The 121,896-nt window shown below is 52.8% G+C and overlaps 4 protein-coding genes across 8 annotated transcripts; all 4 read left to right on the top strand.

The window, feature by feature from the left end:
- The first annotated feature begins 409 nt into the window (after nt 1-409).
- On the top strand, nt 410-21,977 carry TBCEL (tubulin folding cofactor E like). Of its 3 annotated transcripts, XM_021543391.2 has the most exons (9): nt 4,236-4,282; nt 4,482-4,641; nt 4,895-5,044; nt 7,368-7,507; nt 9,453-9,634; nt 11,291-11,547; nt 13,114-13,240; nt 13,742-13,858; nt 17,853-21,977. In XM_021543391.2, the coding sequence occupies exons 1-9, from the start codon at nt 4,244-4,246 to the stop codon at nt 18,169-18,171; spliced, it is 1,491 nt and encodes a 496-aa protein (XP_021399066.1). In that variant the 5' UTR covers nt 4,236-4,243; the 3' UTR covers nt 18,172-21,977. The 3 variants fall into 3 exon arrangements, with proteins under 3 accessions (XP_021399067.1, XP_021399068.1, XP_021399066.1); XM_021543392.2 differs by lacking the exons at nt 4,236-4,282; nt 4,482-4,641 and adding an exon at nt 410-476; XM_021543393.2 differs by lacking the exons at nt 4,236-4,282; nt 4,482-4,641 and adding an exon at nt 459-476 and having other exon boundaries at nt 4,898-5,044.
- A 1,328-nt stretch (nt 21,978-23,305) lies between these two features.
- TECTA (tectorin alpha) lies at nt 23,306-47,616 on the top strand. Its single transcript, XM_021543403.2, has 24 exons — nt 23,306-24,186; nt 25,325-25,389; nt 27,015-27,148; nt 28,876-29,163; nt 32,878-33,015; nt 33,603-33,768; nt 35,480-35,892; nt 36,159-36,729; nt 37,315-37,907; nt 38,289-38,862; nt 39,546-40,156; nt 40,455-41,016; nt 41,805-42,004; nt 43,027-43,410; nt 43,639-43,925; nt 44,023-44,303; nt 44,418-44,528; nt 44,865-45,067; nt 45,377-45,540; nt 45,658-45,906; nt 46,353-46,515; nt 46,795-46,882; nt 47,001-47,117; nt 47,463-47,616. The coding sequence occupies exons 2-24, from the start codon at nt 25,326-25,328 to the stop codon at nt 47,555-47,557; spliced, it is 6,456 nt and encodes a 2,151-aa protein (XP_021399078.2). The 5' UTR covers nt 23,306-24,186; nt 25,325; the 3' UTR covers nt 47,558-47,616.
- Nucleotides 47,617-49,843: 2,227 nt separating this feature from the next.
- On the top strand, nt 49,844-54,805 carry SC5D (sterol-C5-desaturase). 2 transcript variants are annotated; one of them, XM_021543394.2, is made up of 5 exons: nt 49,844-49,955; nt 51,551-51,768; nt 52,688-52,820; nt 53,242-53,342; nt 53,593-54,805. In XM_021543394.2, exons 2-5 carry the CDS (start codon nt 51,559-51,561, stop codon nt 54,055-54,057), a joined length of 909 nt encoding a protein of 302 aa, XP_021399069.2. In that variant the 5' UTR covers nt 49,844-49,955; nt 51,551-51,558; the 3' UTR covers nt 54,058-54,805. The 2 variants fall into 2 exon arrangements, with proteins under 2 accessions (XP_021399069.2, XP_021399070.2); XM_021543395.2 differs by having other exon boundaries at nt 49,931-49,987.
- A 5,423-nt stretch (nt 54,806-60,228) lies between these two features.
- SORL1 (sortilin related receptor 1) lies at nt 60,229-115,798 on the top strand. 2 transcript variants are annotated; one of them, XM_021543396.3, is made up of 48 exons: nt 60,229-60,404; nt 70,175-70,291; nt 70,595-70,720; nt 70,984-71,145; nt 71,884-71,951; nt 72,189-72,369; nt 74,217-74,318; nt 75,028-75,197; nt 75,952-76,144; nt 77,107-77,224; nt 77,707-77,780; nt 79,383-79,471; nt 79,587-79,765; nt 81,030-81,216; nt 82,206-82,334; nt 82,575-82,660; nt 84,225-84,397; nt 84,569-84,700; nt 84,830-84,921; nt 85,551-85,797; nt 86,225-86,363; nt 87,256-87,429; nt 87,573-87,686; nt 89,049-89,171; nt 89,560-89,679; nt 92,485-92,610; nt 92,816-92,923; nt 93,361-93,492; nt 93,691-93,822; nt 94,444-94,578; nt 94,832-94,987; nt 96,182-96,331; nt 96,697-96,825; nt 98,415-98,541; nt 99,034-99,203; nt 100,199-100,311; nt 100,600-100,704; nt 101,847-101,919; nt 103,379-103,461; nt 103,710-103,806; nt 104,329-104,513; nt 105,869-105,988; nt 106,069-106,233; nt 106,994-107,168; nt 107,981-108,087; nt 108,937-109,129; nt 110,323-110,535; nt 111,671-115,798. In XM_021543396.3, exons 1-48 carry the CDS (start codon nt 60,240-60,242, stop codon nt 111,736-111,738), a joined length of 6,522 nt encoding a protein of 2,173 aa, XP_021399071.2. In that variant the 5' UTR covers nt 60,229-60,239; the 3' UTR covers nt 111,739-115,798. The 2 variants fall into 2 exon arrangements, with proteins under 2 accessions (XP_021399071.2, XP_021399072.2); XM_021543397.3 differs by having other exon boundaries at nt 60,338-60,404; nt 92,488-92,610.
- The last annotated feature ends 6,098 nt before the right edge of the window (nt 115,799-121,896 follow it).

Genomic DNA, 121,896 nt, shown 5'->3' with positions numbered 1-121,896 from the left:
GGCCGGTGCCCGCCCGGCGGGTGAGGCCGGTGCCCGCCCGGTGAGGTGAGGCCGGTGCCCGCCCGGTGAGGCGAGGCCGGTGCCCGCCCGGCGGGTGAGGCCGGTGCCCGCCCGGTGAGGGGAGGCCGGTGCCCGCCCGGCGGGTGAGGCCGGTGCCCGGTGGGTGAGGCGAAGCCGGTGCCTGCCCGGTGGGTGAGGCGAAGCCGGTGTCCGCCCGGTGAGGCGAGGCCGGTGCCCGCCCGGTGGGTGAGGCGAAGCCGGTGTCCGCCCGGTGAGGCGAGGCCGGTGCCCGCCCGGTGGGTGAGGCCGGTGCCCGCCCGGCGCGGCTCCGTCCGTGGCCGCGCCCCGGGAACGCCGGCCCGGGGCCGCGTGACGTCATCGGCGTCGCCGTCTCCGCGGCAACGGGGGGCGCGCGGCGGTCACGTGATGCGCGGAGCTGCTTCCGGGTCGGTGCGGGACGCGGCCGGCGGGCCTGGGTGAGCGCGGCGGGACGGGACGGGACAGCGACAGGGGACAGGGACAGCGGCAGCGACAGGGGGGACAGCCACAGGGGACAGCGGCACCGCCCGGCACCGCCCGGGCAGCCCCGGCACCGCCCGGCCCGGCCCCGCCAGCGGGGAGCGCGGAGGCCGCTGTCAGCCGGGCCGGCCCGAGGCCGTGTGAGGGGACAGCGACAGCGACAGCCACAGGGACAGCGGGGACAAGGGGCAGGCACAGCGGGGGACGCCCGGCACTGGCCGGCACCAGCCCCAGCAGCGGGGAGCGCGGGGGCCGCTGTGAGGGGACAGGGGTAGGGACAGGGACAGGGACAGAGGCACAGACAGAGGCACGGACAGGGACACGGACAGGGACAGGGGACAAGTTATAGGGACAGGGACAGGAATTGGGACAGGGACAAGGATAGGGATAGGGACAGGGATTGGGACAGGGACAGCGACAGGGATAGGGGATAAGGGATAAGGACAGTGACAGGGGCACAGACAGGGACAGGGACACGGGCAGAGGCACGGACAGGGTCAGGGACAGGGATAGGGGACAAGGGATAGGGACACGGACAAGGATAGGGATTGGGACAGGGACAGGAACAGTGGCAGGGACAGGGACAGAGATAGGGACAGGGACAGAGAAAGGGATAGGGACAGGGCCAGGGGCACAGACAGGGACAGTCGCAGGCCGTGCGAGGGGCGGGCAGCGGCCTCGGGGCTCGGGAGCCTGTGGGGGCGGCTGCGGGCTCGTCCTGCCCCGGGCCCAGCACGGACAGGGGATTCCAGCGGGGACCTGCTGGGACAGGGCCGGGCCGGGCCGGGTGTGTCCCGCTGATCCCTGTGCAGTGCCGGGCTGAGGGAGCCAGCAGCGGGCTGGCTGTGATGGGCCCGTGACAAAGTTTCACCTGCTGGTGGCCTGTGCTGGTGGCCCAGCGGGACAGGCTCCCTGCCCTGCTCCAGTTCCTGAGAAATCCTGCTGGGATCTCCCTGCCCACGGCAAGGAGGGCTGCAACTAGGCGATCTTCAAGGTCCCTTTCCATCCTAAACCATTCCGTGATTCACTCCTCTGCCTCTCGAGAGCATCTCAGAAATAATTTCCCTGAATCATGTCTCGGGAGAACGATGTTGCAGCTCCTTGCAGGCGGATGTTTGTGCCTTCATCCCTTCCTTGGGCTTTGTTTTCTGTGTGTACAAACATGTCGGGATGTGTTTGGTGTGTGACTGTTCAGGATGTGCCCCGAAGGCATTTGAGTGGCACTGGAATTTCATTAGCATGCCATTAATGAGCTCATTCTCCTGAAGGGTCTCTTCTTCTCCTGGAAGCTCACAGCACAGGGGATGGAAATATTTTCCATGCTGATTGCAGTGTTCTCTTTTCACCCATCAGCTGGAAATATTTTCTGTGCTGTTTTCAGTGTTCTCTCTTCACCCATCAGCTGCAGCAGCACTCTGGCTTTCCCTGGAATCAATCTCAAGTCAGGGTCGTGCTTCTCTTTCCAGACACTTCCCAGTGCTGCTTCCAGCTTGGGAATGCCAGCACAGGAAGATGTGGAGCTTTTGGGAAGGGATCAGAGGGATGGAACAGCTCTGCTGGGAGGAAAGGCTGGCAGAGTTGGTATTGTTCACTTGGAGAGGAGAAGCTTTGGGGTGACCTCAGTGTGACCTTCCAGTCACTTGCAGGGAGACAGAGGGAGAGGGACAGGGCAAGGAGGAATGGCTTCAAAATGTCAGAGTGGCTTCAGTCTGGATATTGAGGTGAAATTCCTCCCTGGCAGGGTGGGCACAGGGGGCCCAGAGAAGCTGTGGCTGCCCCTGGATCCCTGGGAGTGTTCAAGGCCAGGCTGGATGGGCCTTGGAGCACCCTGGGGTGGTGCTGGAAGAGTGTTGGAATGAGGGGTTTTAATTAAATTATTTATAAGCTCCCTTCCAACCGAAACCATTCCGGGGTTCTCTGTCCTTGCTCACTGGGGCCACAGCCCTGCAGCAGAGCACTTAAACCTAACAACAAAGGCTATTTTTTGCCTGGAAAGTATTGGAATGAGGGGTTTGAATTAAATTATTTTTAAGCTCCCTTCCAACCCGAAGCATTCTGGGGTTCTCTGTCCTTGCTCACTGGGGCCACAGCCCTGCAGCAGAGCAATGAAACCTGACAACAAAAGCTATTTGTTGCCGCCTCTCAAAGCCCAAAGTGCCTTGTTTGCACTCTGTGCTGTCATTTAGAAAACCCAGAGTTATTTTGAGCCCTGAATTGTTCCTGGAGCTGTCAGAAACGTGCACCTTGCAGGTCACCCTGTCCTGCCCTTGTGCTGACAGCATTCCCTCGAAACCTGTCATTCCCTTGGCACATCCTGCTGCTCCTTGCTGCCAGGCAATTGTAGGGATTCATAGAAGCCCAGATGATTACAGGGCACGTGGAATCCCATGGGAGGGGAGGTGGGAAAGGTGACTGCCCACTCCATGGCTCTTTTGTCATCTCACGGCGCTCAAAAGTAGAGCTTGAGGAAGAAAATGTTGTGGATTCAAAGTTTCTGGATATAAATGTCAGTAGTTTTTCTTCTCAGTTCTGGACTGCTCTCACACTGGAGCTGAAAACACCATTTTTTTGCCTCTAAGGTGAGTTTCTCCTGTGGGATTCCCAGCTGCTGTTTGTTCAGCAGATAAAGAGGGATGGAGCAGATGGAAAAGCCACGTGAAGGACTGAGGGCTTTATGCACATGGGAGTTCCAGAATTTCCAGACCAGGAGGTCTGAATGTGTGTTTGGAAAGCCCTGTCTGCCTGTGGGTGATGCTCTGGAACGAGGCCTTTCAGCCCAAAGCTCTCAGTGCACGTTGTTCCTGTAGCATGTGGAATGGTTTAGCCTAAAACGGAACGCCTTGTTCCTATCAAACTCCAGTTTGAGGATTTATTTTTTGATTCTAGATAGAGTGGTGACATGAGTCAAGTTTGAGCTATGAATCAACCAAGCTGTTGAGAGATGAAAATGGTGGGTTTGGGGTTTTTTTAAAGACTAATCCTGTAAGTCCCTATTTGTGATGTTTAAACTTTATATATAATATGAAAATTATAACACGCTTCAGTCACTTGCTGCTTACTGTCCTCAAATCCTTTTGGTTGGTGGGTTTTAGGTAGTCTGGTTATGAAGAAGTGAAGTGGAACTTGTTAAGCAGGTGATTCTCAGCAGAGGGAGCCTAGGTGAAATCACTTCTGTTTAGAATTTTATATCTATCTTTATATCCTTGTCTATAACAAGTCCAAGGGAAAAAAACGGGCAGAAACTTTAATTCAAGATTAGCAACATGGTTTGCAATGGATGTGTGGCCCTAGTTTGAGATTTAAAACTAATTTTGCAGTAATTAGTGGAAAAGCTGCCCTATGACTAATTGTGCAGTGTAGGAAGCCTGCACTGGTTCCTGCATGGTCAGGATTGTGATGCTGTGTCCGTGATGGGTAGCAGGACCAGGAGGCCTCTGGAAAGAACAATCTCTTCATTAATGAGCTACAAACCCATCAAATGCCAAGTTCAGAGCATGCACAGGAAAACAGGGCAGAGAGAGAGGCTGAATCCCACCTGGGCAGGGCAGAGCCTTGGACGTGGAGGGGTCCTGGTGCCAAAAACACTCCCAGCTGACTGTCAGTATCTCTCCAGGCAGCTCAGCTGTGGGTGATGAGGCAAAGCCTCCTTCCTGTGCTGTTCTGTGCCATGCCCAGATATGAAGGGCACAGTCATTATCTCCCAGATACATTAGGCAGCTGCAGAATGGAATTGGCAGAAATTGCCTTTCGGCCTGGCCAAAGGGTGTTTGGTGACACAGCAGAAAGGGGAAGTTGGCAAACAGCTGTTGGAGCAATCTCCTGCTCACAAACAGCTGTTTGCCAACTTCCCCTTTCTGCTGTGTCACCAAACACCCTTTGGCCAGGCCGAAAGGTGTTTGGTGACACAGCAGAAAGGGGAAGTTGGCAAACAGCTGTTGGAGCAATCTCCTGCTCACAAACAGCTGTTTGCTCCTTCCCCTCCTGGCTGCCCTGGAAATGTGCTTGAGAATAGCTGTGGATTTCTCACAGTCCTCGTGGGAGGGGCAGAAGTGACAAGTCCAGAAGTGGCAAGTGCAGAAGTCACCTTCTGCAGCCTGGAATTGTCCTGGAAGAGCACGTGGGGTAAGGAGGTCTTGAACTTGGCCTGTAATGCTGTGTGTGTAACAGCACCAAACCCTCTGGCTTTGGGTTCTTTCCAAGTAATGTTTTATTTTAATCTTGAATTTGAGACCTGTCCTCTTTCAGATGGTCTGAAGCTCAGAAATAAAACCTGTGACCCATCTGCTTGCTTTCCCTGTGCTCTGAAGCACCACTATTAGAAGTGAATATAACTTGCTGACTGCTCATATGCTCTATTTTTCTCTTCTTTAACCAGAAGTCCAAGAAGGGAGCATGGACCAGCCCAGTGGAAGGAGTTTCATGCAAGTTCTGTGTGAGAAATACAGCCCTGAGAACTTCCCCTACCGCCGTGGGCCTGGCATGGGGGTGCACGTCCCAGCAACACCACAGGGCTCACCCATGAAAGGTAAATTCTGATTTTTCTGAGCATCTGGGGGGTGCTGAGAGGAGTCAGCTGAAAGAGGAATCACCTTGAATTGCCCAGAAAAAGATCCATCACAATGTGGTGTTTTACTGGAGAGTTGAGAGACTGGAATCTGACAAAGGTAGAAAGTGACTGAACTGGTTGGTGTAAAAAGCCAAATTTCTCTACAGCATAACAGAATCAGCAGAATAGAATAGAATAGAATAGAATAGAATAGAATAGAATAGAATAGAATAGAATAATTTGGCTTGGAAAGGATCTTCAAGATCACCAGGTTCCAGCCCCGTGGGTGGAAGATGGACCTAAGGCCTTTTGCAGTCTGTGTTTTGAGGGCACAGTAGTCCTTGGAGCTTTCCTTCAGGCCACTGTTCCTATTTTATTATTAAAATATTTTCCTATTTTATTATTAAAATATTTTCCTATTTTATTATGTTATCCTATTTTATTATATTATAATAATTTATATATTGTACTATCATATAGTATAATAATTTACTTATAAGTAAATAATAATTTACTTATGCTATTTTATTATATTATAAAATATCTAAATTTGAGACTGGTTCCCATGCCAGCAGCTTGCTTTGATGCCTGCAGGGACAGGAGCTCAGTGTACACAGGAGGGGACATATTTCAGGCAGAGGGATGAGCTGTTGAATCTCTCCTTTAGTGACAAGTGCCTCAGTTGAACCTGCAGTGTACTTTGTCTTCTCAAGGCTCAAATGCTTTGTGACCTAGTGGAGAATTCCCCTCTCCTGTGCTCCTGACCTTGCTGCCTCGAGGGAATTTAGCCAGATGTGTGTCTGAAGCTCTGTGCTGCTCATGGATGTCCTTGAGCCTCCCAGACTGCAGAATCTGTGTCACCATCTCCTCTGAATTAGATCCATGTGACACCTTTTAGTTCTCCCTCACGCTCTGATGTTGGCATTTAATTCTTGGTTTGTATGGGTGGGTCTGAGATTCACACTGATCCCATCAGAGCTGCCCCTTCTTTGTGTCACACATCCTGCTCATCATGATCCCTAGGAGTAATCCAAACTTCCATCAGGTCAATTCGTGTCATAACCAGCCCCAAAGGGGAAAACAGCCATGGAAATCAGCTGGATGAAGTTTCCAATAACTGGGTTTGACAGAGAAGAAAAAAGGGCCTGAGTTCAGCTCAGGATACAAAATGAACAAGAACAGAACAATGGCCTGATGGAATGTTCAGTCAGTGCCCTCTCTGCAGGTGAATTTACCTCTCACCTGAGCTGAAAAGAGGCCACATCTTCAAACATGACTGAGACATGACTTACAAACACTGCATTAGTAATTCCCAAAGTGCCACACTATCCTTTAAAGAAGCCAAACACTTCTGAGCCAGAAATCTTGGAAACCTGGATGACTCCAGGTAATTGTTTGCTGCCAGGATCCCTTTCTAGCTGTGCAGCTGTCAAGTGTTCAGGTGAAAAAGGGGCCACCTATTTAGGAAAGAGCTTGTGGTTAGATTTTAATGGATTTTCCTGCTCCAGAGAGGCGGGAAAGCCATGTTGTACATGAAGGAGTGTAAGACTGATGGCTTGCCTTGCCTCAACGTGGATTTCTTCAGTGGAAATTGTTTCCTGTTACAAACCCCCAGCTTTTTGCCATGGTTTAGCCTTAGCACAGCAGGCTGTGATTGAGGTCCAAGCCCTTGGTTGTAGCTTTGAGTACATTTACCTGTCTGAGGAGGGGCTGGAGCAAAACCACAACAGAAATGGAAAGGCAGAGCAGAGATTTGAGCTTTTGAATGAATGCTCTACACTGAACCTTGGGAAGGGAAAGCTCAGAAAGGAAATGCTTAAATACCTCTTAAGAAAAGTTTTAAATACCTCCTAAGAAAAGTTTAAATACCTCCTAAGAAATGTTTAAATACCTCCTGGCTGTTACTAGGCCCAAGTGGGCTCAGGGCAGGAGGATAAGGGAGTCTGTGCAGCTGGCACTCCCCTAGTCCTGTGTCCTATCTGCAGCAGCAGCTGCCTGGGGAAGAGCAGAAGTTGTGGCAAGCACAGATAGGAGACAGCCCATAAATGACAAAGGACAGGCCTGAAATACACAGAAATACAGGGAAGAACTGAAGAGCACTGATAGCAGTGGTACATCATGTTTACAACCAAGGCTTCAGGCTGGTGTCTGTTACAAAATCCCTGTTTAACCTGAAATCAGTGTAAATTCTGCCGTTACTGGTGGATTTCTCTTGCTGGCTGTAACATCCATGTTTGGGGCTGGGTTCTGTAAATCCAAGGCAGTGCTGAGCAGAGGCAGCTTCTGTTTTTCCCCGTGCCAGACCGCCTGAACCTGCCCAGTGTGCTGGTGCTCAACAGCTGTGGCATCACCTGTGCCGGGGACGAGAACGAGATCGCCGCCTTCTGCGCCCACGTCTTTGAGCTCGACCTCTCTGACAACAAACTGGAAGACTGGCACGAGGTAAAATGGTGATGGGCACCTCACTGGGTATCCTTCCCAGCTATTACTGACTGCAAATGCATTGCATCGAGGAGAGTTCCATTTTTGTGGCTTCTTTCTCATCTCTGAAGATGATGTTTATTTACTTTGACAGCAACTCAGCAATACATGTGATGAAATTAATCCAGTGTGGCACTTGACTCCTGTACCTTGTGACTTAGTCTTGGCCCGTGGGTGGAAAATCTGTATTTTTATTTTATTTCATCATGCAAAGCACTGGAACTGGCATTTCTAACACCAAGAAGTTAAGGAGCAGTTTAATTTTTAACAGAGTGGCAGTTGATTCCAGCTTTGCCACTGTGATGGTGGGCAAGGTATTAATTCCCTCTCCACATTTATTGCCTTATCTGCAGAAGAGATTTAATAATATTTACCACAAAGGGTATTTCTGCAGCCTCATTAATTAATGCTGAATGCTGTTGTAAAATCCTTTGAAGTGCTTGGGTGAAATAATGCTCAATAAATGCAATGTAACAGGAGTGAAACAATCTCAATCCATTCAAGTGTCATTAAGTTCCTCACTGGATTATGCTGTCCTTTTACGTTAGTGTTTATTGTTGGAAATACGTGGAAAAAAATAGGATATCATGGGCTTTTGTGCCATCAGATTGTCATGTCTTTAGGCAGGGAGGGAATGCAGTGTTTGCAGTGTCCCAGCTCAGGGGGGCTGAGCTCCTATCTGGTCACACACTGGTCACTCACAAGCTGCACATCTCACACCCTGCTCTGTGTGCAGTCTCTGCAGGCTGCCCTGGAACTGAAAGGCTTAAGTGTGTGCTGGCCCCTTCCTCTGAGACAGGATTACATTTTCACAGCCCATCCACACCAGATAAATATCTCCCCACCCCTAAAACCTGCCCCGTGCTGGGGATTCCAAATCTCTAGGTAGTCTGTTCCCATGCTTAGCTAATAACCTCATAGGCCAAACTGTGTAATTTAAGTCTCCTGTGCTGCAATTTCAGCCAATTTCTGCCTGCCCTGTTCTCAGCAGGCAGGAGGAGCATCATCACTGTTCCTTATAGAACAGCTTTTTATACCCACTAAGAAGAAGTTTAATGCCTCCTTTCCTTATTATAGTATGATGATACTGAAAAAAATACCCTTCTTCCAATTATCCATCATAAGCCATTTTTTTCCTAAATCCTGTGGTTTTGGTGGACTGATCTCATTCAATTTGCCTATTTAATTCCTGAGGTGCAGCACCTAAACCATGACCTCACCTGAGAGGAGGTGTGGGGTGAGGCAGACTCGTTGCACACTTGAGTTCATGAGAGAATCCCCCTTTGCCATTTATTGACCTCTGTGTGCCCATCTCTCCTTTGCCAGTAGCTGGGCCCTTTATTGACCTCTCTCTGCCCATCTCTGCCCATCCAAAAGCTTCATGCAGTGGAGCTCTTCTCTGACTCACAATTATTTCTGCATGATGTCCACTGGTGTTGGAAGCTGCTTCCCACTCAGTTCCCCAGTCAAGGAGGGAACTGGGCATTGGCTGAGCTCTGTGGGGAGCAGTGGGAAGCTGCACAAGTGCTCAGTGCTGGCCATGGAGGCAGGAGAAGTGACCATGGCCCCCTGTGAGGGAGGGCTCCCTGGAACATTCAGCTGCTCAGCCTTGGGGTGGAGGTGGATTTATGACCTCTCCCCAGGGACTGCCTTTCTCTTATCAAGCTGCTCCTAGAGTGTAATTAAATGAACTCTTGAGGAGAATGAGCAATTAACCAATCCATCTAGATCAGGAATGCCTGGAGTATGAATTACAGGCAGATATCCCTATGTTTTTCCCCATATCATTGCTTTGTGATGATTCCACAGGGCCCCTTTTAGGAGGTGGAATATTATTGCCAGAGGTCCGATTACTGCCTGATATACATTTCTTTCTATTTTTTGTTTTTCTTCCCTCCCCACTTAGGTCAGTAAAATTGTGTCCAACGTCCCCCACTTGGAGTTTCTAAACCTGAGTTCCAACCCTCTCAGTTTGTCCGTTTTAGAGAGAAGTTGCGCTGGGTCTTTCGCTGGCGTCCGCAAACTTGTGCTCAACAACAGCAAAGCTTCCTGGGAAACAGTGCACACCATCCTGCAGGAATTACCAGAGTAAGCCTGGCAGCCTGGGGGGTTGCTGCACTCAAGGCTGGGTTATGGAGCCATGTGCTGAGGGGTGAGGGGGTTGTGAGGATGCAAACATCATCAAGCAAAAATGGACCTGGGGGTGCTGGTGGCAGCCAGTTGGATATGAGCCAGCAGTGTGCCTCGGTGGCCAAGAAGGCCAATGGCTCCTGGCCTGCATTAGGAATTGTGTGACCAGCAGGAGTAGGGAGGTCATTCTTCCCCTATACTCGGTGCTGGTGAGGGCACATCTTGAGTGCTGTGTCCAGTTCTGGGCCCCCCAGTTCAGGAAGGACGTTGAGATGCTTGAGTGCGTCCAGAGGAGGCAACGAGGCTGGTGAGGGGCTTGGAACACAAACCCTACAAGGAACGTTTGAGGGAGTTGGGGTTGTTCAGCCTGGAGAAGAGGAGGCTCAGAGGTGACCTCATTGCTCTCCACAACTCCTGAAGGGAGGATCAGACAGGTGGGGGTGATGTCTGCCCCTGGGCAGCAGTGACAGAACAGGAGGACACAGCCTCAGCTACATCAGGGAAGGTACAGGTTGGATATTAGAAAAATATTTTTCACTGAAAGATTAATAAAATACTGGAATTGTCTTCCTAGGGAGGTGGTGGAATCACCATCTCTGGATATGTTTAAAAAAAGACTGGACTTGGCACTTGGTGCTGTAGTCTAGTTGTGGTGTTAGGGCATAGGTTGGACTTGATGATCTTAGAGGTCTCTTCCAACCTCATTATTCTGTGATTCTGTGATCAGTAGAGAAGATCTTTCCTTTGGGAGTTTGGGAACTCCAGATGAGTGCTTTGCATTGTCCTAAAAACCAAACTTGGGTGGTGCTGCAAAGCCCAGGCCTTCTCCTCCTCCAAACCTAAATACCAGAGATGGGTAATGACCCCAAAAATGTAGGAGGGTCACACTTCCCTCTGAGTCACTGTGCAGTGAATGGTGCAGGACATACCTGTTAAATGGGAGGTACCTCTGAGGGTCTGGCCACTTGTCAAGGAATATTTCATCCTGCTTCTCTGTGCTAAGGTGTTGATTTCTGTGGTTTGGTCATGGGCCACCTTGGAATTCTGCTCCTGTGGGTGTCCTCAGTGGCTTCATTTTGATGATAGATCCCTCTTTGTGTGGCTTTGTAAGCAGAGATGATGACAGCAGAATGTCCTGCATGGCCAGCCTGCACTTCTCTGGGATTGTGAGAATAGTCTGAAAACTTAGTGGGACCAGTTCTTTCTTTACTGGGATCTGTTCTTTCTTTACTGGGATCTGTACTTTCTTTAATGGGAATCTTTGGCAGTGACATGGGGGGGAAAAATCATCATCAGTGTTGTATCAAAACTGCATTTTAAATTAAGATGAGAGCACTGGGAGCAGGTCCCAGTTGGAGCTGGATTGGTGGCTTGTTGGGCACAGAAGCAGAAGACAACCCCAACCAATCTGTTACACAATACTGGGAGAGACTCAGGGAACACTTGAAAGGTTTTTTTAATCTCTGAAAATATGGATGGGAGCAGAGATGTAATTGAAACACTCTGTATGGAGTGCTCAAAAGCTTTCTCTGCACCAAGGTTCTCTGAGCTGTTACAGAAAGTTTTGTTAAAATCACATAAAATTGATGACATGATCCTTTCTGCCCTGTGCAGCTTGGAGGAACTCTTCCTGTGCCTTAACGACTACGAAACAGTGTCTTGTTCTCCAGTTTGCTGTCAGTCTCTCAAGCTACTCCACATAACTGACAATAATCTTCAAGACTGGACTGAAATTCGAAAGTTGGGAATTATGTTTCCATCACTGGACACACTTATCCTGGCTAACAACAACCTCACCACCATTGAAGAGTCAGAAGATTCCCTGGCAAGGCTCTTCCCCAACCTAAGATCCATCAACTTGCACAAGTCAGGTGAGAGCCTGGAAGCTGGGATGGGTTTTGTTGCTTGATCAGTCTCTCCTCTGTATAGAGACAAGCAGTGAACTTGCCCATCTGTGGGATTTTCCTGCTGCTTTGGGTAGTCAGTCATATCAAAAGATGAGTCAAAGCAATGTGGACCAGTTAATCAAAATGAGCTGGAAAGGTTTTTTATGTTGGTAGTTTCCCTCTGTTTCCCATCCCGGCCTCAGGTACTCCTGGCTGGGGAAGGATAAATAAATGTCTGGCAGTGAAGGGGATGAAAGAATCCCATTTTCCCTTTATTCCCTGTTTTATCTCGGGTAAAATGAGGCCATGTGCAGGTGTGCAGCGTGGATCAAGCATCCCCAGCAGAATCTGTGCTCAGTCATTACAGCCTCACAAGTGATGCTGGCAGCTGCTTTTACACTCCAGCCCCAGAGAATTTTCAGCCAACGCTCCAGAAAGAGAATGAACAGTTGGAATATTGGGAAGAGCACCCTGTGCTGGGAGAGAAGGAGCTGCAGGGCAGCTCGTGGGGGCTGTGATGTGTTTGTGTATGACACATACACCAGAAACTCATCTGCAGGAGTGCTTCATGCACCAGCAGCTTTTGTTCTTTACAGCTTTATATGCTGTGCAAGTGCTGCTGAAGTGTCAGGCATGTAGAAGGGACTTTATTAACATGCCCTACAATGTAAGCATCAAGGAATCCCTGTAATAAAAGCTTAACTAGAGGAGGAAAAGCCTGTTAAGCTGCATTTGAAAGCACTGTCTCACCGAGGAACAAGTGCTTCTCTGGTAAGTAGTTTTGCAGTTTTGATGCCAGGTGCTTAAGAACTCTGGGCTCCGTGTTGCATTTTGATGTTTTGGGAGCTGAAAGTCAAATAGGAATCCCAAGGAGCTTGTTAAAACTTTTTGGGGGTTTTAGAGAAAGCTACAGCACTCTGAAGTTCTGGCAGGTGAGCACTGCAAGATGAGTTGTGTTGATCTCATCACACAATCACGGCTCTGCTGTGCTCAATCCTCAGCTTTGTTTTATTTTGCCCTCCCTGCTTGCTTTGTTATCCCAAATGTCAAGTCTTGAGGGGGCTGCAAACGAGTTAAAACCTTTTTCATTAAATGGCTGGATGGCTTCTGGGACTGTTTCACCATTGGGTTGTGAGCAGAAATGGGACCCAAGGTGGTTGTGTGTGTTGAGGTAAAGCCATTTGATGGCCGTTTAGTGATGCCTGGAATGAAAGAAGTGCTGGTGGCTTTTAACTCTGAAGGCAGCATCCCTTTATAGACACATCACTGATGCTGGTCAGTCCCCAGCAGTGAGGCCAGGGGCTGAGTGGTCCATAAAAGAGCCATGGAGAGCATCCTTATACACATGGAAACAGCACAAGAGAAATTCAGTACTCTGTCTTGTAAGCAAATGTTGATTTTTTTAGCAGCACATTGTGAGCAAAAAGCCAATTTCTCAAAGGAGCAGCAATGACACTCTCCTGTCACATATGTTCTTTGGCTGTGTCTGATTATCTTGGATCCATGATGTGTTTTCTGTGTTTGTTAACACAGATCTTTCCTCCTGAGCAGGTCTGCATTGCTGGGAAGACATTGACAAGTTAAATTCTTTCCCGAAGCTTGAGGAAGTGAAATTGCTGGGAATTCCTCTGCTGCAGTCTTACACCACCGAGGAACGCAGGAAGCTGCTAATAGCCAGGTCTGTTGGTTTGTTCTGCTCAGCAGAAACATGACAAGGCAAGAAAGGGGTGGGAGCAGGTAATGAGAGGAAGAGGCTGGCAAGAGATGAAGCTCTGTGTGAATGCAGAAAGATTGGAGCTCGATTTGTTGGGTGGGAGCAGCTCATCAGAGGAAGAGGTTGGTAGGAGATGGAGTTCTGTGGGAATGCAGAAAGATTGGAGCTTCTTTTGTGGAAAAATCAGAGAAGTGAAAATGTTAAATCTGACTGCTCTGCTTCTCAGGGGATTTTGGGAGGCTCCTACATATCTGTGCACGTGTGGTGAAATGAAAATGCCTGATTTTGGGTGCTCTTGACAAATTACATGGAACTTTCCTGCTCTCTCAAAGGGATTGAGGCCTGAGCTTCCTGGCAGGAATTCTCACGGTGTTAAAGCTGAGGCACTTTGATGTGACTGCCTTGTTGGTGAGCCTGTCTGGGCTCCCCTCCTGGCTGACTGTGGCTCTTGGTGTGTGCCTGCAGGTTGCCATCCATCACCAAGCTCAACGGCAGCATCGTGGCCGACAGCGAGCGGGAGGACTCGGAGCGCTTCTTCATCCGCTATTACATGGAGTTCCCCGAGGAGGAGGTGCCCTTCAGGTAGGAATTCTCTGTCCTGCAGTGGAGAGCAGGGACAGAAGGGTGCTGACTGGCCAGCTGATGGGAAATACGTGCCAGCTGTTCCATGAAAAAGACACCCCTCACCTTCCTCCAGCCTTGGCGCCTTCAACAATTTCAGCCCAAATTTCAGTTTGGGCTGAAATTGTTGTGTTCTTGTTGTCTGATGACTTCTGGGGTCACTCCTGAGTCACATTTGGTCTTAAAAGTTCCTGTGTCAAGTGCCATTAAACAACAGGAATGTTCAGTTCATGACCTTCATTGTTTCCTGGGCTCTCCCACAGCTCCCTTCATAATCCACCTGCAATTGGGAGTGCCCAAAGCCAGGACACATCGTGCTCTCCACTGCCAGGCCAGAGCATCTCATCCTCTGGACCATCTGGTGTGTGGAATGTGGCTGGCAATGGGAAGCTGTCCCCTCACTTTCAGGCCTGCAAATCACAAGTCTGATGTGTTTTCTTTGCCAAAAAAGTACATCCAATGATCCGTTCATCTTGGTAAACTAATGAACTTGGACAGATGCTGTTCAGTCTGTGTCTTTTTTGTGCCAGCATCCACTTACTGCTTTTAATGGGCTGAGGAGGGATCATGGAGCATCAGGCCACTGCCTTTACCTGCCCTCTGCCCTGAACCCTCACATGCTTTTGGACAGCAAAGCTTTATTTTCCTTTATTACAGAAAAGGTGTAGGACAGGAGTGTGTGTGTGTGACTCTCAGGGCACAGACAGAGGTGGGGACACACTGAAAGTCACAGGTATGGCCTGGCATGGATGACAGAGTGCAAATGGCATCTGCTCAGTGTTTTCCTCTGCTTAACTCTCAGCTAAAATGCCTCTTGTTTTTCTAAAGTACTAGATATGTGACTTGCCAATCCAGTAAAGGGGTGGGAAAGCTGGAATGGGGAATGAGGGCATTGTATTTTGTGTGAATATTAATAGGGTCAGTGATTACAATATTTGTTAAAAGCATGCTGGGGTCAGTTCAGAGGCAGAGGGCACTCATGCAATCAGAGAGACAAGCCAGCTGGTCCTTTTTCTGAGGACAAGTCCTGACTTGTAATTTTAGAGGGCCTTGAAGCATAAAAATTGAAGGAAATATTGGAAGGGATAAGAGCAGAATGAAGGAGAGAGGAAGGGGAAGGGGAGACTGGGACTGTGAGCTCATGGTGCTGCTCCCAAAAGGTATTAATTTCCATAACATTTCATATTTCTTGTGTTTGGTGGTGACAGAATGTCAGTGATCCATATATTGCTGGGAAGGACACAGTGGGGTGCAGCTTTAGGCACTCATGATGTTTAGGACATGGGTTTTGGGAACAGGCTGTGTGTTACACATCACCACACACCACTGGGATTGGTTTGCAGGTGGGATCTCATGTAAAAATTTACTGACATCTCACCCATCCTAGAAAACCAGGCTAATTTTGAGCAGCATGCCAGCTTTCTGCTAGAAAATCACCTCCCCCTCAGACTTCTTAGCCTTTAAACACTGGTACTGCCTTTTTCATGGTCAATGGCCTCTTTGTCCGAATCCCTTCATCTGTGCAGTGTTTCCAAGAGACTTCTGCAGCTACCAGAGAGGGTTGTTGTGTCCTGGAGGGGTTGAGTGCCACTGCAGACTCTTTCCTAGTGAGGCTGCAGATGGCTGAGGGTGTCCCCAGTGCTGGGTTTCAGTTCCTGAACCCACATTCAGCAGCCCTTGTCCAAAGGGAGAGCTGGCATTCCATGCAGAGGGATTTTGTGTCTGTTTGTTGCTAAAGCTTCCCCTTCCTCGCTCCCAAATCTGGTGTGGTGGCTCCAGAAGTGGTTTGCAATTAGAAACTAATCAAGACACACATGTTGTGCCTGGGGTCTGACATCTGCATTGCAGTGCTGCCTCGAGCAGAAGGAGAACAACTTGAGCAGGGAAAACTTCACAGTGGGAGCAGCCCCCTCCAGACTGGCAAGGTGCAGCCTGTGATAAGCTCTGTCACCAGAGCCCCCCTGCTTGCTGCATTGCTGTCTGCAGCTGGAAGGGATCAGGCAGGCAGGGAAATGGAAGGAACAATTTATCTCTGTGGCTGTCGTGGCTGCAGGGAGCGCCGGGTGCACAATCCAATATTGGCTGTCTTGTGGAGTGACGTCCTCGTGTCTGGGGGGTTTTAATGAGCCCTCTGCTTGTCTGCTCCACTGTTTATCTGCAGAGTATCACAGACACTTTCAGCCAGGCTCAGGTCTTCAGCAGCCTCAGTGTCTGCCAGGCTGCAAGGGGTGATTAGAAAAGTCTCCAGGGTGCCTATTATTGGGGTCCAAAACATCCATGTACCTTGGTCCTGACTGATTTGAGGGCAGTCAGTCGCTCACACTCCCCACTTTCTTTGCAGCTCACTTACAAAGGAGGAAGGTGCAAAGCTCATTCTACCCTTCCTCAACACAAGAAAATTTCAGACAGCGTTGCTTGACCCACCACCTATTTACAGCACATATTTGGATAATCATGGCTCTCTCATGGTGGTTCTCTCTCAGCTTGTCTGAAATTTGTCCCCCTCTTCATCCTCTCCCCACCATCAGCCTGGTTCAGTTAGTGCATGAATCACAACAGTAATTGTGGCTGGCCCAGAAGTTGTTGCTGATGTGCAGCAGCAGAGATGCTGAGAGTTAAAGGGATGTCCCAAAGGGGGCTGAGGGGTTGGAGCAGCAGGAGGTGGGTTCCTCTCTCCCTCTTTCCCATCGGCTGTTGCTGCTGGCAAATCCTTCCAGAGAAAGAGAAGCCCTCCCCAGTGCTGACACCTTGGCTGGCATTTGCTCTGCCTGCAGGTGGGTTGGACTTGGGGAGTGTTGTTTTCTCTCAGCACTAATGGCTTTTCCAGATAAATGGGGCTGCTCCCACCACCCCGGGGCACCATCCCACCTTTGGACGCTCTGGTGGTGTCCGTGGGACTGGGGAAATCCTAGTGCCTTGTGGCCCTTAGCTCAGTGCCCAGCTCACAGAGGGGCTGCTGTTCTCCAGGAACATTCCTGCCTCCAGCAGGACTCCCTGGGGTCCCGCAGCCTGCCAGCTCCCACCGCTGCCCGGGGGCTGTGCCGCCGCGCCCATCGGGAGCACAAAGCCCTTTCTGTGCCGGCGCTCTGAAACCTTACCTGTCCCGGGCAGCTCTCAGCCTTTGTCATCCCAGCCCCATTGTGTTTTGTGCTGCCATTCCTCCTCTTTCCCAGCCAGGCAGGGAGATCCAGCCTGGCCCGATGGGAGCGATACCAGGGGGGCGGGGGTGACACAGACTTTCCATTGCAGGGACCTTGGGAAGAGCGCTCGGAGAACTTGGCTGCAAGGACAAGGTGACAAGTGCAGTGTGTGCCTCTGCTAGTAAAGTTCCCATCTTGTTTTAGAGCAGGTGTGAGGGATCAGCTGGCAAGAAGTGCCCTGTTTGTTATCAGCTCTCAAAGTGTGCAGCAGCTCACCTTGTTTTGGTGATTTGATGATCCTGTACTCAGTGGAGTGTAACATTTGGGCCTTTTGGAAAACAGCAGGAATGTCTGATGATCAGTTAAGTCGTGAGGCCACAGATACTGGGAATCTAAACTGAAGGCTGTGTCCTTTCAGTGAGCACTACCTTGGTTCTGGCACTCTTTAGTGAAGTGTTTTCACTGCAGCAGGAGGCGTAGAGTTGTGAGCACAGCGTCCTTCTTTCTTCCAAATCCCGCTGCAGCCACGGCTGGGATTTCTGAAACTGTAGGAGCCCAAACTCTGTTGTCAGGAAGCTGTTTTGAGACCAGTCAGCTTGAACATCTCAGGCTGGTGGTAACTTCACCTTCCTCAGCAAGACACTTTTCTCTAGTGAGACGCTGCAGCCTGAGGACTGTGGGACAGTGACTGGAGTGCTTGGGCTTTCTGGGCTTCCAGCTGGAATCAGGGTCTATGTTGTCTCGTGTGGGGAGCACTCAGACCTGGGAGATGTGCACTGCCTGTACCATAACTCTGGGCTTGTTGAATTTCCCAGGTATCACGAGCTGGTCACCAAGTACGGGAAGCTGGAGCCCTTGGCAGTGGTGGATCTGCGGCCTCAGAGCAGCGCCAAGGTGGAGGTTCACTTCCAGGACAAGGTGGAGGAGATGTCCATCCGCCTCGACCAGACTGTGGCAGAGCTGAAGAAGCACTTAAAAACTGTGGTGCAGCTGTCAACAAGCAACATGCTGCTCTTCTACTTGGACCAGGAAGCTCCTTTTGGTCCCGAGGAGATGAAATACAGCTCGCGGGCGCTACATTCCTACGGCATCCGGGATGGGGATAAAATTTACGTGGAGCCCAGAATGAAATAGCCTTTTTGCCCACACCCACATGCCCCCACACACCCACACACATGCATTGAGGAGTTTTTTGCAAGGTTTTTATTTCGGTTGGTTGGTTGAGGTTTGGTTGTGTTTCTGTAGCAGGTAATTTCTTAGCCCGGAGGAAGTGCCCTGATCTGAGAACCATGCCCACCATCCACTGCAGGTGACCTTGAGGTGACAATTGACTTCAGGACGTGTGTTTCAGTGTGGGCAATACCTTGATGTTTCCTTTGATGCTCCGGTATACTCGTGATTTGGCATGAATGGTCAGTTGTTCAAGCTAAACAATGCCAGGGTCCATAAGGGAGGAGACAGCTCGGTGCAGAATTTGACCTGTTGTTTTCTTTTCCTAAATTTTTTGGTGTTTTGCTCCACCAAATCTCCCTTTGGCCTAGCTATCCGACTGTGGCTCGAGCTTGCTGTAGTATTTTCTTGCAGCTTGGTGCTGTCTCAACCTTTTGTTGTGCTCGAGTTCACAGGAAAGATCTCCATCAGTATTCTGCTTGATTCAGAGCTCAGGTACTTTAGTGCATCCACTTCACTCCACTGGTTTGCTTTCTGTGAGTGCACAACATGGAGGAAAGGAAAAGAACTTCCCAGAAAGAAACTTTCTTTTCAAAGTGCACACCCTACATCCACCTGATTTTGGGGGGGACAAAAGAGATTTTGGCTGCTGTACCCATCTCATACGGTGCCTGCAGCCTGTGGGGATAAAGGCTGTGTTGGAAAGTGAATTTTGGGAGGTGGTGGATGAGCGCTGCATTGGAAGGGCTTTTAGAACAACAGGTCAACAAGGGGTTGAAGAGCAGCTTCCCCTGTTGTCCATCCTGATGCTGAAGAGATCCTCCATGCACTTCACCTTGTACCAGTGGGTGCTGCAAGTGGAATGGCTAAAATTCCTCTCCTGGGAGAGAGGAAGAGTCAAGTTGAAGTTTGTGTTTTGTTGCTGTTGCACCAGTTCAAACCTAGCACTTTCCCCTGGCCGGGGGTCCCTGCGTAGGGTCCGAACTCGGAGGATGCGTTGGCTCGGATCAGCCTCTGGAAGTGGAGGAGCAAAGCAGCTGGACTCGTGTTCAGAGGTTTCACTCTCTCTCTTGCCTTCCCCCACGTGTCCCTCGTAGGCATCGCGTGCTGCTGCTTCACGTAGGCCCCGTTTTCTACTGCAGAGCAGATTCCCCTGCCTGCTCAGTGAAATCCTCCTTTTTCTCTCTCTCGTTTCGCTTTCCTGTGTCTTCCCCGCTCCAAGTTCAAGACTTTCCCAATTTCCTGGTTACAAGCAGCTGCTCAGCAGTTTTTGGAGCTGTGCAGCGAGGGCTCTAGTTACACGTGAACTCCTGACCTTCATTTTGAAATGCTCCCTTTATCCCCACGTGCACTTTCTTTCCCAGGATGCTTTTTCCCACATCACCGAGCTCCTTTGGTATTCTTGGAGTTGTGTATTTCTCTTCACGTTTTACCTGGATTGTGGGGTGGGATCATTGGGGAGGGGACAAAGTATTATTATTATTATCTCATAGTCTTCAGGTTTAGGATGTGGGGATTGTTCAGAGGGGATTAGTTCCTTACCCAAAGCAAGGATTAAAACGGGAGGATTTAAAACAAGTTACTAATTTGTGCCTCATACCCCTGCCAAAAATAGCAATTTCTTGGCCCCGTTGAGGTGAGCAATAGGGAAGGGAGTGAGATTTTCCATAGGTAGCATAGCTTTTTCCATAGATCCGTGGTATCTGTAAACTAAACAGCAGGGAGATAGTGGCAGTATAACATAAAATGATGCTTTTATAAGCTAGAGCTTTACTGAAGATGTATTTTCCGTTTGGGCAGCGAAAATAATTTGCTGCCTGATAGCAGAACCCTTAAGCCAACACTTCTGTATGATATATACATACCTACCAATAGGAAAAGTTGTGGTTAATAAGATATTTTGTTATAAAGCAAAGTTTTATGAAGATATGGTTGTTTAATATTAGAAGCCTATTTCAGCCCTTGACCTCCAGTGTAAGTAGGTTTTCCCTGAGTGGCTGCAGAGTCCGAGGCAAGCGACCTATGGGGATGCAAAAGTATCTCTGACCCAATTTTCCAGAGCAGTAATTGCCTCTGTGGGTGTATTTATGGCATTGCACCTGCCATTAGTGAGATGCTGTAACTCTTGACCAACTTCCTCAGCACAATTAAGTGTCTGGGTTTCAGAGAAGGGAATAAACAAAGGCCATTAAATGTGGAATGGGATGATAAAGAAAGGCCAAGTACGTGCTTTTAAGTTTGTTTGCCCACTAAAAATTGGGCTGTCCATGGAGGGATCGGTGCTGTCACCAGCTCAGAACTGGCAGTAAATGCTGCTTTTTTTTGTGACAGACCTGGCGGGAACTGGAAGATGGAAAAAGAGAACACAGAAAGTTAAAAAGTGCTGGGGATTTGGTGCTGACACCCAAACCTGCTCCCCTGGTCCATTCAGGGTATGAAATCACCACCCTACCACTTCTCCAGGGGAAGGTTTTTCTCAAGGCATTCACCTTGTGTGCAGATGGTGGAGCAGGTGTGGGGTAGAAACCAAAAGTCTCGGTTGGCTTCCCAAGGAGAAGGACTCAACCCAAAAGCCAGAGAGAGTTTGTGTGTGCAGATGATCAGCTGTGGGAAGTGGGACCAAACAGCACACAGGGATGTGGCAAAATACCCCAAATCATGATACCTTGTGGGGTAGGGTCCTGTGTGTGTGCCACCCAACATGCCTTGGGGAGAGAGGAGAAGGTTTTGAGTGGGAGAGGAGGTTTGGGTGCAGATGTGGCAGGAGGTTTGATTTAAACCTCTGCCATGTCAGGAGGGGCCATGTCCAGGCATTGCCAGCGTGTGCCCTCTTCAGCTAAAGGTCCCTGGGTCTGTCACATCCGCTGAGAAAACAAAATAGATGTGCAAGCTTCCCTGGCTTGTGTGTCCTTCTGTCTGAGGGCATTTTGTTGTGTTGTTCCTGCTGGTTTTTGCATCAAAGTCTGCCACGGGCAGCCCGTGCAGAGCACCTGGGTGACAGCTGTATACCAAAGTGTCACACGGCTCCGTGTGCCGAGTCCCACGCCGCGCCGTGCGTTTTTGGAGATGTTCCTGTTCAATATCCGTGTTTTTGGCCAGATGTTCCAGGCAGATTGCTGTTACGAATATGCACAGGGTGCTGGCTGTCCTCTGCTCGCTGGCTGGGGTTTGTAACCTCGTTTTTTGGGAGCTGCAGGCGTGCTGGTGGCAGGTGTGACCCGTGGCTCCCTGTGGCCTCTCCTCCTCGGGGCTGGAATCCGACGGAGGCGCCGCAGCGGCTCTGCCTCCTCGCTTGCCAGTGAGATTCTGTAGGTTCTGTTCCTGTGCAAGATTTGAGAATGCAAACGAGGTGCTTAAAGCAGCCCAGAGGCTAAAATTTGTATTCCTGGCAGCTGAGCCTCCCTCGTTTGGATGTGGCACTTTTTAGGCAGCAGAGAGACGCCTTCCCCAGAGCAACGTTAGAGGGGTTCAGCCCTCTCGGGCCTTTCCCTCTGTGATTGCTTTTCTGCAGTTCCTGGAAACTTCAACTATAATTTATACATTAAGATCTATTCTTGCTCCCTGTTAATGTTGCATCCATATGTAATTTCGAAGAAGAAGAACTGTAAGTCCATCTGGTTTTTTATTCTTGTTTCTCTCCCAGGGGATACACCTCCCGCTCCCACAATTTGCCTTTGGTTTGCTCGCAGACTTTAGTGGTGGAATTCAGGCCAAAAAAGGTCATTGGTTTGGATCAGTTCAATAAACTTATGTAAGTTTTTACACTAAAACCCCCAGTGTCCTGAGCTTTGCACTTTTGTGTCCCATGAAAATATGTTCCTTGTTATCACCCCAAAGGTGTGAGTGAAAATTGCTGGGATTTTTATTTTGTCCTGTTGATGGTTTTGTTCTGTCCATGAGCTTGGGCACAGCCTCACCTGTGCAAGGAGAGAAGTCACTTCCAGGAGAGCTGGAGATCTGTTCATCCTCTGGACTGTAGGACTGGGACTCATCCCCACTTCCAGATGAGGAATAAAGCTGGAGCACTCTCTCTCCTCAGAGGGACTGGCCTTGGGGTTAAAAGAAATTTCACCCTCATGGCCTGCACCAAATGACCCTGGGGGAAGCAGGAGGAGAGAGATGCTCCTCTGGATGGGAAAGAGCTCCTGGGCAAATCCACTGCCAGGGCATCTTCCATGGGCTGGGCCAGGTCCTTGAGATGGGAACGAGCCAAGGCACTGCCTGTGGCTGCTGTGCCAAGGCCAGGCAGCCACAGAAGCCCTTGTGGCACCTTTGAATGCTTGTTTTTCCTTGAGTTAAGGCATGGGAGGAAGTTTTCCGCTAGAATTATTAAGAAGTGTTTGGTTATTCAGTGCTGCATGATGGGAACATCCCTGCCAAAAGAAGAGAGGCTGGAAGACAAAATCTTCCCCAAAGAGTCAGTGAGACCTAATCAAACTTCATCAGTGTTCACTTGCCCAGGACAAACAGGACCAGAATATTAAACTGACAAAGGAGCAGAGGGAAACCTGTTTCCACCAGTTTTCTCTCTGTTACAAAACAGAATGAGGAGAATCAATTGATTTCCTGGAGCTGGTTGTGTTTAAAATGTATGGGAGGGAAGGGAAGAGCTGGGATACAGGCTGGAAGTAATCTGCCCCTGGAATATCATTCAGTGCTGATATTCTGCCCTCCTAAAATAGCTGTTGGCATAGAAAAAGGTAAAAATAAATTTAAAAATGAAAGATTGCTGCTAGCAAGGCCATGCTTGGAGGATGGAGGGAAGGTAAATTCTGAGATTTGCTGTGGAGGCAGTGAGCTGCCTGGTGCCCTGATGTGCTAGGAGGTAGGAGACAGCTTTTTGGGGGAAACTTGCTGAACACACTGCCAGGAGCACCCAGATGAAAAAAGTCAGGGTTTCTTGTTGGGCTGCTGGCATTCCTGTCTCCTCTCTGTTCCTGACAAAGGGTGGGGAGGACAAGAGGAATTAAGACCTCCTAGCAGGGAAAATAGGGAATAAAAGGCCCCCACCCCAAATGTCAGAGGGGAAAATGAGCCAAGCTCTGGCTGTTTTCCCACTGCTGGGGTTGGAGCAGTGCCTGTCTGACCTGAGCCTTGCTGCAGGCTGAAAAATCAGCTTTAATGTAGCGCTGCAGATGGATCCTTCACCCGCTGGCTGCTGTTCCAACGTGGATATGAACCAACTCAAAGCAGTTGAAATCTTTTCTGGGGTACAGATTGGACTGAAATGTGGAGCTGTGGCCAGCCCAGGTGCCAGAGGCAGGGAAAATCCCTGTGGAAATTGCAGCTGTAGGAGTGAAAATGATAATAATGCCAGTGAAGCTGCCCACCAGCACCAGCGAGGGTGGAAATGGGAACAGGCAAGGAAACCTTCTGTGGGCTGGACTGGATGAGCTTTTCCTTTTTCACCTGTAAAAAAAGCAGGACTTGGATGGCAAAGCAACTCCATGGAAACTTCAGGGCAGGGCCTTTGAACGGCGCTTTAAGGCTAGCACTGTTTAATGCTAATCCTGTAACTTTATATAGATGGGTGGTTTTTTTTCCCCCTTTACACAAAGGGGAAGGGGCTCAGTTCTTCTGAGGGTTGGGTTTTCTGTTCCCTGAGCAGCAGAGCTGCGAGCCCAGCTCTGTCTCTCTGGCATTTCCATCTGAATCCACCTGAAGGGGGTGAGCTTTTGGGGAAGAAAGAGGCTTCTCTCCCTCTCCAGGCCAGAATTTGATCTCCAGATTAGCCTGCTGGTTATCAACAGAGGAACAACAGTTGTGATTGCAACTCAACACTGCTTCAGCCCTGGAAGAGCATTGAGGAAAACGGAGTTTTCAACTGGGAGAGCAAAGGACTGAGCCATCGTTTCAGTCATCAGCAATAATTGGCATGGCAGGACGGGCATGCATTCTCCACTGACATAGGATTTCACCCTGCCCTACCAAGACTGGTCTAAAATTTCAGACTTGATTGCTCCTCTAGCCTACAAACAGGTTGGTAATTTTTTTTTTTCCATAGCTAAAAAATTGTAATTTTGGATGGGATGTGTTCAGTAGCGTGTTCTTTGCTGTCTGTCCTGCTTTGCTCTTATCCTCGCCCTGCCACAGTCCCCGCTGGTCACTCTCTGCTAACGAGACTCTGATTTACAATCTGTACAAAATTCTGCCACTCTCACCTTCCCAAGACAGGGAGTGTGCTAAAACTTTTCCTTGGTGGGATGAACTTTTCCCCATGGAGTTGATGTGACCAAAGAACTTTCCTTCTGCTGTGTTCCAAACTCTCCGAGTAACGGGAGTGCTGTGGGATAAATGATGGGATGTTCCCCTGTAACCCTGTGCTCTGTGGCATTAGAAGCAGCTGGATCTGTAGATCCACATTTTCCATAAAAACAGATCCATGGGGAGAACACAAAGAGACACTGGGCTTTTCAGGAGATTTTTAAAAATCCCAGATTTTCCTGGGAGCTCTCCCTGAGCCCTGCCCGTGCGGAACGAGCGCGATCGACGGGCGAAGAAATCAAAGCAGGTGTTTTAGCAATATTTTCTATTGGATTCATAATGAGTAACAAATTGCATTAGGCACAGAAGGAATTGGAGCTGGCACAGGATTTCGCTTTCTTTTGGGTCTGCACTCTCTGTGTCTCCCATTGATTCCTGCACAAGGAGCTGCCCAGCTGTGTAAATGTTGGTGCTCCTTCCACGCTCATCCAGCCCCAGTGACGGTGCTGGTGGCAGCCAGGACAGAGGATTAACTCAAGGTGAAGCCCTGGACCATGAGAACTCATCCCAGCTCTGCTGCCTGGAGCAGAGCTGCTCCCCCTGGGATCAGCCAGGAGTGGCCATCCCTGCTCTAAGCAGATCAGGAATTGCTCAGAATAAGGAGCACACAGAGAGCCGTGGCTGTTCACAGCTCCCAAACATGAAATGAGCTCTTCCAGGTGTTTCTGGGCTTCCTTAGGCAGTGATTTGCTGTCATCACCAGGTGTTTCAGGGCTGCCTGGCAGGTGAGGGACCTCACCTGAAGCTCTGAAACATCCACGGGTCAGCAGCAGTCAGGCAGCTTCGGGAATCCCCTCAAGGATGAGTTTTCCTACCAATGTGATGCATGGCTGGATTTGTCTCCTTCCTGTAGGATGATCAGGAGATCATTTCTGGGAGCCTGGGTGGCCCTTTTGGTGATAACAGCACAGCAGCAAGGTGAGTATCTCCCAGCAGGAAAATATTGCCCAGCTGGGCTGTGCTCAGAGACCCCAGAGGGCTTGGGAAACACCTCAGGGGGCTTGGGAAACAGCTCAGAGGGTTTGGGAAACACCTCAGGGGGCTTGGAAAACACCCCAGAGGGTTTGGGAAACACCTCAGAGGGTTTGGGAAACACCTCAGGGGGCTTGGGAAACACCTCCAGCTCCCTGGCTGGAGCAAGGACAAGAACCAGAGTGACCTGAGTGTATCCCATGGGGAGGGAGGGACTGAGAATCCTGAGGGTTGCTTGTGTTTATCATTTGTATGGCTGTGTGTGCACCTGGAGCATTCCAGAGGAAGCAGGAGTTTGGAAAATTTCTGTGTTAGGGCTGCTGAGCAGGTATGGCAGTGTGGCACTAGTAGAGCTGAATAAGAATTGAGGAATGTCTGCTGAGCCTCCCGTTTAAAAATGGAATAAAAATCCATATCTTGTAGCTGTGCCTTGGCTGTGATAACTCATCAGGTGTGTAACAGCTGTGAAATTATTTATTTTACTGCCTGGCAGGAGGAATTTTTCTGTGGCCTTTTGGATGTATCTGTGAAAACTCAGCTATCACTTGGACACCATCAATGCCACCTCCCCTATGTCCAACAGGGCACTTAGGGCACACCAGTGTCTTAGGAAATCAGGATGCCAATGGGTTAGGCCAGATTTCCCCTTTTGCCAGGGAAATTTGGAGCCTGGGAAGGGTCAATCAGTGCTCAGCATGGAGCATCCTCAGAGTTGGGCATCAAGGAGAGCCCCCTGTGAGTCCATGGGAATACAGAGCAGCCTGGAGGCCCCCCAAGAACTCCGGGTCCTGGAAATGAAAGCGTGTCCTGAATCCAGGTGAACAGAGCTGGGATTGTTCCAAGCCCTGTCATTGAATGTCGTGAGGCTTTCCTGCATCAAAGAGGGGAGAAGGGGGAGGCAAACCCAGAAAAATCTGTGAGGAGCGGGACATGAAATGACAGCAGAAGTCTGGCTGGGACGAGAAGGGAAGTGTGCCCTGAGGCCCGACGTAGCTGCTTGTGCCTCAAGCTGATGGATTTTAGGCTGGTAAAAAAGCAGCAGGCTGAAATGTGTCAAAACCATCTTCTGAAGTACTTTTGGGAGAGACAATTATGCTGGCTGGCAGTGCCTTTTAGCACTGAATTTTGCTGGGAAATGTCGGAGCAGCCGTGACCCCTCGGGGCCTGGAGCCCTGGCAGGGCAGGAGCAGGCAGGAGGAAGGGGGGCACTGCCAGGAACGTGGCTCTGGGGGTGGAAATGCTGCTGCTTGCTCCCCTTGAGCACCTCACCCTGAGGAACAGCCAGTCCTGCCCATCCTGGAGCCAGGCATGGACCTGCTGTCCTCCTGTGAAGCCAAGACTGAGGGGTTTGACTTGATCACAGTCCCAGGGGAGGAAAAACTGCAGCTTGTGGTCACTCTGCTGTGTCCTGACGAAGCTGGATGATGCTTTTCCTCCTGAGCCTGTCCTAAAGCCAGGCCCACAGCCAGCAGCTCTGCCCTGGCTGATGTTGGGGTTTGGGGCTGTTTTCTGTGGCCTCTCTGAAACCAGGACTGCCATGACCCTCAGGACTCTTCTCCCTCTCCTTCCAGCTCACACCATGGCAAGCCTGTATCCATACTGGCAGAACGACACCAAAACCCCCAAAGTCGATGATGGCAGCTCCCCTGAAATCAAGATCTCTGTGCCATTCATCTTTTTTGGAGCCCCATACAGAAGCATTTATGTAAGTGGAGAAAGCAGACCTTCCCTTCATCATTTTCCTTGCCATTATTGGCTGCATTTTAAACACGCTCTGCCTGTCATCAGGAATTGGAAGATTTATTAGCAGCTACCTGACAAGTTCTTAGATTTCATGAACTGATAGGTTTTATGATTAAGAAAGTCAAAGGTATATTTAATGGGATAATGTTCATAGGAAAGGAATCTAAAAGGCAATAAATTTTCTTTGTGGGTGATTAAATGGCACAGCAAAGCGAAGGGCTTGACACAAGGGACATTATTCCTGCTCCATGACAAGAAACAAGAACATGCAGGACCTGCAGCGGGGAAAGGGGCAGCAGTTTTGTGGGGGGCCCAGACAAGGACAGGCTGCTGCTGCTCCCAGGCGAGGGCAAAGCAAAAGCCTGGCTAAGGGGACACCAGGGCTGGGCTGAGAGGGGTCACCTGGGCTCACCTAAACCTTAGCCAGGGCCTCAGTCAGTGTGCCTGTGCCACATCCCAAGTTTTGTGGCCCCTGTGGGATCAGAAGAGAGGCCAAGACTCCTTCATTCTCCAGGTGCTGTTTGTGCACAGCAGCTCTGGGAAAGCAGAATCCCATTCCAAACCCTTGTGTGGGTGGGGGATTCCAGCATCCAGGGCAGCAGTGCCATTTGTGGTCTGTGCTGTGTAAAAATGTTGTTTTGGGGAGCATCCTCAGCAGACTCTGGGGAGGCTGGGGTGGCACCTCCCTGCTCTTGGAGAGCCCCAGGATCTGTCACAGGTGACAAATCCAAAGGCAGATTTTTCCTGTGCCACCATCATCCACATCCTTCAGTGCTGCAGAGCTGCTCTCCAAAGGCTGAGCCATCCCAGAAGAGTCTCAGCAGATTTGGGTGCCATCCTGCTCTGATGGCTGCCTCCCCTGGAGAACCCTATTTTGACAAATTTTCAGGATTTTGAGGCTTCCTGCACCAAGTCTTGCCCACCATGAGTAGGACGAAGTTGAATCCTGCTTGGGCTGCTCACCGTCTGTCTGTGCATGAACCCAAACCCTCTCTCCCCACATTTTCTGCCAAACCAGCCTCTCTGTGCTGACTTATTCAACTAAATCACCTTTGCTCAGACACCGTGGGGGTCTCCACACAGGTTGTTATGTATAATAAAGATAATTCATGCCGGTAGAATATAATGTATATAATATTAAGAAAATGCACAAGTCAGCACTGAGAGTTGCCCCACATATTTGGAAACTGGTCCCTAATAAAACCTCATTTACAAATTAATACATATAGCTTGTCTGGAGATGGGTCATTTCTCAAAGTAATACAGGAACACCCAGGCAATGATCATCCCAGCAACAACTCAAGATTGGAATCACTAGAGCCCGATACATCTAAATACCGTGTTCCCCTAACTGCATCAGAGAGATTCATCACTTCCCAGACACCAGATTGTTCGACTCAACGCAAAAAAAGAAACAACTTTATAAATATGTAAGACTTTGAATAGAAAGGAAAAGCTAATCGCCAAAATCCCAGCCTTGAACAAAATATTCCCTATGAAAACTGCTTGTATAAGAAAGTAGTGTGTGGCATCAGGAGACCCTCTACTAGAGCAGTCAAACCTGTGACCCACCCGGCGTCAACCCCAAGCTCACCTCTGTTTCTTTGTAATTAACTCAGAATTCAACCGCTATAATAAAACTGGTTTTTAATTTTAATTCAGCTGAGTTCATGTTGATTTACAACACAGGTCAACAACAACGGCGTGATCTCCTTCAACGCCCTGGTCAGCCAGTTCACGCCCGAGGCCTTCCCGCTGACCGACGGCCGCGCCTTCGTGGCGCCCTTCTGGGCCGACGTGCACAACGGCATCCGCGGCGAGATCTACTACCGCGAGAGCGTGGAGCCGGAGCTGCTCCGCAGGGCCTCCAGGGACATCCGCCGCCACTTCAGGGACATGGCCTCCTTCTCTGCCCTCTGGCTCTTCATCGTCACCTGGGAGGAGGTGACCTTCTACGGGGGAAGCAGCACCACGCCCGTAAGTGGCTTCTCGTGGGTGTGGTTGGTTGGATTGCTGTAGCGTTCCGGGCTTGCTGTTAGGAAAATAACCATCTGTTTCCTTTATATGCAGCCAACGACAAAGGGGGATTCGCACGCAGCGTTATTAGACAATCTTGCAGTTCACAGATGACAGTTGGAAAGAGATAAATGTTCTATTGGCTGAACAGGAAACAGAGCTGAATTGTAATACTGAGTTAAAATGAATTGTCTTTGAAAGGGAATGTTTCTCTAACACCCTTTTAGGAGTTTTAACCTATGGAAAAATCTTAGGAATGGCTATTACATTTAAAATTAAGATCAATACTTGGTTGTCGCTATAGGACACGTGAAAGCACAACGCGAGCTACTGCTATTTGTAAAAAAGAGAGAATTTATTTTCTAACTCCAGCATTTATACTTTTCCAAAGGTGACAGCGGATTGGAGAGTGAATGTGCTACCTCTCCAAAGACACTGGACAAACTACTAGTATATTAAATTTTTCTACGTCTATGAAGGAATGTAAAACAATATGTTGTTTACAGAAAGTTGTGTGAGAAAATTCTCTAACAGAATGTAAACTCAGAAAGCTTTAGAAAATCTTTAGAATCACGGCAACACTTGGTTTATTTCTGATCGCATTAGTTGACCTGCCACAGGTCAACTAATTAATTCTTCCTGACACTAATTAGTTCTTGCTGCTTGTCCAAGTGATTGAAGAGTAACAAGCAGCTGTAGGCTCCTCCCTCCTCAGATGAATCCCAGTATTTAATGTGACACTTTCACCAAAGTTTCACCTTTTAAGTACGGTCCATGTAGTCCTCAAAGGGAAGTGTGGATATGTTAGGTAGACATGGCTAGAAATGTTCAATAGCTGCTCTTGCAATGAACATTGTGCCTGACAGGAAATTCTGATGCATTTGACACTGGTACCCACACAGAGCATTCTTTGTCTGCTGTCTCTGTACTAATTTCTTGCTATTTGCCACAATTGGACACAAACTGTAAAACGTCTGGGATCTGTAAAAAATCTTAATGGACAACACTCTGTAAAAAGGGAATTTTTTCAATTTTATGTCTTGTCCCTTCCAAAGAGAGGAATTTTGGGGGTTGATGGAAGTGTTCTTCATCATCTGTGTGTAAAATTGAGTGAGACACTTTGTGTTCCTGCTCCCCGGTTCTCTTCTGGGCAGAGGAGCAGCACGGTCCTTTCATTCTCTCCCCTGGGAACCTGTAGGAGCCTCGCTCCCTGCTTTCAGATCTCCAGGGAAAACATCTCCTCCTCAGTGTTTGCAGGATCTAAGCAAGGCTCTGACACCAATTAGGACTTTCTGGCTTGATCATAATGCATTTCTTGCATACAAATTCAGCTGTTTCAGACGGCAGCTCCCTGCCTGCACGGAGATTGATCACGCTGCTCAGAGTCACACTAATGACTTGGCCATGTCACATGGCCCTGAATGTGTGAGCTGTACCTCACAGGAGGGGGATGACGCTGGGATGTTTGTCAGGGCATGGACAGCTTTTAAATATCTGGTGAATTTATGAGCTGTGAGTGCAGCTGATGCTGGGAGGTCCATGCTGGACTGCTGGTAGGGGCTGTGCTGGAGCTTTGGGTGAAGATAGAATCAGAGTGGTTTGGGTTGGAAAAGATCACCTCCTTCCACCCCCTGCCATGGGCAGGGACAGCCTCCTCTAGACCAGGCTGCCCCAAGCCTCATCCAACCCGTTCTTGAACAGCAAGTGAGGGATCCCAGCTATCCTCTGGGCTGCTCAGGATTAGCCTGTGTGCTGTGAGTGCCAGACCCCAGCTTCTCCTGTCTCGAGGAGCTGGCTCTGATAAACAGTTCAGCTCTTTTCCATTTGTTAAAGAAGCTTGAGATCTGATGCATATTTTTTGCCAGTCCTGGCAGCACTTGCAGAAAAACCCCCACGTACATATATATATATATATATATATTTATATATATATTTTCAGACAGCAAGCAATATAGAGATCCGTGTATTGCCTGAAGAATTACATTTGCAACACAATGCAATTTATTTTGCTTTAGAGCAGCCTTCTTCCTCAGCAGCAGCCAGGGCTCAGGGTTGGCACAAGGAATAGCACCATGCAACTTAAGCAGGAATTTCATCGCAGTGCAGAAGAGCTGCAGAAAATTTGGGAATGTGGCCTCAGGGACACTGCAGTTGCTGCCTGGAGATGTCACCTGAGCAAACAGGTTCATTTTCTGAGAGTTGGGCAGAGAGAATGCTCCATGGCCAGGAACTCCAAAGAGGAGAATTTTGGGGGTTGATGGAGGTGCTCTTGATGAGGAGAACCAGGTGTAAGATTCACCTCCTGCCACTCTCCCAGAGGCTCCTGAGCATGGAAAAGCTGTTGTGGCACCCTCCAAGTGGCACTGCCTTCATGTGTGACATGTTTGTGACCTCCCAGCACGGCAAAGGCCTTGGCAGAGATGAGCAAGAGGAAAGCAGGAGTAGGAGAAAGAACGCCAGGGAAGGGATGAGGGGTGGAAGTGGCTCTGCTTTACTTCCTGCCCTGCCTGCCCCGGTGTGAACTCTGCCATTTGCAGCTGCTGAGAGGCAGCTTTGCCCACACCTCTCCCTCTGTCTCCTGACAGCTCCCAGAGCTGCTTTGCCTCCGTGTTCCAGAGTTCTCCTGGCAGGGGCCTCATTTCCTTGGAAGTGACATCCCCTGGGCTCCCCTCCGAGGCATCCTCAGAGCCAGTGGGTTTGCTCCAAGGGGATGGAACGTGGGGCCAAGTGACCCCCAGCCCTCCCCTTCCTCCAGCAGCCACCAGCTGCTTGCAGTGCTCAGGGCTCCTGGCAGGATAAGCCCTGATGCTTCCCAGTGGGAGATGTTTGGATCCGTGGGCTTTCCCAGTCACCTGGGAATTGTTTCTGTGGTTTCCTCCCCAGTGTGCACTGCCCAGGTAGCCAGGCTCGAAGGGTTGCTCTGCATTAATTAAAAGCCTGCTCAGAGGCAGGAGGAGCTGCTCTCATGGCATGGTCCCAGGGCAGGGATGGGAAGGACAGGAAAATGCAGGGAGCTGAGGGAAGTGGCTGACTGAGCTCCCAGTGCTGAGCTCTGCTGCTGGATCTGCAGGGATGGAGGGGATATCTCAAGGGAAGGAGCTGCTTCTGTCTTTCTGCACAGCCCTAAAAGGGAAGATGGGCTCTTCCCACCTGGATCCTGGCTGGAATGTGCCTGGCGTTTATGGGGCTGGAAATGCAGAGTCATTTAAAGTGAAAGGAAGAACAAGAGCAGAGGATTTAGCAGGTAGGGAGGGGCAGCCAGCAAAGTGCAGGATATACATGGCTGGCTTGGATGTAATCCACCCTCAGCAGCGTTGTAGGATTTGAATGTGGAAGGGAACTGGGAAAGATAATGCAGGAAGAAAGCAAAGACAGGTAATGGGAGATAACAGATCACAAGCACCAAATCCTGCCCGCTGCTCCCTCCCCATCAGCTTATTCTCATGCTGCCATCTATTGGTGTTCCCTTGGATCAGAGATGGTCTTCACACGCTCCCAGCTGCAGGAAGGAGCAGAATGGGAGCTGCTGGAGCTGTGGCAGTAAGATGAAATGTATTTTGGGTCTCCTTCCACTTCTACTCATCACTGTGAGGCTCACCCGGGCCAGACATCGATGTGGCAGAAGGGCAGGAGCAAAGCAGTACCACCTGTGAATGTGCCTGTGGTTTTCCACAGGTGAACACGTTCCAGGCTGTCCTGATCACAGACGGGGTGTCATCCTTTGCCTTGTTTAACTACCACGAAATCAGCTGGACCACGGGCACAGCCAGCGGAGGGGATCCCCTCACTGGTCTCGGCGGGGTGATGGCTCAGGTGAGGCTCTCGCTCCTGTATCCCCATCCCTGATGAGCTCTTGGATGACTGCCTATGGCTTTTCCAAAGTATCTATGCTTGCTCAGGCCACTGAGCCCCTCAGCATCCCCAGCACTGGCCCTGCACTCAACTGCTGGGCACGGTGGGATGAGCACTCCGAAATTTGGTGCTGGCAGCAGTGGCACTGCCAGTCCCTCTGCCTGAGGAGGGGACATTGCTGCATGAGGAATGCAGGAATCCTGCACCCCCACATTGCTTCCTCACTTTATCTCTCCCTACATTGCTCCCCCACTTCATTTTGGCCACTCAGTTCACACATCCTTAGATCTCTATGTACATACATATGTAGCTATACAAACATAAATCTCTGAATACCCACTCCCTCTGCTTGTAGTGCCTGTTTAGCTTTTCATTCACATCCAGACTACCTGAAAACAGAAATTTAGACTACCTGAAAACAGAAATCTCCGGAAAGAGCTGTTAAAACTAAAGAAGATGTGCTCAGGAGGAACAGAGAAGTGAGGAAATGCAGCATGGCTTTCCCATTGCCAAGATGGGTGATGGAATTTGCTCTCTCTCTGGTTTAGGCTGGCTTCAATGGTGGAAATCTCACCAACTTTTTCAGCATCCCAGGCTCCAGAACTCCAGACATTGTCAATATTGAGGAAACAACCAACGTGAACGTCCCTGGGCGTTGGGCTTTCAAAATCGATGGCAGAGAAATAGACCCGGCCAACGGCTGCAGCCTGAGAGGTAAGGGAGAAATGGCATTGCTTGTCCCCAAATTTTGGGGTGCAGTGTAGCAAAAGGTGATGCTGTTGGGGTGCTACATGATCTGTGCTTTTGCCAGGGCGTCCCCATGAGCTGCAGCTGCAGGGACAGAAGCACAAGAGAGAGTTCAGCCCTTGCACGTCTCTGAGTTCCTGAGATAATTGGTAGCAACAGGAAAAACCCAGGGACAACAATTTTCTTCTGCCCGTAAATTAGGGAAGCTGCTGTTGTGGTGCCATTTCCCTTGTTTGTGCAGGAGGAACAGCAGGTTTTGCAGGCAGGACAAATGTCTCTGCAGCAGTTACAGAGTCTGTGCCTGTCACTGGCAGCACGGGGCCATAAAGGGATTCATCGGTGCACACACAGGGGCCCTGCTGATGGAAGATTATTGCATTTCCATTTCACAAATAAAACTGTCAGGAGCATCCAGGAGTCTTTCCAGCAAGAGGGGATTGTCATTTGCTGACAGACACTGGAGACATGTGGCTTCTTTATGTCCTAGATTAGGACCTCTCAAGGTCCACGAGATTCCAAGGCTCTTGCAGCTCCAGCAGAGTTTTGGGTCCAGCTTCTCCAGCATTTTCCAGCTGCTGACTCCAGGAAGAAAAGCTGAATTTTGCAGAGAAGCTGGAAAGCAGTCTCAGCTCTGCAGGTGACAAGAGGAGTGCGAGTAGATCCTGCCACTGGATTTAAATTTCACAGTGAATGGCTGATTGCCCTCCACGAGAGGAGGTGCAGCACGAGGTGTTGGATCCGAACGACATCCCTTTCCCAAACTCCCCACACCAGGATGGTTGGAGCGTGGGCCTTGCCAAGAGGAGACAGAGGAGACATTTGTTGCAAGAAAGCAGAAAATAGCTTTTATTTATTTTTTTTTTTTTAGGAGAGGTAAACTCGGGCAGCGCATGGCAGAAGCCATGCGCCGGAGGAGTGTGAAAAATGGGCAGATGGAGGGGAGAGAAACTCTCACGGGGACTTGTCACCCTTGTTCTCCAGCCTTCTTCCTGCCTCTCCTGTCTCTCACCAGCCAAACCCGCTCCTTCTCTGGTGCTGTCTGGGGCTGTGAGATCACTCAGCACCCTGCTGGGGCTCGTGTGTGGGGTGAAGCTGCTTATCAACAGCTCTTTGGTGTAGTAACTACTACGAGCTCTTCCTGAATGGGAGTAAATTGCTCCTGGGGCTGCTGATGACAGAGTGACTTTTTGACCAGCAGAGTTATGTGAACAGGGGAACTGTGGAAGCGACAGCAAAGCTGGAGGATGGTGCAAGTGCAGCTAAAGTGCTGGAAACTGCCTCCAAATGGGGCTTTTCCTTTGGGAAAACAGCACAAATGCCTCTTGTGCCCTGCAATGCTGAAGAAGAACCAGAGTGGTGGGTGTCCAAAATGTGTGAAACAACCTTCAAGCTTTCCAGCCTGCGTGTTGCAGCACTGACCCCGGATTTGTGACAGCACTCGTGGCGTGGGCAGGACTCAAAGAGGAGGCACCACACATTAGAAATGAAACTTGGAGTTTGCTGAGTGGCTCTTGCTGGGAGTTTGCACAAAGACAGCAGCTGAGAAGCCCAGCAGCAGGACATGGTGGTGGTGGTGGTCTCCAACGCAGGATCAGCAGACTCCCCGAGGGTGCACTCAGAGCGTGTTTCTGTTTCAAGAAGGGATGTAGCGTGGGTTTTTCCCTTTCTGTCTTTCTAGGACAGTTTCTCCGCCAAGGGGAGATCTTTTGGGACAACGCCAACTGCACCACCAAGTGCCGCTGCCTGGACTTCAACAATGAGATCCTCTGCCAGGACATGGCTTGTGGCCCCTTCGAGGCGTGTGAGACGAAGACCAAATTCTTCCAGTGCGTGCCGGTGGAGAGCAGCACCTGCGTGGTGTTCGGAGATCCACATTACCACACCTTCGACGGCTTCCTCTTTCACTTCCAGGGTTCCTGCTCCTACCTCCTCGCCAGGCAGTGCTGGCCAGGCTCCCAGCTGCCCTACTTCAACGTGGAGGCCAAGAATGAGAACCGAGGCGGCTCCTCCGTCTCCTGGCTGAGGGATATTTATGTGGAGGTCTACTCACACAAGATTGTTCTCCCCAAGGGCAGCTTTGGGAAGGCAAAGGTAAGAGCTCTGCTGGAAGGGGACAACTTGCCAGGTCAGCTCCTCTGAGGTGGCTGCACCCTGTGGAGTGTGGGATGGCACTTCATGGCCTCGTGTGTCCTGGGGAATGGGCATGGGTGACACAGAGTGCCTGTAGCTTACCAACAGCTGTCCTTCTGTGCGTGTCCCTCCCCCAAGACCCCCCGACAGGGCTGTCCTGTCTGTGTCCCAGCACGAGGACTCCGCTTTCCACGCGCTGCCTCAGCCGCCGGGTGTTGTCCCCGCAGGTGGATGACCTGGTGGTGTCCCTGCCCATCTCCTTGGAACTGGGCGCGATCAAGGTCTACCAAAGCGGGCTGTCCACTGCCCTGGAGACTGACTTTGGCCTGCTGGTGACCTACGATGGGCAGCACTACGCCTCCGTGTCGGTGCCGGGCTCGTACATCAACGCCACATGCGGGCTGTGCGGCAATTACAACAAAGACCCCGAGGACGACGTCCTGCGCTCGGACGGGACGGCGGCCACGTCCGTGCCCGAGCTGGGCGAGAGCTGGCGGGTGCCACATCCCGAGCGCAGGTGCTCCACGGGCTGCCTGGAGAACTGCAGCCTCTGCGACCCCGCCACCGAGGCGCTGTATTTCACCCCCGAGTACTGCGGCTTCATCAACAAGAGCGGGGGGCCCCTCTGGGAGTGTGGCTCTGTCGTGGATCCCACTGCCTTCATCCACAGCTGTGTCTATGACCTCTGCAGCGCCAAGGACAATGGCACCGGGCTGTGCCAGGCCATCCAGGCGTATGCCACCGTGTGCCAGGCCCTGGGCATCTCAGTGGGAGAGTGGAGGAGCCAGACGGGATGCGGTGAGTGTTTGGGAGGGGGGGAGCAATGACAGGGGTTTGCCTGAGTGCCCAGGAGTGCGTGACAGGATGGGGAGGAAATCCAAGGGAGGGAGTTGCCTGAAGTGGAGGGAGTTGGGAGAAAGAACTGATGGGTCCCTCCTCTCCATGGCATCACACCCTTGCTCTGTGGCATGGTTTGACACTGGCACAATGCCAGCTCCCCCATGAAAATGCAACCCCCCAGATGATTGCTGTGAGATACGATCACGCAAAAGCGTGGCACAAGTCAGGCATGAGGTGGGAGCTCTGTGTGGCTCTGGAGGTCATCAGCTGCCACGAGGAGAGTTGGAGGTTGGACTGGAATGGGGACTGGTTGGTCAGTCCACCATCCTCGTGGCCTCAAATAGCTGTGGGCGACTCAGTGGTTCTTGGGGCTGTTTTGGAGAAGCCCAGGACTGGCCACGGGGGTCTCTGTGGGAAATGGAGGGGTCAAAACTCCCACTGAGGGGTTCCTGGGTCACCCTGTGCTGTGGTCGGGGAGAGGGTGGCAGCTCTGAACTGTGCTGTAACACGGCCCTTCTGTTTGTCACCCCTCTGCGCCCGCAGCGGCGGCCGTGCAGTGCCCGGAGCTCAGCCAGTACTCGGTGTGTGCCAGCAGCTGCCCTGCCACCTGCTCAGACCTCACGGCCCCGCTGGCCTGCGCCTCCCCCTGCACCGAGAGCTGCGAGTGCCCCGAGGGCCACGTCCTCAGCGCCGACCGCTGCGTCCCCGTGCGGGGCTGCGGCTGTGACGTGAACGGCCGCTACTACACCGCCGGGGAGACCTTCTGGGCAGCACCAGACTGCACCGTGCAGTGCCACTGCGAGGCTGGCGGGGAGGCCAGGTGCTTCAACACCACCTGCCCCGAGGGAGAGATCTGCACCATCAAGAACGGCTACCGGGGGTGCTACCCAAAGCGGGAGACCGTGTGTTTGGTGGGGCAGGAGCAGGTGCTGCGGACCTTTGATGGCATCACCTTCCCCTACCCGCTGGAACAGTCCTACACACTGCTCAAGACCTGCCCAGAGAGGCCAGACTTCATTGAGGTGGACATCAATCAGAAGAAGGTCGGCTCTGCTCCCAACGGGCCACGCGTCGTGCGGGTCCAGGCGGCCGGCCAAGAGGTGAAGATTGGAGGCACCAGGCTGTCAGACATTAAGGTAAAGGTGCTGCCCTGGGACAGGTGGGAGGTGGTGGCTTGTGGTGTGATGCAGTGGAGATTACGGGTCTTTGGCTGTGGGCACCACAGAGATACTTGAACCACCATGTGGAGGCCCTTTGGGTGTCTGTGAAGTTGTTGCCACAGCACTGCTCCTTCTGTTTGCTGAGGAAGCTTTCCTGCCTCCTCCTTCTCCTGCAATTCGCTTTTTCCCTGGAAAAATTACTTTTTGTGGGGCAAAAACCAAAGGTACAGCTGTATGCCCTCACTCAGAGGAGGCTCGAGGCCTTGGAGTCTGGGTCAGGAAGTGTTTAATGTGCACAGAGTGGTTGGACACAGCCACATCACCCTCCCTGAAGCCTCTCCACCTTGTTCCTTGCAGGTGAATGGTTATGATGTGGAGCTGCCCTATTTCCACCCCTCTGGGCGCCTGGAAATCTACCGGACTGACAACAGCACCGTGATGGAGTCCGAGGGGCTCCTGGCCATCAGCTACTACGACTCCGGCCTCCTGGAGATCCGCCTCTCCACCTCCTACTTCAACTGCACCGGGGGCCTCTGCGGCCTCTTCAACGACAACGCCACCGACGAGTTCTGCCTGCCCAAGGGCAAGTTCACGGACAACCTGGAGCTCTTCCTGGAGAGCTGGACCACCTTCGACGAGATCTGCAACGGCGAGTGCGGGGACCTGCTCATGGCTTGCAACAACGACTCGGAGCTGCTCAAGTCCTACAGGAGCCGCTCCAGCTGCGGCATCATCAACGACCCCACCAACAGCTCCTTCCTGGAGTGTCACAGCGTGGTCAACGTCTCGGCCTACTACAGGACGTGCCTCTTCCGCCTGTGCCAGAGCGGGGGCAACGTGTCGGAGCTGTGTGACTCGGTGGCACGCTACGCCAGCGCCTGCAAGAACGCCGACGTGGACATCGGCCAGTGGAGGAGCCACAGCTTCTGCCGTGAGTCCACCAGAGCTCTTCAGCACCCAGGATGGGGAGAAGGGAGTTTGGAACCCACCAAACCCAGGCAGAGTGCTTTTGGTGGGGATCTGTGGGTGTGCAGAGGTGGAACAGCTTTTCGTGTGGGATGCTGGAATCACAGGCAGTGCTTTCTGGTGCCAGCAGAGAGAGATTTCCCAGGGAAGCACTTTCAGGGTGGCATTTCAAGAGGCAGCAGAAGTTTTATGGGGCACTGTAGGAGCGTTCTGGAGCCACAGATGGTGTCTGGCGGTGCCGTACGCCACCACCAGAGGATAATTTGAATAACGCTGGTTTTTAGCTGTCGCTGTAAACTTGCCGTGGCTGGGAGAACATTCATAATTCAGAAGCAAATGTGAAAAATCCCGAGTGTGGAAGTAGATGGTGGGGAGGCTGTACCTGTCTCTGCCTCAGAGGTTTCAGGGAGGTGTTTGTTTGGGAAATAACACAAGGAGGTGATGTTTGGCACATGGCAGGACATGGCTGAGATGTGAGGGAGGTAATGGCTGAGGGGAGAAGGGGTTGCAAAGGGGATGGGATGAGCCAGTGGCCACAGGGTGTTGGGACTGTTTCCCTTTTCCCCTGAATCCATCACCACCTGCTTTTTGCCTGTTCCTCACCCCGTGCTGTCAGAGGCTCAGGCTCTGTGTTTGCCGACCCTGCAGCTCTGTCCTGCCCAGAGAACAGCCACTTTGAGGAGTGCATGAGCTGCGTGGAGACCTGCGAGAGCCTGGCCTCGGGCCCCGTGTGCCGGGACACCTGCTCAGAGGGCTGCCAGTGCGACGAGGGCTTCGCCCTGCGCGGCACCCGCTGCATCCCCCGCCGCGAGTGCGGCTGCAACTTCGAGGGCCGCCAGCTGGCCACCAACCAGACCTTCTGGATGGACATCTCCTGCCACTTCCTGTGCTACTGCAACGGCTCGGACAACAGCGTGTACTGCGAGAACGTGTCCTGCAAGGACGACGAGTATTGCCTGGAGGAGAACGGCCTCTACTACTGCCACGTCCGCACCGATGCCTCCTGCATCATCTCGGGCTATGGGCACTACCTGACTTTTGATGGCTACTCCTTCGACTTCCAGAGCAGCTGTGAGCTGGTGCTGTGCACCACCATCTCCCGGCCCAGGGTGGAGCGCTCGGATACGTTCCCGGCGTTCACTGTCACAGCCAAGAACGAGGACCGGGACACCTCTCTGGCCCTGTGGGTGAAGCAGGTGGAAGTGGAGGTTTTTAATTACAAGATTGTCATCCACCGTGCCTACAAATACACTGTGCTGGTGAGTGCAGGGCTATGAAGGCTGTGATTATTTCTGCAGGCATGACTCCAAAACTGTGGAGCAAAACCCTGGACAGGAGGCCTTATTGCTTGCAAGGTTTTCTGGGGGTCAGGTCATGCTTGAGCTCATCCTAGGGTACTGCCAGGCAGAGCTTTAGGAGAGGATTTCTGTTTTGGCTGCAGAGGCGAGGTCAGCAGGGATGTTTCTCTGAGAATGCCAAGCCACCCTCATTTGTGTCCCTCTCTGGAAGCTCCCACCATCATTCTCCCTCACAGCGTGCCTTGTTTCCTCCCTGCAGATCAACGACGAGCGCCTCTACCTGCCCCTGAAGCTGGGCCAGGGCAAAGTGAACATCTTTGCCTTTGGCTTTCACATCGTGGTGGAGACCGACTTCGGGCTGAAGGTGGTGTACGACTGGAAGACCTTCCTGTCTGTCACCATCCCTCGGGGCTTCCAGAACCTCACCTACGGCCTCTGCGGCCGCTACAACGGCAACCCCGAGGACGACCTGGTGGCCGCAGGGGGCACGCCGGCCACCAGCATCGGTGACTTTGTGCAGAGCTGGGCCAAGCGAGACGCCTTCTGCCGCGTGGGCTGCGGCGACCGCTGCCCGGCCTGCGGCAAGGTGGAAGGGTTCTGGAAGCCCCAGCAGCTCTGCAGCCTCATCCCCAGCCAAAGTGGTGTCTTTGCCAAGTGCCACAGCAAGATCAATCCCAGTTTCTTCTACAAGAACTGCCTCTTTGACACCTGCGTGGATGGGGGGGCCATGCAGACAGCCTGCAGCTGGCTGCAGAACTATGCCAGCACGTGCCAGACCCAGGGCATTGCCATCACTGGCTGGAGGAACTTCACCTCGTGCTGTAAGTGCCACCCTGCCTCCAGGTCTGTCTTTTCCAGGGGTGCCAGGGAGGTGGGGGGGCAATGGCCTGGCAGCCAATCCCTCCCACGCTTGCTGGGTGAAGTATGGGACACTGTGTTCACCTGGAGTTGTCACAAGCTGCATGTGGTACAGCAGGATCAAGGAAAGGGATGGAAAGGGGTAAGCCTCAGGTTCATAAGGGACATGGATGGAAAGGGGAAGCCTCAACCTTAGAAAGTATAGGGATGGAAAATGGAAACCCCCAAGATCAGAAGGGACAGGGATGGAAAATGAAAAGCCCCAAGATCAGAAGGGACAGGGATGGAAAATGGAGAGCCACAAGCTCAGAAGGGACAAGGATGGAAAATGGAAAGCATCAAGCTCAGAAGGCATCAGCCATCCCCTAGGATGTTAACCAGGGATTGTATCAGTCAGTCTCAATGCCAACAGTGCGTGTTTGCTCTAATGAAGCTGCAGCCCCCTGTCAATAAGATGACGATGTGCTGTTCAATCAGGCTCCTGAGGATGGGCACCACACGCATCCCTGGCAGCCAATCTGTCTGGCAGATCAGATGGGAAGTAATTGTCCTTGCTAACGAGACTGAAAATTAAATTTGTGTCATTTTTCCCTTCTAACAAGCAAGCTCATGGCTCAGGGGCCCCACTCTCACAGGGTGGTGAGGCCACAAACTGGCACCATGCATCACAGGTCTGAATCAGTCCCTGGTGGGGAGCCAGGTTGGTGGTGTCCATGGAGCTAATCTGTGTCTGTTTTTGTCCCCTGCTCAGCTGTCAGCTGTCCCCCCAACAGCCACTACGAGAGCTGTGTGTCCCTGTGCCAGCCCCGGTGTGCTGCCATCCGGCTGAAGAGCGACTGCAGCCACTACTGCGTGGAGGGCTGCCAGTGTGACCCTGGCTATGTCCTCAATGGCAAGAGCTGCATCCTGCCCCACAACTGTGGCTGCTACTCTGACGGCAAATACTACGAGGTGTGCAGCTCTTGGGGCCTGCTCCCTCCCTCTGGATGATATTTCTGGGCAGAGTTTGAGAGGGGATGACAGTCAGGCTGGGCTGATAGCAGGGCTAGAGAGGAGAGGGATGTCCTTCCATGGTATGCTGCATAGGGAGCCTTTCTATCCAAAAAAAACCATCATGCAGTTGTTGGTGAAGGTGACCTGGGTGTCACACACAGGAGGGGGCTGGTGGAGGTGCAATGGAGAGAAGATGGTGAGGTGGTGACTGGGAGGACTCTTTGATGAGTGCCAAAGTCCAGTATTGTGTGATCACATTGGGCTAGGTATTCACACGTCATAGATTTAGTGTTTCACATGAAATTTGCTTTTTTGTAGCTACTGGAAGTCAGTGAGGAGTTTGAAGCAGCAGTCCTGTGCTGATAGCATTGGTCAAATCATAGTGGTTTGTATTTTATGCCAGTGAAGCTGTTCTGGGTCAGGTGCCTTTGCTGCATGAGGAGCCAATTTTGGGGTACTGTCATATGGGCTTCCTTGCAGATGGGTTGGTGGCTGGCAGAATGCAAAAAAGAGCCAAGGAGGTACAGAGCCAAGGAGGCACAGATGTGCCCTGTCCCTTCATCTGAGGGCTGTGAGGGCACTGCTGGTTCTGAAGAGCTGGCAGGCAGCTGCGAGGGAGGTGATGGAACCTGCGTGGTACAGGGCAGGACAGAGTAAATGCAGTGGGCCTGGGAGCCCAATAGTGAGGTTGGACATTTGGGTGGGCACCAGCCTGACGTGGTTTGAGGAGCATCTGGGAGGGAGGCACCCCGAGCCCCAGCTCACTGTGGTTTTGTGTGCACAAGAGGTGAGGGAGGTTGTGGTGGCAGTGCAAACTTGAGTGTGGCTAGCAGAGATGTTGCAAGCTGCCAGCGTGTTCTTCGCACCCTTTCCTCTGCCCTTGTTCCCTGCCCATGCTTGTCGTGTGACAGAGGGGTGCAAACCTTGTCCCAGCCATCCCCTGGGCTGACGGGGCAGCCGGTGATGGGTCCCTCTTTCAGCCCAAGCAGCTCTTCTGGAGCGGGGACTGCACGCGGCGGTGCCGCTGCTTTCGGCGCAACCTGATCCAGTGCGACCCGCGGCACTGCAAGTCGGACGAGGAGTGCGCGCTGCGCAACGGCGTCCGCGGCTGCTTCAGCACCCGCAGCTCCTTCTGCCTGGCGGCCGGCGGCGGCGTCTTCCGCACCTTCGACGGCGCCTTCCTCCGCTTCCCCGCCAACTGCGCCTTCGTCCTCTCCACCATCTGCCAGAAGCTGCCCGACTTCTCCTTCCAGCTCATCATCAACTTCGACAAGTGGTCCTCGCCCAACCTCACCATCATCTCCCCCGTGTACTTCTACATCAACGAGGAGCAGATCCTCATCAGTGACAGGAATACTGTCAAGGTGAGGTCTCGTCAGGGGTGTCCAGCCCCTCCAGAATGAGGCTGGGAGGGGATAGTGGGTTGCAGTCCAGGCTGCACAATAGCCTCCACACGGGCCTTGGACTACTGTCAATGTTTTCACAGCTGGAATAGTGGGAAGCAGCCAAATATTTTATGAGAGGCTCACGCCCACATCCGTAGGCAGAGGATATGGGAGGGACATCAGCTTCGTGTCCTTCTCTTGTGCTAGGTGAACGGAAGCCTCGTGAGCATCCCCTTCGTCACGGGGCTGTCCACCAAGATCTTCAGCCAGGAGGGCTTTCTGGTCATTGACTCCAGCCCCGACATCCAGATCCGCTACAACGGCTTCAATGTCATCAAAATCACCATCGGGGAGCGGCTGCAGAACAAGGTGTGCGGCCTCTGCGGCAACTTCAACGGCGACCGCACCGACGACTACGCCACGCTGCGGGGCAAGCCGGCCGTCAGCAGCATGGTGCTGGCACAGAGCTGGAAAACCAACGGCATGCAGAAGAGGTGAGTGCACAGCCAGCCCTTTCCCACCAGATGGGAGCGGGAATGGGAGCAGGGCTGGCCGTGAAAGGAGCCCCCACGACGTGTCCGGTGCCCACAGCTGCAACGAGCTGCAGTACTCGCAATACGCCGCCTCCTGCGACAACGTCCAGATCCAGGAGCTGCAGAGTGACAGCTACTGCCTGAAGCTGACCGACATGAAAGGCTTCTTCCAGCCCTGCTACGGCCTCCTGGACCCGCTGCCGTTTTACGAGTCCTGCTTTTTGGATGGCTGCTACAACCACAAGAAGGTGCAGCTGTGTGGCTCGCTGGCTGCCTACGGAGAGGCCTGCAGGACCTTCGGCATCCTGGGCACCGAGTGGATCGAGAAGGAGAATTGCTGTAAGAGAACTGGGGCTGCTCAGGTCGAGGGGAGCCATGTCCCACTGGGGAAGAGGGGCTGCCCCACAGACTGAGGGTAAAGGTTGTGTTTGTGCTGTGTCTTGTGCTGTTTAGCAGGAGTGGTGGAAGATCCTTGCGTGGGCGCCGACTGCCCCAACCGCACCTGCGAGCTGGACAACGGCGGGGAGCTGTGCGGCTGCATCGAGCCCCCGCCCTATGGGAACAGTGAGTCCTCTGCTCCTGGCTGTGGGGTCAGTGCCGAGCTCCACCTTGGGCCTTTATGCCACAGGGACTTTGGGAAGGGATGTGCTGAGGGCTGTGACCTCTGCCAAGATGGGTTTCCCTGACCATGCGCAGTTCAGGTGGGGAGCAGAGAGCAGGGAACAGCTTTTCTGGGGTGCACATTATGGGAATCTCTGGTTTGGGAGCACTTTGGAGCAGCAGGAGTGTAGGATGGGCTGAGCACACCGCAGGAGATGATCCCAGCCCATTTCTGGTGGTGGGAAGAAGTGCCAAGGGGTCATTTGTGGTGATCTGAAGTTGTGTCATCTCCTCCTCCAGCCACTCATGACATCATTGATGCTGAGGTGACCTGCAAAGCTGCCCAAATGGAGGTGTCCATTTCGAAGTGCAAGCTGTTCCAGCTGGGCTTTGAGCGTGAGGGCGTGCGGGTCAACGACCGCCACTGCCCTGGCATTGAAGGGGAAGACTTCATCTCCTTCCAGATCAACAACACCAAAGGCAACTGTGGCAACTTGGTGCAGGTGAGCTGGGACATGGGGCACACAGGGCTGGGAGTGTGGGACAGTCCACTGCAGTCCAGCTCAACTCCAGGCTTGGGGCAGGTCAGTGCAAGTGATGTTGGGAGGTGCTTTAATGGGCTGGGGGTCAAGGAGAACACGAGGGTTTTGTAGAGTAAGGATGCAACTCCAAGCCCCACCATTCCATACCCTTTCTGGCCAGAGTTGGAGGAGCAGCAGGTCCCTTGTCACCCAGCTCATTTAGAGGTGCTCAATGGGAGCAGGGAAGCGGGGACAGCTGGAGTTAAGCCGTGGCCTGTGTTCCCTCCGCAGTCCAACAGCACTCACATCGTGTACAAGAACACGGTGTGGATTGAGAGTGCCAACAACACGGGCAACATCATCACCCGGGACAGGACCATCAATGTGGAGTTTTCCTGTGCCTATGAGCTGGACATCAAGATCTCCCTGGATTCAGTCGTGCGACCAATGCTCAGGTAGGAGCAGGGCCCCTCACACAGACGGGTGAGGCAATGCTGGTTCTGAAGCAAGGCAACAATTTGGGGGTTCAAACCCTTTCCACCGACTGAGCCAGTGTTTTTTATCATCGTTAGTGTGATTAACCTGACGGTGCCGACACAGGAAGGGAGCTTCACCACCAAGATGGCCCTGTACAAGAACTCGTCCTACAAGCACCCGTACCGGCAGGGCGAGGTGGTGCTCACCACCCGGGACGTGCTCTACGTGGGGGTCTTCGTGGTGGGAGCCGACTCCAACCACTTGATCCTGATGCTGAACAAGTGCTACGCCACCCCCTCGCGGGACAGCAACGACAAACTGCGCTACTTCATCATTGAGGGAGGGTGAGCTACCACGAGCCCCGTTGGTTTTCATGGCATCTGGGAGGGTGGTGGCGTCAGCTGGGACAAGCACCTTTAGGCCAATGGGATGGTTGATCAAAATCTGGAAAGGTGAGGAGCAGTGTTGTTAGAGCAGGAGTTAATTTGCTTGGTGTGGATACAGCCAGAAGCCCTGCATGTGACAGAGTACTGTGTGCAGAGAGAAGCATTTTCCTTTTGTCAGTGATGCTGTGGACAATACCTAACTAATAATATGGATCATGCACAGGCATTTTGGGAAGCTGGAAATGCCAGAAAGAGGTGGCAGAGGCAGGGTATGACACCTTTGTCCAGACAAGCCGTGGCAGGGTCTAAGCACCCCACTGTGGGACCTGGGGTGAGGGGCTTTGTGGTGACAGGGAGGGTCCCAGTCACAGGAGGGTGGTGCTGAGCATCAGTGCTTTGCACAGGTGCCAAAACATGAAGGACAACACCATTGGCATAGAGGAGAACGGGGTGTCCCTGACGTGTCGCTTCCACGTCACCGTCTTCAAGTTCATCGGGGACTACGACGAGGTTCACCTCCACTGCGCCGTGTCCCTCTGCGACTCCGAGAAATACTCCTGCAAAATCGTGAGTGGGGCGAGTGCACAGGGAGGGGGTGCTTGATTTGAAGGGCTCTTCCAGAGTGCACTGAGCCCTGATGATGTGGCATCGGGCAGGTGACCAGAGATGTAGGGGTGAGATGGGCAGGTTGTCCCTCTAGGCATGGGGAGGAGATGCTGTCACGACAGGTCACCTTGGGACCTGTGCTCTCTGAGCCTGCTTGCAAGGAGCTGGGACAGGTGGAGGGGCACACAGGGGGCCTGGGCAGAGGCTGAGGGTGATAGAGGTGGTGTTATCCCCAAACAGAACTGTCCTCAGCACACGAGGATGGCCAGCGCCTTCGCCGAGGAGTCCAAGGAGCAGATCCTGTCAGTGGGGCCCATCCGGAGGAAGCGTGAGTGTGGGACCCCAGGGAGGGCTGGGGGGTTTCTCTGCCACCCCAGCCTTGGGCAGACAAGGACCAGGGCTGTGGGAGCACGGCTCAGGTGTCCCCCTTTGCTGTGTGCATCCAGGATCGGACTGGTGCGAGGACAACGGAGGCTGTGAGCAGATCTGCACGAGCCGGGCAGACGGGCCTTTGTGCAGCTGTGTGACAGGGACGCTGCAGGGGGACGGCAAGAGCTGCAGGGGCAAGTATCGGGGTCGGGGCGGGCACAGCAGGGCACTGACACCCCCAAACCGAGGGGCTGTGGGGAAAGTGGCTGGGACATGTGGTGTGTGGAGGGCAGGGAGCCAGATGTGCCCTGTCCCTTCACCTGAGGGCTGTGAGGGCACTGCTGGTTCTGAAGAGCTGGCAGGCAGCTGCGAGGGAGGTGATGGAACCTGCATGGTGCAGCGCAGGGTGGAGCAAATGCAGTGGGCCTGGGAGCCCAGCAGTGAGGTCGGGCATTTGGGTGGGCACCAGCCTGGTTGAGGGGCACCTGGGAGGGAGGCACCCCGAGCCCCAGCTCACGTAGCTCTCGTTGTGTTGGCAGCCTCCAGCTCTTCGGGGGAGCACCGTGCCCGGGTGGCCCTGCTGCTGGCGGCCCAGCTGTGGCTGCACTCAGCCCCGTGGCACCTCACCTCGTAGGCGCGGCCCCGCCGCCCTGCCAAAAACTGTTCTCGCGTCAGCCTGAGTCTTTGTAGGGTAGGAGACAGCCCCCCTGCCGTGGCCACGCTGCTGCCCACCCGGCCATGCCACGAGGAGGCACAGGGATGTGATCGGAGAAAGGTGGGACGCGGACCCGACGGGGACGTGCAGCCGGCTCAGCGGCAGCAGCGACGAGACCGAGCAGGATGTTTGCCAGCAGCGATGTGGGACTGGGGTTTGGGGTTTTCTTACAGCTTTCCTGACGTTCCCCCCCTCGCACAGCCCCCTGAATATCAGGCTAGCCCAGAGGTCCGAGGCTGTGAGGGGAGGAATATCAGGAGATGGCAAAGATTCCCAAAAGAGGCTCTTAGCCCAGATATGTTGGTTCAGCTCTCTTTATTCTGTGGTGTCCATGTGGAGAGGACAAACAGGAATTGTCAGGGGTCTGTACAGACTTTGGACAGGGTGGGCTTCCCTGGCTCTCCACCAACCGCGTTGGGGCAGGAAGGAAGGTCCAGGGTTATCTGAGCAGAGTCACAGGGTCCCGGGGAAGGGGAAATAGAGTGCCCATGAGCTCACTGTAACACTTTCCATCACTGATGTGGGCTCAAGGAGGGGTTTTGCAGCTTTTCCCCAGGCTCTCCCTTGTGGGGTGCACTGTAGGTGTCCCACACCACTGTTGGTAGTGTGGGGCAGGGTGGAGCAGGAGCTGTCCCCTCACATGGACAACTGTCCCCTCACTTGTCCTTGACATCTGGTGACATTGGAGCTGCCACCAGGGTCTTCTGAGCTCACAGAGTCAACCAGAGGTAGGTGTTGGGGCACAGGGCACGGCCAGAGCAGTGCATTGCCATCTCTGGATGTTGTGACACCTTGGGACCGTGTCACCCTCTGAATCTCTGGAGTAGAGGTGGTGCTGAGGTTTGGTTCAGAGAGCCAAGCTCATCCATCTGGAAATCTTGGCATTGTGCTGTGGTGGTGACAAGCTGGTGCCAGTAACTGGAAGGAGGTGCTTTCTGCTGGGCAGGAAAAAGAGTCAGAGGAAGGAGGGGTGAAATTCCCTGCCTGCGTGGTGTGCAAGGGTGGAAGGTCAGAGCAGGGTTGGGCTCTGTGGGCACGGGGCAGCATTGGGGTGCCTGGTGAAAGAGTGGGGAGCAGCCTTGGGGTGCTGGTGGGTGTGGGGGGCTGTGTTGGTGTCTTGTCTTGTGTTTGTACTCTGTGAAACGGCTGCGTGGGAATAAAAAGTGTTGTAATCCTTCGTAAGCACCGGGTCCTGTGTGATGGGGACGAGGACGGTGAGCGGCAGCAGGGACACCAAGGCTGCAGAGAGTCCCTGGGAGGGGTGGACAGGGAGTTTTGGGGTGCCAGGCAGGGGCACACCAGAGCTGAGGTTGTGGCTGGAGTGTGGGTCTGGCAGGTTTGCCGTGGGTGGGCTGGGATGTAGGGCAGAAGGAGCAGATTTGGGTTCTGGGGCAGGAGGACAGCTGGTTCTTTGCCTCAAGACAAGATGTCAGGCAACATGATGTCATGGACTCTGCTCTGCTTGTTCCCTGCCTCTCAGCTCTCTCTCTGTGCCCCCGTGCCCTCTGTGTGTGTGTTAGCTCTGAATTCTCTCCTTCACCCCTCTTTGCTCCCTGTGGCTGCCTCTCTGCTGCCTCGTTCCCCCATCTCTGCTCCTCCTCGCTCTGCTGTCTGTCTCTGCTCTCTCTGTCCTCACTCTGCGCCCTCTCTGTGCTTCTCTGCCACCTCTGCTGTCCCTGCTGTGCTCCCTCCCCGTGCCACGCTCAGCTGGCTCCCGGGTCTCTGTTCGTGCCTCTTTGCCCTCTCTCCCCATATTTGCTCTCTGCGCCCTCTGCACCTCCCTCTTTGCTCTCCAGCTCTCCCATCTCCTTCCCCAGCCTCTCCTTGCCCCGGGCCATGTCTCACGCTCATCCCAGCGTTAATTAACGAGCTGCTGAAGGACGGCAGCAGAGCGGCTGTGCTGCACCCGAGGGAGCTCTGCGGGTGCTGGGGGTGCGGGGGACACCCCGAGGATGGGGAGGACCCCCGGGGCACTGGAGGGTGAGCAGGGAAGGAGCCCGGAGCGGGCAGAATTCCCAAAAATTCCGGGGGGACCGCGGAGCTCCGCACGCCCCGCCCCGGACCCGCCCAGTCTCAGGCCACGCCCCGCCTCAGGCCACGCCCCGCCTCTCCTCAGGCCACGCCCCGGTCACGCCCCGGTCACGCCCCGGACACGCCCCGGTCACGCCCAGTCACGCCCACCACGTGACCCCGCCTCTTTCTGCGCACTGACGTCACCGCCCGAGGTGGCGCGAGCTCTTCCGCCGGTGACGTCACGTGGCGCTACCGCGCGGCCCCGCCCCCGCCCCGCCCCGCGCCGCTCTGGGACCCCGGGCAGGTAACGGGATGGGGGCGGTACCGGGAAATGGGGTATGGGGTACAGGGGTACCGGGTACCGGGGTCATCGGGGTACCGGGAAACCGGGTACTGGGTACCGGGATCATCGGGGTACCGGGAAACCGGGTACTGGGTACCGGGATCATCGGGGTACCGGGAAACCGGGTACCGGGTACCGGGGTCATCGGGGTACCGGGGTTACCAGGTACGAGGTACCGGGGTGCAGGGGTATCGGGCTACCGGGTACCAGGCATCGGTGTACCGGAGTACAGGGTTGCAGGGTACCGGGATATGAGGTACCGGGGTACAAGAGTACCGGGCACCGGGGTGCAGGGGTCACCGGGGTACCGGCGTACAGGGTACGGAGTACCGGGGTACGGGGTACCGGGGTCACTGGGGTAACAGGGTACGGGGTACCGGGGTCACCGGGGTGCGGGTTACCGGGTGTCAGGGTCACCGGGGTGCGGGGTACAGGTACTGGGTACCGGGGTGCCGGGATATCGGGTACCGGTGTGCGGGGTACCGGGGCACTGGGTACCGGGGTACCGGGGTGCGGAGGTACCGGGGAGCCGGGGTACCGGGACACAGGGTGCCAGGGTACTGGGTACCGGGGTCCCTGGGGACACCGGGGTGCAGGGTACCGGGTACCGGGGGTCACCAGAGGGGGACACCGCTGGCAGGGCCCCCGCAGGCCGCTGCACCCCCCGCCAGCGCCGCCCTCCCCGTTCCCATCACTGCACTTCTTGTGTCCCCACCGCTGGCTGTGCCACCTGCGGCTCCCGGGCACGGGGACCCCCCCTTGGCACCCACCCTGCCCGGGGAACTGCCCTGCAGGGCATGGAGCGGAGCCCGGCGCCCCATGTGCCACCCCAGAAGGGGTTTTGCACCCCAGAGCCACCTCCTGCTGTCACCCGTGCTGCTGCCACCCACATCCCTCTATCCCCTGCCACCCACATCCCACTGTCCCCTGCCACCCACATCCTTCTGTTCCCTGCCACCCAAAGCCCACTGTCCCTTGCTACCCACATCCTGCTGTCCCCTGCCATCCTCAGCCTGCTGTCCCCTGCCACCCACATCCCTCTGTCCCCTGCTACCCTCAGCCCACTGTCACCCATCCCCCTGTCACCCTCAGCCCGCTGTCCCCTGCCACCCACATCCCTCTGTCCCCTGCCACCCACATCCCTTTGTCCCCTACCACCCTCATCCTGCTGTTCCCTGCCACCCAAAGCCCAATGTCCCCTGCTACCCAAAGCCCACTGTCACCCATGCTGCTGCCACCCACATCCCCCGTCCCCTGCCACCCACATCCCCCTGTCCCCTGCCACCGACATTCCACTGTCCCTGCCGTAAGTGCCCCCTCCCACAGGAAGCGGGCACAGAATTAGGTGAGTCCCCCACTTGTGCATCCTCCACGCTTTACACCCACAGCCTGCGCGTCCCAGATCTGCTTCCCGGTGCCAGCTGAGGCGATCCAGCCAGACGGACAGCATGCCAGCGCTGCCAACCCCTGCCCACAGCCTGGCGGGATCCCGGGTTCCGGTGGCCCTGTGGCACTGGGACATCTTGGAGCGGTCGCAGCAACTCTTTCTCCTGCAGGAGCCACCATGGACCTGGTGCTGGAGGCTGCGGACCGGCACCTGCTGACGCCCTACGTGTACCCGGCGGGGTGGCCCGAGGGCGAGCCCTGCCGTCAGCTCCTCAGCCTGTTTGTCATCACCAACCTGGGCGCCCTCACCCTCTACCTGCTCTTCGGCACCCTCAGCTACTACTTCATCTTCGACCACGAGCTCAAGAAACATCCCCAGTTCCTGGAGGTGGGTGCACCCCGCTGACTCCTCACCCAGGCCCTGCCTGGCACTGTCCCCCTCTGGCGTTCCCCCCCTCGCACAGCCCCCTGAATATCAGCTAGCCCAGGGGTCCGAGGCTGTGAGGGGAGGAATATCAGGAGATGGCAAAGATTCCCAAAAGAGACTCTTACCTTGAAATACATTGGTTCAGCTCTTTATTCTGTGGTGTCCAAGGGGAGAGCGGGGCAAAAGAGGACAACAGGAAATGTCAGGGGTCTGTACAGACTTTGGACAGGGTGGGCTTCCCTGGCTCTCTGCCAACCCCGTTGGGGCAGGAAGGAGGGTCCAGGGTTATCAGATCAGAGCCACAGGGTCCCGGGGAAGGGGCACAGAGTGCCCAGGAGCTCACTGTAACACCCCTTGCCATCCCCTTGTCCATTCCAAATGTCCCCTGCCAGTGTGGCATGGGCTGTCCCTGCTGTCACACCCACCCCTCTCCGCCTGCTGTTGCCCTCCATCATCCCTGACCGAAGGAATTGTCACAGCCCACAAACCCCAACCCCAGCGTGAGCCCTGCCCCAGGCACGGCAGCCCCACATGAGCAGCACCCTGCGTCCCACACCATGGCACAGCTGCCAGGACAAAGGGGTGGCCAAGACGCCAGCCCTCCCAGCCTTAAGAGGAACACTGGGGCTCTCAGATGTCCCCTGACCCCTGTTGCCACACCCCACAGAACCAGGTGAGCCAGGAGATATCCCCTGTGCCCCTGACCCCTGTTGCCACACCCCACAGAACCAGGTGGAGATGTCCCCTTTGTCCTGACCCCTGTTGTCACACCCCAGGTGAGCCAGGAGATATCCCCTGTGCCCCTGACCCCTCTTGGCACACCCCAAAGAACCAGGTGGAGATGTCCCCTGTGCCCTGACCCCTGTGCCACACCCCACAGAACCAGGTGAGCCGGGAGATCGCCTACGCCGTGCGCTCCCTGCCCTGGATCAGCGTCCCCACCGTCGCCCTGTTCTTCGCCGAGGTGCGGGGCTACAGCAAACTCTACGACAACATCGAGGACTCCCCGTATGGTGAGTGACCCCCCTGCCACAGCAGTGTCCTCTCCCCACCTGGGTCACCTTCCTCAGCCCCCATTTCTCCTGATGACAACCCCGAGAAATCCTCCTGGGTACCTCCTGTCCCTCCTGTCAGCCAAAAGCCCAAGTTGGCATTAGGGGAGGCACCCAGACACCCTCACTCGGGGTTGTGTTCCCCTGCTTGATACACTCCACCCTCCACAAGAGATCCATCCCTTCCCTGGGCACAGCTCCCAGTGAAACAGCACCTGACTCACCTGCCCTGAGTCACAGGGGACAGCCTGGCGCTGTCACCTCAGTGGGGCAGACCCTGATGTGACTCAGATGTGTCTCCCACCACGAGCACTGTTGTGGAGACCCTCACAGCCTCCTGATGCCCACATGTGCCACCCCTAACAACCTTGTCCCCCCTCAGGCTGGTCTGGTGTCTTCCTCAGCATGCTGTCCTTCCTCTTCTTCACTGACATGGGCATCTACTGGATACACCGTGGTCTCCACCACAAGCTGTTCTATAAGGTATGGGACAGGACAGGGGGCTCTGGACAAGAGTCCTTGTCCTGCTCTGGTGACGTTTCCAAGCTGCATGCTCGGGTGGGAATGGCTGAACAAGGTGTCACCGTGTGATGGGAGCTGAGAGCCCTTTGGGGGACATGTCCCCCTCTCAGTGTGGGTGCTGGTGGCCCAACCAGCATCCTTTGGGGCCATGAATCTGGCTGGGGGACCCTCTAAAAGGGCCACCCCGACTGACGGCCCCGTGTCCCCGCAGCGCTTCCACAAGCCCCACCACCTGTGGAAGATCGCCACGCCCTTCGCCAGCCACGCCTTCCACCCCGTGGACGGCTTCATGCAGAGCCTGCCCTACCACATCTACCCCTTCCTGTTCCCCCTGCACAAAGTCACCTACCTGGGCCTCTACATCTTCGTCAACGTCTGGACCATCTCCATCCACGACGGCGACTACCGCGTGCCGCGGCTGCTGCGGCACGTCATCAACGGCTCTGCCCACCACACCGACCACCACCTGTACTTTGACTACAACTACGGGCAGTATTTCACCCTCTGGGACAAGATTGGTGGTTCTTACAAGAGCCCCACGTCCTTCGAGGGCAAAGGCCCCCACGATTACTTGCGCAAGCTCCGGGAGAAAGACGCGGCGGCGCCCAACGGCATCGGGGCCTCCAAGAAAGATCCAGGAGCATCCAATGGCATCGGGGCCTCCAAGACTGACTAGGCTTCCTCCAAGTGTGTCCCTTCTCTGGCTGGATCTTGTCCCATTCCTCACCAGCCACCCAAGACTGTTTCCCACGGACAAACAGCCCCTGTCCCTGCTGACGTGACCAACGTGGGGTGATTTTTTGGTGAGCGTCTGACCGGCCCCGGTCCCAAAACAGCGGTGCCCAGCCTTGCTCCACACCACAGATCTGCCCTGGTTTTCCTACTGCTTCCCCCTCCAGCTCCCTTTGGATCTCTGCTAAGGTCCCTGCGCTGCTTTAGTGCTGTGCTGATGCTCTACAGGAAGAATAACATGGCACAAATAGAACAGTAACGTGGCACAAATTAACTTGTGGCAGGGTCTTTGTCCCTTCATTGACGATTCATTGTTCCCATCGTGGTGTCCATCGGGATGCGCTGTATTTTAGGGAAAAACCTTACCTTTTGGAGGTGGTGTGGCTTCTTCTGATGGCTCCCTTGGTGGGACTTCTTGCACTCAACCTCCCTCCTCTTGCCTGGGGATGTCCCATGGAAACATCACGCCTGTAGGACAGAGGCAGGCTTTGCGTCTTGTGGGTCTCTCAAGCTCCCTGAGAACACTGAGGGGGAAGGGAGGAGGACCAGGCACCCAGATGTGAGGGGCAGGGGTTTCTCCTCACTCAAGGGCTCGTGGCCAGCTTCCCTCCTTAAGGGCCTGTGTGTTTCCTGCTGAAATCTGGTCACCCCACCTTTGGGATGACCCATCTTCAATAAATCTCAATTGCCAACTTGCCTGCTGCTTGGTCCCTTCTCCCTGGCTCATGCAAAGTCTCCTGGGGAAGCCCTACAGCACCCATGAGGGGCTTGGCACAGACCCGTGCTGTGCTGGCAGCAAATTTGGGCCAAAACAGCAGAAGATGGGCAAAATACAGTCAGAGTGGCCAGAGCCACCTCCAGTGCCCCAAACCCCCTTAGGTGTAACCACATCCCTGCACGGTGACCCCTGTGCTTTTCCACTCCCTGCTCCCCCAGTGTCACAGTCCCTGCTGCCCCTCCTGGGGATGGAGGCCCTTCTGTGAGCCCTTGGTGTGGTGACAGCCCCTCTGCTCTTCATCCAACCTCAGCTGTCCCCAGGCAGGGCATGGCCCGAGGCCCTGCCACCACACCCCTGGCACCTGGCGAGCACAAGGGACTGTCCCACATCCTGCCAGCACGGTCACGCTCTGCCTTCACCTTGTCACCAGCCCACCCCAGCTTGCTCTCCCCACATGGACAGCAGCCCTGACCTCTGTTTGCAGATTAACCTGGGGCCTGGAGCACTGCCTGGGGTCAAGGCACAGCCCAGATCAAACACGGTGACAGCATCAGACCTTGGCCACCCTGATTCCAACCCCCTCTTGGGGAAAGGCCCCAGACTTCTCATCACCCCATCCTTCCACCACAGCTGAGCCTAACACCTGGGTACCCCATTTTGGCAGCTTCGGGACAGACAGTGACCCTTGCAGGGCACTAAAGTCCTAGGATGAAACTGCATCACTCCTGGTGCCCAGTGCCCCCTCCCACAGCCCTTCTGCCAGACACCTGGCACTGCCCTCGACACCTGGCACTGCCCTCGGGATGGATCTGCAGCGCTCCAGGGCACAGGGAGATCAGATCGTGGTCACACACCCCCGTGCCAAGGCTGCCAGCACAGGGAGATCGTGTCCTGCTGGTCACACACCCCCTGTGCCAGGCTGCCGGCACAGGGAGATCGTGTCCTGCCTGTCACACCCATGGAGATGGTGTCCTGCCTGTCACACCACAGGGAGATCATGTCCTGCCTGTCACACCACATTGAAATCGTGTCCTGCTGGTCACACACCTTGTACCAAAGCTGCCAGCACAGGGAGATCGTGTCCTGCCTGTCACACCCATGGAGATGGTGTCCTGCCTGTCACACCACAGGGAGATCATGTCCTGCCTGTCGCACCACATTGAAATCGTGTCCTGCTGGTCACACACCTTGTACCAAAGCTGCCAGCACAGGGAGATTGTACCCTGCCTGTCATACCCCCCATTCCAAAGCTGCCAGCACAGGGAGATCATGTCCTGCCTGTCACACACCCCCTGTGCCAAGGCTGCTGGCACAGGGAGATCATGTCCTGCCTGTCACACCCATGGAGATGGTGTCCTGCCTGTCACACCACAGGGAGATCACGTCCTGCCTGTCCTGCCTGTCACACACCCCCCGTGCCAAAGCTGATGGCACAAGGAGATCATGTCCTGCCTGTCACACCCATGGAGATGGTGTCCTGCCTGTCACACCACAGGGAGATGGTGTCCTGCCTGTCCTGCCTGTCCACCCATGGAGATGGTGTCCTGCCCGTCACACCACAGGGAGATCACGTCCTGCCTGTCACACACATGGAGATGGTGTCCTGCCTGTCCACCCATGGAGATGGTGTCCTGCCTGTCACACCACAGGGAGATGGTGTCCTGCCTGTCCACCCATGGAGATGGTGTCCTGCCTGTCACACCACAGGGAGATCATGTCCTGCCTGTCCTGCCTGTCACACACATGGAGATGGTGCCCTGCCTGTCACACCACAGGGAGATCACGTCCTGCCTGTCCTGCCTGTCACACCCCCCGTGCCAAGGCTGCCAGCACAGGACACGTCCCCGCGGTGGCCTTGGGGCACTGTGCCATGGAGAGCAGCAGCTCTGGCTCTGCTCCCCTGCTGCTGCTGTTGCCACAAGATGGGGATGTTGCTCATGGCAGCTATCGCTGGAGCTGCACCTGCGTGGATGCCCTTCCTCCTCCTCCTCCTCATTCCCCCAGCGTGGGGCAGGACACACATGGGTGTCCCTGCTCCAGTTCCATGGCTCCATTCCTCATGCTTTTCCTGGCACCAGAGCCTTTTCTGCTGGTTTGTCTGCAACAGCTTCCCTGTCCCACCGCACACAGAGCATTTCCTTCCCTCCCTTCACCCCACACTGCTCTGCCATGCACCAGGGCACTGCAGGCTTGTGCCATCCCCCTCAGAGACACCCCAGCACGCAAAGTGACCCGGGGTGTGTGAATGCAACAACCGGGTGCCTCTGACACAGCCCTGAGCCCTGCAGGAAACCCTACAACCATCATCATCCTCGGAGGAAGGCTCTGACGCCAGTGCCTGTCGCTATAGGACATGAGAAAGCACAACATGAGCCACTGCGATGGCAAGGTAAAAAAGAAGAGAGTTTATTTCCTGACTCCAACTTTTATACTTTTCCAAAGGTGACAGAGGAGAGTGAATGGGCCACCTCTCCAAAAACATTGGACAAACCACCAGTACATCAACTTCCTCCACCCCCACGAAGGAACGCAAAACAATATGTTGTTTATAGAAAATGTGTGGGAAAGTTTTCTAACAGAACGTAAACTCTTTAGAAAATCTTAAGAATCAGGACGACAAGTGCCATGGGTAGGGTGCTGTCTTTGGCTCCTGGCATCCCTCCCCTGCTCCCTGATTCCACTCCAGCGACAAGCAGTGGTTCCTTTAAGCAGCTTTACTCTCGCAGTGAGGCTCTGTGGGGAATGGCTGCTCCAGCCCCTCAGTCCCCTAAACCCTCTGGGACCTCCAAAGCTGAGACACGGAAAGGTCTCAAGGAAGAGGGGAAGGAAAACCAGGGGGCCAGGGGCTCCTCACGTTGCTCTTGGAGTTCACAGCTTTTGCTGCTGATGAAATCCAGATGGACCTTAAAATAAACTCTGCACTGTTCCCCTCTCCCCTTTACGTCTCTTTTCAAGAAACAAAAAATACCTTGGCAAGGGAAACGTGTGTTTCCCTGCACACAGAAAGAGCCATTCATCAGTGGGCTGGGCTCACCCAGGAGCTCCTGGCTAAAGCTCTCTCCATGTGCCCACCACAGGGAGCTCACAGGGGGACAGGGACCCTTCTTGCACCCTGCAAGAAGTGTGAAACAAGGGCTGGAAGAGAGAAAACAAACCCCCCCAAACACCATTTTCCTCCATTTAGCACCTCAGCAAAGGCAGTTCCTCATTTCCTCCTATTTCTTATTCTATTCCTCATCTCTGGGTTCTTTTTGAGTCCTTCTCATCTGAGAAGAGCATCTCATCCCAGAGAGAACTGGCTGCAGGGATTCCTACACCACAAAACTCCCTCACTGCCTCTGCCCAGAGCCACGGTGACCTCCTGTCCTCCAGGGGGACATCACTCTGACTCACGACCTCCAGAAGCCTTATTAGGAGGGCTTCTAATTGCATTGACCCGATAATTGCAATACACTAACTGGGTTTCTAGGTGAAAGCACCTCGGGGAAAGCTCTGGATAACATTCCTGCTATTAAGACGAGTGGAAAAAGGAGGAGCAAGATTGCCTCGGGGCTGTCCATGAGATTTCCAGGCTCCCATTCCTTCACTGCTGGGCTACGTCCTTTTTTGTTGTTGTTGGAAATGCTGGAATGGTGCACATGAGGCAGAGGGGTTGAAAGCCATCAGTGTGTTCTCAGTGCCTTGGAGACACAAGAAGCCTGAGCCATTTCTTAGCAGCAAGATCATGCCTAAAAACCACCTCCACAGGAGGTGATGCTCAGTTGGTTATGCAGGGGTATCACAGGAGTGATGCCAGTGGCCACAATTCTGATTTATTGGGGCAGCTCAAAGTGCTGGATTCTCGGTGTGGGATTCCCCTGGTCACTGAGCATCCCTTTCAGAAAGCAACTCAGAGAGACAAGCTGGGGCTGGTCAACAGGCACAGCTCACCTTTTCTGTCATCTCCCAGTGTCATTTTAGCATCTCCCAGTGTCATTTTGTCATTTCCCAGAGTCATTTGAATCTCCTGCCTCAAATCCTTGCTGCCCCTTTCCACCCTGCTCTGTAACAGTCAGGGCACACACGAGCCCCAGGCAGGGATGGGATAAATTTCTTTGATGCACAGTGACCAGGGGAGCAGCACCAGGGGAATCCCAGAGTCCAGCACTTTGAGCTGCCCCAATAAATCAGAGTTGTGGCCACTGGCATCAGTCCTGTGCTGTCCCTGCATAACCAACCGAGCATCACCTCCTGCACTTTGGTGAGTTATGGGCATGTTGCCTATGCCAAGGGTTCTGTGGGAAGCCCACGGGCACTGGCACGGCTCAAACACACCTGCCATGGGTGGGAGAGGTGGCAGAAGGCTCTGGAGAGACCCTGGGGGTTTCTGGCTTCCTACTCCCACCATATCTTGCTCACCTTCTCAACTCTGCCCAGATAAAAAGATGGCAGAAATTGAGACACTTTGCATTGTCCCAGGTTGCTCCAAGGCCCATCCAACCCAGCCTTAGACAATTACAGGGATGGGGCAGCCCCAGCTTCTCTGGGGACCCTGTGCCAGGGTCTCACCACCCTCACAGGGAGGAATTTCTTCTTCACATGCAATCTAACTCTGCTCTTTACCAGTCTGAAGCCTTTCCTCTTTGCCCTGTCACTCCACACCCTCCTAAAAAGCTTCTTTACTTCAACACAGTTTCCTTCCATTCAGCTCCCTTCAACTTGATTTCCGGCTGCCTCATTTCTTTTTACTACGTTTCCCAGAGAATAACTTGTATTTATTATTTCACTCCATCTCCACGGGCACCTCCAGAAAGGGAGAGGGGGCAAAAGAAGAAGAGGAGAAAGAGCAGGGGAAAGGAGAGGGAGACACAGGGAGAGGGAGAAAAAGGAGAAGAGGAGAAAGAGCAGGGGAAAGGAGAGGAAGAGGGGACACAGGGAGAGGGGGCAAAAGAAGAAGAGGAGAAAGAGCAGGGGAAAGGAGAGGGAGAGGGGACACAGGGAGAGGGAGAAAAAGAAGAGGAGAAAGAGCAGGGGAAGGGAGAGGGAGAGGAGACACAGGAAGAGGGAGAAAAAGAAGAGGAGAAAGAGCAGGGGAAAGGAGAGGGAGAGGAGACACAGGGAGAGGGGGGCCGAGCTTTAGTCCATTTCACAGAAATTAAGCAGAACTTATTTCACTCCACCTCGCGGGGGAGCCGAGCATCCTCCGGAGAGGGCGGAAAAGACGGAGAGCGAGGAAAAGAGGAGAAGAGGAAAGAAAAGAGCGAGCAGCCGAGGAGAAGAGGGGAGGGGGCCGGCGGGGAGCGGCGGGGGCGCTCCGAGCGGCAGCGCTGCCCATGCACATTCTCTCCGGGCGGCGGCGCGGCTGCCGCTCCGCGCCTGCCGGCCCCGCTCCGCTCCGCTCCGCTCCGCCCGGCCCCGGCGGCACGAACATGGCGACACGGAGCTCCGGCGGGGCCGGCCCGCTCCCCCGCCGGCTGCTGCCGCTGCTGCCGCTGCTGCTGCTGCCGCCGCCGCTGCCCGCCGCCGCCGCCGAGCCCCCGCGGGGCCGCCGCGCCGCGCCGCGCCCGCCCGAGCCCATCCAGGTGTACGGACAGGTGAGGCCGCCCCGCGGATGGCGAGGGGGGCGCCGGCGCCGCCCGGTCCCCGCGGAACGCCGCGCTCCATCCATCGCCGCCCGCCCCGCAGCCCCGCGCGGGTCCCGCCCGGGCAGGGGCCGTGCGGGGAGCGCGGTGCGGGGAGCGCGGTGCGGGCAGCGCGGTGCGGGCAGAGCGGTGCGGGGAGAGCGGTGCGGGGAGCGCGGTGCGGGGAGCGCGGTGCGGGGAGAGCGGTGCGGGCAGCGCGGTGCGGGCAGCGCGGTGCGGGGAGCGCGGTGCGGGGAGAGCGGTGCGGGCAGCGCGGTGCGGGCAGCGCGGTGCGGAGAGCGCGGCGGATTCGGGCGCTGCCCTCGGCTCCCCCCGAGCCCCCGGAGCCGCTGGCCGCGGGCACGTTCCCCGGCGAGATGCGCTCCCCGAGGGAGCGGCCAAGGGCGAGCGGCGGGGAGCGGGGCCGGGCATGCCCGCAGCCGGGGAGGGACCGCGATTCCCTGCGGGCAGCGGCGGAGATGCTCGCCCCGAGCATCCGGAGCCGGGCAGGGGGAGGTGGCGCCGGGAAAGACATGGCTATTGGTGAGGCAGCGTGTCCTTCCCCGCCAGAAGGGCTCTGTGCCGGTCTGAGCCATCCTCCGCCGACCCTTGGAAAAGAAGGGGAGCGGAGTTGCTCACGGCAGGAAAACAAGAAGCTGCTATTTCTGAAAGTAGCCCTGCTCGGGCTCGATTCACTGGCAAGTTTTGTTGCCAGGAGCGTGAAGGCCCCCCCTTCACCCCTTCTTTTCCATCTCTGTTGCGTGATGATGACAAATTACATTTGGACTTTTGGCTGGGGAAAGATTCAGCTTCTTAAAGGTTCTACTTTATTTTTGATGTGCCCACATGCTGTCCACACTTTGCTGCCCTATTTGATCCTCCTTGCTGACACTGCCTGTGTCTCCATCACGTGCCCAAAATGCTGATGGTGGGGGACACCAGCCCACGGAGGGACATGGAAGGCTTGAGGAGAAGCTTTGAGCCTTCGGTGACATCTGCCTTCGCCTCCTTGGGTAGTGCTTTCCCCCAGGTGCTCTGTAATTTCCCCTTTTTGCTACTTGTAGGATCAGAAGGAGCCAGTCACGAGGCAGGGAGCTGCTGGAGGGGCACACGCAGCGCTGGTGCTGCTCCTAAAGCCCTTCTGTTCCCTTGTTTAGGGAAAAGCTGTTCCTCCTCCCCTCGAAAATCTGCTTCGCCTCCTCTACCTCCTCAGCGTTTGGCTGTTTTTAGCATAACACAGCTACCCCATTTTAGAAGAAAACATGACACTTGTCTCTCATCCACGGCAAGACACTGGTGGCACTTTCCCTTCTGTCTCCTCATGCCTTCCATCCTGCCAGGTGGAGAGCTGCTCCGGCAGGGATGTCCCTGTCACCTGCCCCAGATCCAGGAGGGTGCAGTAACCCTGCCACTATCCAGAACAGGGCTAATAGGAAGCAGTGGGAGTTCAACAATTTCCCACTGTTTGGGCTTTTCTCATTGCCTCAAGCTTCCAGAGGGGATTTGCCTGGGGAGTGGAGCTGCTCTCACTGGCAGCAGAGCACACAGCACCCGTTCCTTCCTCTTCTGCGGGGCAGGACACAGAGATTTTACAGCCCAGGTGTGTCACCAGGAAGAGTTGCTTGGCACTGAACAACATTTCTGAGTTCTCTCAAGTGCTACAGGGTTCTGCCTTAATAAAAGGGACAAGAGGGAGGCTGCGTGCCCTGGGCTGTGTTACAGATCTGACCATACCAGTTCCTAATGCCTGGGAAGCCGGAAAAGCTGTGCAGCGCCCTGCTCAGGGGTCTCGTGCCTGGTCACAAGCAGCCAGCAATCCCCGTGACCCCCCTCCCGCAGCTCTCTGGCACTCCAATGCCAGCAGAAAATCGTGCAGTCCTCTCTCAGGGCCATCAGCATAAGGGGCAGTGCTTGGAGCAGCATCCTGGAGCCGTGGTGTCACTGCAGTCCCTTATCTGGGACACATCCCGCTCCCGTGCCTTTGGCAGGTCACTTGGCCATATGCTACGCGCTGGCTCGTGCCCCAAAACTCCCTGCCCTTCCCTGCCTCTCTGCTGTGGTCCTAAAACAGCCTGGTGGGCCAGCTGGGAGCCCAGGGGCTGGGGAAAGCAGGGATTGCTGCTGGTGTGGGTGATGTCATCGGGGGGGCAGAGGGAGGGATGCATCGCTCTGTCTGGAACCGAGCAAGGAAGAACATCCAAAGCCTTTGTAGCTCCTCAGGAGCCAAGCACAGCTTACTCAGCACCGTCAGGAACAGGCTCAGAGCCCTCTTGCCTTGGACACCAAAGCACAAGCACAGGAAGATACTGAGATTTTTTTATCTGGACCCTCACTGCTGATCACATCCTTGCTGGGCACGCTGCAGCGAAACTTCCCAGGAAGATCACCAAATAACAGGACCAGCAGCCTAACCCCCTTTGTGGCTTTTCCTTGCTTTTCCTGACTCTGAAGCAGCAGCAATCAGGAGACCAAATGCCCGACTCGAGTCTGTCAGCTTCCAGACAGAGCAGGTTTTGTTCCCTTGCCCAGCCCTCACCTCTGTGGGATTGTTGGTGAGGGTTACAATGGACAGACTGTTTGAAGCGGGCACTGACACGAGACAGGACTTTTCTAGGATGCCACTGACAGCAGAGAAGCATCCCCAGGGCAAGAAAACTTCACCCTTGGGGCCAGCAGGGCTCCCTGAACCCCTTCCAGCAGCGTGGCACCTCACCCTGCCCTCCTGCTCCTGCACAGTGGCTGGCCTGCCACCCATCCTCCTGTCCCCTCACAACCTTTGTGCTCCTGCCTACACATCCCTGGAAACGGGGCCTGCCTCCAGGATTTGCCATTTCCACGGAGCCTCCACACAAATCCTGGCTGCTGGGTGAGAACCACACGGGCTGCCACAGCCAAGGAGAGAGCAGCAGCCACTCTGGCTGCTGTGTGTGTGACCCTGGGGATGGTGTGGAGGGTGTTTGTCAGGGCTGTGGCACACAGAGAGGAAAAACGCTGGGGCAGGAGCCCAGATGGGTTCTGCTGGTCCCGAGGGGAGTTAGGAGAGCATTCACACTGCTGGAACATATCTAACCTTGATCCTGCAGGCATCCCTTCCCCTTCTTTGGAAAAGGTTTATCTCAAGCCAGCCCCCAAAGCACACAGCTCACAAGAAATCTTTGCCTTAAACCACGCTAGGACAAAAGACATCTTGACATCTTCTCTGAGTGCTGGTGGCTCCCGTGGCAGCCACTTCCCCCCTCTGCTGTCGCTGCAAGGCTTGAGCCTCCCCCTGTGCACATAACCTGCTTGTGGCTGTCACCTCTGTGCCTCCCTGTCCCCTGAACCAGCGTTAGTGCCTGCCCTAACATCATTTTTCTCTTCCCCTTCTGGGAGGAACTATTTCATCTCTCCCAAACTTCCTGTTTCTTGTTGTTTCCTGATCCCGCCTTTGAGGAAAACCGCCGAGTTTTCATCATTTCCAGGCCGTTTACTACGACCTGAGCTCCCATCAGCCCACCACTCGACCTTGACCTCAGAGAATCTCCTCGCAGATGTTCAGAGCTGGCAGAGAGCCTCGCTGCCCCCAGGGTGGGCAGAGATTGCCCCGCAGGGTGGGCACCCTCCCGCCCTGGCGCCGCAGACATCGGTCACGCCGCGTCGCAATTGAACCGTACTTAATTTTGACCTACTTTGCCAGCCTGGCAGAGCCTTCCCAGACCAGACTTTAACCTTCTGGAGGTGGAGACGGGTCCCAGCTGCGTCCTCTTCCTCCTCTTTTGTGTTAGCAGATCTTCCTCCCCATTGCTGGGCCATTCATAGCCCCCCTGAGAAGGTTTCCCTGCTCCTGGCATTTTGCTTTTTGCCAGAGCTCCATCCCTGGAAGCCACACATCTCCTTCTCCTGGCACCACGGTGTCTGGCAGAGGTATTTGTGTTTTTATTCATTGTTTTTCCCCTCCAGCAGATTCCTCACAGATCCTGTGAGCGCTGTGGTGTCCCAAGGGCATCGCTCAAGCTTTCCAGAACTGCAGTGCCAAGCTCATGGTACACCTTGGACCTCTTGGACCTCCCTCCTTTGCTATGGGGGAGTGAATTTCACCAGCACTTCCCAAATATGTTGGGGAACCTTCTATTCCCATCACATCCCTGCCCCTCAAAAAATTTAGGAGAACCCAGCTTGTTTCTGGGGTTGTTTCTGGGGTTGTTTCTGGGGTTGTTTCTGGGGTTGTTTCTGAGGTTGTTTCTGGGGTGGTTTCTGGGGTTGTTTCTGGGGTTGTTTCTGGGGTTGTTTCTGGGGTGGTTTCTGGGGTGGTTTCTGGGGTTGTTTCTGGGGCTGTTTCTGGGGTTGTTTCTGGATTGCTGCCCTGACCCCAATCTTCCTACTCTCCTCCCTTTTCCATTCTCCTGGAAACAACGGCTCAGGGAGCGCTCTCTTGGTGGTGGCAGAGAGAAAACAGCCCTGCAAGCAGATGATTTCAGTATTAACTAAATTAACACGAGGCCTGGCACTCTCCAAAATGAGTCACCCGTGTTTCATATCAATGATTTCAGACCCTGGCATTTTCAGTCCGAGCCACAAGCAGCTCCACGGCAGGCACAGGCTGTGTATTTAGAAGCTCCTGGCAGGGCTGGAAGCAGATGCTGGGGAGCAGAGCAGAAGGTGCAGCAGTGAAGCTTCCGTGGGGAACGCGGCGTGCCGGGAGCAGGAGCACCCACGGCACCCCGGGGATCTGGCATAAACCCTGCCAGGGGGAGGACGGGCAACGGGGACCAAAGGCCTGGCACTTGTCCTCTGCAGCTTCCAGAGAGCTGCAGAGAGGAGGAATGTCAGAATCTGAGGCATTGATGATTCCAAGATTGTAGAAAGTCTCTGTCTGTCAGCCCCCTGCCAAAGCAGAAGCCATAATTGGTCTGTGCTGGTTTCCAGGTTGTTTATTCTGTTTATCTCTCACATGTTCTGCTGCCCTGCCCAGCTCTGTCCTGCAGGGCAGCGTGTGGGGCTCTGCCCTCAGTGGGATGTGACAAACATTAAATACCAGAAACTCCCTGGGCTGCATTTACAAGAACGTGCCAATATCTGTCACCTACGTTGGACAGCGTGTCCCCAGCCTGACCCAACAGAAAAATGCCAACACCACAGTGAGACATGGAGGGCATGAAGAAGGAGAAAAAGGACAAGGCACACCCAATTTCCTCCATCTTTTCCCCTTTGGACTCCTTATCTAGAATCTTAAATTTTACTTTTGCACCTGTGCCACACTTAATTATTACTGATATCAAACACTCAGAGCTGGTAATTGATCCTGTAAGATTGAAAACTCTTTTCCATGGGCAGAGATCACAGCCAGTGTCTCTGGGGGCTCTGTCCAGGGGGGTTCTGACCCCTGCCAGGGTCCCAGGGCAGCCAGAGGGAAGCCCTGGATTCCCACAGAGGAGCACGGTCAGAGCACGTTTTCCTGTTCTGCCCTGTGCTATCTGGGCAGCAGCTTTGTGTCTCACCCTTTCTTCAACCCCATCCTCGTTCCACCAGCTACTGGGATCCAAATATTTCACCCATTCCCCTTCTCCACAGCCTGACAGCCCTGAAGCTGTGATCTGAGCTGATGGCAACACTCGGGTGGTTCCAGCAGCCGCTCACAGCTGCAGAGGACCCTTGCTCTTTGCCAGCCTCGCTTATCAAACAGCAGGAATAACTTATTAACTATTCAGAAATCCCCTGGGAGCTGCATTTGTTTGTAGGTCACTTTGAGGATGGGAATACACCCCAGTGATCCCTAGGAATCTTTGTTCTGCACTCGGTTTCACAGCGCTCAGCCTCAGCCCTGAGCTGTCACAGTGCATCACCTCCTGAGGAACCGCGAGCGCCCGGCTCGAGCTGCAGGGCCAGCCCTGGAGCTGGAGCATCAATCCTCAACCAGGCCAGCCCAGGGACACGCTCAGCGAGCTCCCAAGGCTGCTGGACACCAAGAGTAGCCCCTAATTCTGTCCTGTCACTTGTCACTGCAGTTACAAGTCACGCAATATTTCACAGCCAGCGGTGGGATTTCTGCACGCTTCCCACACAGAGCAGGGGCTCCAAGGCTGGGATTTAGAGGGAAGGGCTTGAGAGCAGCTCCAGAGAGCTGTCCCTGCCAGTCACCCAACCCCTGACCAGCCTGCCCCATGCTGGAGCTTTCACGTTTGTCACATGCCACGGGTGAGCCACCCCCACAACCAAAATCCTTCTCCAAACTCCAAATCCAGGTATAGGCAACTAAGAGGAATATGACGGGAAGGGAAGCTGGAAGTTCAGGTGCCAAAGAACACGGATCAGGGCTCTTCGCCCAGCCCTGGGCACTCGAGGAGTCAGCACTGCACTCATCCAGGTCTCCTCAATTCCTGACGTCCATCACTTCTCCAGGCTCAGCAGGGCATCACTTCCAGCTCAGCTGCCAGCCATTCCCTCTGCCAGCCCAGCCTGGAGCTCTCAAGCTCCAGCTGCATCCCAGGAGCTCAGAGGTGCTCTCAGAGGGCCCCTCCAGGGGCTGCCCTCTTCCCATCCCGTTCCTGCAGGGCATTCATTTGTTGGGAGGTGCTGCTGACAAAGAAATCCATCCATAGCAAAGCTAGAAACACTGACCCTGTAAACTACAGCTGCGAGCAGCCTCTGCTATGCCTTGGCTCCACTCTTCCCCTCCTGGACTTCATTTGGCACCTTGCATATTAGGAGGACAAATTAGAATTTCATGCATATTTCATATATACTTAATCACTTGGCAAAGACCAAAACACTGTCCCATTAAGTGGAATTTATGCTAAATGCTGTTTCCATTAGGCACCAGTTGCTGCCTGTTCAGGGGTTACACCAGTTCCCCAGGCAGCTGTCCCCTGCTTGGGGAGGTGGGGACACTGTGACAGTGCCACAGCAGCAGGGCAGGGTCCCCAGCAGCAGCTTTATTCCAAAGCTATTCCACAAATCCTGGTTAATGGCACATCAGATGTCATCTGTGGGGTCCTGTTTGGTGCTCCCCTGTGCCCTTGGGTCCCCACAGAGCTCTGAGGGGCTGCAAAGCAGCAAAACCAAAACTGTGAGGCTCATAAACCTGAGCCACTGCTGCACAGCCCCGTCCTGGGAGTCTTACAGCATCCTTGTGCTGCCTTCTCCTGCCTTACACCCTCTAGTAAGAGCTTCTCCAGCTGCTCCAAACCTTCCTGCTGAGCACTGCTCCCTCCTGCCAGGGAGCCAAACCTCACCTGGCTCCAGTTTGCCTCTGTACAGGGACTCTGCCATCCTCAAGGACTAGCAAAGCTCAGCTGGAACCCAAGTAGGTTCCTTTGGCTTTTGGGTTTGACTTCACTTCCCAAGTCTCTAAAAAAGGGATCTTGCTGTCTGCTTTATGTTACCAAAAAAAAAAAAAAAAAAAAAAATAGAGGTTTATTGTTGAGGTTAAATCAAGGTGCAGATAGGATTCTCCTCTGCTTTTCCTGCTTTTGAAACTCCAAGTGTCAAATTTCATGTGGAAAAAAAAAAAAAAAAAGAGAAGTACCATTAAAATTAACACTGAGGTAGTAACAAACCCCTCCTGACTGAGAGGATCTAAAGCACCAAGATCTGTGTTCCAACAGCGCCCAGCTCCAGCTTGGTGACCAGAAAAGCTGCACCCAAAATAACCAACAGAGATGTCGGAGATTTAAACGGGGTTATTCTGCTTTATTCTGCTTCCAGAGCAGGGGAGGGGGACTGGGAGTGCAGAGCTCAGTTCCACACTCCAGGCTGTCTGTCGGCAGCGATTCCTCCTCCTCCGGCCTGTATCCTCAAACAGCGAACTCTTCCTTTTAATTTTTATTTGTTTTCTTTTCCAGCGGGCACGCAGGGCTCCGGCTGCCTGGCTTTGTAGCTGCTGCTGCCTGACCTAAATCTGTGCCGCGTTCGTAGCCGGCAGCTCCGGCGGGGTGTGCCCGGTGGGGGGGGTCCCTGCCCGGGCCCCGGGGATGCTCCAGCCCTGGGGATGCTCCAACCTCGGGGATGCACCGACCCTGGGGATGCTCCAGCCCCGGGGATGCTCTGATCTAGGGGGATGCTCCAGCCCCAGGGGATGCTCGGGCCCGGGGGATGCTCCAACCTCGGGGATGCTTCGACCTCAGGGATGCTCCGACCTCGGGGATGCTCCAATCTAAGGGGATGCTCCAGCCCCAGGGGATGCTTGGTCCTGGGGGATCCTGCGATCCCTGAGATGCCTGGACTGTGGGGATGCTTCAGCCCCGGGGATGCTCCAACCTCGGGGGGATGCTCCAACTTTGGGGATTCTTCGACCTCAGGGATACTCCGACCTCGGGGATGCTCCGATCTAAGGGGATGCTCCAGCCCCAGGGGATGCTCGGGCCCGGGGGATCCTGCGATCCCTGAGATGCCCGGACTGTGGGGATGCTTCAGCCCCGGGGATGCTCCAACCTCGGGGATGCTCCGGCCCTGGGGGATGCTCGGGCCCTGGGGATGCTCTGGCCCGAGGGATGCTCCAGCCTCGGGGGATGCTCCAACCTCAGGGATGCTCCGTCCCCAGGGATGCTCAGGCCCCGGGGATGCTCCGACCCCAGTAGATGCTCTGCCCCCGGGGGATGCTCGGGCCGCGGGGATGCTCCAGCCTCGGGCATGCTCGAGCCTGGGGATGCTCTGACCCCGAGGATGTTTGGGCCCGGGGGATGCTCTTGCCCCAGGGGATGTTCCAGCCCCGGGGATGCTCCCTGCCGGGGTCGGTTCTCTTTCCCCTCCTGTGAGTCTGTTGCATAAGAGGGATTTGAGGGCTCCTACTTGCCCCCCCCCTCCCGCCCGTCTTCTTCCAGAATAAAGATCTTGTTTTTCCAAGTGTTCGGCTTGCTGGAGGTTAAGGCAGCCTTTATTTCCAGGCGGTGCTGCTCGCTGATCCCGGGGTCAGCGAGAGCTGCAGGGTATCAAGCCTAAGAAGGGCTTATCCCAGTATTTTTACAGCTTCCCAAGGCCCCAGCTCCGGGGTGAGAGCCCTGGGCTGAGCCGTGGCGTGCGAGGGCTCAGGCACGCACTCCTCTGCTGCAGGGAGCAGGGCCCCATCCATGGCCGGGCTGAGCTGCTCTCCCGGCTCCCCTGGCTGTCCCTGCTGGCTGGTGACAGCCACTGAGGGTTTGTCAGCTCCTGCTGTGCTGGTGCTGTGAGAGCTTCCCCATAAAACCAGCCCTGTGCCGGCAGATACGGCACACGCGGGAATAACGGGACCTGGAAACCAGCACGGAGTCCCAGGATATCCTGAGCTGGAGGGGTCCTGCACAGACACCCCAGCAATCCCACCCTGGGCATCCCTGGTAGTGCTGTCAAACTCTCCTGGAGCTCCCGGGGCTGTGCCCATTCCCTGGGGAGCCTGGGCAGTGCCAGCACCTCTGGGGGAGGAACCTGTCCCTGGTATCCAGCTAAACCCCCCCTGAGGGTGTCCCTTGAGTCCTGTCACTGCCACCAGAGAGAAGGGATCAGTGCCTGCCCTCTGCTTCCCTGTGGTCCCATCAGGCTGGATTTGAAAACACTTCTCAGCCCTTGGTGTGAGATTTCATTCTCATCATCCCCTGAATCATGTTTGTCTGAGGAAAAATAAAGGGAAAATTTACCCTTGTAGGCACTTTCTGCCAAAGTGTTTGGGAGAGATGCTGCTTGGAATGAGTTTTCCCAGTCTGGTATTTCCGAGGAAGAGTGGCATGAGGGGATGTTAGCTGTCCCTGTGGGTGAGGCTGTGACTCAGGGTGTCCTTTTCCTTGGCATTGCAGGTCAGCCTCAATGATTCCCACAATCAGATGGTCGTTCACTGGGCAGGAGAGAAGAGCAACGTGATTGTGGCCTTGGCCAGGGACAGCCTGTCCTTGCTGGGTCCCAAAAACAGCGATGTGAGTAACACACCCTGGCCCTCTCCAGGTGAACCTGCTGCTTCTGGGCCAGGCACGGTGGTGGTGGCTGCTGAGCCACAGCCTGATGTGCTCTTGTGTCCTGAGACACACAAAAAAGCCCCACAAGTTTGGGTTCAAAGGCACAAAAATATTAAATATCCTCTGTGCTGCCCCAAGGGTTCAAAGCATGGTTGGGAAAATCTCAAATCTTTCCCCGCCTTGAAGTTCACTGAGTTTTCACCAAATCTGTCAGAAGGGAGCTCAGAACTTTGTGCTTCTCATTGTGGGGCTTCTCTTTTGCAGGTTTATGTGTCCTATGACTACGGGAAGAGTTTTAAGAAGATTTCGGAGAGGTTCAGCTTCGATGGGGGGAACAGCAGCGAGGTGGCCATCGCCCAGTTCTACCACAGCCCGGCTGACAACAAGAGGGTGAGGGGGACGTGGCAGCTGGGCCTTTGTCCCTGTTGTCACAGGGAGCCTGGACACCCCTTGGGCCGTCCCTGGGGCAGAGGTGGCACGTGCCAGGCACTTCTTGTGCCGTGGTGACGGTCAGAGTGTGGTGGGAGAGGGGGAAAAATCTTCTCCTCCAAAGTTTGCCCTCCCAAAGGCTCCCCTGGGATGTGCACCTTCATGGCTGCCAGCCTGAGCTCTGCTCTGACCTTCTTCTCCCCTGTCCGTCCCTCCACTCCCAGTATATCTTTGTGGATGCCTTTGCCCCGTACCTCTGGATCACCACCGACTTCTGCAACACCATCCAAGGCTTCTCCATCCCCTTCAGAGCAGCAGACCTCCTCCTGCACAGCAGGAACCCCAACCTCCTCTTGGGCTTCGACAGGTCTCACCCTAAAAAACAGGTGAGCTCTTTGCTTGGGTGGGCAGCCAGCATCCTTCCCCTGCCCTGCTGTGATGTTCCTGTGGCCTCTTCTGTCCCCCACAGCTGAGAGCCACCGTGCCTCGTGCCAGGGCTTCATGCTGTGGCCAGTCAGGGTGTCTGATCTCACATGCAGAGCTGTCCAAATCACCCCCTTCCCTGCAGTCTGTCCTGTTCTTACCACTGGAGAATGAGGATACAATACCTGCAGGCTGCCTGTCTTATTTCCCTTCCTTTTCCTTCCCTCCACGCTGCTCCCAGCCACATCCATCACCCCAGCTATCGTGGTCATAACTCACCACAGAGCACTGGCAGCTGAGGCATGATGAGCTCTGCAGTGTCTCATGTGGGCCTGTGGTTTGGCTTTGGGTCCTGAACAACAAATTGCTGCTTGAATACAAATAGGTTTTGTTGTTTTTTTGTTGTTTTTTTTTTCCTCTAGAGCTGTTGTGTAAATATTGAAAATAATTACAGCACCTTCAGATAGACACTGAGTAAAACCTGGAGGTGAAACAGTGGGAAATCCTTCTGGTAGAAGGTTAAAGGATGGGGTTTTTTGCTTTTTGGGTTATCTATTATTAACAGAAAAGTTGCTGTTGCTCCAGGAGCTGCCACATGAAAAGTCATGGGAGTAGCCACGGATGGACACATTGGGTCTCTTGAAGGACTGGCTCTGTTTGTGTCCCAATCCTTCTAGCATCTCTCACCTTTGTTGTTGCAGCTCTGGAAATCAGATGACTTTGGCCAGACCTGGATAATGATTCAGGAACACGTAAAGTCCTTTTCTTGGTATGTATTGCACCCAGCACCTCTTCTCTCACTCCTCACTTCTTGCTCTGTTTGCTGCCCTGTGGGAACCAAGAACCTGGGCCCCAGGCTGTGCTCCAGCCCTGCCCCTGCACTGTGGGCAGGGTGACAAGTGACAGCCACCCACACTGGCACCCAGGGGTGTTTCCCGTTCCCCCTGCCCCATCTCCTTGCTCCTGCTGCCTTCTCCAACCCCACCACATCCCCTGTCCTCCCCAGGGGGGTTGAGCCCTACGACAAGCCCAGCACGGTGTACATCGAGCGGCACGAGCCCTCGGGGGCCTCCACGGTCATCCGCAGCACAGACTTCTTCCAGAGCCGGGAGAACAAGGAGATAATCCTGGAAGATGTTGAAGACTTCCAGCTCAGGGACAAATACATGTTTGCAACCAAGTCCGTGGTGAGTGAGGCGCGAGGAATTCGCCGCCGAGGGTTGGCGCGGTGCAGAACCGCAGCGGGCAGGAGCATCTGCCAGGGATGGTTCCTCTTTCTGCTGCACCTCACAGCCTTCAGACCTCAGTGGCTGGTTGCAGAGGTGCTTCAGACCTCAGTGGCTGGTCGCAGAGGTGTCACCCAGCCTGCCAGCAGCTGCCACCCGCTGCGGGCTCGCGGCAGCGGCTGCCCGTGCCGCTGTCCCAGCGGTGTTCCCATGCCCCTGCCTCGGGCAGGCTGGGCAGAAGTAGGTCAGGCTGCAGAGGGCTGGGACCCAGGGAAAAGCACAGCATGGCAGGGTGGGGGTGGCAGGGGAAGGGGGATGTGGCTCGGCAGCTCGGTGGTTAAAGGAGGCCGCTTGTCAGAGGAGATTACCATCAAACGTGGACCGGGTCCAAGCAGCCTAATGTGCTCCAGCCTGGAAAGAAAGCTGCATTTTCAGTCTGCTTGCCTAGGAAAAGAGGATGTGGGCGAGCAAAAGTGATCTTTTGGTCCTTCTGTGCTTTTTACAGTTCTTGGCCAAATTTGAACAAACCTGAGAGAAAGCAAGGAGTGTGTGTGCTTCCTCTGAGGGCCAGGCCTTTCTAGATCAGAAACAGCATCAGAGGGATAAAGTCCTGATCCTTCTAGAATGTAAGGAGCAGCTTTCTTTTCACAGGATGCATTTCTACCCTGCAGCTGCCATCGAGTGCTTTAAGAAGGAAGCCTTTATTTAGGGGTGATGCTGTTAGAACCAGGGAGGGTTTCCTAGGCAGTGAGTGTCACCTCCGGCCCCCTGAGCGGCCGCAGCGGTGTCTGACAGAGGCAGGGAACGTTTGCAGAGCAATTTCAGGTTCTCAGAAGTCTCTCTTGCAGGTAGTACAGCCTTTAACTCCCAGGGCCCGGCCCCTTGGCGCTGTGCCTGCTCTGTGGTTTGCAGGAGATTTTATCGAGAGCTCGGCGCTGGTGTCGGGTGAAACGCTGGAGGTGGTTTGTGTTTCTGCAGAGAAGCCACCGAGCTCAGGGACAGCATCCTGAAAGCATGAGGAGGGTTTGGGCACCATTTGGAGGTGCTTTGGAGCTTTTGCTGCTTCTGGAGCACTCAGGGGCCAGCGGGCAGCACGCCCCGCTTCCCCCTGCAGCTGTAATGACTAAACATCAATAAAATCACCCGTGTTCCACGCCACGGCAAGCAGTGCTGGGAAACGCTGAGACAGAGGGAGGCTGGCTGCAAACCCCTCATTTGGGAATCACATCCCCAGGTCTGGAATGAGGCCTCCAAGCCTTCCTGCAGCTGGGGCAGTGCTGGGGGAAGGACAGGCTGGGTGGCAGCGGCGCCCAGGGCTCTGACTTCTGCTCCGTGCCGTGGGAGGCGCGGTTGCTTAGTGATGCAGAGGCTGGGGGAAAAGAAAAAACCAAACCAAAAAACCAGGCCGCTTATTTTTGGAGCCTAGATCTGGGTTTAGGTCCTCGCCATTGGCATCCTGCATGAAATAGGTTGCCCCCAGCTTTTTGACTTTCTCGGCTTCGCGCCGGCGCCTTTCGTTTTGCGCAAATCGGTAAAAATAGGAAGGAAAGGTCAGTGTGCTGTGAGCAGAAAGGAGGAAGTAAACCCAGCCTCCTTACCCCCACCTGGCTGACCAGGAAGGAGAGTTTGTCTCCTTGCTGAGCCCTGGCTGTGGAAATTCAAACCCTGAGTGGGCATCACTGCTCCCAGCATCGGGCAGCTGCCACGCTTTGCCCACATGCTGGGAGGGGGAAGTCCCAGGCACTGGGTGATGAGGGTGATTTTTTGGGGTGAGAGCCCCTCCTAACGTGTTCCTGTGCTCTGCACAGCGTTTGCTCGGCAGCTCACAGCCTGCCTCGGTCCAGCTCTGGGTCTCCTTCAACCGCAAGCCCATGCGGGTGGCACAGTTCGTTACCAAGCATCCAATTAAGGTAAGTGGTGCTTCCCGAGCAGCTTCCCAGCTCCCTGCCTTGCCAAGGACACCCTGCGGTGCCAGCACCAGCTCCAGATGCTGCAGGAGAGGGAAGAGACCTTGTATCACCCTGCTGAGGGGTGGCAGAGCAAAGGCTCATGTTGGGATACTCTCATGGTTTACACGATGGCACCTGGGCAGTCACTGGGGACAGGGGCTGGCAGCAAAGCCCAGACACCAGAGAGGGGCTGATCCTACTGCTCTGACTCTGCTTTTGGGGGTTTTACCTCTTCTCATGGTGTGGGCTGCACTGGCATGACCTGGAGCATCCAATTCTTGCAGGGCCCTGCCAGGGCTTGCAAAGAGTCCCTGATGCATGAACCAGACACGCTGCGGTGTCCCCAGGCTGGTGGGGATGATGGAGGGCGCAAGAAACAATTTTTGGTGCTTGGCAGAGCACTGGGGTGCACTCCCAGCCTCAGGGGAGGGGTCCAGAGGGGGCCCCACATAGGGCTTGGCAACCAGTGCTGCTGCCAGGGGGCTTTGCAGGGCTGAGGATGGGAATCACCGTGGGGGGAACACAACAGAAAGAGCAAAGTGGAGATTTTCTACCTGCTGAGTGGAAAAAATACAAACAGGTGGAAGCAAGATAAGAGGAAATCCAAACCAGGCTTTGTAAACCCTCCCTGTGTGCACACACACACATGAAGCCTGTTTGTGTCCCAAAGGAATATTACATCGCGGATGCCTCGGAGGACCAGGTGTTTGTGTGTGTCAGCCACGACAACAACCGCACCAACCTCTACATCTCGGAGGCTGAGGGCCTGAAGTTCTCCCTGTCTCTAGAAAACGTGCTCTACTACAGCCCAGGGGGAGCTGGCAGTGACACCTTGGTCAGGTAGGACAGGACTCACCCCGTGACAAATGTTAACAGCGAAAAAATCCGCAATTTTTGGCTGTGCCAGATCGAGGCGTTACCTTTGCCTGCCAATCCCCCACACCCCCAGCCTTAGGGGTGTCAAAATCTGTGGTATTGATGATTCTGAGATTGTAGAAAGTCTCTGTCAGCCCCCTGCCAAAGCAGAAGCCATCATTGGTCTGTGCTGGTTTCCAGGTTGTTTATTCTGTTTATCTCTCACATGTTCTGCTGCCCTGCCCAGCTCTGTCCTGCAGGGCAGCGTGTGGGGCTCTGCCCTCAGTGGGATGTGACAAACATTAAATACCAGAAACTCCCTGGGCTGGATTTACAAGAACGTGCCAATATCTGTCACCTACGTTGGACAGTGTGTCCCCAGCCTGAACCAACAGAAAAATGCCAACACCACAGTGAGACATGGAGGGCATGAAGAAGGAGAAAAAGGACAAGGCACACCCAATTTCCTCCAGCTTGTTCCCTTTGGACTCCTCATCTAGAATCCTAAAATTTTACTTTTGCACCTGTCCCACACTTAATTATTACTGATATCAAACACTCAGAGCTGGTAATTGATCCTGTAAGATTGAAAACTCTTTTCCATGGCCAGAGATCACAGCCAGTGTCTCTGGGGTCTCTGTCCAGGGGGGTTCCTGACCCCTGCCAGGGCAGCCAGAGGGAAGCTCTGGATTCCCACAAAGTGGGAAGGGGTTCAGTTTCCATTTTGCTGACCCCACAGGTACTTTGCTAACGAGCCCTTTGCGGATTTCCACCGCGTGGAAGGCGTGCGGGGTGTCTACATCGCCACGCTGATCAACGGCTCCTTCAGCGAGGAGAACATGCGCTCCGTCATCACCTTCGACAAGGGCGGCACCTGGGAGCTGCTCCAGCCGCCCACACAGACCCGCTACGGGGAGCACATCGACTGCCAGGTACCACGGGGGGGTGGGACAGGGAGAAGACCACCCTAGGTTGGGGGTGGCTCTGTGTGGTGGAAAAGTCTCTCCTCCAGCCCAAGCTTCCAAAGAAAGGCTCAGCAGTCTCTGTTGGTCAGTCTCAAGGCAGTTTATTGCAAGTTATCTAAAAGATTTTCTCCTGGGGCTGCTGTGGTTTGCTCACAGCTCAGGCAGAGGCACACACACACCCTGACATCCTCTCTGACCCCGACTGCTTCTTCTCTCCCACCCAGGGCTGCTGCTGTCTTTTATATGGGACATTACGTGTTACATGGGTACAGTTTTCCCCAATGCCTATTACCTATATTAAATGGTGATTTTCTATCTTTTATATGGTACATTACGTGTTACATGGTTACAGTTTTTCCCCAATGCCTATTACCTATATTAAATGGTGATTTTCTACTCTAAACCAATCTGTGAGTGCCAACATCACCAAGAACATGGAGGTAAGGAAGGAGAAAGAGGAGGAACAGGACCGGCCAAGAATCCCTTCATCTTAAAACCTCTGACCCACATGTACAAAGTAAACCCCCCCCCCCCTTTACAGCACTAAATATTCTTCCCTCTAGTTTCTAACTACTTCTACTATAATATCTAAACTTTTGTGACTTCTTGTTCTTCCTGCAAGGTTGGTAAATCATTCCATGGCTCAAACCCAAAATCACAGCTGTTTGCAGCTGCCTGCCAGGGTCTCAAATGCTTCTGACCTGGGCTTGGAGCCTCCAAAAATATCTAAGGGACATTTTGAGTTCCCACAGGAGAAGACCCCCAAAAGTGGCATTTGGGGATGTGGTTTGTTAGTGATGGGCCTGGTGATCTTGGAGGTGTTTCCATTCTACGAAAAGAGGTTGGAACAGCAATGCCACCATGAGGGAGTCCCTCCTGGACTAGACAGGATGAGGGATGGATGATAATCCAATGCTCTGCTTTCCCAGTTGTCCCAGGGCTGCTCTCTGCACCTGGCCCAGCGCCTGAGCCAGCTGCTGAATTTCCAGCTGCGCAGGATGCCCATTCTCTCCAAGGAGTCGGCGCCAGGACTGATCATTGCCACTGGTACTGCTTCTCCCTTGCCTTGGGGGGTGTTGTTGCCAGGCAGTATTTAGTTTGTACAAGCAGGTTATAAAATGCAATTAAATGGTGCATTTCCCTGTCCTTTCTCTGCTGCAGTCCCCACACAGTAATTACAGAATGAACATTTCACTGCAGCACAGAGATGTGAGAAACCTGCTCTGTTCTGATCCTTTCTCCTGATTGTTGTGAAGGGCTTCTTGAAGATTCAGAAATTCCTGTTTGTCTCGCTCTGTTACTGAAGAACGCACACATTTTGTTTAATCATGTTTGTAGCCATGGGTTTTTCCCCCATCTGCTTTTAAAACTTGAAATAGTCCTTGAAATATTTGCTTTTGAAGGGATTAATTTATAGTGTGAAAAATCGTCTCCTCAATCACAGATAAAAATAGTTTGGAGGTGTCTGGCTTCCTTTTAAGCAATCACTTTGCATTCCTCAAGAAGGATGATTTCTCCCATTCTCCCAGGCTCTGTTGGCAAGAACATGGCAAGGAAAACCAATGTTTATGTCTCGAGCAGTGCTGGAGCAAGGTGGAGAGAGGTAAGGCTGCTCTTACACCTGCCAGATTGGCCAGTGTGGTGGGGGAACAGGGAGAATTTTGGCAGCAGTATAGATGAGTTACATTTAAGGTGATTTCATATGCATCCAAGAGCTGTAAGGTGCTCAATGTCTTAAAATAAGGGAAAAAGGTTTTTAGATGTAGCACCAGGCGTGGGTTGGTTGGAGAGGAACCTCTGGTGTAGACGGTGGATTCAGACACAGGAGAGATCCCTCCTCCATTTTTATTTTACAACTGGCAGGAATTTTTCTCAGCACGGGGCATTTGGTGTCTTTTAGATGGGGTTGACAGCCAGGACTTTGTGTGTGAGAGTGTTTGGAGAGGCTCTGGCTTCTTCCAGAGAAATGGGATGCTGCCCTCGGTTTATGGGGAGTTTGCTGCTGTTTACTGAGTGGATGTTCTGGTCTGTGGCAGCGTTTGTGGTGTGTCTGTGCACTCTGCAGCCAGTGCAATGTGGTATTCCAACATCTGCAAGCTATTTACTCCTGGGAACTGAGCAGCCTCCTTCTCCCCCTGCGAGTGCTGCGTGGTCGGGGTGAGGTCTGGGCAGCTGTAGTGGGGCTGGGGACATGCCACAGGTCTGGCTGATGCCAAAGGTGGTTCAGAGGCTGCTCCTGGCTCCAAAACCCAGCTGGAGAGCAGCCCTGGGGACCCTGCAGCCAGGCAGGAGCTGACAGATGGGGCAGGCTATCCAAAACCAGGGACTTTCAGGTGCCAAGCCCCACAGGTTTCTCTTGGAGTGCAGTTAAAACATCCTGAGGAAGTGTTGATCCAAAGCTACTGATCTCTGTATCATGAGCAGAGGTGCAGAATGACCCAGCAGTGGAGCTGAGAAGCAGCACCACAGCTCCTCCTGCTCAGCTTTGGCCAGCAGCAGGCTGGGAGGCTCGCTGCTCTGCACATCACTGGGGTGATTTCACAGCCCAGAGAAGAAAGGAACAATGCATTCAGTGCCCTGGGTAAGAACGTCCCCAAGCGTGACAGCACGTCCTGTGAGCAGGGTCTGGCAGGGACACACTCCCTGTTTTCATCCCGAGGTGCTCTGGGCTCCCTGGATGGGAAAGCAAAGCTGATTGTGTGCAGGTGTAGGTGAGCATGAGGTCCAAGCTTCTTGCCATGGATGAATTGTCTCCAGGGCTTGTTGCTGCATGCCATGGCCCCACTTCTCTCTGAACATTCACAAGACCTTCCACAGCCTGAGGGACAAGTTCTCTGCAGTCCTGGGATGGCCACAAGGCACTGCTGTGTCAGAAAAGCCTCACAGAGGTGACAAATGAGAGGAGGAGTGATGGACTCTGGTTTTGTGCCATGGCACCTCTTCCACTGATTCTTTCCCTGCACAGAGCACAGGAGGAGCAGAGTCCAGGGCTCAGGGCAGCTTTTACACACTTCTCTTAGGGGAAATGGTCTGGCTATCCCCATCTGCAGATGGTGTCCCATAAATGCCTGAATCTCTGGTGCCTCCAGATACTTGATTTGGCCAAGACTGAAGCATTAGTTTGGCTCAGGCAGAGTTTCTGGCAAAGCCATTTCTCTTCATTCAGCACAGCTCTGATCACCCCTCAGCACTGTCTCTCTTCCAGGCACTGTCTGGACCTCACTACTACACCTGGGGTGACCACGGTGGAATTCTGGTGGCCATCGCCCAAGGCACCGAGACCGACCAGCTCAAGTGAGTGTCAGGGCACAGGGGCTGCCTCTGCTGCTCGGGCTGGGCACGGCAGAGAGTGCCCTGCAGCAGGCAGGACATGCCCCTGGCACCTCTCCCAATCTCCTGTTTTGTGCAGGTACAGCACAAACGAAGGGGAAACGTGGAAAGTGTTCACATTCTCAGAGAAGCCGGTGTTTGTGTACGGCCTCCTGACCGAGCCCGGCGAGAAGAGCACCATTTTCACCATCTTTGGCTCCTACAAGGAGAATGGCCACAGCTGGCTGATCCTGCAGATCAACACCACTGACGTGCTGGGTAAGGGGAAGGGTGGCAGAGCCATCTGTGGGGTGGCTCTGCAGGTGGGAGAGAGGGCATCTCCTCGTGCCCTGTCCCAGGTGCCTCATGCCCATGTGGACACAGCTGCTGAAGGCACTCATGTGCCCTGTGCTCTCCCTCTATTCCTTCCCTCCTCACTGAGGAATTTGTTGAAAAGGAAAGGGGAAAAAAAAAAAAAATTCCTTCTGCAGGCTTGTGCCTATGAATGTTTTATAACCCATTTCAGCTTTGATTGCGAGGCAGCATTTTAATCAAAGCACAGTTAAACCCAGCAGAGGAATTTGCTTGACTACAATTTATCACCGATTCCCTTGACGTTTTGTTGGGAGCGGATCTGTTTGGTAACCAGAAGGATTTCATTCAGACTCCCTGTCGCTGCCACGGAGCTGCCTGTTCCCTCCTGTCACCGCGTGCCGCCGCACGCTCCCAGCTGGAGTGCTCCGTGCCTGCCTTTCCCTGTGGGATGGGGCTGGGGCCTTGCATTTTTGGGGGAGGTTTTGTGCCAGGGGAGGGTGGAGAGGGGAGGGAATCACAGAGTCACAGAATGAGCTAGGTTGGAAAAGACCTTTGGCTGGAAAAGACCCTCCACATCCTCATCACATAAACTGTGGCATGAGTGCCATGTCCAGTCTTGTTTTAAACACCTCCAGGGATGGTGACTTCATCACCTCCCTGGGCAGTGATTCCAGTGCCCAATCCTTCTTCCAGTGAAGAATTTTTCCCTGATGCCCAACCTAAACTTCCCCTGGCACAACTTCAGGCTGTGTCCCCTCGTTCTGTCGGTGGTTGCTGGGACAGAGACACTCCTGTGTGGGGCTGGATGTCAGCACGCCTGGGTACCCAGGGACAGCAGCATCTCTGTCTTTAAAGCTGGGGTGTGTCACTGTCGAGGCAGGATGGGAATGAGAAGACTGACCAGAAGGCTGCTGAGAGTATAACTCTTATTTATTTCAAAATACACTGCTCTTTTATACAGAGCTTCACAAGGATCAAATCCATTGATCCTGAAGTGAAAACAACCCAAAGCATTGGTGCAGAGTGCTTGACGCACAGTGATAGAACTTAACTATAAACAATGTGAAAAACAAGAGAGATAAAGAATTATTTACATTCTTCTCCAGCTCTTTCCCAGGCTTTTGCCTGACTAGAAACTCTCCGTTTCTTCCTTTGACTGAATCTGAGACCCACAGGGGTGCTGCAAATGCTGCACCTTTCAGCATCCCAACCTTGCTTCTCCTCTCAGGGGTGCCTTGCACAGAGAACGACTACAAGCTGTGGTCACCCTCGGACGAGCGAGGCAATGAATGTTTGCTGGGGCACAAAACCGTTTTCAAAAGGAGGACTCCTCATGCAACCTGCTTCAATGGGGAAGATTTTGACAGACCTGTCATGGTCTCCAACTGCTCTTGTACGAGGGAGGACTTTGAATGGTAAAATCCCAATTAATTTCTTCTAGTCTGGATTGTAAATCCAAGATAAGTGTCTGTGACCAATCGCTCCGAGTGAGCAAACATCCAATTTACGTAGCTCGCAGTGTCGCTGCTTCATTTTATAGCAGAGCGGAAACTAAACAGACTGAAAACATCCTTTCATTAATAACAGGGCATGAGACTTAATTAATGTCTTTAGAGCCTTTTGGGAGCCTCTGAAGGGTTCCACGGAAGAGGGAAGTATTGTTAATCCATCACCTTCCAAACGATAATGGGTAATTTCCCATCACAGACAGAGATCCACTAAAAATCCTTGTGATTCTGTAGCCACAGGGGTACATCTGGCCCTGCTATTGCCGTTTGACTGCAATTCCCACAATCCTGACCCTGCTTTCAGGATCAGGAAACACGCTCTGGCAACCTGGTGCAAAGATTTGGGGTTAGAAAGGGAACTGCTTTTCAGGGACTGGGCTTTCAGTGGAGCTCACACCAGGCTGCTCCTGTCTGATTCTGAGACCAAGTCTGGCTCACCATGAGCAGACTGAAAGCAGGGCTGGTGGGAGCCTGCTTCAGAATTCAACCCTGTGCTCCCTACAAAATCCCAGTGACAAAACCACAGCGTTTTCCAAAGAACAGGCACACTGTAACTCCCATTTTACCATCAGCACCAGCCAAGAGACAGAGCAGTGACCCGAGCCAGCTCAGCAGCAGGACTGGGGCTTGCAGCCAGCTTTGCAGGGCACACTGGCTCAGCTCTGCCTCGCTGCCTCACCTTCCCCAGCCTGCCCAGCCACTGGCAGAGCTGATCTGCAAAGTGTTCCTGAAGCATCCTGTCTGGCTCAGAGATGTTCTGTGCAGATAAAAACTGACAATGAATGAGCGGTCACTTTGGGTTCTTAAAAATTCTGTGCAAAAATAGACTCATGGTATAGCATGGCTGCATTTTTTGCTTTTCCCTGTCCCTCCCTATCTGTTTCTTCTCCTTGCAGTGATTTTGGCTTCAAGCTGAGCGATGACTTGTCCTTAGAAGTTTGTGTCCCTGACCCTGAGTTTGCTGGGAAACCCTATGACCCACCAGTCCCTTGCCCTGTTGGCTCAACCTACAGGAAGACTCGAGGGTATGTGCTGTGCCTGGGAGGGCAACCTGATATTCCAAATGCTGGAATTTATCTTACTGGTGATTCAAAAAACCCCAAACAACCACGAAACCCACAAGAGTGGCAGCAAACAAATGACATGTTAGGATATACATGGCAATTAAACACCACAGCTTATTCTGGCTGCACAGGGTGGTTTGTTCACAGTTTTTTTTTTTTTTTTTTTCCATGGAGTAAACTGCCTGGTTCTGTGTGTTGCAGCTACAGAAAGATCTCTGGGGACACTTGCACGGGTGGAGACATCGAGTCGCGGCTGGAGGGGGAGCTGGTGCCGTGCCCGCTGGCGGGTGAGTGTGTGCAGGATCTGCTCATGGCACAAGGGCTCCATTCATAAAACCTTTGGCTGGTGCCTGAGGGACCAGGCACAGAGTCCCAGAGGGCTCTGAGACAAAACCTGTGACACAGGAGCCTGGCTGGGTTACAAATCGCCCTCTCCTGTCCTGTGGTCAGAGCTTCTGAGGGTCCTGCTCAGGAGCAGGGTCTGCCCACAGTGCAGAGCCCTCTGAAGCCCTCAGGGACAGGCTGCAAGCAGGAACCCCTTCATCCTTCTCATGTCCTTGCTGTAGCTGGATTGAACCCAACCAGAAAGACAGGAATTAGATCAAAGACACCCCCATCCTCGGGAAGGTCCCCTTGGGAAGGTCCCACTCTGAGACAGCCACCATGGGCAGCTGAACGATGTCCCTTTGGGGCCAGAGCAGGGCAGACCTTCACCCCTCACATCTGTGCCTGCCAGAATTCATTCCCCCCACCCTGATTTTCTCCTCTGGAACGTTCAAGGCACTGTAGCAGTCCCGTGCCCCTGTGCTGCCAGAGTTATTTGCATTCTGCTCATTAGAGCTTTAATTTAATCTGCCGTCACGAGCTGCGTGATCAGCATTGCTGCTTGCTGCAGCTCCAGAGCCTCAGGCAGGGCAGGGGCTCGTGGAAGGGCTGGGGAGCTGAGCAGAGCAGCCAAACCCACCAGCAGCAGGTTCCCCTGCACTGCCCCAAAATTCTTCAGCGCGCCAAAGATATTCCAGGTGCGGAAGAGCACAGGGAGGCATCCCCTGTGCTGGGACTCCTGCCAGCTCTGCACTCAGCTTCACTCCTGACACGTTATTCGCTCCTCTGAGCCCTCTCGAGCTATTTGGAGAGCTGTGTTGGGCATGCTGAGAAGGGCCCTGCTGATTGCAAAGTAAACCTGCTGTCCCCAGCGGGCCGGCCTTTGAAGTGCCGTGTTCCCAGAGAGCGTCTCGGGACCGTGCTGGCTCGCTCCATGGGAACACTTCCATGTACAGTATCTGTTTCATATCTCCCTATAATCTCATTAGGGATGCACAGCCAGAGTTACTTACTGACATTAGCTCTACTCATTAATAGCATTATTGGACTTGACCGGTGGTGGGATAAAGCCCAGGAGACTTTGTCCTGCACCAGGATCGCATTACCTGGATTCGGCTCCATTCGGGAACAAAACCCACTCTGGGATATTTCCTGGGGGCCAGTGTCCCTGAGGACTTGCAGAGTTGCATCACTCCCACTCATTTTAAGGTTGGGTTTTTTGGAGGAAGAGGAGATCAGTATTTTGTTCCCCATTGGCAGCACTAGAGTGGGAAGAAAGGGGTCAGGGCAGGTTCTGTGCCTCCTCCACCTCCTCCTCCTCCTCCTTCTGGACCAGACAATGCCCACAGTGTGTGCCCGGCCCCATGTGAGGCTATTACCACATTCCCATTAACCTAATCCCACCGAGACAAAGACTCTTTACCTCCCCGAGGTGCTAAAACCACGGGTGAAAAACACCTGCTATTTTCTTGATTTTGCCCCTGGAGTAGCCAAAAACGGCCACTAAATAAGGCACTGTTGTTGCAGAGGAGAACGAGTTCATTCTCTACGCCACCCGCTACTCCATCCACCGCTACGACCTCGCCTCGGGTGTCAGCGAGGAGCTGCCCCTGGCTGGGCTCAGGGGGGCTGTGGCCCTGGATTTTGACTACGAGCACAACTGCCTGTACTGGGCTGATGTCACTCTGGACATCATCCAGGTGAGCCGGGAGCTGGGAGGCATCACCTCCTTTTCACCCGGGTGTTGCATCCACACCCTGAAATGCAAATGTTTGTCCTGTACTCCTCCCCTCCGAGCTGTCTGTCACCCGGCCTTCAGGCTTCAGGCAGTTCCTCCTCTTTTATTCTGGTTATTTTATTTTTTTCCCCAGCGTCTCTGTCTCAACGGCAGCTCTGGGCAGGAAATAATCATAAGCACTGGGTTGGAAACAGTGGAAGCTTTGGCTTTTGAACCTCTCAGCCAGCTGCTCTACTGGGTCAACGCTGGGATTCCCAAAATCGAGGTACAGCTCTGCCCACCCGTGGCAGTGCATATTTTATTAAGGAGCAATAATAGCCTGCCACAGATTTTTTGTCACTTCAAGCAGTGCCAGTGGCAAGCACTCCTGTCCTGGCTTTGGTTTTGGGTCTAGGTTGCCAATCCAGATGGAGACCTGAGGCTCACCGTCCTCAACTCCTCGATACTGGAGCGACCCAGAGCCCTGGCTCTGGTTCCCCGAGATGGGTAAGAAAGGAAACATCACAAGTATTTCCCTGCTTTTCCCAAGGGAAACTGCTGCTCCTTCACCCCTTCCTCCTCAGGGAGGACAGCTTGGTGAAGTGAAACTGGGGACAGGCACAGCACAGTCCTGCCCCGTGGAGCCCACTGTCACCACTGCATCCCCAGCTAAGGCACCAGCTCCCTCGGAGCACAGATCACCAACTGTTAATTCCTTCCTACCCATACATATCCATTAGTAAATAACTTTTCCTGCCTGTAAAACTGGTCTGGTCAGTGGGGAAAGCTGCAGTGATGCGTGAGAAACGGAGCTGTGCTCGAATTCAAGAGCCACATTCGAGTCAGATCTTTTTGGGGTTTGGCCTTGGCTGCGAATGTAAGCTCTGACAAAGCAAAGCAGTTCATGGCGAGGTAACCTGCAGCTGCACTCCCACCACAGATCTTGCAGCTCAAAAGCCTCTGTGCTGCTCATAAATCTGCTGGTGGTGCTCATTAGAATTGCAGAGCTCCCTGTTCAAAGGCATGCGGAGCAAGAGACGCGGAATGCGAAGCATTCCAACCTCTGCCTCTCCTAACCTGGATCCTTTTGATGAGCTGCGGTGTGGATTTAGAGTAACCTCTCTGCCTGCTGCCAGGTTGATGTTCTGGACAGACTGGGGGGACTCCAGGGCTGGCATCTACAGGAGTGACATGGACGGGTCGCTGGCCGGGTGCATCGTCTCGGAGGGCGTGCGGTGGCCCAACGGCATTTCCGTGGATGACCACTGGATCTACTGGACTGAAGCCTACATGGACAGGATCGAGAGGGTGGATTTCAATGGGATGCAGAGATCTGTGATCCTGGACAGCCTCCCTCACCCCTATGCCATTGCTGTGTTCAAGGTTTGTTTTCCACATTGTGATTTTTAGCGTGCAGGCTCTGAGGCTGGTGCTGGAGGAGCACGGAGCACACTGAATTTGAAGGATAGGGATGTGATTTGGAGCAGGCACGACACTTTGTCTCTGTTTGCTTCCCTGAGACATTCCCACAAATCCCTGTAACGAGCAGGCAAGTGCAGTCACATCCAGGACCAACATTCCCAAGCAGCTGCACTGCAATGTTTGCCACTCGGCAGATCGCTCTGTCACTCTCATTCCTGCTCAAATCCCACCTCAGACCTTCCTCTTCCTCTCCCCCTTGCACTGGGGACAGTTTTCACTCTCCACGCCCCCCCAGATTCAGTATCTAGGGTGATCAGTGCAGGTAGCACTGATGAGCACGGCTCTGGGGGTGCCTCTCCTCACACTAAGAGCCAAGCCTGTGTTTCAGAATGAAATCTACTGGAACGACTGGTCACAGCTGAGTATTTTCAGAGCATCCAAAACCAGCGGCTCCAGGATGGAGGTCTTGGTCGGACGTCTGAATGGGATCATGGATATGAAAATCTTTTACAGAGGAAAGACAACAGGTAACCGTGCAGATGATGCTCCCTGGGATTTGGAAATTGTTCATCCCCCATTTACACAGGTTCCCGGCTCACTGGGCCATCCTGGCCTGCATTTCCTGCATACCCATTCCTGCAGGGCTTGAGGCCTTCAGGAATGAGTTTCATGAGGGGTATATTCTGCTTTTGGCTGCCAGGAGAGATGATCTCCAGGGAGGGAGCTCGTAGGACACTCAGCTGTGGTGGCACCTCACAATTTATGTCACAGATCCGGGCCTTTCCATCAAAGTGTTGTATAGACCAAAAAACCACAGGATTTCAGGACTGCACCAACTTTGTCCTCCTTTAATCATCTGTCTGCATTGTGACAAGGCAGTGCTGACCCCCGTGGGCTTTTATACCCATTTTCAGATGGGTGCCAGGCCACTGAGGGACTCTACCAGTCTCTGCAGGAGACTGGAGGGACAAGAGGCACTCTGGGGGTGTGACTGGTGTCCTTTGGTAGAGCTCCAAAGCCACTTGGATGAGTTGTGTCCCTTAAAGGCCAATCTTTGCCCCTTAAAGGCCCTCAGACTCCCTGCAGATGGCTCTGGCCATTCCTGGGGTGGCCTCAGCACTGAGCCCTGCAGAGCTGGCTCCTGAGGGGGTCTGAACCCAATGCGGGTGACACTGGGACTCTGTGCCTGTGTGCTGGGCTGGCAGTGACACTGGGACCCTGTGCCTCTTTACTGGGGTGGCAGTGACACTGTGACTCCGTGCCTGTGTGCTAGGGTGGCAGTGTCACTGGGACCCCTGTGCCTCTGTCCTGGGGTGGCAATGACACTGGGACCCCTGTGCCTCCATGCTGGGCCAGTGGGTGACACTGGGACCCCTGTGCCTGCCCTGACACTGTTCCCTTCCTCCTGCCCTGCTCCAGGGCAGAACGCCTGCATCACCAAGCCCTGCAGCCTGCTCTGCCTGCCCAGGTCCAACAACGGCCGCAGCTGCAAGTGCCCCGAGGGGGTGGCCAGCACCCTGCTGCCCAGCGGGGAGCTCAGGTGTGACTGTCCCCACGGCTACGCCATGAAGAACAACACCTGCATCAAGGAAGGTAAGGTCCCGCCTGGCTCTCAGCGCTCAGGTGGCTTCTGCTGTCCAGAGAGTCGGCGTGAGCTGTGCTCTGTCGGGGAGGAGAGCAGCCCATTGCTGGAAGCACAGCCTCACACCAGCTCCTTTCTGTCCCTCCTGCCCCAGAGAACACGTGCCTGCCCAACCAGTACCGCTGCTCCAACGGGAACTGCATCAACAGCATCTGGCAGTGTGACAACGACAACGACTGCGGCGACATGAGCGACGAGAGGAACTGCCGTGAGTGTCCTGCCCTGGTGGTGCTGGCCTGACCAGGTTCAACTGTCTGCTCTGGTGGCACCTCAGCTGAGCTGATCTCTAGAGTAAAATGCAGCAAACCCCAGCTCAGGGAAGAAATCATGATGGTTGGATCCAGATCAGAAGGCTGAAAGATAGTTTTATTAAAACTATACTATTTATAAGAGATATTATTTTATTCTTTATATTCATTTCTTAATTATCTAACTCAAACTCGTGACTCTGCTGAGAGCCCGAGCCACAGCTGGATCCCACTGGTCACTGACCCCAAACAACTTCCCCATAATCCAAACCAGCCATCACTGCAGGTGAACAATCTCCACACCACATTCCACATGGGGAGAACAAAGGAGCAGAGACAAAGGTTGTTTCCTCTTCTTCTCCCTGTGCTTCTCCTGAGAGACAAAATTATGTCTGTCTGTCTGGAGAATGTGAATGTCATGATGCTCCACGCTCCTTTTGCAGTCAGGGAGAGCAAGAGGCTCTCTGGGGGTGTAACTCAGCTTTTTGGTAAACCCCCAAAGCAAATTGGATGGGTTTTGTCCCAGTCCCCTTGACCAGATGAGGTGTCAGTGTCTAAAGTCTGGTGAGGCTGATGCCAACTGTCTCACACTAATTGTCTTCTGAAGCTAATTGAGGGCACAGCCAATGAGGAAAAGAGAGCAGACAGTGCTGACACAGGGCTCTTGTTGAGATAATAAATCAAGTTCACACATTAAAGACGGAGGTCACCTTTTTGAGCAAAGTCAGGAACTGCCAGTGTGTGCAGGAGGGGCAGATGTTCCACAGCTTTGCACAGCCTGAAGGGTTTGGATTAGTGCTCTGTGGAAAAATTATTGGTTTGAAGTTAGGAATCACTGAAGGACCAGGAAAGAGGCTGTTTATGCACATTTTATACCTATGAGGAACTTATTTTCCTGATTGGTACCAGTCAGCAGAGTCCAATTTTGAGATCAGTGGCTCCAGGTGTGGGAAAACCTCTCCATTCCTTGGAGAGAGGTCACCAGCTTGGCACGGAGATGCTGCCTTGGATAGCAATGCTCATGGCTGCCCTGTCTCAGGCTGAGGTCTCAGCCCCCTTTGTGGGGAGCAGACAGCTCTACAGCCTTGGCTTCTTGCTCCCTGCCTTGGGAGTGGACATCAGGAGTTTCAGTCCTGATCCCCAGACAGAAAACTGACCCCTGTGCACTCTGCTCTACATGGAGTGCCTAAAAATGGCATTAGAATACAAGAGCGGGAATTCAGGATGGACTGACAGGATTCTGTCCCTGCACTCAGTGCACACCCTCAGGCAGCAGAAACCATTTTCTAACCACCACCTCCTCCTCCTCCTCTCTCCATCAGCAACCACCGTGTGCGACACCGAGACCCAGTTCCGCTGCCAGGGCTCGGGGACCTGCATCCCCCTGTCCTACAAATGTGACCTGGAGGACGACTGTGGGGACAACAGCGACGAAAGTCACTGTGGTGAGTGGCCACACTCAAACCTCCTGCCCTGGGCACAGCTGGGCAGTGCTCTCCTGCACTCTCTGTGCTGCTCAGAGCTGCTCCTCCTCTGGATGCTGCTCAGGGGTGATGAAGGGGAAGATCCCCCCCGTTTACCCAGGCTGTGTCCTGCTCCTTTACTGGGGACTGGGAAATGGGGGACAGGACCAGCATTTACGGGGTATTTGGGAATTAGGGACAGGACCATTGTGTCCTGGGAAGTGAGGGACAGGAGAAGAGAGTGAGGCCGTGTGCTGGTCCTTGCCCTCGCCGTGTTCCAGCTGGGAGACTTCTGTGCTGCTCTTATCCAGCTTTCCTGCTCTGCTCCTTGGGTGTTCCCGTCACCTGAAGCCAAATATTTTGTTTGCAGAAGCTCACCAGTGCAGGAATGATGAGTTCAGCTGCAGTTCAGGGATGTGCATCCGTCTGTCCTGGATGTGTGACGGGGATAACGACTGCAGGGACTGGTCTGATGAAGCAAACTGCACTGGTGAGTGCTCAGCTCTTGGTCAAGAACCTCTTGCTGCTCCTAATTTTTAATTCCAGCCTGGGAGACATGAGCCAGTGTCTTGTGCCTCACTTTCCTTGCTTGCTAGAGCACCTTAGGGTGATGTGGTGCTCCAAATCCAAGGATGTTTCCCCCAGGCTCACTGGGAATTTGCTAGAAGCTCCGAGATGCTCACACAGTGACCCAGCTTTGCTTTTTACCCGCAAGACTGCACCCACGGGCAAAGCTCTGTGGAATGGGAAGTGGTTTTGTGACTGCTGAGCAGCCAAAGGGCTCTCCTGCAGAAAGAGCTCCCGTGTTGCAGGGAGGCAGCAATCAAGGCACTGGCAGCATTTCACAGCTTTCACTCTGTTTCCTTGCCATTAATTAGGTGCAGAAAACAGGCATGGTCTCTGCAGTTTCTCCACAGTTAGTTGATCTGAAGATGAGGCAAGTTTAGTTTGGGAAGTTTAGTTTGGCAGTTTTAGTCCTCCTCTGGCAGCCTCATTGCTCAAAAACCTAAAGAGGGTGACCTAAGCAGGGAGTCCCACATAGAAGACCCACCCTTGGTTTCACTTACAACTTGTATTAAAGCAGCCTGGCTGGCAGAAATAACCTTGTTCCTACTTTATGCCTCCTGTGCAGCAAGTCCTGTGAGCCTCACTGTGTGTTTGGAGCGGAAAGTCACAACACTCCTCCCTCCTCACCACCCCAGTGATGTTCCTCAGCAGCCTCCTGAGGTTAACACCCACACAGAGCCTTTTTCTCATCAGAAAAAAACAGCAGATAACAGTGCATTGGCCTTTTCCACTAGAAACAATTGAGCAAAACTTATCAACCAAACCAAAAACCTCAGTGTTTGCACAAGAAGAAACTTCTCAGGGTAGGCAGAGCGCCAGTCCGTCAGTGAAAGACACAAGGCTGTATTTATCACACCATACCTGGGATGTTTCAAGATAAAAGCAGCGCTTTCCATGGCATGGGGCAGAGATCCCTGGGGAGCCCAGGGACCAGGACAGCCCTGGGAATGCTGGCAGCAGCCTGGCTCTGCTGCAGCCTGGAGCCTTTGGGACAGAGAGTGGCAGCAGTGCTGTCCTGGAGCTCTGGCACGAGGATTTAAGAGATCCCTTTCAGGTCTTTGAGCTCCTCTTTGCTCACCCCCGTGGCGTTTGCTGTGTCTGCGGCACCCAAAGCTGATCCAGGTCATTAGTATTCCATGAGTGTGGCTTTCTAAGCAGGTTTAATTTATATTGGTATCACTTATCTCTCGTGTGAGTTTCTCCAGAGGGAATTACTACAGGAGAGGAACCTACTTCAAAAAGCGTGTCGGGTTTGTAAAGCCCCAAGTTGGAATTATCTAAGAGGATCACAATTATTTGAGGAACATTCCGTCTGACTTCACCGGGCTGCAATTATTGCTCTTATCTAAAATAATTACATTTCATGCTGAATGTCTAATAGAATATTACTGCCACCAGATTGTACTATTTTGAAATATCTGCGAGTGCATGTCACTCTCTAACCTAAAGCTCGGGATCGTGCCATTTAATTAAGTTGGACACAATAACTCTGAGTGCTCTCCTGCTTGAGGAGCAGGATTTGTCTCCAAAGTGACAACACAAACCAGGCTGCAACCCAGATACCCCACAGGCAGATATTTTCCTGACAGCAGCCTAAGGAAAACCCCCAGGGAGAATCGTATTTCTTGTTTGCTTTGGCAACATGGAAGAGCCTTGTTTGCCTTAATTAAAAGCTCTCTCTGACTCTGTCCTGCCCTGCACGGGGGACTCTGCAGCTCTGCCAAGCCTTGCTTGATCTCGGTGACATTTCTCACCGTCTCTGGCACGATGCCACCGCTGTCACCTTTGCCCACACACCCCAAGGACTGAGATCAGAGGGAGAGAGGCTGCTGACTTTGGGGAGAGCTCTGGGAGATCTCGACCCTGCAAAAGCCACAGCAGGCAGAGCAGGCTTGTGAGCAAGAATGGCACGGAAAATGAAAGACCACAGAAAAGCAGGACTCAAGGAATTCTCCTGCCTGGGCTCCGTGGGGGTGTTGCTTGTTGGAATCTGTGGTATTGATGATTCCGAGACTGTAGAAAGTCTCTGAGCTCCGCTGCCAAAGAAGTTATAATTAGTCTGTGCTGGTTTCAAGGTTGTTTATTCTGTTTATCTCTAACATTTTCTGCTGTCCTGCCCAGCTCTGTCCTGCAGGGCAGCGTGTGGGGCTCTGCCCTCAGTGGGATGTGACAAACATTAAATACCAGAAACTCCCTGGGCTGGATTTACAAGAACGTGCCAATATCTGTCACCTACGTTGGACAGTGTGTCCCCAGCCTGAACCAACAGAAAAATGCCAACACCACAGTGAGACATGGAGGGCATGAAGAAGGAGAAAAAGGACAAGGCACACCCAATTTCCTCCAGCTTGTCCCCTTTGAACCCCTCATCTAGAATCCTAAAGTTTTACTTTTGCACCCCTGCCACACTTAATTATTATTGATATCAAACACTCAGAGCTGGTAATTGATCCTGTAAGATTGAAAACTCTTTTCCATGGCCAGAGATCACAGCCAGTGTCTCTGGGGGCTCTGTCCAGGGGGTTCCTGAGCCCTGCCAGGGTCCCAGGGTAGCCAGGGCAGCCAGAGGGAAGCCCTGGATTCCCACATTTTCTTGTGCTGGGACCTGCCCGGCTGGCAGCTCCTGGGGCAGGGGAGGGAGCAGGGTGTGCTGGCGTGGCCTGACGCTCTCAGCTCAGCAGGGACACGGTGACACCCCCACTCAGGTGTCCCCCTGCTCTGGTTTCAGCAGTTTATCACACCTGTGAGGCCTCCAGCTTCCAGTGCCACAACGGCCACTGCATCCCGCAGCGCTGGGCGTGTGACGGCGACGCCGACTGCCAGGACGGCTCTGACGAGGACCCTGCCAGCTGTGGTAACGTGTCCTGTGTGTGCGTGGGGCTCTGCCACGGCTGGGAGGGATTTCTGCACACCCACTGAGCTACACCAGCAGCAAACTCAGGGGGAGACCCCCACCCCCCCAAAAAGCAATCACAGCTCAGAGGCAACCATGGCTTTTTGCAGCTGATGAGAACAGCTTTAACAAAACCCTGAAAAACACACAACATTCTGCATTTCAGAGAAGAAGTGCAACGGCTTCCAGTGCCCCAATGGCACCTGCATCCCCACCAGCAAACACTGTGACGGCGTCAACGACTGCTCTGATGCCTCGGACGAGCAGCACTGTGGTGGGTACCGGGCTCAGGGGGAGCTCTGGGGCCCAGCTCTGAGGGCTGGCAGCATTTCTGCTCTGCCCGAGCCAGAAATGGCAGTAAAGCCACTTCACCCCCCTGGGAGTAAAGCCCTGTGAGATAATGGGAAAGCCTTAGTGCAGTCACCAGCCCCTTGGGAAACTGGCAGGCCGGCAAAAGGCACAGACTGGGAGGACACGGCCAGGGAGGTGACCAACCCCTCCTGGTGCCTGTGCCCGCCCCGAGGGGTGATTTGGGGAGGGCAGCCTGTGCAGGGACACAGCTCAGACCATTTCTCTCGGGAGCTCTCTGTGAGTCCCTAAAATGCGCCCGCTGCGCTCAGGCCTGCGCGGAGCCCGGCGGGTGACACTGCTGCTTGCGAGGACAGCAGAGGTGCCACCCCTGTCCTCCTGTCCTGCCCCCCACGCCTGCAGAGCCCCTGTGCACCCGCTACATGGATTTCGTGTGCAAGAACCGGCAGCAGTGCTTGTTCCACTCCATGGTGTGCGACGGCATCATCCAGTGCCGCGACGGCTCGGACGAAGACGCCAGCTATGCTGGGTGCTGTGAGTGTCACACCGGGCACCTCTGCCCAGGGAGGGGTGGGCACAGCCCTGGGCGCAGCCAGGCCGCCAGCAAGCTGCCAGCTCTCCTAAGAGGTGGCTCTAGAGCTGCTTAGAAATCCCTGGTGGCCCCTGGGTGTGCTGCGTCCTGCTCAAGCTTTCCTGAAGCCCTTGATCTTTACACCAAACCTCTCCCTGCAGCCCAGGACCCCGAGTTCCACCGGACCTGTGACCAGTTCAGCTTCCAGTGCCAGAATGGCGTGTGCATCAGCCTGGTGTGGAAATGTGACGGGATGGACGACTGCGGTGACTACTCTGATGAAGCAAACTGTGGTGAGCAGCACCCGCAGGGCCTCCTGCCACTGCAGCTCCAGCTTCCTTTGGATTTCAGGAGCATGGAGTAGTGTCTTCCTCATGTTCTTACTGTGTGTGTGTGTGAGTGTAGCACATCACAGCCTGTCCTGCCTGGAGATGGGTGTCATTTCCCTCCTACTGCAGGCAGGTAAAGTGAAGCACGCAGAAAACCTGGCACATCTTGTGCTCGACTAACTCCTCTGTGGCCATATTTACTGCACAGACTCCCAGCTCCGAGCAGACAGGCAGTTTGCAGCCAAACCCAATATTTACCACTGTTCCCTGCGCGGCTGTAGGAGCTGTACCCAGCCAGGCGAGGCAGCTGCAGCCTCATTTTGGAGTTGCAGGGTTTGCTCCTCCGTTTCTGCCATGCTCTGGTGGATTCTGCTCTGGTTCTGACATCAGGGGTGGTGTCTGGCCACGAAGAGCACAGACAAAGCAGTGAGGCAACAGAGTGAGGGCTAGGAGGAAAGGGAATGCTGGGGATGAAGAGGAAGAAACGTGCTTGTGCTGCTCAGGGTGATTCTCTCTGAGGTGCTCCCACCTCTGAGCTGTGCTGAGGTGACCCTGTGGCTCACAGGACTCTCCTCTCCTTGCCAGAAAACCCAACAGAAGCCCCGAACTGCTCCCGGTACTACCAGTTCCAGTGTGGGAACGGGCACTGCATCCCCAACCGCTGGAAGTGCGACGAGGAGAACGACTGCGGGGACTGGTCTGATGAGAGGGACTGCGAGGGTAAGGACACACTGCTGAGCCTCTGACAGGGACTGGGACGTGCTGAAGGATCACTGCCTTCCCACAGCCCCCGAAAATGCCCCATGAGTGGGCTGAGTGAGCACATTCACGCATCTTTTTCCTCTCTATTTTTGGATATCCTGATTACAGACACAATGCAGATGAAAACACGGGGTTTGTGTTCCCCTTGGGTCAGCAGGGAGCTTACACAGGAGCGGGGAGCTCAGGCCAGCTCTCCTTGGTGTATTTTTAGGATCTCCAGTTCATCCCATGACCACGCTGATGCCCCCGACGTGCCTGCCCAACCATTTCCGCTGCAACAGCGGCGCCTGCATCATCAACAGCTGGGTGTGTGACGGCTACAGGGACTGCTCTGACGGCTCTGATGAGGACGCCTGTCCCACCCCAAGTGAGCTCTCCCCTCCCTCACCCCTTCCCTTCTCCCACATCCCATCTGCAAGGAATTCTGGCCTTTCAGAGCCCGGTTTCGGGGTTAATTTACACCGTGGTGTAAAATGTCCTCTGGCGCTGGGGTCACCCTCCTGCCACCAGCTGGGACAGTGCTGCAGAGCTGGACGTTCCCTGCGGAGCAGAGGCTCCTCCAGCCCTCTGCAGTCGGGAGAGAGGATGGCTCAGGCGGCATCCCCTCCGCCTGCTGGATGGAAGGAGATTGCCATCTAGTGGAGTCGGGACCTGGGGACAGCAGGGACAGCAGGGACAGCAGGGACCTGGGGACAGCAGGGACAGCAGGGACCTGGGGACAGGAGGGACCTGTGGACAGCAGGGACAGCAGGGACAGCAGGGACCTGGGGACAGCAGGGACCCAGGGACAGGAGGGACCTGGGGACAGGAGGGACAGCAGGGACCTGGGTACAGCAGGGACCCAGGGACAGGAGGGACCTGGGGACAGGAGGGACAGCAGGGACCTGGGGAGAGCAGGGGCAGCAGGGACAGAAAGGACCTGGGGACCTGGGGCAGGAGGGACCTGGGGACAGCAGAGACAGCAGGGACCTGGGGACCTGGGGACAGGAGGGACCTGGGGACAGGAGGGACAGCAGGGACAGGAGGGACCTGGGGACTGCAAGGACCTGGGGACAGGAGGGACCTGGGGACCCGGGTACAGCAGGGACCTGGGGACAGCAGGGACAGGAGGGACCTGGGGACAGGAGGGATCTGGGGATAGCAAGGATGTGGGCACAGCAGCGACACCAGGGACCTGGACAGCAGGGTCAGCAAGAACCTGGGGACAGCAGAGACCTGGGGACAGGAAGGACCTGGGGACAGCAGGTTCAGCAAGAACCCGGGGACAGCAGAGACCTGGGGACAGCAGGGACCCAGGGACAGCAGGGACCCGGGAACAGCAGGGAACCAGGGACAGCAGGGTCAGGAAGAACCTGGGGACAGCAGGGACCTGGGGACAGGAAGGACCTGGGGACAGCAGGTTCAGCAAGAACCCGGGGGCAGCAGGACCCGGGGACAGCAGGGACAGCAGGGACCCGGGGACAGCAGTGGCAGCAGGGACCCGGGGACAGCAGCTGCTCCCTCCTGGTGGCAGTGCCAGCCCGGCCGTGCCCCGGTGCTCCCCTCCTGTCTCTCTGTGCAGGACCCAACGTGACAGCCACGTCCCCAGCGCTGCCGGGGCGCTGCAGCCGCTTCGAGTTCGAGTGCCAGCAGCTGCACAAGTGCATTCCCAACTGGAAGCGCTGTGATGGAGTGAGGGACTGCCAGGATGGCACCGACGAGAGGAGCTGCCGTGAGTGAGGGCAGGGGCAGGGCACACCTGCAGCCTTCCTCTGGGAAGCTCCTTGTGAGGGCAGGGAAGGCTCTCAGGAGGCTCTGATTGCTGGGGAAATCCCTGCAGGAAAAAATTCTTTACAGAAAACAGAAATCCTTTGCAGAAAAAAATTTTGAAAAGATAAAAAGCCCAAGCGGTGCTGTTCCCATTAGAAGTCCAGTTTTTTTTTATGGGATGAGCTCCAGGTGCAGGCAGAAGGAGACAGCCCAGTGTGTGACACATCAGCCTGAGCTCCATCCCTGACATGCAGCCACCTGCAAACATTCCAGTGCTGCCGAGGGAACTTCCCTGCCTCGAGTCCTGAACTCTTCTGCCTCTTGCAGCTACTCCCAGCAGCCTGTCGTGCCCCAGTGGGTTCAGGTGTGAGGATGGGGAGGCGTGCATCATGCTGACAGAGCGCTGTGATGGGTACCTGGACTGCTCAGACAGCAGCGACGAGAGGAACTGCACAGGTGAGCAGCAGCCCTCTCCCATCCCTCATCCCTGGCAGCACACAGCTCTCCTGGATATGTGACCTTTCCCTCCCAACATCCTTGATTTATCTGCCTCTGCTCAGTTCTCCAAGCTACCTGCTCACCCATTTATCACCAGCTGGGACAAACTTCCCAGCAGCTTCTGTACTGACAATTTGTCTTCCAGCAGCCTCAGACACAGGGAAAAAAAAAAAATTAGGATGGATAGGAACAAAGTTGGCTATTTTACACAGCCCACAGGTGAAGCAAGAGTCTCCTGCTCTGCCTCTTTTGCAAGGTGACCCTGGGGGACGTGGCACGTGCCCTGCTGCCATCCCTGGCTGTCCCACGCTGGCCCTTGGTGGCCCTGTGGGGGCAGAGGGACAGAGCCTGCCCTGGGCTGGTAACAGGGATTGATTGCTGCCTCCAGCCAGCCATGAGCTTCAGCTGCTCCCCCACCAAACTGCTGCGGGGGCTGGGCATCAATCAGGTTCTGTTCTTTAATTAAATATTGATTGGGAGAGGCTAGCAGGTTCAAGGCAGGGGAAAGGAGCTGCTGAGTTGCACAACTCAGCTGCTACACCAAGGGAAAACCATCTCTTTTCCCCTGGGAAAAATTGTCTTGCCATGCTGTCCACATGGCTGCTGGATTTAATTCCAGCTGTTTAGGGAAAGCAAAACACCAGCAGTTTGCCTCTGCTCTGCTTGGTTTCTGTTCAGCACCAAAGCTGAGCACCCAGGCAGAGCCAAACCACAACAGTGGGATTCGGGCTCCATCACGTAGGGGGAGAGAGAGAGCAGGGAATGGTCTGGTGGGAGCAGGGAATTCCAGGTGGGAGCAGAAAATTCCAGGTGGGAACAGGGAATGGCCTGGTGGGAGCAGGGAATGGTCTGGTGGGAGCAGGGAATTCCAGGTGGGAGCAGGGAATGGTCTGGTGGGAGCAGGGAATTCCAGGTGGGAGCAGGGAATGGCCAGGTGGGATCAGGGCACGGATTTGGGGCATTTCAGATCAGCACCTCCCATGCCCAGCTCTGCCAGGGCTGGGTTCCACGGTGCTGTCATCCCCTAAATGCCTCTCGGAAGGTCAGGCAGTGATTCAGCCCCTGAGCTTGTGTCAAGGCAAGCCCCAAACTTGAATTACCAGCCTTTGCTTGGGTCCTGCTGCTGAACCCGAGATGTGATAAGGGAAAACACACAAAGAAAGGCCCTGGGTGGTGGCAGGGACAGCACAGACTGATCACACCAGGAGAAGGGTGACACTGAGCAGTCTGCACTCACTCACTTCCAAAATTCCCAGTATTTCATCAACTGCCTCACTTTATGTTTCCTTAGGGGAAAGGGGATTTTTGCCTGGCGCAGAATAAAGACATTTTGGTAGAACTAAGAGCAAATCCCTGCTCTGAGCTGCCCTCTGTGAGCCCAGTCTTCTCCACTGATAAATCACACATTTAACTGGTGCAGACACCCCTTCAGTCAGTGCTGCTCCTGCCTCCCCTGGTGTCGGTGTTACAAACAAAACTCCCGTTTCTCTCCTGGGCACAGGGCTTGTTTCCCTGCAGTAAATTCCCTTTTCCCACTTTCTGCTCAGATGACACAATCGTGTACAAGGTCCAGAACCTGCAGTGGACCCCTGACTTCTCTGGGGATGTCACCTTGACGTGGGCTCGGCCAAAAAGGATGTCCTCCACCTCCTGTGTCTACAACATCTACTACAGGTACATCATCCCTCCCCCGCTGCTGTGGCAGGTAAAGGGGAGAAGCATGAGCACAGGTGTGCCTGTATTTACTGCAGAGAACCACACAGAATCAGGCCTGAAACATTCACAGCTCCTCAATCAAGTTCTGCTTGGAAAATCTAATATTTGGTAGCAAAAGAGACACAAAATTGGTGCAACCAAAGGGAATTTGGGACAACTACATTGGTTTTTTCCTTGACTATGTACTCAGACAGTAAAGTTGTTATATTAATTTTTTTTTCCACTTGGGCCTTGTTGTTGTTGGACCATTAAGAGCAAAAACAAAGATAATAAATTTGAGCACAAGAGTTACAGAAAAACCAAGTCACCAAGCCATGGTTAGTTCAGGCTTTCCAGTGACATCTTTTCAAGTTTGGTGGTGTAGCTTTACCAAAATAGTTCCATTTTTGGGGACAAATCTCTTATGTTAAAAAAGCCCATCCTGACTGGAGGTGTCACTCTGTCACTCAGGATGGTCGGTGAGAGCATCTGGAAGATCCTGGAGACCCACAGCAACAAAACCAACGGTGTGTTGAAGGTCCTCAAGCCCGACTGCACCTACCAGGTGAAGGTGCAGGTGCAGTGTCTGAGCCGGGTCTACAACACCAACGACTTCATCACACTGCGGGCGCCCGAAGGACGTAAGCACAGCTGCTGCTCCCACCCAAGCCTGGCAGATTTGGGCTAAAAAGTAGAGATATCCCTGCTGTGAACAAAAAGGGTTTTCTCCATGGGCTTGGGAATTCACAGAATTCCAGAATCACGGGGTTGGAAGAGAGCTTCAAGTCCAACCCAGCCCCAACACCTCAACCCAACCCTGGCACCCAGTACCACATCCAGGCTTGTTTTAAACACACCCAGGGGTGGTTATCAGAATCTGAAGTATTGATGATTCTGAGATTGTAGAAAGTCTCTGTCTGTCAGCCCCCTGCCAAAGCAGAAGCCATAATTGGTCTGTGCTGGTTTCCAGGTTGTTTATTCTGTTTATATCTCACATGTTCTGCTGCCCTGCCCAGCTCTGTCCTGCAGGGCAGCGTGTGGGGCTCTGCCCTCAGTGGGATGTGACAAACATTCAATACCAGAAACTCCCTGGGCTGGATTTACAAGAACGTGCCAATATCTGTCACCTACGTTGGACAGTGTGTCCCCAGCCTGAACCAACAGAAAAATGCCAACACCACAGTGAGACATGGAGGGCATGAAGAAGGAGAAAAAGGACAAGGCACACCCAATTTCCTCCAGCTTGTTCCCTTTGGACCCCTCATCTAGAATCCTAAAATTTTACTTTTGCGCCCGTGACACACTTAATTATTACTTATATCAAACACTCAGAGCTGGTAATTGATCCTGTAAGATTGAAAACTCTTTTCCATGGCCAGAGATCACAGCCAGTGTCTCTGGGGGCTCTGTCCAGGGGGTTCCTGACCCCTGCCAGGGTCCCAGACCTGCCAGGGCAGCCAGAGGGAAGCTCTGGATTCCCACAGATGGTGACTCCACCACTTCCCTGGAATTTTGCTAGACTGGGAGAAAGCCCTTCCACCTCTTTGTCTTGATTTTTCAGGGAGATGCTGCTTTTCCCTGCACGTTCTGGGCACACCACTGTGACTGGCACTAATATTTCTCTTTCTCTCTCTAGTACCAGATGCTCCCCTCAACCTGCAGCTGTCCCTGAAGAAAGAAGCTGAGGGTGTGGTGATGGGCTGGTGGAGTCCCCCTGTCAACGCCCACGGCCTCATCCGGGAATTCATCGTGAGTCTGCTGCCCTTGGGGGCTGAGCCCAGCTCGGTGGCATGGGGACACCAGCACACAGCCAGCTGCAGCAGGGGTGGGCTTGGAATGGGATATTTTGGGGAGGAAATCTGCTGGGAACATCAGGCAAGTTGAGAGAAGAAATGCTGCAGGCAGCAGCACAGCCCTCGAGTTCTTCATTTCTCCCTTTCTGAGATGTCGTGCTTCTTTCTGCTGACATTCCATCCCAGAGGGACCTGCTGGCCTGTGGTATTTTTGAGCCCTCACACCTTGTTTTGGTGCTCCTAGGTGGAATACAGCAGCAGTGGATCCAAGGAGTGGTCATCCCTCAGAACCACCAAGAACTACACGGAGATCACGAACTTGCAGGTCAACACTCTCTACACAGTCAGAGTGAGTATTTCCAAAGCTCCTTCTCAGAGTATTTCCAAAGCTCCTTCTCGGAGTATTTCCAAAGCTCTCTCCCAGAGTACTTCCAAAGCTCTCTCTCAGAGTGAGTATTTCCAAAGCTCCCTCTCAGAGTGAGTATTTCCAAAGCTCTCTCTTGGTGAATATTTCCAAAACTCTCACTCAGAGTGAGTATTTCCAAAGCTTTCTCTCAGAGTATTTTCAAAGCTCTCTGAGTATTTCCAAAGCTCCCTCTAAGGGACCTCTCATTACTGAGTGGCCTAACTCCTGCACAGCCAAAAACTTGCTAAAAAAATATCTTGTTAAAAAACCATTTTGCTAAAGCCCTGCCCTTTAATGCCAACCCACACCACCACTGCTAATGTCTATAGTTCCAAGGCTTGATTTGCTCCTTTGTCCCAGAAGGCCAGGCTGGATTACAAAATCCTCCCTGCTAATTGCCCATTCCAATGTCACTGCAATTGCACTGGATGTGGGCCAGAGATAAATTTGGTCCTTGGTGTATCAGTGGGAAAAGAAGCAGATCTGCCTGTGGGGAATGTCTGCACAGGGGAGAGGCTGGGTAATTATAGACAGAAGTAATAAGAATAGGAAATGAAAGTCTGCACAGTGAGCCCTGGGAAATGTGTGCTTTGCCATTGTCCATCCTCCTGAGCTCCTGGGGAAGTTCACTCTGAGGCGGGATGAATCCCCTCCTCCAAATCCTGTTATTCTCACAGCTGGTTGGAGGCTTTCCTCCCATGGTATTCCTTCCCAATATAACCCATGCCCAGATAAATCTTTGGAGGTATTTCAGGGCTTGCGTGTTCTTCCCTGGCATGGTTCTCACCTACTTTATGACCTGTGGAGTCCTCAGCTCCTTATCTCGATGGACTCCTCAAAGATCTCATCAGAGAGCAGTTATCTGCAAAGAGGATGCCACTCCCTCCTCTTAGATTCCTTTAATTGACTTTAAGCAGTCGGCTTTATTTCTGCATTAAGCATTTTATTGCCAAGTAATTAAGCTATTGTTTGCTTCCAAGTCCTTTTCCCAGGAGCCCCACCAGGTCTGTAACCTTGCTCTAAGCTCCCTCTCTGTTTGCACTGTAAAATGTTGCTCATGTTCCCTCACCCTCTCGTTTCCAAAGGTTGCTGCAGTAACCAGCCGAGGGGTGGGAAACTGGAGTGAATCCAAGTCCATAACCACGGTCAAAGGCAAAGGTAAATGTTTTTGTTTGGGTCAGCTCAGAGAAGGTGACAAAAAGGCAGAGGAGCAGCCTGAAACATCAGCAGCAGCATCCAGAGCCACCTCCCTGGCCTTTATTCTCCCTGCTGAGCTTTTTACACTCTTCAACAGCTTTGCTGTTAACAGTGACCTGTAAAAAGTGACTTTTCCTCTCAGCCTGAGCTGCCTCAGAGTTCAGTGGCATGTCTGGAGGGGCCACTGCCTCTTCTCAGAGCTCCGTGGTGCAGGGGATGGATGTGCTGCCCTGGAACTGAGCAAGAGCCTGTCTCCTCTCTCCCAGGCTGCAGACAGATTCCCTCAGACTTTTATAGGCCAAATCCTGCCTCCAGATAGACAAGAAATTACCAGCTCCATCACTCTCACTCCAAAAGGATGCTGGCTCATCCTTCTCCCTCCTAGGTCACAATTACTGTGGCTCCTCCTGCAGACCATAAAAAACAACCACAGCTCCCAAGAACTATCACAACATCACAGTCTGACAGCAGATAAATTCAAACAGCACACTAAATTATTTCCTTCCCAACCTGATTTTTTTTTTTTTTTTGGTTTTTTGTTTTTTAAGAAAAGCCTTTTGAAGTCGTTTGTATTCATGCCAAGTTTTTCATCCAAACTTATGTCCCTGCGTCAAAATTGTCTGCTAATTCGCCAGATGAAAGAAGGGAAAGAAAACACTAGGCTACTCAAAAGTGCAGGATGCAGATAATGTGAATTACCTGATGGTTAGATAAACAGAGGTAGAAAGAGCAGAAACAGCTTTGACTTCAGGTTTTGCATGAGTGCTTGGCACCGATAGCTCCTGCCCTCCCTGAGCAGCTCCTCAGAAGGGCAGGAGCTGTCACCTGGGATAGGAGCCCACCCTGCTGAGTTCAGAGGAAAATCCCTTTGCCTCCAGTTGCACCCTGCACTGAGCAAGGCACAGATAAAGCAGCTTTTAGGTGGTGGAGTTAAAAAATTAAAAAATGATGTCAGCGTCTTCTCTGGGGGGACATGTCTCAGGCAAGGTTGGGGTGTCCCATTCTGGGAGCTGTCGAGGCAGGATGGGAATGAAGAGACTCAGAGCAGATCAGAAGGCTGCTGAGAGTAAAACTCCAGTTTATTCAAAATACACTGCTCTTTTATACAGAGCTTTGTGAGGCCCAACTCCATTGGTCCTGAAGTGAAAACAACTCAAACCATTGGTGCAGAGTGCTTGACACACAGTGATAGAACTCAACTATAAACAATGTGAATAACAAGAGAGATAAAGAATTATTTACATTCTTCTCCAGCTCTTTCCCAGGCGTCTGCCTGGCTAGATACTCTCAGTTTCTTTCTTTGAATCTGAATCCCACACTGGGATTTAACACAAAAAGCTGTATTTTATCTGCCCCTTCTCAAGAAATATTATTATTTCTTTCTGCTGTACTAACAGCTCTTTTCTCTCTTTCCTCCCAGTCATTCCTCCCCCTGTCATCCACATTGAGAGCTACAGTGAGGATTCCATAAGTTTCAGCCTGAAAATGACCACGAATATCAAGGTAAGAGTTTTTCTCTTTCCATCTGAGCTGGGTAAATGGTGAATAGTGGCTGGGAGAAGCTGTCACCACTGAAGCATTGCAATTACCAGTTATTTCATGCCAAATAATTTCTTACTGCTCCCAGACTGCCCCGGGGCTCTTAATTGGGATGGAAAATACAATGCAAGGACTGTCAGGGGTCTGACAGTAACCCTGGTTCCCTGTGTGTATCAGTTGAGCTGATGGCTCTGTGTCCTTGGGCGTGACAGGTCAGTGGCTACGTGGTCAACATCTACTGGACATTTGATACCCACAGGCAGGAAAAAAGGACTCTGGTCATAGAAGGAGAAAAGTCCATCCAAAAAGGTAAATTCTGCTCAAAACAGAAAGCTTTGCTTTGGTCAACACCAAGCAGAAGGATTTGTGAGAGGTTATAGAATTATTTTATGTATTTTCTTTTCTGTTTAAACAATTCTGTTTAAATCTGGACAGGACAGAGCAATAAATTGTCTGTTTTGAGGAGATTTCAAGCAGATTTGGGATTTATCCCCACAGCTGCACTAGTGTGCATCACATGGGGTTTTGTTTGTTGTTCCATTTTTAATCTGCCAAAGGGAGTAGAAACAGAACAAGGATTTCTTGGGCTTACATACAGCACATGTCCCTATTAATTAATCACATTTCTGGTTTGGGAAAATCTCAGTGTGGGTATGTGAAATCACCTAGGCACAGAAAAGCAAGGCTGGGTCGGGTTCCAGAGCCTCAGGTGCTTCTGTATAAAGGGAATTCCTGCAAAGTCATGGAAGTACAGCCCAGGAGAGGCAGGCTCCTGTCTGTTTGTGCCCTGCTTTGCCTCACCTAATAGTGCCCCTTTCTCTTCTTGCTCAGTGGCCAATTTGACAGCACACACCCCCTATGAAATTTCTGCTTGGGCTAAGACGGAGCTGGGTGACAGCCCTCTGTCTTTTGTGCATGTGGTGACCAGTGGCACCAGACCTGTGTCCCCAAGCCTCAAGGCCAAGGCCATCAACCAGACAGCCGTGGAATGCAGCTGGACTGGCCCCAGGAATGTGGTAAGGCACCAACCCTTCCCTCACCAGCCACCCTGGGCTCCGGCTCAGAGCCTCAGAGCAGCACAAAAAACCCCTGAAATCAGGATAATTTGTTTGGATTGAATTCTAAGGCTCTGAAAATGTTGAGGATAATGAGGGAAAGAATCTCCTGCCTTTTAAACAGAAGAAAAGCAAGGTTTCTTGTCTGTCTGTTGCAGTGAGAAGTGGCTTAAACACAGCTCCAGCAGCCCTTGAATCAACTGCTGCTACCTGAGCTGAGCTCAGGAGTTTTGGGTTGGGAGTTCAAAGACAAGTGGGCAGATTGAGCTTGGGCAAGCTAGAGGAAAAGCAGGGAAAAGGGTCCAGAGGAAAAGGGTCTTTGCTTCATGCCCCTAAAAAGTGACAGCCTGTGGGAAATGGATTTGTAGCAAATTCTCAAAGTCTGACAGAAATCTATTTCCTAATTACAATACATTACAAGCATTTCTTAACCTATCAACTTTTACCACACCATACTGTAAATACCTTAAAGCCAATCATCTAAAATCACCCCTTGTAAATCCTACTAGAGTACATCTTCCGTAGTTCTATTTCTCCAAAGTATCTAGTCTTATTTATAAAACCATCCTTTCAAACTTGTTTCTAGCTCCATTTCTCTCTCTGCAATATCTGTCCTCTTCCATGACGTTTCTAAGTCAACATTTCTCCAAAGCATTTAGTTTTATTTATAAAATCATCCTTTAAAACTTGTTTCTAGCTCCATTTCTTTCTCAACAATATCTGTTTCTAGCTCCATTTCTCTCTCAACAATATCCATCCCGCCCCATGACATTTCTAAGTCAACATTTCTCCAAAGCATTTAGTCTTATTTATAAAACCATCGTTTAAAATCTGTTTCTAGCTCCATTTCTCTCTCAACAATATCTGTTTCTAGTTCCATTTCTCTCTCAACAATATGTGTTTCTAGCTCCATTTCTCTCTCAAAAATATCTGTTTCTAGTTCCTTTTCTCTCTCAACAATATCCATCCTACCCCATGACATTTCTAAGTCAACATTTCTCCAAAACATTTAGTCTTATTTATAAAACCATCGTTTAAAATCTGTTTCTAGCTCCATTTCTCTCTCAACAATATCTGTTTCTAGTTCCTTTTCTCTCTCAACAATACCTATTTCTAGTTTCTTTTCTCTCTCAAGAATATCCATCCTACCCCATGACATTTCTAAGTCATCATTTCTTATCTCAAAAGTTTAGATACAACTATTCACCATGTCAACCTTCTGTCAGACTTCGAGAATTCTCTACAAACCCATTCCCCACAACAGCCAGTGGATGCTCTGGGCCGTGCCAATCCCTTGTGCTCTCCCTCCTCCTCAGGTTTATGGAATCTTCTACGCCACGTCCTTCCTGGAGCTGTACAGGAGCCCCCACAACAGCACCACCAGCGCGCACAACGCCACGGTGCTGGTGCAGCGCGACGAGCAGTACCTGTTCCTGGTGGGCTCCCTCCTCCTCTGCCCTCTGCCCGCCCCTGGCCCCGCCAGGACACTGCCCTGACCTCTGTGCCTCCCTCCCAGGTGCGGGTGGTGTCTCCCTACCAAGGGCCCCCCTCTGACTACGTGGTGGTGAAGATGATCCCCGACAACCGGCTGCCGCCGCGCCACCTGCACGCCGTGCGCACCGGGAAGACATTCGCCGTCATCAAGTGGGAATCGCCCTACGACTCGCCCGACCAGGACATGGTAACGCCTCACAGAGCCTTCTCCTGGCCCTGTGCACACAAAATCCTGCCCCAAACGCAGATCCTCGCGTTCCTCCCGCTGGAGAAAGCCTGAGGTCAGGTCTATGCGCCGCATGAAATCATCGTCGCAGGGCTGACACCTCCAACGTCTTCGTCTCCTCCCTCCTGGGCATTAGCTCAGGAGTGTAACATTTAAAAAGAGCCAGGTCTGGGGTGTCTGTTGCTGACCAAGTCTGAAAACAGCCCTGGGCATGTGCCAAAACACCTTGCTGGGCTTTGGCTCTGCCCAGGAGGGTAAGGCTGGGCTGGGGCTCTGCCTCCTGCCTCAACAAAGCCCAGCTCTGTTCTCTGCCACGCTGGAATACGCTCAGGTCTCGCTCCGTTGAAGACCAGTCGTTTTCTCAGCAAGCTTTCCCCTCCCATTCTGCTCCAGAGACTTTAACAGCAAAGGTTTGGAGGTATAAACCTTCCCAGCAGAGCTGGAAACTCTGACAGGGCAGGGCTTTGCCTTTTTCCTTGTGATTCACCATGAAATACAACCTGAGGTTTTCTTCCTGCTCTCATCTGTTCCAATAACTGCATTTTCTATATCAGTAAATGCTGATTTTGGGCAGAGATCTAGAGAGAAGCTTGGAATTTTGCTCCCCAGGCTTTCTGTAAAGCTCAACCTTGGTTTAAAGCAAATTTTACCTGCCCTGTCTAATGTCCTACCACTGCAGGAAAATGAGATTTTTTTTTCCGTCCATTTCCTCCCCCTCCAGCTCTATGCTGTGGCAGTGAAAGATTTGGTGAGGAAAACAGATAAAATCTACAAAGTGAAAAGCCGGAACAGCACCGTGGAGTACACCATAAAGAAGCTGGAGCCAGGAGGGAAATACCACGTGATTGTCCAGCTGGGAAACATGAGCAAAGAATCCAGCATGAAGATCAACACAGGTGAGAATTGGAAATGCAGGTGAAGCTGGTGGGAAGAAATGCTGATGTTTGACTCCAGCTCAGAAGGTTGAATTATTTTTTTGTTATAACTATATTACAATATATTAATATACTATTTAAAGGAGATACTAAAACTACAAACCTACTTTTTCTAACTACCATATCTGACTCACTCCCAACTCATGCCCCTCTCTGAGTCCAGCCCCAGGTGGGTTGGGTTGGCCACCAGGCTCAAACAATCCTCACCAGAATCCAACCAAGCATCACCCCAGGTAAACAATTCTCCACACGGGAAAAACAAGGAGCAGAAATAGAAATTGTTTTCTCTTTCTTCTCTCTGTGCTCCTCTATGAAAAATCCTTAGAGAGAGAAGAACGTGGCTACCACAGGTGAAGGACACACCACCCATCCAAGGCTGCAGAAATGTTCCTGCAACTCTTGGTCCTCTCCCACAGGCAAAGCCCAATTTTGGGAGGCCTCCTAGGGGAGCTGGTTACACCCCCAAACAACAGCAGTGGAGAGGAAGCTTCTCAAATTATATCCAGTGTTTTTCTCCTGATAAATGGAGATGGGAAAGACACCGGTTTGGCTATGTACACATCATCAAGTACCACTACAGCCCCACCACTGAGAAATTCCTCTCAGTTTCCACACCACAGCATCCTCTCCTCCAGCACATCCCCTTTCCAAGCAGAGTATTGTGCTGATCCCTAAAAAAACCCCACTAACTTTCAGAATTTACTCCATTTATGTAAGAGGAAAGTGCCACCAGTGCTACAACCTCACCTGCTGCCACTTTTCCCCATTTTCAGTTCCCCTGTCTGCACCAGACGCCTTAAAAATCATCACTGAAAACGACCATATTCTGCTTTTCTGGAAGAGTTTGGCGCTGAAGGAAAGCAATTTCAATGAAAGCCGGGTAAGTTTTGCTGTGCCTCCTGTCCTACAGAAAATCCTGGAGCAGAGTCAGTGCAAGGTTCCTTTCACAGGCTCTGAAATCCATCCTGTCCTTGGTGAGCCCTCTAGAAGAGCTCACTAATATTCATGTCATGGCTGAGGCTCTGAAGCTGATAGATACAATCAGTCACCTTTTAGGAAGATAATTACCCTGCTAGAAAAGGACAATTGTCCCATGTGTGAAAGGACTGGGAATAGAACACTGCCCTGCCATGCCAGAAAGTCTGAAAGTTGTCTTATTCAGACTCAGATAAAAAATCTGTGCAATGTTGTCTGTCAGAGCATAGGCAGGTAGAAAACTGCACCAAAACAAGCCCTCACCCTCTTAGACTCTGTGCTAAGGACAGAGTGGACCAGAAAAACCAAACCAGAGTCATTTAGGGTGGAAAAGACCTCCAAGATTGGTTCCAAGCTGTGCCCAGTCCCCACCTTGTCACAGCCCAGAGCACTGAATGCCACCTCCAGTTGTTTCTTGAACACCCCCAGGGATGGGGATTCCAAACCTCCCTGGGCAGCCCCTTCCAATATTTAACAACCCTTTTAGTGAAGAAATCCTTCCTGATGTCCAACCCGAGCCTCCCCTGGTGCAGCTTGAGGCCGTGTCCTCTCATCCTGTCACTTGGCAAAAAGAAATCTCTCCTCCCTGAGCTGGCCAAGGTGGAGGAGGCTCCACCTTGCTCCCTCCCAGCTGACAGCCCAGCAGGGTCCATCAAAGCCAGATCCAGGAGGAACCCCAGATTTTTACGCCCTTTTGGAAGAAGCAAACCCGCCCTCTGCAGCCGACTGACTTGGGGGTTTGTGTTTCCCTCAGGGCTATGAGATTCACATGTTTGACAGCCTGATGAACATCACAGCCTACCTGGGCAACACCACAGAGAACTTCTTCAAGGTGTCCAACCTGAAGATAGGCCACAACTACTCGTTCAGCGTGCAGGCACGGTGCCTGTACGGGGGGCAGATGTGTGGGGAGCCGGCCACGCTTCTCTACGACGAGCTGGGAACGGGTGAGTCCCAATTTCCTCCTCATCCTCCTTAAAAAATACTCAGGGGAAGCCTCATCAATTTTTTAGGGATGTGATGTTGGTGCAAACAGCACTCATGTGCCGGAGCTTACCCTAGGTCAGGGGTGGCTCCATGTGGTGGAAAAGTCTCTCCTCCAACCCGAGCTTCCAAAGAAAGGCTCAGCAGTCTCTGTTGTTCAGTCTCAAGGCAGTTTATTGCAAGTTTTCTAAAAGATTTTCTTCTGGGGCTGCTGTGGTTTGCTCACAGCTCAGGCAGAGGCACACACACACCCTGACATCCTCTCCGACCCTGACTGCTTCTTCTCTCCCCGCCAGGGCTGCTGCTGTCTTTTATATGGGACATTACATGTTACATGGTTACAGTTTTTCCCCAATGCCTATTACCTATATTAAATGGTGATTTTCTATCTTTTATATGGTACATTACGTGTTACATGTTTACAGTTTTTCCCCAATGCCTATTACCTATATTAGATGGTGATTTTCTACTCTAAACCAATCTGTGAGTGCCAACATCACCAAGAACATGGAGGTGAGGAAGGAGAAAGAGGGAGGACAGGGCAGGCCCAAATCCCAAATCCATCTTAAAACCTCTGACCCTCATGTACAATACCAAAACTCCCCTGTACAACACTCAAAAATTCTTCCATTTACTTTGTGACTACTTCTACTATAATATCTAAACTTCTGTGACTTCTTGTCGCTGTTGAGGCAGGACAGGAATGAGAAGACTGACCAGAAGACTGCTCAGAGTAAAACTCCCATTTACTCAAAATACACTGCTCTTTTATACGGAGCTTCGTGAGGACCAAATCCATTGGTTCTGAAGTGAAAACAAGCCACACCATTGGTGTACAGTGCTTGACACACAGTGATAGAACTTAACTATAAACAATGTGAAAAACAAGAGAGATAAAGAATTATTTGCATTCTTCTCCAGCTCTTTCCCAGGCCTCTGCCTGGATAGAAACTCTCTGTTTCTTTCTTTGACTGAATCTGAGTCCCACACTTGTTCTTCCTGCAAGGTTGGTAAATCATTCCATGGCTCAAACCCAAAATCCCAGCTGTTTCCAGCTGCCTGCCAGGGTCTCAAATGCTTCTGACCGGGACCTGGAACATCCAAAAATGTCTGAGGGACATTTTGAGTTCCGACACTCATGTCCCTCCCTCACCAGGTAAAGACTCCTCGGCCACGAAATCGGGCCAGGCCACGGACGTGGCTGCCATCGTGGTGCCCGTGCTGTTCCTGCTGCTGGTGACCCTGGGCATTGGCTTCGTGGTGCTCTACATGAGGCACAGGAGGCTCCAGAACAGCTTCACCGCCTTCGCCAACAGCCACTACAGCTCCCGCCTGGGCTCGGCCATCTTCTCCTCCGGGGATGATCTGGGTACGTGGCGCCTTGGTGGCCTCTGGGGACAGCGCTGGGGATGTGACATCGGGGCAAGAATTAAGTCTTTATCATGATTTGGGCCACATTCTCTGTGGATTTGATCTCAGAGCACAAATCATAGAGTTACAGAGTCCTTAAAATCATGGAGTTTTGGAGATTAAATCATAGAGTCCTTAAAATCATAGAGTTTTGAAATCAAATCATAGAGTCCTTAAAATCATAGAGTTTTGAGATCAAATTATGCGGATTTGATCTCAGAGAGCAAATCATGGAGTTACAGAGTCGATAACTTGGGAAACATCTTCAAGACCATCAAGTCCAACTGGCGAAAGTTTTCCCAACTAAATGTTTTTATTACATTAAACCTCTCCTTCTTATGCAAATCACTTAGAAATGCATTGAGGATGTGAAATCAGGGCAAGAATTAATTATTTTTTCATGGTTTGGGCCACTCTGGCATCACAGTGGTGATAGGTTTGATCTCAGAGTACAAATCAGAGTTACAGAGTCATTAAACTTGGGATAGATCTTCAAGATCATCAAGTCCAGCTGCCAAAAGTTTTCCCAACCAAACTTCTTTATCAAATTAAACCTCTCTTTCTGATGCAAATCACTTAGAAATGCATTGAGGATGTGAATTCAGGGCAAGAATGAATTATTTTTTTCATGGTTTGGGCCACTCTGGCATCACAATCACTATGGATTTAATATAATAGTACAAATCACAGAATCATGGAATAGTTAAGGTTGCACAGACCTTTGCAACCATCAAGTCCAACCACCAAAACTTCCCAACAAAACATTTTTATCACATTAAACCTCCCCTTCCAATGCAAATCACTTAAAAACACATTGAGGATGTGAAATCAGGGCAAGAATTAATTCTTCTATCACAGTTTGGGCCACTCTGGCATCACAATCACTATGGATTTGATCTCAGAGTACAAATTACAGAATTATGGGGTTGTTAAACTTGAAAAAGACCTTCAGGACCATCAAGTCCAACCACCAAAAGTTTTCCCAACCAATATTTTTATCAAATTCAACCCCTCCTTCCAATGCAAATCACTTAAAAACAAAATTTAAAGTTCTGAGGGCCCCCTGTCAGCTCTGTTTTGGGTTTGTTTTCCAGGAGATGAGGACGATGAAGCCCCAATGATAACTGGATTTTCAGATGACGTCCCCATGGTCATCGCCTGAAGCGTATTTCTGACTGTACAAAACCAAATGGTGTAAATATTTTATTTGATAAAAATAGTTGATTGTTTATTTTAAAAATGCACTTTGAGTTGCAATACGTTATTTTTATATGGGCCAAAAAAAGAAAAAAATAATAATAATTTTAAGAATACACTTTGTAGTAATCAACTGTGAATTGCAGACTAGGTTGGTTGAGTAACAAATTGCTTTGATTTAACATTAATTTAGTCTTACAAGGCTATGCTTGCTGGGCATGCTTTTAAGTCTGTGAGATATTTTCCGTTGACTAAATTGGCTACTCATTTTATTTTTCTAAGACAAGAATAAATTTATTTTAAAAAATAAAAATTCAGGAGATTATATATGTAGAGAGAGATAATATAGTCCCTGAAGGTTTTGCTTTTACTTTAGGACAAAAAAAAAAAAAAATCCTTTGGACTTTGTTTTATATGAAAGTATTTTTGTTGTGTTAATTTATTGGGAAATCTGCTGAGGAACAGATTTCCAGAGTCGTCAGACATTGTACACATTCTTGTGTAGAACATGTGCCACTTTATCTTGCAAGGCAGTCGTATCTTGGCATCCCCATCATTGTCCTTGCCATGATAATAAAACCCCTTCATTTTCACACAGTTTTTCTCCCTTTTAAAGACCCAATCTTTAAAAAATCTTAAAGTACAGCAGCACCTTTTTTTTTTTATTTTTAGGGGTGACTTTTAGCTTCCTGCTGCTGTGGGAAGTCAAAAATCTCCCCACACCAAGATGTGCTGCCCAAACCCCTCCTGCTGCTGCCTCTGCCCATCACACGGGGCTTAATTAATCTGGAGTTTACACCACCACATCACTGGAACAAAAAATTGCCACTTGCACCTTAAAACTCATTTCCCAGGTATTTTTAGGATACCCCTCCTCCCTGGAGCTTCCCTCAGGTGCCAGCACATTGTTGGGATGGAAGGAGGAATCTCCAGTGTGTGCAAATCCAGATTTTCCACACTTACACAGAGCCATAATTACTGAAAATTTAAATGAATTTGGCCCACAGCAGGGATTTGATGCTCCCTCATTGGAATTTCCTAAAAGCAGCTGTAGTTTTACCTACAGCTTTAGAAATAATATAAATATACACACACACACACACATACATGTTATTTTCTCATCTCACATTCCCAGCAGACACAATACTGGCTGCAGAGCCAAATGCAAAGAGTCTGCTTGCCACTGTTTGGAGCTTTGATTTTGTGACAGCAAAATGTGAATTTCACCAAAAAAATGTGAACCTCACCACTACCTGCCAACCCAGGAGCACGACAGGAGAGGATGTTCAGGGCTCTCCCCTGGCTGTGCTCGATATATGCAAAACTTCTCACCAGGAAATGCAGCACACTGTCTTGTCACACTGTTTTTGTGAAAAACAAAGGTATTTTTGCTGTGTAAATTAAGTTATAATTGCAGTCTTCCTACAGATGAAACGAGAGAGGCCAACTATGTTTTGATACGTGACGGATCCGTTTAATTTCACAATAGAAAAATGTATAAAAAAAAGTTGAAGTCTGGATGGTTTGATACTCTAGAGAAATACTGACTCTATTTTCCATTACTGGTGTTAGCATTCCCGATGACAGATTTTTTTCCTCCCCACCAAAGCTGGGACCAAACTAGAATCAGATTTTTATAGGGAGCAGCAAGCTCGCAGAGTTGCAATATTTTTACCTTGTCAGTGGATCAGGTGCTGTTCAGGAGTTGAACTTTTGAATTAAATCACCCCAGTACACACAGCTCAGTTTGCCTGGAGTTACAGCTGCACACAGAGACCAGACTCTGACCCAGAGGCTAAACCAGCCTCAAAAACATAAAATATTTAGGATTTAGGAGGCCTAAAAACAGAGATAAGGAGTATTTAATCCCTTCTTTATAAAGTAAATTTTTTAGCACAGGTAACTGATAATCACAATGTAGCATCCCAAAATCTGGTGTCTCTCTGGTGAGGGTTAGGCGTGGTTAAATTCTGATATTTTACTCCTCCAGGGTAAATCCTGCTGCAGTAAAACGAGCAGAATTTAGACTCTAGCCCGTCTCTGTCTAGCCAGATGCCAAGAGGGACCCTTGTTACTGCTTTATATCCTGCAGAAATCCCTTGGCTGGAGATTTCCAAGCATCACCTGGGGGACAGGTCACTCCTGGCCACTCTGAAAGGCTCCTGCCTCGGGGACACTCGTGCAGAGCAAAGGATTTTGCACCCAAACCCCAAAACCCGTGGTTAAATCTAACTCCCAAACACAGCGTGGGCAGAGCAGGGTCACCCCTGTGTGCCCAGGGGTTTGGGGACACTGCAAAGCCCTGGTGGGGACAGCACTGTCACTCAGAGCTGTCCCCAACCCTCCCAGCCCTTCCCCTTCACTGCAAAAATCACCACTGTGCTCTCAGCAAAGCAACTTTCACAGGGCTAGTGTATTTTCTATATAGAGATAGAGGAGTCTGGGCTCCAGGTGGGGAGTAACCGATGCAGTTCTGGGGGAAATTGTATATTTTTATGAACTTTTGAAGCACGGAATCTTGTTCATGGAGACACACAGGGGGTGGGAGGGTTCTGCTGTAAATATGGTACGTGGATGTGGATGTATATTTTGTTCTGGTTCTGTTTAAGTAGCCTTATGTGATGTGACATGACTTGCTACCCTAAATTTTGGGAGGTGATTTGCATTTGCTTTATAAGAAGCCAGTAAAATGTTTTGATCTGTATGGAAAACAAAAAAAAAAGGGTATGGAAAATACCCTGGTTAGGAGGAACTTCCACCAGTTAATTTGTGTTTGCACCATTTCAGATGCCCATGAGTACTCTCAAGTCCATTTGGACAAAAGACTAAGGTTGAGCATGAAGATCTGTTGAGGTTTTGGACCACGAGGCTTCTTTTGCTTTGGCTCAGGCTTTTTGTGAGGTTTTCTTTTTTGTGTTGAGGGTTTGGTTTTTACAAGAAAGGACGAGGAGGTTCCATTTCCCAGGCTGGAGACCTATTAAAGGTCAATAAAAAGCTCTTTTCAGTCAGAATAAAGCCCTGTAAAAGCTCCCTGAACCCCGCGAGAGCAGGAAGCAGCCAGAGCAGGAGCCAGCCTCTCTGGGGTTTGCCCAAGGGCTTGTACCCCAGAAAAACTGCAAGAGGATTTCAGAGGGAGGTGAAATTTGGGGAGAAAACCCCTGCCTGCAGGTATTTCATGTGCAGGAGAGCCAGCTCTCCTCACCCTAACCTGCTCCAGGTGCTCCCACCTTGACTATCTCCACCTCGGAGATAGCTCAGCCCAGGGAAAAGCCCCTTTTCCTTGGACAGAGATCAAGTTATGGAGATGTTTGGGAGTGGGAAGGGGAGGGAGGAGCAGACAGGCAGAGCTGGCTGCCAGCAGGCACAGGGAGCTCTGTGTTTGATGGTCACCACGTTATTTCACTCCTCCTGTTTCCAGAGTCACCAAAACCCTCCCATTATCCACCCTGGTGAGCCAAGGAAACTCCCCCTGAGCAGAATTCCCCTTCCTGGCAGGGCAGAGCTCAGTGGGAGCATCTCCATGCTTGGAATCAGAGTATACTTAATGACAAACTTCACCTGCTTGCTGATGGAAAAGCAAAATGACATTTTTTCAGCAAAAAAAAAAAAAAAAAAAAAAAAAAAAAAAACCCAAACCTTTTCTGCAACAGCTTTCAAGTCTCCTTCAAATGGACTTGAGAAGGGAAATGGTGCAATAACTCAGCTACTCTTGGACCCCAAGAGCATCTTTGTTCCTGGAAATAGCTGCAACATTATAATTAATCCTTACAAACCTGCATCAGTCCACAAGCAGCCAGCCTCTAATAGAGGTAGTGTCACCTTTGAATCAGGTTAAGTGAAGTTTAATGTTATACTATTTGAATTGCTACTCTGTGTCCTTTATTTGTTTGGTTGGTTTTGTTTTTTTTCTTTTCATTCATTGATTTCTGCTATGTATTATTGCACAATTTTGAAGGAATTTTTGTCTGTCCATTTTTTTTTTTCCCACTTAATGATAATAATAAAAAATGGATTGGGTAAACAAAGCAGTTTCTGGTTTCTGGAATTGTTGAAAGCTTCTGTGTGTCTAGTGCAGAAAAAAGGAGATTTTTTTCTCTGAGCATAAGTTTGTTTTACAAAACCTAACAGGATTATAGAATCACGGAATGGTTTGGGTTGGAAAGGATATTAATTATCGTCTAATTTCTACCCCTGCCACGGGCATGGACACCTCCCACTATCCCAGGTTGCTCCAAGTTCCTTCCAACCTGGCCTTGGGCACTTCCAGAGGAGCAGGAGCAGCCCCAGCTTCTCTGGGCACCCCGTGCCAGGGCCTCCCCACCCTCAGAGGGAGGAATTTCTCCCTGATATCCAATCTAACCCTGCCCTGTGTCACTTTGAAGCTGTTCCCATCCTGATCAAAGGCAGTGACAGGACAAGGGCGATGAGAATCAGGACAATTGAGCTTCGTGCAGATCCTGAGAGGTGCCACCCTCATTCCTAAGGCAGTCACGTCTGCTCAAGGTCACAAAACCCTTAGACACCAAACACCATTTCCAGCCTGTCCAAGCTTCACTCCCACATTTGCACAGCACCGCCTCAAGCGTTCTTTTCGTCCTTACAACCCAATTCCACGGCAGTCCAGGGGTGTGTGCAGGAACACCCCGCACCTGAGCAGCCAAAATCCAGCAGCATTTCTGCTGGCAGGGAAGGTAATGAGCAGGCAGCAGCCTCCTCATTTCCCAGCCCGGATAATTGGAAAGGCAACATGTGATCTTGGTGGACATAATTGAGGCGTTGGAGCATCTTAAGTGTTGCACTTCATTAACATTTAGCTTAAGGCAACGTTAACAAACAGTCGTTCCTCCTCCCCGTTCCTTCCTCCCTGTCTCCTCCTCGGTTGTGAATGAAGCTGATTTATTTTTTTTTTTTTCCTACTGCCTCTGGACTAGATTGTTCCCCCCAGGAGGCACAAGGAGTTTCACCTCATTCCCAGGCACCTACTTTCTGCTGGAGGAGCCGACGTGACTCTGAAGCCTCAGCATTGTCACCGAGAAAACTTTAATGGAATAAAAGTTTTATTAATGGAATAAAAGTTTGCCTCCTCTCCTAGCAAGACCTGCAGGTTTCTATGGGTAGGGAGGATTTCCACCCTAAGCCTTTACTGCCTTCAGCACATTTTCCCCACTATGATGAGAACCCATCAAAGAGGAAGATTGCAGTTCCTGGAGGAGCTTTGGATGGAGCACACAAACCCATCCAAAAGCTGGATCCAGGCTCCTCTCATGCTGCCACTCCTGAAAATTCACCTCTTTACCCCAAATAACATCAGGGGCTGCTTTGTGCAACCACAGGGAGGGGAAGATGTGGATCCTGCCTGCAGGAGTGAGGAAGCCAAATGGAAATACAGCAAAAATTTCCTTCCCACCACGGGTTAAGCTTTCCATGGAATCAATGGGCTCTGATGTTGAGAGAGAGCAGCTTAAGTTCTGGCTCACTGCTCCTCCTTTAGCAAGCACTCCCAGTGCTTGTGCCAGACTCCTGAACTGTTGTGTTTAGCCTTTTTCAGCTGGAAAAATGAAATAACTGAGGATATTTCACAGCAGAACTCAAGCTGGATTTTGGGACGGAGGAGCCAAGAGCTCCCAGATAGCCCAGCCGAAGGAAGGAAGGAAGAGAAGGTCTGTGGGAAGGAAAGATTCATGCTAACCATCAACTTCTTGGCTCCAATACCACAAACCTCCCAACCTGCCAAGTGTGGGATGCAAGAAAAATGGCATCTTCCAGGATGTGAGGTTTATTTCTTTCCTGTAAATTCTAGGCATCCAGAAGCACACAACCTCAGGCTCTCAGAGCTGGGCTGACGTCATGCCCAGAAGATTTTCTCTCCCCAAGTTCTGCAGACCTGGGATCGATTTAGGGAGTAGACCTGACCTCTTATTTTTCAGAGCACCTGCGTAGGGTTGTGCTGGAAAGAATCCCAGAGTGATGGAAGGTCATAAATAAGGAGCTAGACAGCAGCTTGGGAAAGAAGGAAAGACACTCAGTGAGCAGGAGGTCATAAAATTCATCCTGACACTGGCTGTACAGGAGGAGAGAGTTTTAGAGTGGAGGACCTGGGGCAGAGGTGGACAAGAAGCAACATTCACATCACCAAGCCTCTCATCTCCAGGCTGGCCTGGCCAAAAGAGAAGGTTTATTTTCCCTGGATCTTTCTGTAGCCAGTGGAGGGAAGCAGACGCCCTCCAAGGAGGAATTTGGAACCTGAATAGAAGTTTGGGGCTTGAGTGAGCCACTCTCAATTGCTTTTGTACACTGGGAGAATGGCTGCCTGTGCATTTTGTGTCTCCCCAAGCCTGAGAGAGATCCCAAAGTGTAACAAGAAGATGGAGAAGAGGTTGGAGGTTCCTCCTGGCCTGGCCTGGCCTCTGTGTGAAAGCAGGCAGGATTCATCCCTGCCCAAGCTGAGAGGGTCACTCCAGGCCTCATCTGCGGCCAAGATGAGGCACAGCAGTTCAGAGAGTGCTTCCCTCATCCTAAAATAGGTCAGACTCTCTTTGCTACAACGGGAACTCAACGGCGACTGCCTCATGCCGTGCCTTGGGACTGTAAGACACCAAGGCTACGCGAAACAAATCCCAAATGCGAGTTCTGGGTGAGAACATCCCCCCTGCAGCCAGGCAGTTCCTGAAGCACACACACACCCTGCAGGCTGGAGAGAAGCCTTGGCCAAACATCTCCTCTTTGTTAGCACCCCTGCCCCAGCTCCAGTGGAGAGCAACACTGCATCTCCTCTCCCAACCCCTTCCCCGCTCCCCCTTGGAAGCTGCTGGCCCCCTTTGGGGTTAGCCTGGCTCTGAAGTGACCCAGCTTTCCTTCCTCCCTGCCAGGGCTTTCTCAGGATCCCTTGGAAAGCCAGGAACAGCAGCCTGGAGGCCAAATCCCAGTTGTGTGTTCAGTCACGGGACCAGCCTGGTTTCCCGTCCAGCTCCACTTTGCAGTAGCTGTGTGGAACCCACAGCCAGCCCGCCTCTGTACCCTGCAAATCACCACAGCAGACTCGGAGCTGGTGAAGACAATAGCGTGTTTGGCTCGCTTTTCTGCATCAACACCATTTCCAAATGTACTTTTCCCTCCTAAACTTATTTAACCTCGCAACCAAGAGCCACAAGGATGGCGAGCTGTTCCAAGCCCAGATCTCTCGGGAGAGCAGGCACAAAGAATAGAAGGCAGCCTGGAGAGATGGGAAGAGGGAAAATCCAGAGAGGGATTCGGACGCACCGCCCTTGGAGACCGTGCCAGTGACCTGCTAAGGGTCCAGCCACCATAAATGAATAGGCTGCTTTTATTGTCTGGCCAAGCACAGTAATGCCTGAGTCGCTTCCAGCGGGTGGGGCAGGCCCGGCCCCGCTCCTCATGCTGAGACAAAACAGATGTCGCTCGCCCCGCGCTGCGGCTGATTCCTGCCGCAGCCCCTCCACGCCCGCCAAGGGTCAGGGGTTCCGTAATGTCCCTCCCAAAACCCAGAACCAGAGCCAAAACCTCCCAATGGGGTGGTGGAGAATCCCAAGTGAGGGGCGACACTGCCATGGGTGACAACGCCATGGGGTGACAGTGCCGTGGGGTGACAACGACATGGGGTGACAGTGCCATGGGGTGACAGTGCCATGGGGTGATGGTGCCAAGGGGTGACAGCCACCTCAAACTGGTGCTGCCCTGATAGACCCAAGGGAGCCCTACAAACTGACATCAGGAACCTGGACTGCTGAGTTTTCTTTCCCAGGGAAAATGGAAAAAGGATGTGCCCAGGGGCCCCTGGCCCTGGGCTGGGTCCTCACTACAAAAAATCCTTATATCGAAGGATGGACGCCAAAAGAAAGTTGTCCCCACCTCAAACTTGTGCTGCCCTGATAGACCCAAGGGAGCCCTACAAACTGACATCAGGAACCTGGACTGCTGAGTTTTCTTTCCCAGGGGAAATGGAAAAAGGATGTGCCCAGGGGCCCCTGGCCCTGGGCTTAGACCTCACTGCAAAAAATCCTTATATCGAAGGATGGACCCCACACCGAAGTTGTCCCCACCTCAAACTTGTGCTGCCCTGATAGACCCAAGGGAGCCCTACAAACTGACATCAGGAACCTGGACTGCTGAGTTTTCTTTCCCAGGGAAAATGGAAAAAGGATGTGCCCAGGGGCCCTTAGCCCTGACTGCAAAAAATCCTTATATCGAAGGATGGACCCCACACCGAAGTTGTCCCCACCTCAAACTTGTGCTGCCCTGATAGACCCAAGGGAGCCCTACAAACTGACACCAGGAACCTGGACTGCTGAGTTTTCTTTCCCAGGGAAAATGGAAAAAGGATGTGCACAGGGTCCCCTGGCCCTGGGCTGGGTCCTCACTACAAAAAATCCTTATATCGAAGGATGGACCCCACACCGAAGTTGTCCCCACCTCAAACTTGTGCTGCCCTGATAGACCCAAGGGAGCCCTACAAACTGACATCAGGAACCTGGACTGCTGAGTTTTCTTTCCCGGGGGAAACGGAAAAAGGATGTGCCCAGGGGCCCCTGGCCCGATCTGCAAAGAATCCTTCTATCGAAGGATTCAGCCCAGACCGAAGTTGTCCCCACCTCAAACTTGTGCTGCCCTGATAGACCCAAGGGAGCCCTACAAACTGACATCAGCAACCTGGACTGCTGAGTTTTCTTTCCCAGGGAAAATGGCCAAAGGATGTGCACAGGGGCCCCTGGCCCTGGGCTGTGTCCTCACTACAAAAAATCCTTATATCGAAGGATGGACGCCACAAGAAAGTTGTTCCCACCTCAAACTTGTGCTGCCCTGATAGACCCAAGGGAGCCCTACAAACTGACATCAGCAACCTGGACTGCTGAGTTTTCTTTCCCAGGGAAAATGGCCAAAGGATGTGCCCAGGGGCCCCTGGCCCTAGGCTGAGACCTGACTACAAAGAATCCTGATATCGAAGGATGGACCCCACACCGAAGTTGTCCCCACCTCAAACTTGTGCTGCCCTGATAGACCCAAGGGAGCCCTACAAACTGACATCAGGAACCTGGACTGCTGAGTTTTCTTTCCCAGGGAAAATGGCCAAAGGATGTGCCCAGGGGCCCCTGGCCCTGACTGCAAAAAATCCTTATATCGAAGGATGGACCCCACACCGAAGTTGTCCCCACCTCAAACTTGTGCTGCCCTGATAGACCCAAGGGAGCCCTACAAACTGACATCAGGAACCTGGACTGCTTAGTTTTCTTTCCCAGGGAAAATGGAAAAAGGATGTGCCCAGGGGCCCCTGGCCCTGGTCTGAGACCTCACTACAAAAAATCCTTATATCGAAGGATGGACCCCACACCGAAGTTGTCCCCACCTCAAACTTGTGCTGCCCTGATAGACCCAAGGGAGCCCTACAAACTGACATCAGGAACCTGGACTGCTGAGTTTTCTTTCCCAGGGAAAATGGAAAAAGGATGTGCCGAGGGGCCCCTGGCCCTGACTGCAAAAAATCCTTATATCGAAGGATGGAGCCCAGACCGAAGTTGTCCCCACCTCAAACTTGTGCTGCCCTGATAGACCCAAGGGAGCCCTACAAACTGACATCAGGAACCTGGACTGCTTCGTTTTCTTTCCCAGGGAAAATGGAAAAAGGATGTGCCCAGGGGCCCCTGGCCCTGGTCTGAGACCTCACTACAAAAAATCCTTATATCAAAGGATGGACCCCACACTGAAGTTGTCCCCACCTCAAACTTGTGCTGCCCTGATAGACCCAAGGGAGCCCTACAAACTGACATCAGGAACCTGGACTGCTGAGTTTTCTTTCCCAGGGAAAATGGAAAAAGGATGTGCCCAGGGGCCCCTGGCCCTGACTGCAAAAAATCCTTATATCGAAGGATGGACCCCACACCGAAGTTGTCCCCACCTCAAACTTGTGCTGCCCTGATAGACCCAAGGGAGCCCTACAAACTGACATCAGGAACCTGGACTGCTGAGTTTTCTTTCCCAGGGAAAATGGAAAAAGGATGTGCCCAGGGGCCCCTGGCCCTGACTGCAAAAAATCCTTATATCGAAGGATGGACCCCACACCGAAGTTGTCCCCACCTCAAACTTGTGCTGCCCTGATAGACCCAAGGGA

Source organism: Lonchura striata, chromosome 23 (assembly GCF_046129695.1).
Source record: "Lonchura striata isolate bLonStr1 chromosome 23, bLonStr1.mat, whole genome shotgun sequence".
Classification (NCBI taxonomy): domain Eukaryota; kingdom Metazoa; phylum Chordata; class Aves; order Passeriformes; family Estrildidae; genus Lonchura; species Lonchura striata.
This window is presented reverse-complemented; position numbering and strand designations above follow the sequence as displayed.

Bases quoted from the DNA above. Each gene is read 5' to 3' on its own strand.
- TBCEL (XM_021543391.2), top strand. From the start codon at position 4,244: ATGGAATTGGCAGAAATTGCCTTTCGGCCTGGCCAAAGG. The intron at 7,508-9,452 runs GTAAAATGGTGA...CTCCCCACTTAG, and splicing joins AACTGGAAGACTGGCACGAG to GTCAGTAAAATTGTGTCCAA. The intron at 11,548-13,113 runs GTGAGAGCCTGG...CCTCCTGAGCAG, and splicing joins CATCAACTTGCACAAGTCAG to GTCTGCATTGCTGGGAAGAC.
- TECTA (XM_021543403.2), top strand. From the start codon at position 25,326: ATGATCAGGAGATCATTTCTGGGAGCCTGGGTGGCCCTTTTGGTGATA. The intron at 38,863-39,545 runs GTGAGTCCACCA...CCGACCCTGCAG, and splicing joins GAGGAGCCACAGCTTCTGCC to CTCTGTCCTGCCCAGAGAAC. The intron at 45,907-46,352 runs GTGAGCTACCAC...TGCTTTGCACAG, and splicing joins TACTTCATCATTGAGGGAGG to GTGCCAAAACATGAAGGACA.
- SC5D (XM_021543394.2), top strand. From the start codon at position 51,559: ATGGACCTGGTGCTGGAGGCTGCGGACCGGCACCTGCTGACGCCCTAC. The intron at 51,769-52,687 runs GTGGGTGCACCC...CACACCCCACAG, and splicing joins AACATCCCCAGTTCCTGGAG to AACCAGGTGAGCCGGGAGAT. The intron at 52,821-53,241 runs GTGAGTGACCCC...GTCCCCCCTCAG, and splicing joins CATCGAGGACTCCCCGTATG to GCTGGTCTGGTGTCTTCCTC.
- SORL1 (XM_021543396.3), top strand. From the start codon at position 60,240: ATGGCGACACGGAGCTCCGGCGGGGCCGGCCCGCTCCCCCGCCGGCTG. The intron at 87,430-87,572 runs GTAAGGTCCCGC...CTCCTGCCCCAG, and splicing joins CAACACCTGCATCAAGGAAG to AGAACACGTGCCTGCCCAAC. The intron at 108,088-108,936 runs GTAAGTTTTGCT...TGTTTCCCTCAG, and splicing joins GCAATTTCAATGAAAGCCGG to GGCTATGAGATTCACATGTT.